This window comes from Canis lupus, chromosome 16 (genome assembly GCF_003254725.2).
Source record: "Canis lupus dingo isolate Sandy chromosome 16, ASM325472v2, whole genome shotgun sequence".
NCBI lineage: Eukaryota > Metazoa > Chordata > Mammalia > Carnivora > Canidae > Canis > Canis lupus.
In genome coordinates, this window is record NC_064258.1 from 1,117,452 (window position 1) to 1,258,975 (window position 141,524).

Here is a 141,524-nt window from a genome sequence, read left to right on the forward strand (position 1 = left end):
GACAGTGGGGCAGAGACATAGGCAGAGGGAGAAGCAGGCTCCATGCAGGGAGCCCGATGCAGGACTTGATCCCAGGACTCCAGGATCACACCCTGGGCCAAAGGCAGATGCCAAACCGCTGAGCCCCCCAGGGATCCCCTTGCCTCTCTTTTTAAACTTTAGAATCAATTTATCAACACCTCCAAAATAACATACTGAAACCTTGATTGGGATTGCTTCGAATCTATAGATCCAGTTGAGAAGAACCCACATCTTGACAAAATTGAGTCTTCCTATCCATGAACATGGGATGCCTCTCCATTTACCCAGTTCTTATGTAAGATCCATCAGTCTAGTACTTTTTCATATAGATCTCACTCATATTTTGTTACATACAAGTATTCCATTTGGGGGGTACTAATGTAAGTGGTGTCTTTTTAATTTCAGATTCTACTTTTTCATTGCTGGCATATTTAGAAAGGATTGACTCTGGATCTTGGTATCCTCCCACTTTTCTTTAATCACTTATTGGTTCCAGGAGTTTTTTCAATGATTCTTCTTGTCATCTGCAAAGACAATTTCATTTACTCCTTCCCAATCAGTAGACCTTTATTTCCTTTTCTTGTCTTATTGCATCAGCTAGGACTCCCACCATGATGTTAACAAGTGAGAGATGGGACATCCTTGTCTTGTTTTACTCTTCGTGGGAAAGCTTCAAGATTCTCATCATTAGGGGCACCTGGGTAGCTCAATGCCTGAGCATCTGCCTTTGGCTCAGGGGTCCTGGGATCAAGTCCCACATCAGGCTCCCTGTGTGGAGCCTGCTTCTCCCTCTGTCTGTGTCTCTGCCTCTTTCTCTGCATCTCTCATGAATAAACTTTTTTTTAAAATCTTAAAGAAAAAGATTCTTACCATTAACTGTGATTAAACTGATTTTTTATTTTTATTTTTTGGGGTTTTTTTTTAAACTGAAGTTTTTAGAGATATTCTTTATCGAGTTGAGGAAGTTCTCCTGTATTCACAGTTTACTGGGTTTTTTTTTTAAAGATTTTATTTACTTATTTATTCATCAGAGACACAGAGAGAGGCAGACACACAGGCAGAGGGAGATGCAGGCTCCCTGCGGGGAGCCCGATGCGGGACTCGATCCTAGGACCCTGGGATCATGCCCTGAGCTGAAGGGCATGAGCCCCCCAGGAGTACCAGTTTACTGCATTTTTATCATGAATGCATACTGGATTTTGTCAAATGCTTTTTCTGCCTCTATTGATATGATCATGTGCTATTTCTTTAGCTTGATGTGATGGCTTACATTGGATGATTTTCAACTCTCAAAACAGCCTTGCACACCAGAATAAATCCCATTTGGTCACAGTATATAATTATTTTGTACATTGTTGGATTTGATTTGCTAATATTTTGTTGAGGATGTTTTCGTCTCTGTTCATGAAAGATATTCATCTATAGTTTTCCTTTCTTGTAATGTCTTCATCTGTTTTTGGTATTCTGGTAATGCTGGCCTCAAAGAATGGGTTAAGAATTATTTACTCTGCTTATATTTTCAGGTAAAGATGATAAAGAATTGGTATAATTTCTTTCTTTAAATGTCCAATAGGATTCACAAGTGAACCTGGCTCTTTCTGTCTTGGGAGATATTTTGACAGTTTATGTTTACAAATGTTAGTGCATTTAAAGCAGTCCCTGCGCTATGATCTTTTGCACTTAATTGATTATTAGTGAAGTTTACGGGGTTTTTTCTCTTCTGTAGTGGTTTCCAAATAGTATCAGTCATTAGCCTCGTATTTATAACCCGAGGTCAACTGCAACCTTGAGTAAACTGGTTGCGTAGAATCTGTTCTAGGAATATACATGTTGGGTACAGAATAGTAAAGTCAATGGGACACAGGACGAGATGGAAATGGGGCTTAGACCAGGTGGCCCAGCGGTTTAGCTCCACCTTCAGCCCAGGGTGTGATCCTGGGGTCCTGGGATCGAGTCCCACGTCGAGCTCCCTGCATGGAGCCTGCTTCTCCCTCTGCCTGTGTCTTTGCCTCCCTCTCTCTCTCTGTGTATCTCTCATTAATAAATTTGTTTTAAATCTTTAGAAATGGGGCTTAGAAGGAAAATTCATCATATTCTGTGATCCAGAGACAGCCGGCATGGCATGTCACACGGGGCCACCAGGAGGCCCCCGGGGCGGCCAGGAGGCGGCAGTGGGAAGGGGGCAGGGCCCAGGCCGCAGCCCTCACTGGGTTTCCACGGGGAAGGAGAGCAGGGCAGCCGCCTTGAGGAATCCCGGCGGCCTCTGAGCTGCGGGGTGGCCCCTCGTGCCTAGCTCCCCACCCCGGGCAACCAAGCCAGAGGAGCACCATCTCCGGGGCTGTGGCTCTGGGCTGCTCAGCGCCCAGCAGAAGGCATGGTGCTCCGTGCCAGGTCCTCCCCCCTCCAGGGACCACTGACCCCATGCGGGCAGCCTCTCCCCAGCCAGAACGGCGCTAAAAGAGGCCAAAGCATCACCATAGACAGAAAATAAAAATAAATATCCGATGCAGAAACAATAAGTAATTCTGTGTGCTGGAGTCTGAAAGCCCCAGCGCGAGGTGGAGCGGCCTCACTGAAGGAAGTAGGTGAGTGGGCGCCGATGCCACCCGCTGCCGGGCGCCCCTGGGTGTTCCCCGGCCATGATCCTAAAGCTCGGGACTCAGCCGTCGCTGCCCTGGGCCACCTGCGGGTCCGTCCAAAGCCAGGCTCCGACTTGCTCTTTCCTGCGCCAAGAGGGTCCCTTGTGCCCGTGACACGGTTTCAGTGTGACAGGCCAGAGACACACGCCTCTACCGCTTGGCTGAGTGGTGCCTGAGGCCGGGCCCCTGCCCAGGGAAAGGCCCCCAGCCCTGGGCACACGGCCTCCCCCGGCCCCGCTCTGGGAACTCGCTGGGCTCCCCCAGGTGCCAGAGCAGGGTGTGCGGCCCGCTCCTCCCCGGCCTGGAGCCCAGGGCCTCCCCTGCCCCAGCCCCTGCCCAGACCCCGTGCTTCCCGCCCAGGGCGCCACGGAGGGTGCTGGGGACAGGCGACTCGGCGTGCCCGACAAACGTGACCCAAGACACACACTGCCCATTTCGAAATTGTTTTCAGTGGCAAACGCAAACAGAAGAGGCTGCGGCTGCGCTCAGAGCAGCGGTCCCTGGTGCCAGGTCAGGGGGACTCGGGTCAGGAGGGCAGGGCAACCGGGGCACCAGGAGGTCAGGGGACCCTCAAGACAACAGGACACTGGGGTGTTCTCCAGGAGGCCGCACCTGGCTCACACGGCGGGACTCGGAACCAACTGTCCCCACTGTGGCCCTCACCTGGCATCTGGAAAAGGAGAGACGGCACCAGGAGAGGTTTTTTAAAGTGCTCTTTACTATGAAACGTTAAGAGGCTGGTCAAGGGGCGCCCGGGGGACTCAGGGGTTGAGCAGCTGCCTTGGGCCCAGGGCATGACCCGGGGGGCCCAGGATCGAGTCCCGCATCGGGATCCCCACGGGGAGCCTGCTTCTCCCTCTGCCTGTGTGTCCGCCTCTCTCATGAATAAATAAATTAAATACTTAAAAAAAAAAAAAGAGGCGGGTTGGGTGGGCCCCAGCTTCTCGCCTGCCCCCCTCCGTCCCCCTCCCAGAAATGCTGGCCATGGGGGAGCTCACCGTGGCGGTGGCAGCACCGCTAGTGCCGGGGCTGGGCACCACCAGCAAGGCAGGCCAGGTCCCAGCAGACCCTCGGGGCCGCCTGGCGGTTCTGACGCCCACCCTCTGAGGGCTGGGAAGGACTGTCCCCAGCACCAAGGACACTGTGGGTCACACGTGGCTCCCTACTCGGGACACGGGGGCATGGGGACGCAGGCCTCACCCTGGGTGCCTGGTGGGATGATGGTCTCCACTCCTGTAGCTTGCGGTGAATATGCACGAGGATGCCAGGTCCGGCGCCACAGGAAACCCGAGCACACACACAGGTGTACCTGGGAGCCCACCAGGTGGAAACCCCCGGGGCCTCCGCCCACACATGTGCGCTCCGCCCTGCATCTGCGCCACACAGGCAGCAGGTGCAGGCCGAGCACCGGTGGATCCACGCCCCTGCCTGGCCTGTGGGCGGCGCCGCGGGTGCTTCTGGGCGCAGGCTTCCTGCGGCAGCTGCTTCCTTGTGCAGAGGCGGGATGGCGCTCAGGGCTCAGGTACCGCTGCCCACCTCCCCTGGCCCTGGGCGCCCTGCGCTGGGACCCAGCACGGCCTCCCCTGACTCACCTGTGCAGCTCTGCGTCCTGCACACCCCACCCCCCATTCCCTCCCCAGCCCGGCCGGTGTGGCTTTGCGGGGGGAGGCGGGAGGGAAGCCCACGGGATGCCCGCTCCGTGTGCCCAGGGGAAAGCAGGTGCAGGACCAGCAGGGTCCCCGGGGGGCGTCACATAGCCCTGCGCTTAGGGGGCCCCCACTGGGGTGGGACCACCCCCCAACCACTCCCCAGCCTGGGGAAGGGGCGGCCCACGGCTCCTGGTCTCCTGCACCTGGTCAGAGGAGGAGGGGCCCTCCTCCCTTCTCCATTTCTAGGCCAGGTGTCAAAAGGCTTAATTAGATCATTAGATCCTTAATTTTCCTCACTTTGGAAAAAAATAGAGAAAGACTGTACCCAAAACATGGAGATCTTTTCTTATCGGTGTATTAGAAAAACATTTGTGTGTGTTTTTTTTTTTAAACCATTAAGGGTCCTTGCAAGTGCGCTCTCCCCGGGTTGGAGAGACGATGGCCTCTTTTATAGGGACTGTGCGCCATCTGTTTTCACTGAGGATATCGTGTGTTTTTCTTTGCAGAAGTTTAAAATTTTATGTTTAGTTTAACTTTTCTCCTCCACGGCTTCTGTGTCATGGGTTGTCACATGAAAGCCCTCCTTCCGGCCGATTTACAGAGGAATCCGCCCGCATTTCCTTCCACCGTTTTATTTGTTTATTTTTTTTAAGGTTTTTATTTATTTATCCATGAGAGGCACAGAGAGAGAGAGAGGCAGAGACACAGGCAGAGGGAGCAGCAGGCTCCCGGCGGGGAGCGGGATGCGGGACTTGATCCTGGGACCCCGGGGTCACGGCCTGGGCCGCAGGTGGCTGCTCATCCGCTGGGCCCCCCGGGCGCCCCTCCCTCCAGCGCCTTTGTGGTTCTGCGCTCATATGCATCGGCAGAGGACAGACAGAGAGGGGACACAAAGCCGAGCGTCTATATGGGGTCTCAGAATTGCAGCTCAGGAACAAGCTGAGTCTCCTAAGAGCTTAGGGGGTTTTGAAGACAACGGGGCATGTTTGCAAATGCTGCTGAGGAAGAATCTGGTAGGTGCTGGCACCGAGAAGCCGGGCGGGCCCAACAGGATTGATGGTGAGTCGCTCACTGAGCAAAATCTGCTCCAGTAGCAAGTTGCAGGGGCTCGGGGGTGTGGGGTTCGGCCCGGTTCCAGGATCCCGGCTCCACCCTGAGGATGGAGGATGAGGGTGCGGCCCCCCAGCTCTGCCCAAGCCCCTCCATGTCAGTGACCCCAGGCCATGCCGTCTCTCACGACATTTATGCCTTCTGTGCAGCTGGAATTTATCTCGGTGGATGCTGCAAGAACTCCACTTCTTTCAGAGTTTTAAAAATCATTGTTTTGTTTTAATAATCTGAATGGTTTTTTTTTAAGAATTTATTTATTCATGAGACAGAGAGAGAAGCAGAGACATAGGCAGAGGGAGAAGCAGACTTTGTGCAGGGAGCTTGATGCAGGACTCGATCCCAGGACCCCGGGGTCATGCCCTGGGCCGCGGGCCAACACTCAACCTCTGAGCCACCCAGGTGCCTCAGTAATGTTAATTTTTAAAGACCATAATATTCGGTCCCTCATAACTTATTTTCATGTAGGATAGGAGGTAGGGACCTGGCTTTGCTACTTTTTTTTTTTTTCCCTCAATGACTGGCCCGTCAGAACAACATGAAATGAAACAAAACAAAAACAAAAACAAAAACAAAAACCTTCCCCGCGCATTTCAAACCCATCTCTTCCCAAATAACATTCCCAGAGGTGGGTCCAGGTTGCTTGTGCTGAGTGTGTGTCTGTAAAAACCACAGGCCTCCCTGTAAGCTGTCGGCCCTACAGGACTGTCCTACAAAAAATGTATCCGACTGTTCTTTCGGAAAAGCAGGGAACAATTCATTGCGTATGGTCCTCGGGGCACTTCCGTGGAAAGGTTAGGTCACCACAGCAGCTGGTGATCGTCCGTGGGAACAGGATCTTTTGCTTCTTTTTCATCCACCAGAGACTGAAAAAAAAAAAAAAAAAAAAGCCCAGAACCGTGAATTAGCCCCGATTAGTAATTGGTTTCTGTTTCTCTGAATTTCCTTGTGTCTTTAGCTCTATGGTGATGCTGCAGCGTCTGCATCAAAGGTACTTCCAGCAAGAGAACATCCCGGCCTTTATGGTTTAGCACACAGCTTTTTTGTTTTTATTAAGATTTTATTTATTTATTCATGATAGAGACACAGAGAGAGAGGGGGCAGAGACACAGGCAGAGGGAGAAGCAGGCTCCATGCAGGGAGCCCGACGTGGGACTCGATCCCAGGACTCCGGGGTCACGCCCTGGGCTGAAGACGGCGCTCAACCACTGACCCCCCAGGGACCCCCTAGCACACGGCTTTTGTTCCCGGGCTCACCTACTGTATCTGCCCGTGAACTTGGCCTTTCCCAGGGTTAGCCCTGGAGACCGAGGTGCTCCCGCGTCTCCCCGAGGCTGTCTCTGTGGCCAGCACCCTCTGGATCTTTCTGGAGCCCTCCGTCTCCCGTGCGGCCTCCTGCAGACAGCGTGGAGCTGATTCTGTTTGCCTTTGTCGACAGGGCACAGGGGCTAGACCTGTAAGCAGCAACGGAGATCCATACACGGTAAGTAGGGATCCACAGAGACGCGTCTGGGCCCTTGGTGGCTGAAGGAGTGGCCGCCGACGCCATCGGCCGCTGCTCCCTGTTGGAGAGGGCGCCTCAGGAGGGAGTGGGTCCCCCCACGGGACCCGAGGGCCGCACAGCCACCCCGGTCAACGCTTGGGCACTTCCTGCCGTGGACCCATTCTCCGGCGTGAATCCAGTTTTTCAGGGTGGTTCGAGTTCGCGTTCATTGACTTGTAAAGGATTTGCAAAAGGAGAACAATGTGGGAAGAGCACGCGGGAGCCCCACGGTGGAGGCTCTGCAGCCCGCCCCCACCCCCGCCCCGGGAGGGCTCTCCCCTGGGTGCTGCGGCCCCGGGCCCCCTCCTTGGTGGGTGTGTGTGCAGCCAGGCCCGGTCTGGGCTTCCGGCTGGGCTTGCACCCCCGCCGGCTACCTGGTGGTGATGCACTCACCTGGTAAAGACGCCCTGAGAGCCCCGGGGACCTGGTTATGCATGTGTCCTGGAGAAACAACCCTTCCTCCTAGGTGGCATCTGCAGACCCCCTTCAGCCCTGCCCCGCCTCCAAGCCGCTGTGGAAACTCCAGCCCCTGACCCCGCTCTGGTATCCCAAGCCACAGTCTATCCTACGTGTCCGTTCAGAGAGTCCGGGACATGGCAAATCGGGGCGGGGGGTGCGCGGTGGACAGCCACACGACCATCCACGCGTGCCAGGGGCCGTCTATGACGCATTAACGCTTCTGTGCACGGGACGCGTGGTCTGTGTCTTTTGTTTAGCACAGACTGCTAAGGGCAGCCACTGGGCGAGCAGGACTGCGGGGAGGTGGAAATTGGACTTTCTCGTTTTACCTGCCCCCCTCCTGCGTGGCTGCAGCCGGGACAGCTGACCCCAAGGGCCCTACGGGAGACCCGAGCTCCCACCCACAGAAACTGAGGTCCCAGCGTCTGTCGTAGGCACCTCGGTGTGGGTCTCATTGGTCTTGCCGCGATGCTCACGCGCTCCCCGCTGCTGGCAACGTTCCCAATCAGGCTGGCGCTAAAGGGAACATAAGCCTCTGTCCTTGGTTCTCTAAGAAACATTTAGGCCTTTATTACGTCAGTCTCATTCCCGTGCTCTCGGCTCTGCCACCCCAAAACTCAGCGCCAGGGACATCCCTTCAGGTGCAAATGCACAGCAGGAATTCAAGGAAAACAACGCGGCCGTGCCCCGCGTGACGGGTGGAAGCTGGTTCCACCTTGGTTTTCTGCCAAGCCTGCAGAGCGCGGGCGTCCGGGAATGTCACAATCACCCATCCTGGAGGCTTCATCCGCCTGTTCTTGCAGAAAAGTTCCACTTCCTCCCACACCGTGCGTGCCGGCGGCTTCTCTTAATACTCCTGGGAAGCACCGCCTACCGTGGACGTTGTGACCGGAGACTGTCACTGCCGCTGCCAACGGGGGCACGGAATGGTCCCCCGGGAGTGCGTGCTGTCCACTGTGCACCCCGCGGCTGCAGGGGCCGGGGCGCCGTGGGTCCCTCCTCAGGATGCAGGTCTCCTCTCCTGGGGCTAAATGCCCAGAAGTGCAATTCCTGGGTCACACGGTATTTCAACTTCTCATTTCTTGAGGCGCCTGCACACCGTTCTCCAGGGTGGCTGCGCGGGTCCGCACGCCCACCACAGGGCCGGAGGCCCCCTCGCTCCGCCTCCTTTGCGTCCACCTGTGGTTTCCTGTGTTGCTGACTTCCGCTGCCTGACAGGTGTGAGGTGGGCTCTGCATTTCCCTGATGCCAGGGACGCGGAGCCTCTGTCCACGGCTTGTTGGCCGTCCGCGTGTCTTCTTTGGTGAAGTCCCCATTCAGCTCCTCTGCCTGTTTTTCAGCTGGATTATTTGGGGTTTTTTGCCGGGTCGCAGGAATTCCTGGTGGACCTTGGATAGTATCTCCCCCCGTTGGTGTTGGTCACCGCGGGAAGCTGCACCTCTTTAAAGCAACCCGAGGGCTCCTTTCAAAGAACAAATGCTCAGTCTGTCCCGTTGTTGTCACATGACTTTTCAAGGAGCGCCGTGGAGGCCGGGGCCCTACGATGCTGATAAAGCTATTTGCTGAGGATGGTTTGTCAGCATCTGCAAAGGCCATGAGCACAGCACTTAGAGGGTTTTCAACGAAGCTTGTTCTGGAAGGAAACACTGGCTCGGGGGCTCGGGAGCTCGGGGGCTCGGGATCAGGATGCTCGGTGTCCCGCCCGCTGCACCCCCACCCAGCTCCTGTCCCCACTGTATAGAGAGCAGATGCTCCTCTCTGCTGAATGTGGATGTTAATGTGATTTCATTGACGACGTTTTACAGTTTTCTTTTGGGGGGGGAAAAGTGACTTTACCTGAAAGCAACTTGTTTTTTCAAGTCTATAGATAAAAAAATTGCATTTTTGACCAATGCTTGCTTTTGACCAAAAAAATAGAACAGGCGAGGTTGGCGGAGCGCTGGCGCGGCGGGAGGGTGCTCCGGGCAGGCCCAAAGCTCTGCACCCAGAGCAGAGGCCCAGGAGGAGGGCGTGCTGTCCTGCACACCCACCCCCCGGGACCTTCCAGGGAGCAACCTCCGCGCTTTGTCCTGACAGTTTCCTGCGTTGAGCGACGCCGAGGAAGATGAGGCTCCTTCCTTGACGATGGGTCAGCAGCGCTGGGGAGAGGCGGTAAAGCACAGCACCCCGCAGGAAGGCTCCCCCCGCCTGCGCAGGCGGCCGCCGGGCGAGGTCCCCTCCCGCCAGGGCGAGGGCCCCGAGCCCTGGTCCCGGCGGCCTGCGCGCGCCCCCCGGAGCACCCCATCCCTCCGGGCAGGGCCTGGGCGCTCGGCCCCCCTGCAGACCCCGCGGCTCTCCAACGGCCGGGCCTCCAGGGCGGCTCGCGGGCAGCCAGGGCCCCGCTCAGGGCACCCCGCTCCCAAGGAGGACCCGCCCGCACAGGCCTCGGTCACGCGGCAGCAGCACGCGGAGTCCTGCGCACCAAGGAGCTGGCCTGGCCCCACGGGGCTGCCCGGGATCCCAAGCGCGGCCAGGAGGAGGCGGAGGGACCCGGAGAAGATGGCAGCCGAGGTAGGACTGTCCCTGTCCTGGACCCCAGCCCTGATCCAATCCCAACCCTGTCCCAGGTCCAACCCCGACCCTGTCCCTGACCAGTTCCCAACCTCGACCCTGTCCCCGATCTAACCCCAACCCTGTCCCCAACCAGTCCCCAACCTAAACCCGACCCTGACCAGTTCCTGACCTTGACCCTGTCCCCAACCTTCATCCTGATCCAACCCCAATCCTGTCCCTGACCAGTCCCTGACCCTAACCTGACCTTGTCTGCATCCCTGTCCCAGATCCAACCCCAACCCTGTCCCTGACCAGTTCCAGACCCCAACCCAGTCCCCGACCTCAACCCTGTCCCTGACCAGTCTCCAACCTCGACTCTGTCTCTGACCAGTCCCTGACCTCGGCCCTGTCCCAAACCCTGTCCCAGATCCAACCCCAACCCTATCCCCAACCAGTCCTCGACCAGTCCCCGACCTTGACCCTGTCCCTGACCAGTTCCCAACCCCGACCCTGTCCCCAATCCTGTCCCAGATCCAACCCCAACCCTGTCCCCTACCAGTCCCCGACCACGACCCTGTCCTGGGCCAGTTCCTGACCCCAATCCCATCCCTGACCCTGTCCCAGATCCAACTCCAACCCTGTCCCTGACCAGCCCCCAACTTTGACCCCGTCCCTGACCAGTCCCCGACCTGAACCCGATCCTGACCTTGTTCCCAACCTTGTCCCAGATCTAACCCCAACCGTGTCCCTGACAAGTCCCTGACCTTGACCCTAACCCGGACCAGTTCCTGACCCTGACCCCGTCCCTGACCAGTCCCTGACCCTGACCCCACCTGGAGGCTCAGGGTTCTGTGGAGGCAGCTGCCCTTCCCCCACGGCTCAGCCTTTCTGATGTCCTGGGCCTGCCCCACCTGCTCCGAGGGGCCAGGCGACCCCATGTAGAGCACCTGTGACCCCAGGTCCCCTCTGCTCCCCAAGCTCCCGAACTTGCTGCTGTGAATCCTCCGGGCCTTCTCAGGGTGAGCCAAGTGGTCCCAGACAGCCGCGGCTCTTTCCATTCCTCTGAGTGAAGATCTGGGGGCCTCCCCCCATGGCCCCTGCCCCCCCACCCCCAGGGCCCCTTTCCTGCTGGGAGCTCTGCTTCCCCACCTCCTCTGACGCCCTGGTGTTCTAGAAGGTTCTGAGAAGGGCCCCGCTAGGGGACTTAGGCCTGGCCCCTCACACAGGGCCGCAGCTGACCCTGGGTCCGGCTCTGCTGCCCTGGGGTGACCCGTGGGCAGTGGATGGCCTGGGTGCCCGGGGGCCGGACGGGTCCCCCTGGGAAGTTGCCCTGCACTCTGCTGCACCTGCTGGACTCCTTGCCGCCTGGACAGCCGCCCTCCAGGTCTCCTCGGGGGGCGCGTGGCTCCACGTGCCCGGGCCGCTGCAGGAGCCCGGCTCCCCCGCCCTGCTGCTGGGCCTCGCTGGCGTTTCTGGGCACCCCTGCAGGGAGCGTCCTTGAGGCCCCCGCCCTGCGCCACGGCCGCCCTGGCTGTGTGGGGAGCCGGCCTCGCAGGGCAGGGGAGCCCCGCCCGCCATCCCGAATGCCTGCCCGCCGTCGGGTCCCCGTGGGCTGGTGCTTCCCCCCCCCCCCCCCCGCTTCCAGGAGAGCTGTGAGGTGGCTGGAATGTTCCAGAGCTGACGAAGGCGCAGGGCCCGAGAGTGTCCCTGTGGTGGACGTGGTCGTGGGGGGGCAGCCTCTGGATGGCTGGGGTCCCTTGTGCGGGCGTCAAGCTCCCAGCACCCTGACTGCTGGGGTGGCCACAAGCTCCCCAGAGGCCCCCTCTGCTGTCCTGCTCCGCCTGCACCTCCGTGGGCAGCCCCAACACCAGCCTCTCCGGGTCCTCAGGGATAGCTCCTAGTTTTCATGCTTTCAGGCTATTTGGAGGACCCTGGAGCACTGGAGACCCCAGATCTCCCTTCCCCCCGGTCCCTGCCCCAGGGCACCCTGGTCCGGTCTGACTCAGCCACCTGCACCCCCCGCCGGCCGCCCCCACTCTGGTTCCCGGGAGGCCATCGTCTGGGTTTGGAGCAGGGCTGTTCCTGGCCTGGACCCCTCTCCGCTGCAGCCGGGCACCGTGGGGGGACCCCAGGCCCTGGGCTGGCCCCCCTTGGCCCTGCTCCCCTCCCCCCCCCGCCTCCTGTCTGCACCCTCATCAGACTGGGTCCCGGGCCCTTACCGGGCCCAGTCACACCCAGAAGCAGCCCTCCGGGTGCTGCAATGCCCGGCAGGTGGCAGTGGGGGTGCCGAGAGCCCGAGGGCAGGGGTGGGCAGGGGCGCAGCCTGCGGGGCCTGTGTCCCTTCCGCGGGTCTTCTCAGAGCTGCCCTTCCTCCCCCAGAGGGAGCGCGTGCGCCAGTGGGAGGCCCGCCAGCTTTGGGACATCGAGGAGGCCACTCAGCATGAGCTCACCCTCCAGGACGAGTGACCTCGGTGCCGGCCCAGAGGCGCCGTGTTCTGGAGCCCCCGCCGCGGCCTATAGGCTTGTTCAGCCTCTGTCCATCCGTCTGTCCATCTGCAAGCCCCAGCCCGTCCTCGGGGCTGGCCCAGGTCCCCCTTGGACCACCGTCCTCTTTACCTGGTGCCTCCTGAGTAGGGGCTCCCACTACTCAGACCCCACATGTGGCTCTGGGGGGCACCACCGGACAGCGGGACGGAGGGAACGGAGCCCACAGGGGATGTGGATGCCCACCACCCACCCCGGCGGCACCGGCCCCTGCCGCCTTCCCTGGTGTGACCCAGGGACAGGGTGACATATGTCGAAAGCAGGGAGCGTGGCGACCTCCTTGGCACATGGGCCGGTGCCGCCACCCCCCCCCCACCTCGCAGGGAGGGCAGGCCCAAGGCTCCACAGGAGGCGGCTCTGTGGCACGGGGGCGGGGGTGGGGTGACGAACCCAACCCCCTGCAGCTCGGGGCGCCTCGGCCCCACCCCTGGGCAGCGTTGGGGTCCCGCCCAAGGGCCGGAGGGGTCTGGACCCCTGGGCTGCGAAGAGGAGGAAGCGGGACGCCCAGGGCTCGCCACCCCAGGCCCGCCTGGCACAGACGTGTCGCGGGTCGCCGTGCACACCTAGGCTTTCACCTTACGAATGTGTTCACCCCCCACGGTATTTGGACACACTTGGTGGTTGGTTTTGTCTTTGTGTCCTGGCAACGGGAAGGAGAGCGCTGGGGCCGCCTCCCCTGGGTCGCCTCCAGGCCTGACAGGTGTGGCCCGACTCGCAGGGACAGGGACACAGCAGACACAGCGCTCAGCTGGGACAGTCGGGGGCACCCCGGAGCCTGGACCGGGCCCAGCAGGCGGGGTCGGGAACCCGGCTCTCCCTGCGGTGGTTCTGAGGTCTCCAACCTGGAAGGCCGGGTCCTCGCGGGGCGGGGCGAGGGCTGCGGTCACTGGGCGAGTCACCCTGAGGCCACCTGCGTGTGCTAAGCGCTTGGACGCTCCTGAGTGCCCTGGGTGGGTCCTTCCCATCTCCCCCTTGTCTCTGCTTCTTCCTTTGTTATGACAATTAACGGATTGGGGAAACAGGTTTATTTTCCAAGCCACAGCAGCGGAAAGTCTGGCTGTAACTGCACACCACGCAATAAACCCTTCGGGGCTAACCCTTGCCCGCTTTAGTGTTGGGGTAATAACCCCCCGAGCGTCTGTGTCTGATGTGAAGGGATTCCGATGCGGAACCGAGTGGCTTTCTGGTCTTGCTTCGGTCCTTTGAGAGGTTCAGATGCAGAAAGAGGCCAGGGAGGAGGAAAGCAGGATGGAGGGACCTTGGGACGGGGCGGGGCCGGGGGGGGGCGGTTCCTGAGCTTGGAGCCCCAGGCACCCCGGGGGAGGGGTTCTGCTCCTCAGATGCTTTCCCAGGTGCTCCTGGGGCATTTCCTCCCCTGTACGATGGCTGGCGAAGCAGACTCTTGCATTTCTACAAAGGGGCCCAGTTAGTGCTGGAAATGCGACCTCACATGGCGTCTCCCCCCACAGCGTGGATCGGGGTGTGCTCCGGTCACGGGAGGCGTGGCCGGGAAGCCGCCGGAGGAAGGAGCAAGGACTGTGCCGGAGGTTGGGACGTGGTCCCCAGGGAGGGCATCCCGTCCGTGCCCACCACCTCTGCGACCCCTGCGTCCCCGGGCCCCGGGCCACCTGCAGACAGGAGGGCGCTCCGGAGGTGGGCGCTGCTGCTTGGGCCACGGGGTCTCCCCTGAAGCAGCCTGCTTTTCCCTCGGGCAGTTTCATATAACGGGAAAAGAGAACTGACCCCCTTCTAACTTAATCTTTATCTAAAGGACACATTTTTCCCCCTGAAATACGCTATTGACCCAGGGCGTCCGACGCTCACACAGCTTGTCACTGTGTCAGAACCCGGTTTGAGGGGCTGCCCGCGTTGGGTTCAGGTGACCTGGCTAAGGACATCTGGTTTGTAGACCACTCGCCACGGCAGTCTCAGCACCTGTTGTTTTAAGTTTCTTTTCGCTGCAAAACAAAGGCTCAAAACAGCCTGTGTTTGCCTTGGTTCTGGTGGCTCAGCTACGCCTCTGCCTGGGCTCCTGCAGGGGACGTGCAGCAGGTGCTCATGCGGTGCACCTGGGCACAAAGGGGGACCCCCAACTGCGTGTGGGGGTGCAGGACCCGGGGCCCCGTGCCTTCCCAGGTTCGCCCAGGTGTATGTGGCCGCCTCGGCTTGCAGCCGTGTAGGGTGGGACACAGACCGTCCGTGCTCCGGATCCCCTGCTCGAGGGCCGGCATGGGGTCCAGCGTGCCAGGTGGCAGCTGAGGGCACAAGCAGGGTCACAGCGTCCCCCACTCACAGGTTTGGGGGCTGCGGGCAGCTCCAGAATCGTGTCTTTTGTGCGAGCCTGCTCAGCACGAAGCATCTTATACTAATGTCTACCAATTCTGTTAGAACCCTACAGGCCACTGCGTAGGCTAAAGGGTCTTAGAGTTACAAGCTCCCTGCTAGCTAGCAGCCGGCGGGGCTCCTGGGTGCGGCATCCGAGTGGGCACTCGCTGCAGCTCTGCTAGCTGTGTAATATCCTTTAAAACATATACTAAAAAATAAATTAAAAATAATAAAACAAAACGCAAACCGCCCAGAAGGGGGACATAGTACCTCCGCGTTCTCACCACGTGCGTCCCTCACGGAGGCTCTGTGGATGTGAGTCTGCCTGTTCCCTGGCGGGTTGTAGCCCTTTCTCGGAGGATTCGATAAATGGCCTGTTTCTCCGGGGGGGGGGGGGGGGGGGGGTTATGCTCTTCATAAGGACTTTTTAAATTTCTCTACTTTGGGGCAGCCCCGGTGGCGCAGCAGTTTGGCGCCACCTGCAGCCTGGGGTGTGATCCTGGAGACCCAGGATCGAGTCCCACGTCGGGCTCCCTGCATAGAGCCTGCTTCTCCCTCTGCCTGTGTCTCTGCCTCTCTCTCTCTGTGTCTATGAATAAATAAATAAAATGCTTAAAAAAATAAATAAATTCCTCTACTTTGGATTGACTTTATTTGAACTTAGAGATACAACCAGAGGAGCCACGCGTTATGCTTGTGATGACTGATTTTATGTGTCAGCTTGGCTGGGCCACTGCACCCCCCTGTTTGGTCAAACGCCAGTCTAGATAGTCCCGATGTCATGCTGAAGGTACGGTTTTGATGCGATTGACGTGTACATGGACCCTGATTGAAGCAGATCAAGCTCCATCACGTGGTGGGCCGCGTCCAATCAATTGAAGGCCTTAAGAGAAAAGCCTGAGGTTCCGGCCCCCCCCCGCCCCAGAGGAGGAGGGATTTCTGCCTTCGGGCTGCCTTCGGGCTCCAGATGTCAGCCTCTCCCTGGGTCTCCATGTACCGCCTGCCCTGCAGACGGGACCTGCCAGCCCTGTGACGGGCCCTCATAGCTGTCACGTGCTCCTACCCCTCAGGATGGCGTGCACCCCATGATGTGTCTGCCGACCTCTGAGGGAAGATGCGGAGCAAGTGGGGGCTGGAAATTCGCCCCGGGTCTCGGGGTTGTCAGAGGAGGTGCCGCCCCGCCCGCCTTCCCTCCCTCCCTGCTGACGGGGCTGGGGCTAGGGCCCTATAGGGTGTGCCCAGCCTGGGCCATACTCTCACTCTCGTGTTCTGCAGGGTCTGGCCCAGTCCCTCCCCAGGCAGGGAGACACCTGTCCCCTCCCATCTCCTCCCGTCCCCTCCCTTTCCCTCCTGTCCCCTCCCATCCCCAGCAGCTGGGGGGGGGGGGTTGTCCCTGTACCAGTCCTGCTTCTCTTGCCTGCCATGTGGGGGTAGGAGGTGGCTTCCCCGGACATTGGGGGTGTCCCAGTGGGGTGGCCCGGCAAGTCCTTCCTGACACTGCGGTCCAGGGCCTCGCAGCCCCTCCCGAGCCTGGCCCCGACCTTGTCCTGACTGTGGCCCGACCTTGGCCCGTGGAACTTGGCTTTAGGGAACAGCCTGGCTCCACCTGCTGTCCCCCCACCGGCCCCTGCCATCCACCCTTGGTTTCATTCAACCAGGTTCCCTGCCCGGGAGGACACGGCTTGGTCTGAGGACGGCAGGCGGTACGAGTCACCCTCCCGGGGCCCTGGCTGGGAGCAGAGGCCTTCCCCCCACCCCCGCGGCCGGCGGTGGGTGCAGCAGCAGAGCCCGGCCAGGAGTCCCCCGCACCCACACGGGAGGGGCCCACAGTCTCCCGCAGGCAGGCGTGTCTTCCGCACCCTCCCCCCCTCCACCACCCCGTGGTGCTCGGTTAGGACGACCGCAGGGTTTAGTCAAGCAATTTTTTTTCCCTTTATTTTTGTTAAATAAGATTCCAGAAAGTATAGTGCAAACACTCGGTAGAAAAGTCGCAATTAAGAAATGTACATTCACGTTAACATTTCAGTCCGTTCACTGGTTCGTTAATAAAAATAGGACCAATTATTGGGTGACTTGTCTAGGTCGGACAATCTTGGAAAAGACTGGAAGGAACAGTGTGGGGTTGACATAAAAATAGACCCGTATTGATTATACAAATCTATTGAGAGAAGCCACCCGGTGACAGTGAGCTGCCATCATCTGACCCCGTCACCCGGGTCCATGTCTGGAGAGCTGTTCTCGAGCACTGGCGGGGAGCGTGTCCCCCGGCCCACCTGCCCCGCATCCCCGAGGGCTCGGCCACGCCCAGCCCAACACGGACGGTGCAGGGGCCCACCCGGCCTTTCACGGCGATCACCAAACTCCGGGGGGTGGGGGGGTGCTGGGGTTTACCTTCAGCGAGAATGGAAGCTACTCGAGGTGGTGGCGACCGTTACGTCATCTTCCTTGTGCAACACGGCCAGCGGTTGTGCCGTCGTGTGGCCAGCGGGCGGGGGCCCCAGGCTGTGCTGTGTCTCGGGGACGCTCTGCGGCCAGCCGGCAGATGGCCCGAGGCGGGCCTGTCCCTCCCTGCATGTGCATGCTGCGTGTTTACGTTCACGGTGGGCTTCACACACACGGGGTTTCACGGCATGCAATTCTGAGTGCGTGTGGTGTGCAAGCCCGTGGTTTGCACAGGGTGAAGGCAAGACCGCCCCCCGCCCCGGGACTGACACTCGGGAGTGTGGGCTCCTCGGTGTGTGCGAGAAGGGGGGGTGGGCTCCCTCGGGATTCCCGCCACTAGGGACGCTCCCCTGAGACGTGGGCTTCGTGCCCAGGGCCCGGGGGCTGCTGGTGGAGGCAGGAAACAAGTTCTGGCTGCTGGTGGGCCCGTGGCCCGCGCCATGAGGAGCGAGAGCCCACGGACACGGCGCTGCGAGTGGCTGCTCCGCAGACCGTCCGCACAGCACGTGCGGCGGCGAGCCCTGGAGGCCCCCCAGATCTCTCGGGCGGCTGGTCCTGGACGACCCCTCTGTTTAGACCTCAGCTCTCAGCAAACGAGGAGAGCTTCAGAGGTCCGAGCGGAAGAAGCCGAAGGAGCCAGTTTCCTACCAGCCTCCTCAATCCCCATCTTGCCTTCCCCACGTTCTCCGGAAAACCTGCCCTTGGCTGTCCCCCAACCCGCAGGAGGGGACACTGGCCACCCACCCGGGGCCCGGGGCCCGGGGCGTGAGGCACCGGATGGCTGCACCGCCAAGCGAGACAGAGCAGAGACAGCCAGCTGCACCCACAGCCTCCCGGGGCCCACGTGCCTCGGGCCTGGGACTTGGGGGCCACTGGGCTCCAGGTGTGCAGGGAAGCGTGTATGGTCTGGGGGCTCCTGGGGGCCCTCGTCGCCCTAGGTGATGCCAGAAGGCCCAGGCAACTGTCCTCCCTGCTGAAGGAGGCTCTGTGCTTTCTCAGGACAGACTGAGGCTGGAAAGTGGGACATGGTGGGGCTCCTGGGGCTGGCCTCCAGGGTCCTGGGGGGACCCACGGTTGGGGAGGCCGAGCCCGGGGCACACCCAGGGGTGGGCTGGGCGGCAAACCTCTCAGAACCAGCCTGCCAGGGGCCCCCCACTGCGGCGGGCCCCCGGGTGCAGACCATCACAACCAACGCAGGGTCGGCAAAGAGCCGCTGAGCACGGTGGAAACCAAGGCTTGGGACAGACAGGCCTGCCACTGTCCCTGCCCCGGGCATGGGTCCCGGCCCCGGCGCTGCGCTGTGGGGCTCGCTCAAGTCATGGCCTCTCTGGGCCTGAGGCCTCAGGACACCGCAGGGGCCGTGGGTGGTGACGGGTGCGCAGGGTGTGGGCGCTCTGTACATGGGTCTCAGTCACGGGGACCACGCGGGAATTCCAGAGGAGCCGCGTTTTCACTGCACATGCGGATGACCACTGGCCTTTCCTGCAGCTTTTGTGCGAACCTGCAGAACCCAGCGTGAGGCAGGGGCCACGCATAGATCTCATAAAGGACTAAAGGGCTGTTTCTAACCCGCCCCCCGCCAGTGGTGGTGACAGGTGGCTGCCCCCGCGGTCAGCACTGACGGCCAACGCGTGCTTCCGGACAACTGAGAACGTCACCCGAGGGGGCCCCTGTCCGTGGACGTCTGCACGGCAGAGGGACAGTGGACATGGCCTGGGGGCGGGGGCTCCAGCGTGGGCCAGGAGCAGCCGCGGGCAGGCCCAGGCTCCCTCCAGCCCTGCCTCGGGAATCCCCGCGCCCGTGCCCCCGGCCTCCCTGCCCAGCCTCCACAGGCACCAGAGGCCCAGGCAAAACCAAACTAAAAGCCGCTGCACGAAGGGGAGGTGACGCGCAGCGCCCGACACCCGGCGCCTCTGCGACGAACTGCACACGGACTCTGGGGGAAACATCCGGACAAGAGCCTTCGCTCCTCGCCGGGGCCGCTGCTGGGCCCGTGGCCACGTCCTGCCCTGGGCTCTCGGGCCGTCCCGCCGAATGCCCACCCAGGGCACTCTGCTCCCTGCACGCTCCCTCCATCTCGGGACACACAACTGCTTTTCACTTTGGTTACGCTAGACCGTGTGCACGTGTCCGCACATGCACCCTTGCACCCTTGCATATGCACACACACATGCATCCACACGCCAGATGCATACACGTGCACACCCGCCCACGTCCACACAGACAGGTGCACACCCACACGCATCCACATACACGCACACAGGTGCACACACAACACAAGCTCACACACACATGTCCACATAGACCATGTGCACACACATGCACACCCACACGCATCTACATGCACACAGGTGCGCACGCACACCCGCACACGTCCACACAGACCATGCATACACACACATGCATCCATACATGCACACAGGTGCACACGCGACACAAGCGTGCACGCACACCTGCACACGTCCACACATGCGCACACACATGCACACCCACACGCATCCACATACACGCAGAGGTGCACACGCAACACAAGCGCGCACACCCCCCCGCACACATCCACACACGTGCACACCCCCTGCATGCGTGCACACCTGCACACACACAAACGCACGTACACACATGCACATATACACGCGTGTGCGCACACACAGCTGTGAGTAAAGCATGTCTCCAGCAGAGCAGTTAGTTTATCTCTGTGAACAGAGCTGGCGGGGAACAGGTGGATTATAACTTTGAAGGAAATCACGAAACGCAGGTGTACGAGTCGTTACCACGAGGCTGTTAGTGAAGTCCAGTCCCAGAATGTGGCCTCTGCTATCAGGTTGACGTCAATGAACCGGCCGTGGCGGTGACCCACGTGCCCCGGCACCACAAGATCGGCGTCCAGCGTGTGCACACACGGGCTGGCTTACGGAGCTGAGGCGTCCCTGGGAGCACCCTGAGGGCGGGGGGCCTGGGGCTGGGCACGCAGGGAGGAGCTAGGGGCCGCGGCCGGTTTGACGGCGCCCTGCCCCGCGCTGCCGGCCACACCAGGCCGCCCCGCCCACTCGGGCACCCTGGCACCCCTACGTTCTCACAGTCGTGGCTGCGAGGCCCCCACCGTCTTCGGTCACAGGGCCTGCCTGTGGCTCCTCCCCACCCACCATCATCATTCTCACAGAATCAGGGACCCCCCCCCGCCCCCCAGGGGCCTGCCGGTCAGCAGCAGCCCCCCACCTCCTAGGTCCATCCTAGCAGAATCCCCGGCGGGGGCTTATGCACGAGGCTGAGCCACGCTGAGCCTTCCTGACCATCCACCCCTCGCCCTCCGGGACGGGGGGCCTCAGGCTGCCTGATTTCAACCCCCCAGCCTAAGACTCAGGAAGGCAAATGCAAACCCCAAGATACTGTGAAAAGAAAGGTCACATTTCCACGTGCCGGCCAGTCCCCCAGAGGGTGCTGGGCGCAGACTCCCCGCGTGAACCTACAGCTGGGGAGGCGGGGAGGCAGGATGTCCGAGCCTGGGGACGCGGCCGTCCGCTCCAGCTTCCGGCCGGCCACCGTTTGCCCCTCATTGATTTCACCAAACCAAACATTTTGAAATCCACTGCCTCTGAGAAGATTGATTTTTTGATTTTTTTTTTTTTTTTGCTTTGTTAGTTTCGTCATGTTTTTAATTGAAGCCACTATAAAATTGGGTCAGGTCAGTTTCCGGGGTGACCTTCTACAGCGCTGACCGGAGCTAGCAGTGCTTAGAGGGCTGTTTGGTGCACGGCGGGCGTACGCCCCCTTCCCGACCACTGGGCGCCAGCAGGTGCACGTTCAGGAGGCAGCTCCCTCTCAGGCCCTGCCACACCGGGAGGGGCCGGCGGGACCCTGACTCAGGGAACTACAAGGACACACGCTGGAATGCACACGGGTCCGGGACAAATGCACAAGGCCGCTGGGACCCTTCCTCCTCGAGCCGCAGGACAGAGTGGGGGTTTCCTACCACTTCCAGGGTGCTGATGGGACGGGAGCACCGCAAGCCTATCGGGGGAAGCAGCATGTGGTGTCTCCGTCTGGGTCCTGTCCAGGCGCAGAGCCTGCACGCCAGGCAGGTTACCACGGAGGACGGGCGTCCTGGTCCCAAGGCACACCGCACCCCGCGGACACGTGGACATGGGGTTCAGAGGGTCACAGATGTGCACAGAGCTAGGCCTTCCTTGCCTCTCCCCTTCCTCGCCCCAAGGGTGACCCGAAGCACACCCCATGGAGGGAGGTGCCTGCGCGGGGTCTACAGGAGGAGCCGGGGCCCCCCGCAGCATGGCTGACCTCAGGCAAACCCCGTGCACATGGCTTGTGTTGGAATTAACGCATCTGCTTTGGACCAGGCTTGTCTCCACAGTTCAGTTAGTTATTGCTTCTAGTGACAGAAGGTGTCTGGAAGCCCTGGTGGCTCTGGAGTCTGCAAACCCGCAGGCTCCTGGCGCCTGGCCCGTGGGGGCTCACCCTGCAGGACGCAGACCCCAAGCAGCCCGGAAGGCCCCTGGAAGCGTCTGGAAGGTCGGAGCCGCCTCCTACTCTACTGAGGTTGGACATAAGCAGCACACTAGGGTGGCCGAGGGACATGCAGGCCCCCCCCAAAGTGCCGGGGCCTCCGCACGCTGGGATGTGGCCCCCTAGGAACGTCATACATCTGGGTGAAGCGTGCCATTTGCACGGGGGTCGGGCTGTTCTCAGTTTTGGTGGGAGTGAACAGGTGCCACTTGAAACAGTGCACTATTTACAGAGTGTCTTAAATCATTTAGACAGAACCCTACTCGACAGGCTAACGTCTGTCCGCAAACGCTGTACATGATCAAAAATAAATAAGGCAATATCATACAGTCTCATCACAAAGAAAGAGGAAGACGTCGTGCACCCGACCCCGAGGAACACTATAGCAGCTCCCGCGCCCTCGGGGTCGGCAGGGCCTGGACTGCTGATGACACAGGTGGAGGCTGGGGCCTCGCCACCATGGGAGGCTCCGGAGCTCCTGCTTCCATGGACCCCGGGTCCGGGCCCGGCGGGCAGGGCTGGGGGGCCGCTGAGAGTCTCACGGGCGTCCACGTGCTCCCGGTGTCTGCGGCATGTGTCTGCGGAGCCACCAGACCTCCCGTGGCTCGTGGCCAGGTCCCTGCACCTCTCAACAGCAACCTCATGCTCGGGCCGTCCTGACCACCCTGCCTCTGTGTCCACTTCGAGGGGACAGGTGGCCCCAGACGGCGCAGGACCCTGCGCCCAGCTGGAGACCCGTTGCCTCCATTCCACCTATAAAGTCACCCTTGCCACGTGACAGCACGTCCACGGGATGGGGGCCACGGTGCCGTCCACCGCCCCCCTGCGCTGCCCCGGCTGGAGGCTCGGCCACCACTAGCTGGCGGGCGCCGGGTCTCTGGGCCAGGTCCTCAGCCCTGCAGCCCGTGGGCCACATGCTCACAGGACTCCTGAGATGACTCGGTTTCCTCTGGAGGACTCACGCCAGGTCACTAAAGGCTGTGGGGGGCGTTGGCTGGGCCGCGGAGTCCTTCCCAGTGTGGTCACGGCCGTCGCTGGCCCAGCGCAGAGCCGTCTAACCCACCCGCTTCCGTCCTGAGTCCCATACCGCTGGCCTGTCCACGCACCCCCGGCGGCCGGCCGAGCTGGCTGCCCTGCAGAAGCCCCCGCCTGGCAACACGGGCCCCCGGGGAGGATGGCACGCCTCCCGGGCCCACGCGGGAGCAGCCCAGGGCCATCCTGGGGGCTCAACCAGAGCGAGCCCAGCCCTCCCTGGGGGCCACGCTGCCGTCCTCCCTGGGTCGGGGTCTACGGCCTGTCCTCCCCATCCTTCCCCATGCCGGCCACCGCCCTGAGGCCCTAGCAGCACATCCCTGGGTCTGCACCTGTCGCACAGGAGGCCCCCGGAGCTCCCAGAGTCACCTGCGGCGCGCCCCCTGCAGACGCAGCCCCAAACTCACTCTGGAATCTTCTGCCCTGGGGAAGCCCTCTCTCGGGCATGAGGTTCGCTTGCGTCAATCCACGCGGGCGTGCGCTGTTGTGAGAAGAGCAGGGGCCCGAGAGGCCGAGCGGGACAAGGATGGTGGCACTGCCCGCCGTTCCTCCCCCAGCGAGGGGGGCCAGGGTCTGCGGGGCCGATGCCATCGGGGGTCGAGGGCAACGCAGAACGGCGGGCAGAGCAGGATGCTGGTCGTGACACGGAGGCGCGGCTTGGGACCCCAAGAATTCCAGAAGACCTGCCTCTGGCTCTCAGCAAACACGGGTCCCGAAGGAGGCCGGCGCCCCCGTCTGTGCAGCGGGGCTTCTCTGTTCCCACCGAGTCGCTCGTCACAGAGCCAGCCCCCCGCCCCTGGCTGCCGCAGGCCACACGCAGGCCTTGCTCCCGCTCTCCCGGCCACGGCTCCACGGCTCGGCGGAACCGAAGCCAGCAGCTGCAAAGGATGTTCTCAGGGTCTCAACGTCAGACGCCGAGCCAACCCCACGGAAGACAGGACCGAGCCGGCACGGTCCCCTGAAAGCCTCAGCATCCAGGCGGGCAGGGCTCCCCCTCGCCCGTCACTGCCCGGCTGCTTCGGGTCACGCCCGGGCGGCACCCCTTCTGCGGCCCAGCGTGGCCCCTGGCCCTGCTCCGTGGGCCGGGCTGGTCCCTGCTGGAGCGCCTCAGCCCCAGCAGCCGGCGTGGGTTCCGCTAAGCCTCCTTCCCCGCTGCTCTGGGGGGCAGGTGCTGGCCGTGGGGGCATGGGGGAAGCCCCGAGCCCTGCAGAGCCCCCAGCCCAGCTCGGACCGGGAGGCCGGCCATGGGGGCCACTGGGGGCGGGCCCGTGGCCAGTCTGGCCTGGAGGCCGGCTCGCCCGTAAGCGCACATCTTCCGCTCTGCGCCCAAGGACCTGGCCTGGGAGCCGTTCCCATCAGTCCGGCCTTCCAGGAAGTACGTAAGCATCTCGCCCTTGCCTTTCACGCTGACCTTCCCGCGGCACACGAAGCGGTACGTGCCCCTTCGCAGCAGCCGGTGAACCTCCTCCGTCACCTGCAGCAGAGGAAAGCAAGCGAGCGTCCCCCGGGGTCAGCAGGGGGCGACCCCAGGGGCAGGGCCACACAGCAGGTCCCTCCTGCACCCCCCGCGGCCTGTCCCCAACATCAAAGAGCGCCAGGGGACCCCAGGGCTGAGCCAGGGAAAGCAGCGCTCTCTGGGGGCGGGGGCTGGGGCGCCGCGTGCACGGCCAGGCTGGACGGGGCACGGAGAATGTGGCATCAGGCCAAGTGTGGGCCCCGTGGCGCCCCAGAGCCCAGCCAGAGCCCCGGACAGGGAGGAGCAGGACAGGCGAAGCTTTAGCGCTAACATCGGAGCCTCCCACTCGCTCTCACTTCTTGCAGGAAAGAGCCAAATGTCTAGCTTGGGCCCAGCAGAGCAGGGACGCGTAAGCGCAGCAATGATGGGGGTGCTCCTTAACACGGGGAGGGGAGTGCGTGGGGGCGCAGAAGGGGTGGTCTCAGGGCCAGGCGGCAGGCAGACCGGGGGCCCCGACGGAGGGACCGCAGCTTCCCCAACTGACAGGTGTCTGGCGCGCTCCCACCAGATGCTAACACCAGGGCCGAGGCAGGGGCAAGGCGCCCCGTCTGCACAGAGCTCCCCTGACGCGGTCCTCTGCGGACAACGGGGCTTTCGCGGGACAGCGGAGTGCTTTGTCCCTCGGGGTCCAGACACAGACACGCGGGGACACGGCGGCGTGGGGCGTGGGAGGGACTCCGCCCAGCACGCAGGGTGGCCTCCAGGGGGTCACGGGGCTTGTGGGACCCCGTGAGGCAGGCCCCTGGGTCAGTGTGGGCACACGGGGCCATGGTCGCCCAAAGCACCCTGTGGATCTCCCTACGCTCTTCCCTCCACGCAGGGACCTGCGTGGAAGGCCGGTCCCTGCGGTGTGGCAGGAGGACGGGAAGACCCGAAGGGGACATGGGGTGGGCACGTGGCTGGAAGCCCAGCACCTGGGGGGAGGCCAAGGCCGTGAGGGGGCCACACCTCGGGGAACGGCCTCGGGAGCCACAGTGGACAGCCCGGTCCTGAGCAGGGGAGGGGCTCGCTGGAATCCGAAGTTGGAAACTTGTAACTTCCACGTGGGCGTGGTTGGTGGCCGGCTGGAGGGTGAATGGGGCTTCGCCAAGGTCCCCGGACACGGAGGCAGGGCCAGGACTGGACACATGGACCCAGGAGAGCTGGGGGCCCGCACCCGGGGTTCACGCAGGTCTCGGATGACCTTGCCAGGCCTCAGGGCAGAGGAGCCCAGTGCTCACAGAGCGCCCTGCATCGACCATCCCAGCCCTGTGGGTCTCAAGAGCCCAGCCGCGGCCACACTGGGGGGTGGACAGGCCCCTTCTTCTCCCAAGGCCCCCAGGCCTGCTGTGTGCGCCCCTACAGAGCCAGGTTCACGGAGCTGGGAGGTCCTGAGGGCTGCCCACACCTGTGCAGGCTGGGGGGCAGCCCCAGTCCTGGAGCCTGGGGGGCTGGGGGGGTGCTACAGGGTATGAGGGCTGCCCACACCTGTGCACAGAGGAAGGGGCAGCCCCAGTCCTGGAGCCTGGGGGGCTGGGGGGGGTGCTGCAGGGCATGAGGGCTGCCCACACCTGTGCACGGTGGGGAGGGGCAGCCCTGGTCCTGGAGCCTGGGGGGCGGGGGGCCCCCATACAGGGCCAGAGGGCTGCCCAGAGGCTCCCAGCCCAGCAGCGCTGGAAACCCAAGGAAGCCGGTCCGTGTAAGGTGGGCAGGGTCCAGGATGCCGGGCGGCTCCCTGCCGTGACAGGACCCCAGCGCCCGCCGCACCTGGCCTCTGCACAGGGCCCACCCCGCGGCCACGGGCACAGCAAGGAGTACTCAGGCGGACGCCGGCCTAGCCTGCGAGGTGTCCCTGCCGCGCAGCAGGTGGCAGGGAAGGGAGCCCGGGCTGGCCCTGCCCCCGCCTGCAGGCCGGCACCGCGGGCACTGCCAGGAGCTCACCTGGATTCTGCCCTGAACGCCGGTGCTGTCCATCCGACTGGCCACGTTGACCGTGTTTCCCCAGATGTCGTACTGTGGCCTTCGGGCCCCGATCACCCCGGCCACCACAGGGCCCACGTTGATGCCTGGAAGACAGCCGCGGAGTGCCGTCAGCAGCCGCCCCTCCCGGGGTCGTGGATTCCCAGGGTCCCCAAGCACAGAGCCCCTCCCGGAGCGGGGACCCACCACGCTGGGAAGAGGCCTCTGCTCCCACACAGAGCCCCGGGCTCCCGGCACCGTCCTGACCCGCACTCATGGTCCCGTTTCCTGGAACAGTGGCCCCGCGCGGAGCCTGCTCTGGGAGGCCTGTAGGACGGCAGCGTGCGGCCCGCAGGCCCCTTCTAGAAGGGACGGTCGCTCCCAACGGTTTCCCAGGCTGGGAACCCGCAGGCGTTCATCGTGTGCAGCCCAGAACTGTTCAGTCTTTCGGGATGCTCCCACGTGGGGTGCAGAAGCCCCCTTCTGTTTACGAGACCTGCCTTGCAACGGGGCTCCCCGGCCCTGCTGACGCCACGCAGTGTCCCCGTTCTGTACCTGCGCAGACTTTTCTGGGCTAGCCCGGGGATGCTAGTGCTCTCAGTCACTGGCATGGTCAGCGGCCCAGACCCCACAGTGAGGGGGGGCGCTGGGGCTGACCCGGGACGGGACAGGAGCCCGAGGGGCCACTCCCCCCGCGTCTGCTGGGGCACGGACCCCGCAGAGCCTGCCTGCTGGCTGGAAGGGCCTGCGCTCACAGCCGGACGGATCCCGCCGCAGGGGGAGCAGCATCTGTGTCTCCCGACACGTGGAGCTCCAGCCCGAGGACAGGCCGGAGGGCGGCACTCGGGGGATGGGCACCAGGACTCAGCTGCGCTCAGCCCCAGAGCACCCCTCACTCCGGCCGACCCCCACTCTGGCCGACCTCACACTCAGTTCTTAGGTTTTTTTCTGAATTTAGAACCACCACAAGCACCCACTTGGGAGCACCCTCCTCCAGCCACACGTGGACTCCGGTGTTTCTAGGGCACCCCTTTGGGTCCTAAGACCTAGGTGCCAGCTTCCAGAGGCAGCGGTCCCTGCGTTTCCAGGCCTCCCCCGCCCCCCAAGGCCTGAGCCTCCTTCCTGGGACCCAGACGTTGGTGGCGGGGGGGTGGGGGGTGGGCAGGGGGTTTGGTGGGGGCACGTGGAGGCCACCGGCCCGGGTGGGTGGGAGCCCGCAGACACCTACCGACGCGGAGCACGAAGTCGTTGTAAGACTGGTAGTTGATTTCATCCAGGACGTCGAACATCTCAATGGCGAAGTCCACCAGCGTGCTGAGGTGGGAGGAGATGCACTTCTTTGCCTGCACACGAGCGGACGGAGGTTACCACGGGGCGTGTGCGAGGGCAAGTCTGGGGGCCGGGGACACTCGGCAGGTGCCCCGCCGTGCCCCCGGGGCAATCAGGGACCTGACCCCACATGCACGACAGCGCCCACCGCCCACGGGCTGGGTGCCCGCCTGGCATCAGCCCCTGGACGCACTGGACCCCACTGTGGGCAGGGGCGAGGGGTGGGGGCAGCCACGGTGAGCGACACCAGGCGCCACGGCCGGCCTGTCGGGGTCCAGTCTCCCCACACATGGAGCCCGAGGCTCTCACGACTTTGTGCTATTAGCACGGCCTCTCGAGTGTAAAACGACGACGACCGTCCACTTTTCCCTTTAGGCAGGAGCCCCGCAGGCTGCCCTCCCTCACTCAGGCCCCCTCCTGACCCCCTCCTGCATCAGGAGCTTCGGTAACCGTCAAAGCGCCCCCAGTGACCCACGGGGTAAGTCCGCAGGGTACACGAGGCCTCGCTGCGCGTGTGTACATCCCGTGCGTTCCCACAGAGGCAGGATTCCCTGCACCCACAACCGTAGTTTAACACAAAGCAGCTCCACTGCCCGCCCCTGGTGCCCAAGCCCGCGTGTTTGTCCCCCGCCCCTGGCACCCCCGGCCCCTGGGCCTTCCGCTGTGTCTATAACTGTACCTCTTCCAGAATGTCCCATAAATGGAATCCTAGAGTATCAGCCTTTTCAGGTGGGCTTCTCGCCTCAGTGACTCGCACCCCAGGCCGCTCCACAGCTTTTCCGAGCTCCCTCCTGGTTAGCGCCAAGTAACGTTCCCTTTCTGGATGGGCCACAGTGGGTCGATCATCTGCTCACCCAGCGAAGGGCATCCTGGTTGCTGGCGAGCTCCGGCGATCACGCATAGAGCTGCTGTGAACATCCACATCAGGTGCTCACGCGGGCACGGGGGGTCGCCTCCTGGGGTAAATGCCAAGGCGCGTGGCCGCAGGATCGCACGGTAAGAGGATGTTTAGCTCCGGGAGAAACGGCCAGCCTGTCCTCTGGGTGCCCCCTCGGCATCCCCACAGCAGTGAGTGCTCCGGCCCCTCCACGTCCTCGCCAGCCCGGAGCGTCCTCGCCAGCCTGGGGCGTCCTCGGGGCTCTGGGTCTGGGCCCTTCCGGTCCTTCATCTGCATTTCCCCGATGACACGTGATACAAAGCATCTCTGTATGCTTCACTCGTCCCATGCACCTTCTTCAGCTCTTTTGCACACTTTTTAACCGGGTGGTTTGTTTTCTTACTTGTTGCATTTTAAGATTCTCTGTACATTTCATTCTTACTTTTTTTAAGTCGGCTCCACACCCAACGTGGAGCCCAATGCAGGGCTTGAACTCACCACCCTCAGATCAAACCCTGAGCTGAGATTAAGAGTCAGACACTTCGCCAGCTGAGCCACCCAGACACCCCAGGAGTTCTTTCTGTATTTTAGGTCCAAGTCCTTTACAGAATTTTAAATTCTTAATTACATCCAACATAACCATGTTTTCTTCCATGGATCATGCCTTTGGGGTTGTATCTAAAAACTCATCAAGGTCACCTACATTTCCTCGTAGGTTATCTTCTAGATGTATGATACATCTGCTTTGACGTGGAGGTCTGTGACCCATTTTGAGTTGATTTCACACATCTTGCATTAACATCTATCTAAACATGGAGAGACGTGCAGCTGTCCCAGCACTGTTCCCTGAAGGCTGCTGTTGCTCCACTCGCTCTTCCGCCAGAGATCCGTTGCCTCTACTGGTGGAGGGTCCCCGTCTGGGCTCTCTACTCGGTTCCACCGATCCAGTCGTCTCTTCTTCCCCGACACCACACCGTTGATCACGGCACCTTTCCATTCGACCCTGAGGTCGGCGGGATCGGTCCTCCGACTCCCTTCTCTTTCTGCTGTACTACGTTACCCTACTCCGGGTCTTCCATCTCCGTGTGATGTCAGACTACAGGGTTTTTGTAGATGTTCTTTATCCAGTTGACAAGGTTTCCGTTTGCAGAGTTTGCTCACTTGAATTCAAAAAATTATCATTTTTTTTTAATCAAGTATGAGCATTGGATTGGTCAATGGTTGTTCTGCATCAACTGACATGATCACACGATCTCTCTTCTCTAACCTGTTGATCTAGTAGATTTCAGTAACTTTTTTAAATGTTATACCAGCCTTGGCGTCTTGAATGAATCCACCTTGTGTGTGGTCTATTGTTCTTTTCATACAATGTTGGATTCAACCGGCTAATGATTGCTGAGGACTTACACGTCTCTACTCGTGAGAAATACTGGCCTGTGATCCTCCTTCCTTGTCATTCCTTTATCTGGTTTTCATGTTACCGTAATACTGGACTCACAGAATGAGTTAGAAACTTCTGCTTTCCGGAAGAGATTTTGGAGAACCGCTATAGTTTCTTCCCTAAATGTTCAGTGAAACATTCCTGTTCTTCCTCCAAACATGCTGTTTTGGAAGGTTACTAGTTATTGATGCAATTTCTTGAATAGATATGGGCCTGTTAAGATTTTTTACTTCCCCCTTGTCAGAGTTTTGGTAGGTTGTGATTTTCGGGGCATTGGTCCATTTGATCTAAATCATCACACTTGTGGGCACAGAATTATTCCTTTTTTTTTTAACAGAATTATTCCTAACATACCTTTTCATCCTTTTATTGCGCATTGGTTCAGTACAACTGGCCCAACTTTCATTTCTAATATTAGTAACTTGTTTTTTTTCTCATTTAGCATAGCTAGAAATTATCAACTTATGGGTTTTTCTTTTTTTTTTTTTTTTTAACTTATGGGTTTTTCAAACAGCCAGCTTTTAGTTTCATTGATTTCCTTTTTTAAAAAAGATTGTATGTATGTATGTATTTATTTATTTAGAGCATGAGTGGGAGGAGGGGCAGGGGCAGAGGCAGAGGGAGGATTTCAAGCAGACTCCTCACTGAGCACAGAGCCTGATGCAGGGCTCGATCTCACTACCCTGAGATCATGCTCCGAGCTGAAATCAGGACTCAGACTCTTCACTGACTGAGCCACGCAGGCGCCCCATCATTGCTTTTCTTTAATACTTGCTTTCAATTTCATTAATTTGTGCTTCCCCTCTCCCATGCTTATCAGAGGCTTATACTGTTCTTTCTGTAGTTTCCTAAAGTGGAAGCTTACATGGTTGATTTTGGATCGTTCCTCTTTTCTAATATATGACTTCAACAACATAAATTTCCCCCTAAGAGCTGCTTTTGCTGCATCCCACAGACCTTGATAAACTGCATGTTCATTTAGTTCAAAACATTTTCAAAACTTCTAATATTTCTTCTTTGATTCACGTCATTTAGACAAGTGTTGCCTGATTTCCAAATATTCTGGGATTTACCAATTCTTTCCCTATCAACAGATGTCTAGTTAAATTCCATTCTGTTCTGAGAACATACTTTACAAGATTTCAACTGTTTTAAAGTTGTTGAGGTATGTCTCGGAGCCCAGAATATGCTCTATCTTGGTAAAAGCTCCACATGAGCTTGAGAAGAATGTGGGTTCTGCTGTTGTTGGATGAAGCTGTCTGCAGATGCCAATTCTATCTAGGTGCTTAATGATGCTGTTCACACTCCAACCACCTTTGCAGATGCACAGCCCACGGGATCTGCCAATTACTAAGAAGGGTGCTGCAGTCTCCAACTATAAGAGTGGGTTCATCTGGTCCCACTCATGGTTCCATCTGTGTTTTACTTTGTGTATTTTGACACACTGTTGTTAGGTGCATGCATGTTGAAGACTGTTACATCCACCTGGAGAACTGACTCCTTTATCATTCTGTAGTCTCCCTCCCTTTATGTGTCTGATAATTTTCCTTGACCTGAAGTTTGCTGCATCTGAAATTAAAATTGCTACTTGAATTTTGTTTTATTAGCGCTAGAACGGGATCTCCTTCTACATCCTCCATTTTTAAGGTATCTGTGTCTTTACATTTAAAAGGTATTTCTTGTGGCAGATACAGTTGGGTCTTGTGGTTTTGCCCACTCTGTCTCTTTTAATTGGCATATTTACATTTGCATCTAAAGTAATCATTGATATAGTCGGATTAGTACCTCTTGTATTTGTGACCGTTTTCCATTCATTGCATTTCTTTTTACATCTTCCTTTCTTTCCCCGCCTCTTTTTTAAGGGGCAACCTGAGGACTTTATTCACAGTTCTGCACTGGGGGAGGGGAACACTCCGTGGTGCTGAGCTGGCAGGACTGGGGTGCAGCTGGTGGGGAGGGGGCAGGGCTGGTGAGGAGGGGATCAGTGGGGCGGGCAGGGCAGGGCCAGAGGAGGCCCCCGGGACAGGCCTCGTGCTGACTTTCCCTGGGAGACTGTCTGGAGAAAGCTGGCCCCTGAATGGACAGCCCACAGGCCACTGCCCTGACCCAGTGCTGTGCTGACTGGGGCTCAGAGCAGGGAATCTGCCCAGAATCTCAAAGAAGCTTGGGACAGAGCTGAGACCCAGTTCCTGAGCAGCAAAGCCCTGGATAGCACTCACCTTGGTCCCGGTTGTGGGTGCCAGCCCCACCGCAGCCATGTAGGTGCTCCCGATGGTCTTGATCTTCTCCAGGTCCTTGTAAAAGTCTTTGTCCATGAGCTTTGTTTAAAACACAAAAGTGTTAAATGTGATGTAACATCTGAGAGAAGCCACTGCAGGAGCAACCCCAGCACAGAAGAGTCTGTTCTGGGAAGCAGAGGGTCTCTTCTGTTGTGGGCACCAGACAAGGTCGAGGCTGATGTGAGGGGCACCAGCAAGGGCGTGGAAAAGAGGTAGGGGACGGAGGCCAGCACCCACCACCAGAACTCAGTGCCTGCAGGCCCTTCTCCATGGCGAGGATCAGTTTGGACCCCCAAGGGGACCGAATGCATGTGCTTCCTCCCAGCAATGTGTGCGGGGAATGCGCCACATTCCAGGGCACCATTCAGGAGTGGTCCTCAGGGGACGGCCGGCACCCTCACCTCGTCAAAGTCAGCGATGATCTCATTCAGGAGGCGCAGACACTCCACGCCCATGTTGTTGCCATCCAGCTCGATGTAGAAGTCGTCAAAGTTGGGGATGGAGGCGAACATGACGCCCACCTGCGAGTAGGACTGGTAGTACAGGTCCTGGAGGCAAAGGTCAGGTCAGCGGCGTGCCAGGCAGCGCGGCAGGTGCGTGAGGGGGCGGCAGGGAAGGACCGGGGCCTGCCGAGCTACCCCGGCCAGCGGGAGGAACAGGATGCCCTGGAAGCTATGTACGGTCAGAGACGGCCAGCCTGAGCCTTGGGCTCTGCACCTTTAGGATCTAAACTGCTGACTGAGCCTCTTTATTTTGGAGTCAGCATTAGTGGGTCCCGCTCTGTGGGTGGTTGCAGAGCTTCACTCAGCAGGCCGCCCGGCTGGCCCGAGCACGGGTCCCCGGAAGCCCATTCTCCCCCATGTGGGGTGACAGGCGCTCTGCTCTCTCCCGGGACAAGGACTTCCTTGCCCTGGAGCCTCCTGAGGTCTGGCCCCTGCCTGCTGCCCGTGGAGCCCACTCAGCCTCGGTGTGGCCCGGGCTCAGCAACAGCCATGCTTTGCGATCTTAAGCAGAGAAGTGGGGGGCACGTCCCTCTGGGTGGGAGCTCCAGCCACAGGCCTGTGACCCCCCTCCGCCCTGGGGGCAGCTGCTCAGTGGGGCGGGAGCCAGGAGCAGGTGCTCACCATGTTCCGGGGGTTGGACATGAGGAAGTGCTGAGCTACGTGGGCCGGCAGGAGGTTGAAGAGAATCCTCTTGTTGTCCAGCTTCACCCTCTCCATGTCATCCCTCTCTTCCTCTGCCTGGGGGACAGACCCTCCGTCACCCACCGGCTTCTTCCCCTTGCTCGTTACTCCCAATGGCCGCCTCTCCCAGACCAGGCTGAGCACGTCCCCAGCCCCTTCCAGCCTGGCCTTGCGTGGGCATCACCTGGTAGCAGAACCAGCAGTCCAGCCAGGCTCCCACCTTGAGCTTTGATGGGGCTCCTCAGCCCCTCCCTCCCGGGTGGCATCTGACGCCCTGGACTGCCTTCCCCGGGCCTGCTGAGTCAGCTCAACCAGACCTCTGGCCCCTGACGTCTGCCCTTCGTATTTCTCTCTGCTGGCCCTGACCTGCTCCTCGGCGATGAACCCCACCTGCCTATGCTGCACCTGTCCCCTGGCTCTAAATGACATCTGCCTCACCACTGTTAGCGAGGGCCATGAATTACCTTTCCTACAGCACCCAGGTCTTTCCAATCATCCAAACTAAACTCCAAGGGTGCTGATCCCTGGTCTACAAGCCGCCTCTTCACCCCCCAGAGCTCCTCTTCTCCAGGCAGAGCGGCTACATCGTCACAGGGATCCAGAGGAGCCACAGATTTCTGGGTAAGTCCCCACCCTGATCAGCTGTAACCTCCACAGGACAGATAATGGGGGGCTCCACTCCATTTCTAAAGTACACTCCCCACCACCTTCTGGGACCCAGACACCTGTAGCAGCTCTGAGGCACGAGCCTGCTCCCAGGTCATGCTGCCCCCCAGGCAGCCCCTGATGTGCCCTAGAACATTCATGGGCACTGCCACTTGTGTCAGTCACTCAGGATGCCCACAGCCAGGCAGGCAGCCCCATTTCCTCTAGAATCTCCCCACTTCCAGCAGGATTCACATCCTGGGCACTGAGACAGGGAGACCTGTGGGGACCTGGGGTTGGGAACAGATGCAGCACCAATGGAGCTCGGCTGGGTATAGGCTCATGGGAGCAGGGGGCGAAGGCCAAGGGGGTCCCGTGGCTATGCTGCTGGGGAGGTGAAGGTCCTCTGAGCCTCAGGGCCTTGCACAGAGTAATGAAACCAGCATCCACAGCTCCGCCCATGAGCTGAAGCAACCAGAGGGCCATTGGTCATTCACTCTAGCTCCCAAACCTGGCCCCCAGCCTGACCTGAGAGAGGCCATTTGAGGAACATTTCAAGGGCTGCATCAGCCCTGTGGACACTGGCCTTTAGGGGTGCTAACAGTGGCAGAGCGATGCCTCATCGGGAGCCTGCAGCCTGGTGATCAAAGCTGGGGCTTGGAGGCCCCACTCCGCACTTCCTGTCTTGCATCATGGCCAGGTGACATGCCCCATCTTCCTCATCATAAAGTGGATGGAAGGTCCTCAGTTTTAGGGCCCTGCTCTTACTTATCAAGGCTTTGGAGCATGTTTACTACCTGCTAAGCCTGGAACCATCCGCTCCTATTAATTCAGTACAACATCTACCAGTTATAGTGAGAAGCAGTGACTCCCAGAGGCAGAGCTGCAGAAGCTTGGCCTGAGGAGGAAGATGCATGGACCATAGGGGAGGGCGCAGCCAGGATGAGGGGCCCGGTCAGCAGCCCTAGGCCTCCTCTGGGGGCTGTGCTGGGAAACCACCATGGGTGGTCCACGGGTCCATTAGTTATCAAGGAGCCTGGCGATGGGATGGGCTTCATCCTCCTCCTCACAGCATGCAGTCAGGCAGCAGGGGGCACAGGAGAAGGAGCCCAGAAGCTACAAGACCCGGTGGAGATGGGCTAAGCTGTCCTCTGTGGAAGGGAGGCTGCGGCCATGGGAAAAATGGAGGCATCAGAAGGAAGCCAGGAACCCCTCCTAGGAGCATGCAATTCATTACCTGTCAACGGGTGTGCAATGACTGACACAAAAGAAAGTTTTTTACAGGATAAGATAAAGACGAAGTAAATATTTTTAAGATGGCAGTTTTATTTGCTAATGGCACTAACCATTTTGCTCTCCCCAAAATATTGTCAGTGTTGAAGAAAGCAACGTAAGTGAATGCACTTCAACTGCGTAAAATAAAAGAATCTTGGTTTATCATTTTGTGATCAAAAACTTTAGTTCAAAATTCATTTTCTTTCCACTGACTTAGAATTCACTGACATCCATAGCAAATCAGGGAGGAAAAACCGTTGTCTGTTTTTCAATCCATCCACAGATGCAAAGGTCTATGTTACATGATGGATAAATGTCCATCTTCTTACAAGTTAAGCAGAAGACGGACGCCTGGGTGGCTCAGTGGTTGAGCATCTGTCTTTGGCTCAGGGCATGATCCTGGAGTCCTGGGATGGAGTCTCACATCGGGCTCCCTGCAGGGGGCCTGCTTCTCTCTCTGCCTGTCTCTCATGAATAAATAAATAAATAAAATCTTAAAAAAAAAAAAACAAGTTAAGTAGAAAAAGTTGTATTGTGATATATTTAACAAATAAGAGGAACACCCAGTGAAATTCTCGTTTTTGTAAGATTTTCCTAACCAGCCAGGAAACTCTAAGTGTTGGTGAGAAGGAGCTGGTGTAGCTGACACACACTATTCCTGCCAGCACATGAGAGATAAAACCAACACCCATTCTCAAGCTGTTCCCTCTGCAGCAGAGCTTCTTTCAAAAGACATTTCCCTTCTCATACATCAAAATCCAACCCTGAAAAAAAAAAAAAAATCCGACCCTGGACATTAAGGGAAAGAATGTGGGAGCTGACATCTCAGAAAGTACTTCCCAGGGTGCACTTACAGTTACGTGGCACCCGAAGAGGGGCTCGCAGGCTGGGGCCACTGTCTCTCCATCAATAGAACAGAACAAAACAGCATAACCTGATGGATCCCAGGTCTGCTGGCATAGTGACCAGTGGGCTAGATGTGCTGTGACTATCACCATGACTCCCATAAAATGCTGCAAAGATTTCTAATTTAACCAACCAGACCAGCACACCCCTCCTAGTGCCTGGAATGAAGGACATGCTCACTCAAAATGAACAGCCCATCATGCTCTTTCTGGGAAGTGACATCCCTGCATCCTCCTGGAAGTGACATCTGGCTGGAGGCAGATGGTCACTGCCAGCTTATTCCTCAAATAGTAGGAGAGTGCATTTCTTAATTTCCAGAACACTCACTATGAACAGAGCTGCTGATGCTGCACTAGCATCCTCCGGAGAAAAGAACCAACAGAATATATGCAGACACAGGAAGAGATTACCAGGACTTGGCTCACAAGATCATGGAGCTGAGCAGTTCCACCTTCTGCTGTCTGCAAGCCGGATGGCTAGGAAAACAAGTGGTGGTTCCTGTCCAAGCCCAAAGGCCTGAGGACCAGGAGAAACAAGGGCAGAAGACCAATGTCCCAGCTCAACCGTGCAGGAGGAGGTGCTGGAATCCAGCTCTGCCTTTTTGTTCTATTAAGGCCTCAACTTGAACTTATCTAGGTCCCAAAAAAGGGATCAAAATGATATTTATGGCATAAAAAAATACTTAGCACCCAGAAACTAAAATTCACAATCCATAACATCTAACTAAAAATTAGCAGACAGGGATCCCTGGGTGGCGCAGCGGTTTGGCGCCTGCCTTTGGCCCAGGGCGCGATCCTGGGGACCCGGGATCGAATCCCACATCGGGCTCCCGGTGCATGGAGCCTGCTTCTCCCTCTGCCTGTGTCTCTGCCTCTCTCTCTTTCTCTCTTTGTGACTATCATAAATAAAAAAAAAAATAAAAATAAAAATAAAAATTAGCAGACAGGGAAGCAGAAAACTATAGCTCATAACTAAGAGTTGACAACTATCAGTTGACATCGACCTATAGGCGTACAGTCGGTGGTCTGAGTTAAACAATTTGTTCAAAAAACTGGAGGAAAGGTGCCTGGGTGGCTCAGTGGTTGGCTTTCTCCCTTTGGCTCAGGTTGTGATCCCAGGGTCCTGGGATCAAGTCCCCCATCAGATTCCCTACAGGGAGCCTACCTCTCCCTCTGCCTGTCTCTCTTGTGAATAAATAAAACCTTAAAAAAAAAAAAAAAGCTGGAGGAAACATGGTAAGTAGATACAGAGGAGATGTGAAAGAGACCCAAATCTACATTCTAAAAATGAAAACTACAAAATCTGAGATGGGAAATGCACAGACGGGATTAGCAAAAGTAATATTAGGTGCTGCGGCAGAAATGAGGATAAACGTGAAAAACACCAAATGTGGAAGGCACTGAGAAGAGGGAGAAACAGAGTGTGCCCAAAGCATGAGAGAGGTGTGGGACACCGTCCAGATACCTAATGCACACACAGGCAAGGCCCTTGAAGGACAGAGACAGAAAAACATCAGAAGAAATAAGGGATGAAATTTTTCCAAATTTACTAAAATCTATAAACGCACAGATCCAAGATGCTCCAAACCTCAAGCAAAAAATGACATCAGGGTACATCACAATCAAGCCACTTAAAACCAGGAATAAAGAGAAAATCTTCAAAAGCCACCAGATACAAGGACACATTTACTCACAGAAAGATGGTGGTTGATGAATCGCTGGAAGCAATGCCAGACAAGAGACAAGAGATTATCTTTAAAATGTGAAAGGGAAAAGGATCGTCAACCTACAGACCTATAGCACACTTATCTTTCAATCATGAAGGCAAAATAAAGATGTTTCCAGACACATGAGAGTTGGAAGAATGAATTGCCAACAGACCTGCAAGAAATGTTAAAAGTGATCCTTCAGGAAGAAGGCGGGTACCAGATGGAAACCTAGATCTTCACCAAAGAATGACAAGCACCAGAATTCACAACTCTGTAGATACATAAAAATACCACTTCTTCGCATAAAATATCCTTAAAATACAATTAAATAAATTTATGGTGGAAAATATATTTTGGAGTTTATTGTATATTTCCAAATAAGATCTATGATGTCTGTACCAAAAACTTAGGATGGGAGAAAGATGTATGCTGTTGTAGGTAGAATAACATCAACTAAAGAGAGACAATAATAAGTATTCACTGAAATAATACCACAGGGGGTGGGGGGCGCTAAGATGGTGGAATAGGAGGAGGGCCCCATTCTTGCCTCGTCCCTCAAACACAGCTAGATACGTATCAACTCATTCTGAACACCCAAGAAGTCAATCTAGGACTGACAACAAACTGCACAAGAGGGAGAGAAAAGGCCACATCATGGATGGTAGAAGGTGGGGAGATGTGGTTTGGGGAGAAACAGATTATGGGCACTGCAGTGGGGAAAGAACCCTGGTCACAGAGTCAGGCAACAGACAGACGGGGGTGGGAGGGTGGGCACACAGGCCTATGCACAGGAACAACTCCCCAAAGCCAATGATGGGGAAAACAAGAGAGGCTGATTTTCACAAGATTTTACAACTGGCGGGATTCAAAGACTGGAGTTCTAGAGGTCCACAGTGTGGCCAGTATGGAGCCCGGTGGGCACTGCAGTGAGCACCCCTATGGAGAAGGAAGGTGCAGAGCCCGGGAGTGGAGGGCACAATTGGAGAATCCCCTAGGACACACTGGGAAAGACAGTTCCCCCTTCTTGGAGCACATCTGGGAGAAGTGTCACGGCTTCTCCCGGGACAAAAGACTTGCATGCATCAGTTCTCTCCCCAACCCGTCAGCATAAACTAACTTCAGTAAGCAGCACAGCACCAGCACTGGCAGCCTAAACCAAGCCCTGCCCCCTGTGGTGCAGGCGCTGCTTTTCCTGGGCGAGTGAGCCTGAGAAGCAGAACAGTGGGTCCCTCCCCAAGAAAACCAGCACAAACCCCCTGCACACACCACATCTAAAGACCACAGAATGCCGCAAAGCTTCAGCTCTAGTGCAAACAGGATCTAGCCTCTTTTAACAAGCAGACCAGAGCACACCTAGTTAAAACTTGCCACATGCTGGACAAGGTCCAAACACTGCCCACTGCAGGCAAGGAGACACTCTGCAGACAACTGGCATGAAGGATGCAGCCGCCAGAACACCGCAGCACAGTGCACACAGCACACACCAGGACACTTCCTGAATCCCAGGCCCTGGACATTATATGACCTCTTCTTCATAAAGCCACTACTCTCAGGAGCAGGAAACATACCAGGCTTTCCTAACACATAAAAGACAGAGACTGAGACAAAATGCCAAAACAGAGGAATTCATTCCAAATGAAACAAGGAAAGGTCATAGCCAGGGATCAAAGCAGATGTAAGTACTGATCCAGAATTTAAAGCAACAATCATAAGGATATTAGCTAGGCCTGAGAAAAGCATAGAGGACACCAGAGAGTCTCTTACTGCAGAGATCAAAGACCTAAAACCTAGCCATGCCAAAATAAAAAAATTATAGCTGAAAACTTCCCTAATTTAGGGAAGGAAACAGACATGCAAATCCAGGAGAAACAGAGAACTTCCATCAAAATCAGCAAAAGCAGGCCAACACCAAGACACACTGTAGTTAAATATGGAAAACACAGAGACAAAGAAAAAATCTTAAGAGCAGCAAGAGAAAAGAAGTCCCTAATCTACAAGGGAAGACAAATCGGATTAGCAGCAGATCTATCCACAGAAACTTAGCAGACCAGAAGAGAGCAGCATGATATACTCGATGTGCTGAAAGGGAAAAATCTACAGCCAAGAGGATACTCTATCCAGCAAAGCTGTCATTAAGAATAGGAGAGCCAAAAAAAAAAAAAAAAAGAAAGAAAGAAAGAAAAAAAGAATAGAAAAAAAAATAGGAGAGACAGAGTTTCCCAGACAAACAGAAACTAAAGTAGTTTGTGACCACTAAACCTGCTGGGCAAGAAATATTAAAGGGGACTCTCAGTGGGAAAGACCAAAAGTGACAAAGACTAGAAAGGTACAGAGTAAAGTCTCTGTAAACAAGACTTTACAGGTAATATACTGGCACTAAACTTATATCTATCAATAATTATTCTGAATGCAAGTGGACTAAATGTTCCAACCAAAATACATAGGGTATCAGAATGGATTTTAAAAAGACCCATTGATATGTTGCCTATAAGAGCCTCATTTTGGACCTAAAGACACCTGCAGATTGAAAGCAAGGGGATGGAGAACCATCGGACATCAAAAGAAAGCTGGTGTAGCCATCCTTACATCAGACAAACTAGATTTTTTTTTTTTTAAGATTTTATTTATTTATTCATGAGAGACACACAGACAGAGAGAGAGAGAGAGAGAGAATGAGAGAAGCAGAGACACAGGCAGAGAGAGAAGCAGGCCCCACGCAGGGAGCCTGATGTGGGACTTGACCCCGGGTCTCCAGGATCACGCCCTGGACCGAAGGCAGGCGCTAAACCGTTGAGCCACCCAGGCTGCCCAGACAAACTAGATTTTAAACCAAAGACTGTAAATGGAGATGAAGAAGGACACTATATCATAATAAAGAGGTCTATCCATCAAGAAGATCTACAATTGTAAGTAGTCATGCTCTCAACTTGGAGGCACTTAGATATATAAATCAATTAATAACAAACATGGAGGAACTCATTGATAATAATACAAAAATAGTAGGGGCCTTCAACACCCCATTCACAGCAATGGACAGATTATCTCAGCAGAAAATCAACAAGGAAACAATGGCTTTGATTGACACACTGGATCAGATGGACTTCACAAATTCATTCAGAACATTCCATCCTACAGCAGCAGAATACACATTCTTTTCAAGTGCCCATGGAACATTCTCCGGAATAGATCACGTCACAAATCAGGCCTCAATGAGTACAAAAAGATTGAGATCATACCATGAATATTTTCTGACCACAACATTATGAAACTTGAAGTCAACCATAAGAAAAATTTGGAAAGAACACAAATATATGGAGGTTGAAGAACATCCTACTAAAGAACGAACAGGTTAACCAGGAAATAAAAGATAAAATAAAAAATACATGGAAACAAATGAAATGAAAACACAACAGTCCAAACCTTTGGGATGCAGCAAAGGCAGTCGTAAGACGGAAGTATGTGGCAATGCAGGCCTTCCTCAAGAAGCAAGAAATTTTTCAAATACACAATCTAACTTTACACATAAAGGAACTAGAAAAGGAACAGCAAATAAAAACCTAATGCCACAAAACAAAACAAAACAAAACCTAATGCCTCCAGAAGAGGGGAAATAATAAAGATTAGAACAGAAATAAATGATTCAGAAACAAACAAAACCAGTAGAACAGATCAATGAAACCAGAAGCTGATTCTTTGAAATAACTAATAAAAGTGATAAACCCCATGGCAGACTTATCAAAAAGAAAAAAGGGCTCAAAGAAATAAAATCACAAATCAGGGAGGAGAAATAACCACCAACATCACAGAAAAGCAATTAAAAGAGAATATTATGAAAATTATATGCCAATAAATTGGGCAATCTGGAAGAAATGGATAAATTCCTACAAACATATAAACTATCAAAAGTGAAACAGGAAGAAATAGAAAACTTGAACAGACCCATAACCAGCAAAGGATTGAATCAGTCATCAAATATCTTCCAAAAAACATTAGGGCCAAATGGCTTCTCAGGGGGATCCCTGGGTGGCACAGCGGTTTGGCGCCTGCCTTTGGCCCAGGGAGCAACCCTGGAGACCCGGGATCGAATCCCACGTCGGGCTCCCGGTGCATGGAGCCTGCTTCTCCCTCTGCCTGTGTCTCTGCCTCTCTCTCTCTCTCTCTCTCTCTGTGGCTATCATAAGTAAATTAAAAAAAATTAAAAAAAAAAAAACAAATGGCTTCTCAGGGGAATTATACCAGACATTTAAAGAAGAGTTAATACCTATTCTCAAGTTGTTCCAAAAAACAGAAATGGAAGGAAAATCTCCAAACTCCTTCCACAAGGTTCACATTACCTTGATCCCAAAACCAAGGACTCTAGTAAAAAAGAGATCTATGGGCCAAAATCCCTGATGAACATGGATGTAAAAACAAGATACTGGCAAATCCAATCAATAGTATATTAAAAGAATCATTCACCACAATTCAGCGGGATTTATTCCTGGCTTGCAATTGCAAGAGTGGCTCAATATTTGCAAATCAATCAGTGTGATACAGCCCATTAATAAGGAAAGGATAAGAGCCATATGATCCTCTCAATAGACACAGAAAAAGCATTTGACAAAATACAGCATCCTTTCCTGAAAAAAAACCTCAACAAAATAGAGACAGAGGGAACATACCTCAACGTCATAAAAGCTATACACAAAAAAAAAAACCCACAGTTAATATCATCCTCAATGAGGAGGAGAGCTTCTCCTCTACAGGCAGGAACAAGACAGGGATGTCCACTCCCACCACTGATATTCAACATAGTCCTGGAAGTCCTCGCCTCAGCAATCAGACAACAAAAAGAAACAAAATCGGTAAGGAAGAAGTCAAACTTTCACTATTTACAGAAGGCATGATACTTTATGTAGAAAACCCAAAAGAGTCCACCAAAAAACTGCTAGAACTGATACACAAATTCAGGAAAGCACAGGATACAATGTCAACGTACAGAAATCTGTTGTATTCTTGTACACCAGTAATGCAGCAGAAAGAGAAATCAAGGAATTGATTCCATTTACGATTGTGCCAAAAAACATATGATACCCAGCAATAAATCTAACCAAAGAGGCAAAAGATCTATACTCTTAAAGCTATAGAACACTCATGAAAGAAACTGAAACGAACACAAAGGAATGGAAAAAATTGCATGCTCATGGATTTGAAGAACACATATGGTTAAAATATCTATACTACCCAAAGCAATCCACACATGTAATGTAATTCGTATCAAAATACGACCAGCACTTTTTACAGAGCTAGAACAAACAATCCCCAAATTTGTATGGAACCACAGAAAAACCCAAATAGCTAAAGCAATCTTGAAAAAGAAAGCAAAGTGGGAGGCATCACAATTCTGGACTTCAAGCTGTTATTACAAAGCTGCGATCAAGACACTATGGTACTGGCACAAAAATAGACACATAGATCAGCGGAACAGAATTGAGAGCCCAGAAATGGATCCTCAACTCTATGGTCAACGAATCCTTAACAAAGCAAGAGAGAATATCCTATGGAAAAAAAGACCGTCTCTTCAGCAAATGGCGTAGGGAAAACTGGACAGCCACATGCAGAAGAATGAAACTGGACCACTTTCTTACATACTACAGACCAATTAATTTATTCAAAATAAATTTGAAACCATAAAAATCCCAGAAGAGAAACAGAGTAACCTCCCTGATATTGGCCATAGTAATTTCTTCCTAGACATGTCTCCAGAGGAAAGGGAAACAAAGCTAAAAGTGAACTATTGGGACTTCATCAAGATAAAAATCTTCTGCACAATGAAGGAAACAATCAATGAAACTAAAAGGCAGCCTACAGAATGGGACAAGATGTTTACAAATGACATACCTGATAAAGGGTTATGATCCAAAATCTATAGAGAACTTATCAAACTCAACACACCAAAAAACAAATAATCCAGCTAGGAAATAGGCAGAAGACACAAATAGACATTTTTCCAAATAAGCCACACAGATGGCCAACAGACACATGAAAAGATATTCAACATCACTCATCATCAGGGAAATACAAATCAAACCATGATGAGACATCATCTCACACCTGTCAGAATGGCCAAAATTAACAACACAAGAAGCAACAAGTGTCGGTGAGTAGGTAAAGAAAGGAGAACCCTCTTTCATTGCTGGTGGGAATGAAAACTGGTACAGCCACTCTGGAAAACAGTATGGAGTTTCCTCAAAGACTTAAAATAGTACTACCCTAAGATCCAGCAATTGCACTACTAGGTATTTACCCAAAAGATACAAAAATACTGATTCGAAGGGGTATATGCCCCCTGATGTTTATAGCAGCATTATCAACAATAGCCAAACTATCAAGAGAGCCTAAATGTTTATCAACGTGCATGGATAAAGATGTGGTCTCACCCCAGTGAGAATGGTGAAAATTAACAAGACAGGAAACAACACACGTTGGAGAGGATGTAGAGAGAGGGGGACCCTCCTCCCACTGTTGGTGGGAACGTGAACTGGTGCAGCCACTCTGGAAAACTGTGGAGGCTCCTCAAGAAGTTAAAAATAGAGCTACCCTACGGCCCAGCAACTGCACTGCTGGGGATTTACCCCAAAGATACAGATGCAGTGAAATGCTGGGACACCTGCACCCCGATGTTTACAGCAGCAATGTCCAAAATAGCCACACTGTGGAAGGAGCTGAGATGTCCTTCAACAGATGAATGGATAAAGATGCGGTCTATGTATACGATGGAATATTACTCCGCCATCAGAAAGGACAAATACCCACCATTTGCTTCGATGTGGATGGAACTGGAAGGTATTATGATGAGTGAAAAAGTCAACTGGAGAAGGACAATCATCATATGGTTTCACTCATATGTGGAATATAAGAAACAGTGAAAGAGATTATAAGGAAAAGGAGGGGAACTGAGCGAGAAAAATTAGAGAGGGAGACAAACCGTGAGAGACTCCTAACTCTGGGAAAGAAACAAAGGGTTGCAGAAGGGGAGGTGGGTAGGGGAATGGGGTAGCTGGGTGACTGAGGAGGGCACTTGGTTGGACGACCACTGGATGTTATACTATATGGTGGAAAATCGAATTTTAATAAAAACAAACGTAAAAACAAAAACAAAAAAGATGTGGTCTACATATACAATGGAATACTACTGGGCCATCCAAAAAGAATGAAATCTTGCCATTTGCAACATCCTGGATGGAGCTAGAGCGTATTATGCTAAGTGAAATAAGTAAAAAAGAGATCTATGGGCCAAAATCCCTGATGAACATGGATGTAAAAACAAGATACTGGCAAATCCAATCAATAGTATGTTAAGAGAAAGACAGAGAAAGACAAACACCATATAATTTCACTCATGTATGGAATGTAAGAAATGAAACAGATGAACACAGGGAGAGAAAAGAGAGAGACGCAAACCAGGAAACAGATTCTTAGTTACAGAGAACACGCTGAGGGTTGCTGAGGCGAGGGGGGAGAGGGAGTGGGTATTAAGGAGGGCACCTGTGATGAGCACTGAGCATTATGTGTAAGTGATGGATCACTAAATTCTACCCTTGAAACTAATAATAGCTATATTTAACCATCGAATTTATATAAAAACTTGAAACCTAAAAGAAATAATACTTCAAAGAATGCAGCTAATAAAAAGAGGAAGGGAAAAAGAAGAGGGAAAGCAAGAGAGACAAATGAATTATAACTATTAATAAAGTAATCAATACTAATTATAAATGGAATAATAAACACTCTTTTATATTTTAATAGAATAACAAAAATATTTAATCCAAAGCAGCCAGAAAAAGAGGGAAAAAACCACAAAGAACAGATGGGCAGACATGACAAATAGGAGACAGCAAGATAAAAGATTAAAATCCAATGCATCAATAATCATATTAATTATAAATGGTCTGAACAGCTCAATTTAAAAAGCAGAGATTTATAAGTTGGATAAGAAGGCAAGGTCCAATTGTATGTTGGTCCAATTTTGTTTTGCTTATGAGAAACCCACCTTAAGTAAAAAGATATAAATAAGTTAAAAGTAAAATGATGGGAAAAATATATAAAGGGAGCAGGATTACCTATATAATATCATGTAAAGTATACTGCAGAGCCAAGCACATTACCTGGGAAAAGCAGCTCTTTCCATAGTGATAAAGGGGACAAAGGTTCCAACTTACCAAGAGGACATCCTCATCCTAAACATTTATTATGCACCTAATAATGAATTGCCAAAATACACGAAGGAAAAATTGGTAGAACCGCACAAAATTCTGTCTATGGGTACAACGGGAGATTTCAACATCATTCTCTCAAAAATTGGTAGAATATCTGGGCATAAAGTCCATTAGGGCATAGAAGACCTATGAGCATCCTCGGCCAGGGTGGCCTCATTGGCATTCATGAAACACACCATCGAAAAAAATAAAAAATTAAAAAATTAAAATAAATTTTTAAAAACCACACCATCCAACAGCCACAAAATGGAACATGGATGATAGAATTCTCAAGAATCAGTTCAGCAGCTTAACTGAGCCACCCACATGCCCCTCTTTCTCAAGAAATCTAAAAGAAGTCAAGGCATAATCTCTGACCACAGTACAACTAAGGAAAAGTCAGTAACAGAAAGATCCCTGGGAAATTTTCAACAAAAGAATGTATGTCTTCATAACTCTTGGTCTGAAGAAGAAGAAGAAGAAGAACAACAACAACAACAACAACAAAGATCTTTGAGCCAAAGGAAAATGAAATGACATTTAATGTCAAAATTTGTGAATTAAGCAGCACTTGGAGGAAAATGTATAATAAAACCACTGAGTTAGAGAAAGTACAAATCATCTTGAGAAACTAGAGAATATGAGTAAATTAACCCCAAAGTTATCAGAAGAAAATAAAGATCAGAGTAGAATTCAATGACATTGGAAACTCAAAAGAGAAAGATCAGTAAGACCAAAAGCTATTTCTTGAGATCAATAAAATGTATCAACTTCTAGTCACATTGATCAAAAAAAAAAAAAAAAAAAAAGAGTCTACACAATCCTACATCAGGAGAGAGGGGATGTCACAACAAATCCTACAAATGGTAAAGTGGGTAAGAAGGGAATAGTAAAAACAAGTTTGTGATAATCGAATGAACAACATCCAGGGAATGACATAAGTTCCCAAAGCTACCTCAAAAAAGAAAAAAAAAAAAAAAAAAAAGGAAAGCATGGCCCTTTATCTTTAGAGAAGTTCATTTTAGTTAAAACCTTCCTACTCTAAAGATAGACGTACAAATCCAAGCCGAAGGGCTTCACTTCCCAAAACGTCTGAGGAAGAAATGGCACCAATTCTACGAACTCTTCCAGAAACCCGCAAAGGAAGGAACAGGTCCCCACTGGTGAGGCCTGCTTCGCTCTGACCTCAAAGCCTTGTCTGGCCTAGAAAATGAGAGAACAACCTATATGTTGGCAAACTGAACACCAATAAAAAATAAATTCACAAAAATAAATAAATAAATAAATACATAAATAAATAAATAAATAAAAATTAAAAAAAGAAAATGAGAGAACAACCTATATGTTGGCAAACTGAACACCAATAGAAAATAAATCCACGAAAATAAATAAATAAATAAATAAATAAATTTTAAAAAAGAATGAGAACAACCTATATGTTGGCAAATTGAACACCAACAGAAAATAAATTTACAAAAATAAATAAGTAAATAAATGAATGAATGAACGAATAAATAAATAAATAAATAAATAAATAAATAAATAAATAAATAAATAAAAGACAATGAGAGAACTACATTATTCATGAGCGCCGACGCACATCCCCTTACCACGTTTTGGCAAAGCGAATCCAACAACACACAGAACCGTTCCCGCATGACAGGCAAGGCCACGCCGGGCCACCTTCCCTCCGAGTGCCGCCAATACGGCGCCACCACCGACGGGAATCACCCTCCCGAGACAGGCATTCCCTGAGCAGGAACAAGTTGCCCTACTATCATCCAAACTAAGGTCGCATCCCGATCGTCTGGGGAATCCAAAGGAAACACGGCTCTGGCACACATGCAGGCTCCTGTGACCACCCGGGGTCTGAAAATAATTAACCCCCAGGCCTGGCCTGACCGTTCCACAACGGCGTGAGACACTGTGATGTCTGCGTGACAGGCTTACGGACCCACAGGGCAAGCGGGCAAAGTCGAGAAATGTCCTTGTTTTGCTGGGTTTACAGGAAGGTGAGGTGGCCTTTCCCGTTACACGTCCTTGGGAAAGTATGTCGCATGTAGGCACCCCTTCCCAGTGACGCGTGGAGGGTCTCCCTGCCACTGAGCTCCCCGGAAACCTCACCGAGAGGTGGGGGCCCGGGGTGTTGTCAGTGGGGAACCCCAGGGCAGGCCCAAACACTGGGCTTACACCATCTAAAGGGACACCGAGAAGAGCGCCTGCCAACCCAGACGGGGCACCGCAGCCTCTGTCTGTGGCGCTGGCCGCACGGCAGGTGCCTGGTGAACAAGCCGGAAGCCAGATGCACACACGCCAGGCCAACCCGGCTCTCCAGCGCACCCTGACTGCTCTCCTCAAGCTGAGTAGCTAATCACAACTAAAGACCTGAAACCAGAGGGGCCAGCTGACCGTGGGGTGGGCACCTCTAGGGACCAGCCAGCCCGGTGCCCCTGGACAGCCAGCCACAGCCAGACAAGGGTCCCCTGAGTCCCCTGGCACAGCCCACGAGAGACGCTGTGCTCCGTCACCTGGTGAGGCTGTGGCAAACAGCAGCGGTCGGGTCTCCCTTCTGGGAGCCCACGTATGCGGCCGTCTGTCTGGCATCGGCTCCGACCTGAGACCTCCGGGCTTGGCCAGGGCAGAGCATCCGCAGGCCCGGGGAGAACGCGGCTGGGCCCCTCCCGGCACGGTCAAGGAGGGCCGGCCGGGTCCCTTGGCTGACTGCCGTGAGTCTTGTCTGGTGGCCTGCCTCAGGGCGCCTGCAGTGGCCCTAGACCCGCCCATCTCAGGTGAGCCGACGGTCCTACCCCTGACCCACCCAATCCGGGCTGTGGTCGGGCCCTCACGTGGGGTAACGGTGGCAGCTCAAGTCCCTTGTGGGACAGAGCCAGCATCGGGTGCGTTCCCTGGTCTGCAGGGAGGCTCAAGCCAGCACTGTACACCCGCCCCCCCAGGGCGCCCCAGCCCCATGGACAGGGGTCCAGAGGGCTCAGCATTCCAGGGCCTCTGCCCACCCAGAACCCAGAATCCAGGTGTACGGTGAAGACGGCACCGGGCAGTGAGCCCCTCAGATCAGGGGTCTCCCCAGGACTCGGGGGCGTGGGCTGCCCAGAGTAGACGCGGGATGGGCAATGAGCAGAAACACACATCCGCGGGGATGGGGCGGCAGACGTAGGGAGTGACCACTGCTGGGGACAGGGCTCTCTGGGAACGTGAAGATGCTCTACACTGACCATTGCGACGGCGGCCCAAGTCTGTAAATACACTGGAAACCACCGAACCGCATACTTTACAGGAATGAAGCGTGAAGAGAGTGGTTTTAACCTCAGTGCAGGTGTTACGCAGAAAAGAATAATTAGGCTGTTGCTCCCCAGCATATGGACGTGTGTGCAGACTCCCTATGTACTCGGGTGCGCACACGTGCACGCACACGGGTCTTCCCTCCTCTGTCTACCCGGAGGAACGGGATCACCCCTCACAGTCCCGAACACGCATCCTGCCCAGACATCCGTAGCCGGGACCTGTTTTTCCCAGGTTAACAAAACCAGAGAAGAAGTATCAGACTGGCTCCTGCAGGTGGAGCGTCCCAAGAGATGAACAAGGCGGCGTCCGGAGGCCGCCCAGCCGCACCGAGCGCTCACTGCGTGCCAGGCCCGCCGCCAAGCCAGTCCTGGTGGGGAACTAATCACTATATCCCCACCCAGGCTGGAAGGTTTTATGTGTCACTCGGACCAGGCCACAGGGCGCCCACACGGCCACCAAACATCACTTCCAGGTGTCCGTGCTGGTCTCTGCAGCCCATGGTCTTCTTCGGCGAGGGCGACCTCACCCCCCAATCCTCTGGGCTCCACCTGTCTGGCATCGAACACTGGCTCTCCCTGCATCCTGGTCCCCAGGGAGGCCCCAGGCTGGACACGGGGCTCCCAGGATGAGGCGACTGCCCCCCTGCTCCGGACACCACTCAGACCCTGGCTCCTCCCCGCTGGGCCATGTACCAGCCACCCGGGCCCAAGCACGTCACATCACTGCCCTGCTCCCCACCTGCAGGCCCATGCCCTGGGCAGGGCTGCCATGAAGACCAGACACAATTAAATGCCTCGGACGCTAGAGAGCAACTTCGTAATACATCAGGATTAGAAAGCTCCTGAGAGCTCGCATCCACCGTCTCTGTTCTAGGGCGTGCCCCCTGCCCACTTCTAGCCGGGGAAGCCAAGGGAGGCCCTCCACCCAGGGTCCAGACGTCTGCAAGTGGCACGGGTGGACTTGTCCAGCAGGCCGGAAGGCCTCCCATCCAGAGGCGAGGGGGGCCCCTCGCGCATGCCCGGCTGGCCCAGACATGCACCGGTGTGCTGGTCACCTGGCAGGTGCACAGCCCATGCCTCCGGTAGTCATCCCCTCCCTCCCCGGGCTCGGGGCCGACAGCTCGCATACCTGCACCCGCACACCTACTAACTTGGGTGGGCGGTGCAAGAGTCGGTGTTTTCTGGACACTCCCATGACCCTGGGGAGACCCGCTGTCCCGTGCAGCGCAGCAAAGGCTGAGCCACTCTGCGCGGCAGCCCTACTGCCAGACGCCTCTGGGGATGGGGAGCTCACTGCTCAGGATGCCACCAAACTCCTGTGCCTGTCAGGCGCGGCTCATGGGGCTGTGCCCAGCTTCCCCTGGTCCCCGTCCTGCCCCAGCACTAGCCCCTCCACCCGCACGGCCCCTCCCCAGGGGCTCCTTTGCCGCACCCCACCCTCCGTGGAGCACACGGAGCGCCTCTTGCCTGTGCCGTCCAGAGGTAGTCCAGCCGCAGCTTGACGTCCACCTGCCGGGCGTGCAGGGCCAGCGTGCACGAGAACAGCAGGATGGCCATGATGGGCTCGAAGCTGCGCCCGGACACCGCGCTGCCCCTGGGGGGGTCGGGGGGGTGAGGAGGGAAACCTCTTCAGTACCAAGACCCGTCCACGTGCCCCTGGGGCAGGCCAGTCGGCAGCACCTGCCACCGGCCCGGCTGCAGCACCTCCCGCCCGAACTGAGGCCTCGCTGGCCCTGGGCCCAAATGGACACACGGAGAAGCCGCGGAAGCAGGCAGCACCCGACGCGTGTGTCAGGGGGGCCCGGCAGCAGCGCACCTACCCCGAGGCCCGGGTGTAGCCGCTGAGCTCCAGGACCAGGATGTAGGATGCGGTGAGCACGAGGAGCAGGATCATTTTGGGCAGGGAGGACACTCGCAGGAAGATGGCCAGTGGGAGCGTGCCCACCAGGCCGCAGAGCAGAGCATGGGGCGCAGACTCGCAGGGCGCAGCGGGCAGCAGTGCGCTCTGGCCGCCGGGCGTCAGGACCACCAGGGTCCTGTTGGGGCTGGAGCTCCAGGCCCAGGGCAGACAGCCCACCTGGAGGGGGCGGAGGGGTGGAGGGGGCAGGGGCGGAGGGGGAGGGGGAGGAGGGGGCGGGGGTGAAGGGGGAGGAGGAGCAGAGAAAGCAGGGCCAGAGGAGGCAGGGGCAGAGGGGGCAGGGGAGGAGGAGCCAGGGGCAGAAGAGCAGGGGTGGAGGGGCAGGGGAGGAGGAGCCAGGGGCAGGGGTGGCAGGGAGACAGGGGCTCAGGACCAGCTGCTCTCAGCCCCACCTGCACCCCCCACCCGCTGCTACAGTTTCCTATGGGAAGGAGGGGATGCCCCCAGGTGCCGCCCGCCCCCCCTTGCTGTGCCCTCCAGGCTCCTCCCAGTGTAGGCTGGGAGAAGCAAGAGACCCCCTCGCCCCCCAGACCGCCCGTGCCCTCTCGGCCCCCCTACTGTCACTGCGGCCCTGCCTCCCTCCTGGTACTCAGCGCCCCACCCCTGCCCTGACTCCTGCCCCAGCTTCTACTGCGCACTGGGGAGGGGCTGGGTGTCCCTTCACCCGGAGACAGCCCCCCTCAGCCCCGCACACCTCGCGGGGCTCCCCCCGCAACACCCTGCCGCCTGCGGACATGCTCACCACACATCCTTGGGCCACGGAGTAGATCAAGACCACTATGAAAATACACAAGACGGTGCGGATCTGGATGGTCAGGCATCCGGGAAAACACTGGACAATAAAACATATTACTGTGAACACAGGCGTTTCTTAGAGTTGGTTCGGGTCGCAGGAACGGTCACAGCACAGAATGGGCTGCGCCCTGGTGCCGCTGGTTCCCCACCCAGGCCCCCCCTCCACACATCTCAGCTGTGCCCAGGCTTCCTCTCCCAGGTGACGCTGCCAAAATTAAAAGAAACAAAATCTACTGTCTTTCAGTGAAAAACCACCACACCTGCCACCGTGTGCCCCACGCTGTGATTCTGGCACTGGAATGAACGGATTAATTTGACATTTTTATTGCATTAAATCTTTACTATGTTATGTATTTTTTAAGTTTATATATTGTTATTTATTATATTAAATAACAAGGTTTTACACATACTTGTGTCTTTTTTAGGTACTTTAAGTTTTAGGTTATTCACATAGGTTTTACGCTGTTTTTGTTACTAGAAATTTAAAAAAAATTTTTTTTTTATTTATGATAGTCACACAGAGAGAGAAAGAGAGGCAGAGACACAGGCAGAGGGAGAAGCAGGCTCCATGCACTGGGAGCCCGACGTGGGATTCGATCCCGGGTCTCCAGGATCGCGCCCTGGGCCAAAGGCAGGCGCCAAACCGCTGCGCCACCCAGGGATCCCGTTACTAGAAATTTTATTTTAAATCTGTTTGGGGGAACCTGGGCAGCTCAGGTCGTGATCTCAGGGTCCTGGGACCGAGTCCCACATCGGGCTCCCGGCTCAGGAAGGAGTCTGCTTCTCCCTCTCCCTCTGCCCGTCCCCGAAATTGTGCTTTCTTGCTCTCTCCCAAATAAATAAAATCTTTTTAAAAGAAAGAAGGCAGCTGAAATACAGTTTGCAATAGTCAACACGTGACTTCGTGGATAAAAGCGCAAAGTTCTTTTTAGATTCACGCTCGTGAAATTCGAAACAAAAACTAAAATAAAGACCGCAGGGACCCTGCACAAGACGCTGACGAGACCCGCAGCCAGCCAGGGCCGGCCCCCTCCGCGGCCCTCCCCTGGGGAAGTCCCGACCCTCCTGTCCCCACCAGCTGGCCTTCCGCGTCCTACAAGGCTCCCACGGCGCAGCCTTGGTTCCAGATTCCGTCCGGGATTCCTGAGTCCGACGCTGCCGCACCGCACAGACACGCTGGGCCCCCAGATCTCAGGGAGAGGAGCCCCCTGCAGCGGCGCCAGCCCCGACTGCTCACACCTGGCGCTGGCCACCTCCCTCCCTGTCCAATCTCGTGTCCGCCCCCGGCCGGGACGGAGATGTGCCCACGGACTCTCGCCCGGCCGACAAGGCATACGCAGCTCACGCATTCGCTCAGCAAACATGGGGTAAGGGGGGCTCCTCCCGCTGTGGACATCAGGAGCCCCTGGGAGCACTGCCCAGGCCTGGCCTCTGGTGGCCTCTGGTGACTGGAGGGCCACCGGCCAACGCTCAGCAAGCTGTGCCCGGGGTGCAGGGAGGCTGAAGCGGGAGGCGGCCTGGAGTGTGCAGGCGGGGCTCAGAGGCGGGGGCGGCCTGGGGGGTGGATGCGCCGTTCCCATTTGGCAGCCAGCCGGCCAAGCGCTGGCGCCTTCCTACGACGATGCTGAACAGAGGACACAATCTGCCCCCGTGGCTCCCCCGGTCTGGCCCTCCTTCCGAGCTCTACTTACTGAAGGCCATACGCGGCGGGCGCTAGCCGCTCCCGCATGTCCTACGGATGGGCAGGGACTTACGAGTCCTGGATGCACTCACACAGGACAGCTCTGCTCCCACCGCCCACGTGCCAGCGCCACACGACGCTCTGCAGAAACGAGAGAGCCAGCGAGCTGCCGGGGGCTGGCCTCGGTCACCTCCGACCCGGGGTGCCCGCTGAGCGCCTGTCACTCCGTCCACACTGCGGGCAGCCCGGTTCCACTCCCTCGGCTGCCCGGGCGCCGGCTCCCCCGCACTCACTCCACAGCGCACGGTGACATCCAGGGATCCGGTGTCTTGGGACCCAGGCCTCGGGGCCACTGAGCACAGTGGAGCGCACAGGGCCGGGCACACCGCCTCACCGGGTGCAGAGAGCATGCCAGGGCTAGGACGCGGGCCCGCAGGAACCACGGGGCGCTATGGCCTCGCGCGACCTGGATCCTCCTCGCGGGCCCTGCTCAGGGTCGCGGACCCCTGCCTGGCCGGGTGCTCCGTGCCAGGAACCCCACCGCATGAGAACGGAGATGTGGGCAGTCATCTGCTCACACTCGCAGGGCCCCAGGGTTCCTGCTACTCACACCCACCCCCCCCCCCCCGCTAGCCAGGCGTCTCCCCTGCCCCCTGCCCGCCCTGGGGACCTCAAGGCCCACCAGCAACAAGCCCACAGCGGACACAGACCAGCTCGTGGGCCTTCTCCATGCACGAGCTCACAGGCGGGCAGGAGCCCCCAGAGCAGCTGGCTGCCCCGATAGGTGACTCCCAGCCCCAGAGGGACGGGCGGGGACTCGGATGGAGCACGACCAGAACAGTGTGCCAAGGAAGCCACCGCCACAACACACGTATGTGGAGAGACCGGTCTGAGTGGGTGGAAAGTGCCCGTGTCCCGTGTGATCGGCACCCACGGGGACCTCGGCAGACGCGGTGTGATTATGGGGGCGGGGACGGCCCGCTCTGCAGACACAGAGGAGGTGACATTCAGGACACGGGGCCACTCGCCCCAGCTGACCTAACCGCGGCCAGCGCCGAGGCCCAGTGGCCCCCAGAGACGCAGGGAGCCCCCGACCCACCGAGCTCCTCCCAACCGGGGACCCGGGAAGGGATGCCGGGAACGAGGGTCCCTCCCCGCCCAGTGACAGGCCCCAAAGCCAGCAGACCCCTCGCCCCAGCCATGCTGCTGAGCCCACTGCGGCCCGGCGTTCTCACGGCGGGGGGGGGGGGAGGGGACCCCACGGCCTGGAGCTGCTGCTCTTGCCACGACCCCACCCCCGCCCCATCCTGACGCAGCAGCTTTGCCGACGCAGAAATGGCCTTTTGAAGATTCAGGGATGGTGTCAACTGGGCAGCCGCCCTTGCAGAGCCGGGGCGCATCCTCCTGGGGGCTGGGGCGCTGTCCGGGCCTGGCGGCGCCCCGTGACCCCTGAAACGTTTGTTGAAACGTCAGAACTCTCAGCCTCGGTCATAAACACAGCAAGAGGCGCACGGTAAGACCAGCCCGGATCTGCTGCCTGTGACACGGCACAGGAGGGCCCAGGGTTCCTCCCCCAGTGCCGGCCCCGAAGAGCCACCACCCCTGGCCCACGGCCGCCCAGGCGCAGGGTAGCAGCGTGACTGGAGGGACGGGTTCCTGACCGAGGACTCCAGAGGACCCGGCTCAGCAGCACCAGGTCTTGAAAGCCAGACAGTGGAGGAAGGGGAAGCGGGCGGGCTGCGGCACCAGGACTCCACGCGCCGGGGCAGGTGATGGCCCCCCAACCGCCCCACGGGACCCCGCCGATAGCGAGCCTGCGGGCCCCTGCCCTGCAGCAAGTGCTGCCCGCAGCCGGGAGCCAGCGGGCGTGTGCGCCCTGGGACCTCCGAGGCCGCGGTCACTGGCCCGGCAGCAGCAGGAGGACGGGACTGACGCCGCAGCTGGGAGCGGGGGTGGCCAGGAACGGGCAGCGGGGCCGCGCCCGCCCGCCACCTGCTTTCTACTCGTGTCGTCTGCTCTCCTGGCCCGCAGCTTCCAGACTCCCCCGGGGAAGGGCACCAGCCCAGCCGAGGAGGAAGGCCAGGTCCTGGGGAGGGACCCTCCTACGCGGGGCGCTTGGACACACTGCTCCCTGGGGCTGCCTGGAGACGCCAGGGTGCAGGGAGGGCAGCTCGTGGGCTCTCTGCGGGAGATGCCACGGGAGCTGGCTCTTCTGTTACCTGCGAAGCCACGGTCCCGTCGGCCAGCACGCCCACAGCCCTGCAGGAGCGGGGACTGCCAGCGCGGGTGCTGAGACCCGCCCCCCGTCTCGCCCCCAACTCCTGAGCCTGCGCACGCATTCGCTCACATGCAAAGGGGTAACGCGCTCTTCTGAAAAGTGAACGCTGCTGGTCGCAGAGACCGACGTGGGCGCCACCTGCATGCCGCTGGTCACGCGTGGACTCCACGGGGCCTGTCCTAGCTTTGAGGCTGGTCGCTGCTCATCTTCACGGTCAGTTTGCTTATACACTCATGGAGCAAACACATGCGTGGAAAATTGTTGTAATACAGAAAAAAAAAAAAAAACAGCACATCTGCCCCAAACCCAGGAGAAACCCCCCCAGAAGGAGCTCCTGCTACTCTCCACCACCCCACCCGTCCTGTCAAGAGGACAAGCGGAGGCCACACATGTACCTGCCCAGGTGATGTGCAGGTAAAGGACACAGGCAAATACACATACCTGCCCAGGTGATATACAGATGCAAGACACATGTGTACCTGTCCCAAGCAGAGTGTAAGGCACACACACGCACATACACCTGGATCTAGGTCATGCACAGGTACGGGACATATGCACACACACTCCTGGACCTGAGTGATGTCCAGGTACAGGACACACGCACACATAAGTAGCTGGACCCAGGTGATGTACAGGACACACATGCACACACATCTGGACCACATGGATCATAGGTCAGGGAGAAGTACAACAGGCACCTGGACCCAGCTAATGTGCAGGTACAGGACACAGGCACACAGACACCTGGGCCAGGGGATTGCAGGTCAGGGAGACACACAACAAGCACCTGGACCCAGGTGATGTGCAGGCACAGGACACATGCACACATAACTACCTGTATCCAGGTGATATGCAGGTACAGGATACACGCACCCACACTCCTGGACCCAGGTGATGTACAGGTACAGTACACACACACACACGCGCGCACACACACACACACACACACACACACACACCTGGACCTGAGTGATGTGTAGGTACAGGACACAAGCACACATGCACACATGCACCTGGACCCAGGCAATGGCAGGTCTGGACATATGCTCACACACGCACCTGGACCCGAGTGATGTGCAGGTACAGGACGCAGGCCACCAGGAAGCAGATGCAGAATACCAGGAGCAAGAGGACAACCACGTTCCTAGAACAGAAGATGCAGGGTCACTGCGGGCTGGGGCCAAGCAAGGTGTGCCCGACAAGTGCCCTCGACCTCTCCATCAAGTCCCTTTCTGTCTTCCCCCCAACTCCTAACCAGCGGGGCCCATGGAGAGGTCCTCCCTCATGGAGGACCTGCCGCTGGGCACTGCCCTCCTGGGCCAAGTCATCTGGGAGCAGATTTTCTAGGAAAAGCTTGATCCCCACACGGGGCCATCAGGTGGTCGCCATGTTTACAGCATCTGGGGACGGAGCAGCTCCCTGTGCTTTCTGGAAACTCTGGAAACCAGAGGAGAGCCACTCCACCAGGGGGTCTAAGAAACTGGCCTCTCTGGAAGGAAAGTGGACTTTCCTCCTGAAAACAAACACTGCCAAACTCACTTGGACTTTGGGTAACTGATTATTAGTAAATTACGACATTTCTCTTCCTTTCCAGAGGCCACTATTTCTCACTTTAACATATCTGAAGATGACGTGCACCTAGAAATCAACGTCCCTCGAAATCTGTCCTGAAGTCAAGGGTACACGTTGGGTGGATGGAAAGGCGCTGAAAATATCTTGTGTCTTAGGACTGTGTAAATGACACACGAGAACCTGAGCGTGAGCGTCCCACACGTGTGCCACCAGGGCCTGCCTGACGGCTGACTGCAACCAGGGGACAACGGGCTGTGGCTCGTGCGGTCCCGGTGCCAGGGACCACGGGGGCAACGAGCAGATGAGGAAGGACCTCCGGCGCCCTCCTGCCCCGACAGCCAGGCCTGTCACACTTACTGCGGGATGATGAGAAGGTAGACGAGGCCGAAAAGGGCGGTGAGGATGAGCGCCAGCACAACGGCACTGGTGAAATACTCGTCCTGGAGCTGGTGGTACTGGGAGACACGGAGACCGCCCATCAGTGGCTGCAGCTGCCAGGACACACGCAAGGTCCCCGCAGGGGCACCCGAGACCCGGGGACCACGCCGCCTGGAGAGGGGTGGGGGGAGTGGCTCCCGGGGCCCCTGCCACCTACCTTGCGCTCGCGCTCAGCCTGCTTGTACTTCAGGGTGAAGAAGTCCAGGTCTGCCATCTCCAGCTCCATCTGGCGCGCTTCCAGGAGGCGGCCGATGTACCTGTTGACGCGCGTGCCCGGCGTGGTGTAGACGACGTTTGCAGAGAACGATGAGCGGTTTCTGAGTTTCTCCGATGCGGTTCTCAATGCCCTCCGCTGCCGCCATGGAGGGAAAAAAATGTCAAATCCTCCACTTATTGAAGAAAAAGCTCTTCCACTCCCTCAGCCTGCTGTCTGGGGGTGCAGGTGCGGGGCCGAGATGCGGTCGTGCCTCCACCACCTGAGATCCCAGGTGACTTAGCGCATCACTGGCCCTGAGACGCCTGCGTCTGCAAATACGGGCATGCGACGTTCATGTGGCACTCTGTGTGGATGCGGGCAGAACCCAGCACAGAGCAAGAAAACAGAAGTTGGTTCTTGAAAAATATCAATAAAGTTGACAGATCTCCAGCAGGCATGACAAAGAAAAAAAGAAAGAGAGACTAACAAACCTGGGGATGAAACAATTATACTATAGACTCTGCTGACATCAAAAAGGTAATAAGGAAATACTGTGAACAATTACACACCTTAATTTGACGACTCAGATCAATGAACGACTTGGAACACACACGCTACCACAACTCACCTAACATGAAAGATTATGAGATTAGCCCTGTAATTTACTAAAGAAATTCAACTCATAACTGTAAAGTTCCCGAAAAATGAATCTCCAGCTCCAGGTGGCTTCACTGGAGAATTTTACTCAACATTTAAATAAGAATTAATACCAATTCTATATCATCTCTTCCAGAAAACAGAAAAGGTAACACCTTCCAACTCACTTTATGAAGTCGGAATCATCCTGATACCAAAGCCAGACCGAGACAAGACAAAAAAAGGAACACTACAGGCCATCTCTTTCAATACCGATGCTACAATCCTTAACAAAACAGCAAATAGAATTCGGCAGCCTAAGAACAGAAGCATGCACCATGACCATGAATAGAGATGCAGATCCTTTTACACATCTGCACATCGATGCAATACAGAAAAAATCCCATGGTTTTGTCAATTAACACAGAAAATTTGACAGTTGAATCTGACAAAATTCAACACTCATTCTTGATAAACAAGATCAGAAAACTAGGGAGGGAGGGGAAGTTCTCCAACTTGATGAAGATCTACAGAATACTGACAGCTACTGTCATACTCGCTGGTGAAAGATGGAGTGCTTTCAGCAACCCCAGCCATTGCAATAGGGCAAGAAAAAGAAAAAAAGAACATCAGAAAACTGGCCCTTTGCAGATGCCACAGTGGTGTACATAGAAAATTCTATGTAGGGGAGGAAACAACTCTAGAACAAATGAATTCCATAAGGTCACTGGATACAAGATGAACATAAAAAAGGTATTTCTTGGGGCACCTGGGTGGCTCAGTCAGTTGGGCGTCTGAATCTTGGTTTCAGCTCTGGGCATGATCTCGGGGTCCTGGGATGAAGCTTCACATTGGGCCCCCTGCTCAGCAGGTAATCTGCTTGAGCTTCTCCTTCTCCCTCTGTTCCTCCCCCTGCTTGTGCACTCTCATTCTCTCTAAAAATAAGTGTATTTCTTAAACTAATAATCAGCATGTGAAGACCAAAGTCAAAATTCAGTGCCATATGTACTCATGGAGAAAAACGAAGTACTAGCTACAAATCTAACACGTACACAACTTGTATGCTGAAGACTATATGATACTGATGAAAGAAATCAAAGATTTCAATGAACAAAGGGACACACGTGCTCATCCATGAGAAGACATGACACAGTAAAGCTGTCGATTCTCCTCATATTGATGTGCACAGGTTCTTAAAAAAAAAAAGATTTTATTTGCTTATTCATGAGAGACAGTGAAAGAGGCAGAAACCCAGGCAGAGGGACAAGCAGGCTCCATGCAGGGAGCCCAGTGTGGGACTCGATCCCAGAACCCTGGGTCAGGGCCTAAGCCAAAGACAGATGCTCAACCAATGAGCCACCCAGGTGTCCCGCAGTGCATGGGTTTAAGGTAATTCTTATCAAAATCCTAACAGGAATTTTTTCATAGATAGACAGGCTTATCTTAACTACAAATGGAAAGGGAAGGGGATGAGAATAGCTCATTTTTCTCAAAATCACTCAACCCAAGGTTAAGACTGATTGTGTAGCTACTCTGGTTGGAGCAGTACAGCACTGGTGACAGGAGAGACACAGAGATCTACAGAATAGAGAGTCCAGAAACAGCCTCACACCAATATGGTCAATGATATTTGACTAACTGCAGAAGTAATTCAATGGAAGAGTCAACAAAGGGTACTGGACCAACTGGTCATCCCTGCGCAAAAAAAGGAACTCTCAACCTAAACCTCACATGTTATAAAAAGAACTTATCAAACTCAACACCCAAGAAACAAACAATCCAATCCTGAAATGGGCAAAAGACATGAAGAGAAATCTCACAGAGTAAGACATAGACGTGGCTGACAAGCACATGAGAAAATGCTCCGCGTCACTGTATTTCCATCAGGGAAATACAGATCAAAACCACAATGAGAGTGAGAATGGGGAACACTGGCCAGACAGGAAACCACAAATGTTGGAGAGGATGTGGAGAAAGGGGAACCCTCCTGCACTTTTGGTGGGAATGTGACCTGGTGCAGCCACCCTGGAAAACTGTGTGGAGGTTCCTCAAAGAGTTAAAACTAGACCTGCCCTACGACCCAGCAATTGCACTGTTGGGGATTTACCCCAAAGATTCAGATGCAGTGAAACACTGGGACACCTGCACCCCGATGTTTCTAGCAGCAATGTCCACAATAGCCACACTGTGGAAGGAGCCTCGGTGTCCATCGAAAGATGATGGATAAAGAAGATGTGGTTTATGTATACAATGGAATATTCCTCAGCCACTAGAAACGACAAATACCCACCATTTGCTTCAACGTGGATGGAACTGGAGGGTATTATGCTGAGTGAAATGAGTCAATCGGAGAAGGACAAACATTATATGGTCTCATTCATTTGGGGAATATAAATAATAGTGAAAGGGAATAAAAGGGAAAGGAGAGAAAATGAGTGGGAAAAATCAGACAAACCACAAACGACCCCTAACTCTGGGAAACGAACAAGGGGTGGAAGAAAGGGAGGTGGGCGGGGGGTGGGGTGACTGGGTGATGGGCACTGAGGGGGGCACTTGACGGGATGAGCACTGGGTGTTATGCTATATGTTGGCAAATCTAACTTAAATTTAAAAATGTAAAAAAAATAAAAATAAAAATAAAATAAAAAAATAAAAATAAAAGTAAAAATAAAAATGTGATAAAATATATGTATATATAAAAGATTAATTCAAAATGCACCCATAAGTTTAACCAGAAAACATAGCAGTATAAACTTTTAGAAGATAATCTTTAGGGTTTGGGCTACATAGAAAATTCTTAGAACACCAGAAACACAGTCCAGAAAGGAAAAAAATATCAGTAAATCGGACATCTTTGAAATTTGAAACCTCTGTCCTGGGAAAGACACTGTGAACGGGACGGAAAGACAAGCTACACGTGTGACAGTAGAATCAGATCCAGGATTCATCGAGAACTGCGAAAAGTCAACAGTACCAAAAAAAAAAAAAAAAAAAAACCCACTCCAATTACAAAGCAGACAGACATTTTGCCAACAAAGAAGAGAAAATATACGGACAGAAAACAAGCACTTGAAAAGGTGGCTGGCATGACGAGCCACCTGGGAGATGCCAATAAACGCAAGTCACTACACATGTGTTAGAACAGCCAACATTTTCTAAAACAGAGACCGCACAAAGCTGGCTGGACGCAGAGAAGCTGCGTCTCGCACACGTGGCTGCCGGGAACGTGGTACCGGACGGTCTTTCTGGAAACAGTTTGGCGGTTTCTTAAAAAAAACCAAAAACCAAAAACAAGACCCATCCGCGGCAAAGCTGGGCATCTGTCCCAGATAATAAGCGTTTACGTCCCCACGAAAGAGAACGCAGCGAATGTTGCGGTTTTATTTTTAACAGTCACGGTCGGGAACAAGCTAAACGTCCTTCAACGGGTCCCGCAAACGGTGGCCCGCCCCACCCCGCGGAACGCCAGCCGGCCACGGGGGGACGGGGGACCCGGGGCTCCATCCCGAGTGAGGAGGAGCCAGGGTCACGGGGCGCATCCCGGGGTCCACGTCCACGATGTCCTCAGTGCAGAGGTCAGCACGGAGAGCCGTCCGTGGGGGGGGCCGGGGGCTGGGGAGGGGGGCATGTGGCACAGCAGAAGGGGGATCGTGGTGTGAGGGAACGACCCGGGGCACAGCCACACGCACCACCCAGCGGCGCCCGTCACTAGCTCGGGTGCACCCATCCTGGGGAGCCGCGACCTCAGGGAGCCCGCCGGGGGCCCCAGTGTGCACACTGCGTGGCGCCACCGCGGACCTGCGTGCGGCCAGGGTGGCGCATCACCGCCCCCCTCCGGAACTTGGCGAGAACGTGGGACAGGTTAGGACAGAGCCGTCACCCACGACCCCTGCTGGGCAGGTTGCTCCCACGCGACCAGCAGCGGGTCCGTGCTCCACCAGGGCCCAGCTGCTCCGAGGGCAGGACCTCCGCCGCGCCCACCCCACCCCCACCGCCCCACGGCGAGGCCACGCTTTCCCTCTTTGTCGTTCTTCCCTGGACTTTCCACAACAATCGTGTTTCCTCGGAAAACAAGTCAGAGCCAAGGTCACAAGGAAACATGCCCGTTTTGGTGCAGACTCTGGCCGCCTGAGCCTGTTTCCTGACCTGCCGGAGGGCAGGCTCGAGGCCTGGGTGCAGAGCCCTGGGTGCAGGCCAGCCGTGCAGCCCGAGGGTGCCCCTTAACCTCTCTGCTCCAGCTTCCCGGTCTGCGACCCACAACGAGGGGGGACACGGCGTGCTGCCAGCGGGAAGCATCGGAATCCACGCAGAGACCCAGGTGAGGCAGAGCCGCCGGGAGCAAGAGGCCCTTGCGGGAAGTCGGGAGGCCGGACTGGGCCGGCTGACCCCGGGCAGGAGAGGTGACCCGGACCCGCTCTGCTCGCCACCAGGCCTTGCGGGGACGTGGGGGGAACGGGGCTGTGCGGGCAGGAGAGCCAGCTTGGGGGCCGACATGGACTTGCCTCCTCTGCGTCCTTCCCGCCAGCTGAAACAAGGACGCAATGACCAGAGCCCCAGCATCCCTGCTGGGCCACGTGGCGATGACGGCAGACAGGCAGGCCGGAACAGGGTCACGGGTCTGGCTCAAGATGATCATGAAGCTGCCACGTGGGCCCCCACCTGCCTGCTCTCTGGGTTCACTTTAAGTGTAAGAAAGCTAACCTCTCTCCTGGTCAAGCCCCCACGACCGCGGGTTTGTACAACAGCACGATGCCCACGCTGACTCACAGCGGCCCTGAGCACACACACGAGTGACATGCATTTGGGGGGCTCAGCGGTTGAGCGTCTGCCTTCAGCTCAGGGCGTGACCCCAGGGTCCCGGGATCGAGTCCTGCATGAGGCTCCCTGCAAGGAATGGAGCCTGCTTCTCCCTCTGCCTGTGTCTCTGTCTCTCTCTCTCTCTCTCTCTCATGAATAAATAAATAAACCTAATAATAATAATAGTAGTAGTAGTAGTAGTAATAACAATAATAACAATAATACAGGGTGGAAAAGAGGCGCCAAAGTCAGAGCTACAACCATTCGTCCAGAAAACCGAGAGAGCCAGCCCCGGCCACACACAAGGGCGCCTGCGCAGGACTCAGGCCTGGACATGGACGACCGGGACACAGGGCCAGTGAGAGACCCCATCTCAACGGGGACACAGGCCCTGGGGGGCAGTGGGGACAGTGCTTGTGGGCAGAAGGGCCTGCCCGGCAGGGTCACCCCACAGCCACCTCCCCAGCTCCCCAGCTGGCATCCTGGCCCGGCCTCGGTGCCTGTACCCCCGCCCTTCAGAACCACCGGCCTTGTCACTCCCCGTCTCCACCCCGGGGGCGACCCCCGAGGTGGGAGGCCAGGACCCGCTGTCCCCAGCAAACAGACAAAGGACCAGAGTCGGCAGGTGTGCACGGCCCCACCTGGGAGGCATCCCGCACTGCAGAGGTTCAGGGGTCAGGGGCTAGGCCAGGATTCAGGGACATGGCCCTGTGCTCCCAGGAGGGGCAGGAATCCAGCAGCGACATCAGACGACAGGAAGGGAGGGAAGGGCCGGCGCGCACGTGCACAGGCATGTGTTCTCGTGCACACACGGCCATGCACACGCATGGACACTCACGCAGGCACACTTACAGATACACAAGAACGTGGTAAGAAAGGGAAGCCGCCAGGGGCCCTCACGACGTGGGAACCCAGGCCGGGCAGGTGGCAGATGCACCCAGAGAGCTTGCGGAGCCCGTCATCCTGACTGCAGCCACACAGGGCCTGAGCGAGATGGGCAGGAAGCTTCCCCCCAAAACCCCACCAGTAAACACCGACATGGGGAGACCCTGCCCCCCGTGGTGGGGGACGGTGAGGACCACGCTCTCAGACGTGGCTTTGCACCGACGGGACCCGCTCTCAGGAACACTCTTGCACATGCCTGCCCGCCTGGGATGTCCAAACCCACCGGCCACACACGTGAAGCCCCCGCGTATAGGGGGGTGCGCGGAGTCAGTGCCGATGGAATTCACATCCCAGCAAAATTCTCACAAACGTGAGCTCATGGCCAAATCCACAAAAACCCTTAGAGGCCATAAACCCCTGGGAGTGCCAGCCAGCAGAATCTGGCTTCTTCCTGAATGAAAAGCCCCTAAAACTGCAGGGATGGAATTCCTCGTAACTGCACAAAACCCAGGATGGCGGGGGACAGACGGCATGGTGTCGGGAAACGGGAATCAGTCGTGGACGGAGCCACACTGGGCTGGGGGGGCCCAGGACGCAAGGACACAGGAGGGGAAGGGGCGATGCGCCAGGCTTTTCCTGCCCCCACGGAGGACCGGGGTCGCCCCTGGAGGGGCTGGGGTCTCCGCCCACACCCCCAGACAGGAGGCCCATGTGGTTGAAGCAGATGCTGGGACCCGCACGGAGCGGCACCGTCCCCCAACCCAGCAGAAGAGGAGAAAACCCAAGGATGCCTCTGACCAACCCAAGGGGAAAACTAGAAACTCCCGGGAGCCAGGTCATGAGGCGGGGAGCCCAGGGGAGGCCGCTTTCCGCGGACTCCACGATCTAGCCACGGAGGAGAGGCAAGCAGGTGCTTGGCAGGAGGCCACGGACAGGAGGGGGCCGAGGGCGGGTCTGTGGGACAGCGGCCGGGTCTCACAGGCCGTGGCCGGGGCTCCAGACTTCACGACAGAGCATCTGAGGACCGTGAACCTGCAGACGGCAGCGAGGGTCTGAGCACGAATTTACCGAGAAGCACGGGGAATGCCAAATGGAAAAAAAAAAATGCAAGAGCATAGGAAGATTTTCACAGGGAAACGAAAGCCACCCAGCCCCGGACAGCATCCACACGGTCAGGAAGCACAAAGGACGGCGCGGGCGGCCCTCCTACCTTGTCGTCATCCTCACACGTCATGACGTTGGAGAACGGGATCTCCGCCTTGAACATCTTCCGGCAGTGCATGAGCTGAACCAGCAGGTAGCACACGGTCTTGAATTTCATCCTCTTGGCTGGCTTGATGTCGGACAGGATGAGCCCTGGGAATATCTGTGCAGAGAGGTGGCCCGGGGACGGCCCGTGAGCAGCCCCGAGCTGCCCCCGGGCCGGGCACGACCTCACGGGGACACGGACGCCAAACAGGCGAGCGGGACCGGCGGGGGACGGCTCTCGGCTCCTTCCGGGGCCTCTGGACCCAGAGCGAGGCCCGGAGCTGGGCCTGCAGCAGTGGGGGGCTTGGGGCCCGGCCAGGGAGGGACCCGGAGGCCTGGACGTCGCTGGCTGGCGGGCGGCAGATGACCGAGGACCAGCGCCCAGAGACCCCCGGGGTCCTGCCCCGCAGGCCCCACCTGCCTGGGTGACTGCTGCTGTGCTGGGGTCCTAGGCGACCCCTCGCCCGGCCCTCCTCTGGCCCGCGAGAGCTGCCCCTGCTTCAGGAGTGAGCTCAGGGAGCCCCTCGGCCGTGGGCCCCAGGTCACAGGGCCTGCACAGCCCCAAACCGCGGACACGCAGGACGGAGAAGCTTCAAGCTCTGCCTCGCAGCCGACCTGCTTATGTCCTGAAGGAGCACCAGGGCCGCCGGTGCCCCCCGACCCACCTGTGCCCCGCAACCCCCACCTGTGCCCCCTGCCCCTCACCTGTGCCCCCCATTCCTCGTCTGCGCCCCCGCCCCTCGCCTGTGCCCCGCGACCCCTGCCTGTGCCCTGAGACACCGTCTTGAGCCCCCAGACACCACCCGTGCCCCGTGGCCTCCCTTTCTGTGCCCCTGCTTCCTGCTTCTGTGCCCCTCGCCCCCTGCCTGTGCCCCGCATCACCCGCCTGTACCCCAACCCCCACCTGTGTCCAGCGCCCCCCGCCTGTGCCCCCAGCCCATCTCCTGTGGCCCTGCTCCCCGCCTCTGCCCCATAACCCCTGCCTAGGCCCTGCAAACCCCGCCTGTGCCCCGCATCCCCCGCCTGAGCCCCCTGCCCCTCACCTGTGCCCCACATCCCTCACATATGCCCCCTGCCCCTCGCCTGTGCCCCCCACCCATGCCTATGCCCCACATCCCCTGCCTGAGTCCCCCGCCCCCTGCCTGTGCCCCCGCCCCTTGCCTGTGCCCCTCATCCCCCCTGCCTGTGCCCCGCTCTCCCCGCCTGTGCCCCGTGCCCCTTGCCTGTACCCCCAGACTCCGCATGTGCCCCATGGCCCCCTTTCTGTGCCCCCTGCCCCTCACCTGTGCCCCCCGCCCCTCACCTGTGCCCCATGCCCCCTGCCTGTGTCCCGCGACCCCCACCTGTGCCCCGCCACCCCCGCCTGTATGCCGCGCCCCCCTGCCTGTGCCCCGCGCCCGCCCCCCGTGCCCCATGCCCCTTGCCTATGCCCCATGCCCCCCGCCTGTGCCTTGAAACCCCGTCTGTGTCCCGCGCCTCTCGCCTGTGCCCTGAGACCCTCCTCTGTGCCCTGAACCCCTCACCTGAGCCCTGGAAGAACTAGGCCCCCTTAATCACACCCAAATCCGTTTCCTTGGGCACACAGCCCTTGAGGGCCCCCTATGCGGGTCACGGGCTGTCTGGCATGCATGGCACCCTCAGCACTCAGCAGCCCCACCACTGACCTGGCATGCTGGAGAGGAGTAGAGGCCCAGGAAGGTCAGTGGGGGGGGGGGCGGTTGCAGGGTGGCCCCGCCCCCGAGAGGACCCTGGGCTCCGCCTGGGGGTCCAGGAGCTCATCCACCCCGAAGGCCTGGCCCAGGCCCAGGACCAGGCGAGTGGGGGCCCCGTCCCCCTCCCGGAGCCTACCTTCCGCCGGTGAGACGGCACAATGAAGAACGTTTCGATGTTGTGAGCTTTCAGGAAGCTGTTCCTCTCGTGCCCATGACCCGGCTCCACCTCATAGTCACCGTTCAAACACGCCAGCGTCGTCTTCGTGATGTGGACTTTCCTGCAACACAGCAGCCCCGCCATGCCCAGGGCCTGCAGGCAGCGGCAGGCGGCCCTCCCCGCGGGTGTGTCCAGGACTCAGGCTCCCAGTGTCAGGGGTAGCCCAGGCACTTGGACACGCAGTGCCAGGAGGAAGCTGGTGTGCCCTCCAGACAGTGAGGCCACGGGGCCCCCCTTCCTCGGGTGAGCGCAGGGGACGAGCAGAGAGAAGTGACAGTACCAGGTGGTCCGAGCCTCGGACCTCCTCTCCGTCCACTGTGTCTCCTGCAGAGGCCGGGGGTCCTGGGGGCCCCCCGCAAGCCCCTCCCAGGTGGCTCCGAGAAGCACCTGCACCAGTCCTTTGGCCCGGAGTGCATCGCCTCCCCTCGCTCGACTCACCCGGGCAGGCCGGCGGCCTCCATGACGTTGGCCAGGGTCACGTCGTTGGACCACACGTCGTACTGCCACTTGCGCAGGCCGAGGACCCCGCAGAGGACCCTGCCGGTGTGCAGCCCCACACGCATGTTCAGATCCACCTCAGTGGCCTCGGCCACCGACCTGCAAGAAACAGGTCACGGGCATGAGCTGGGCCCTCGTGTACACCCGTGAGGGGAGCCCGGACAGGCGGGAGCATGGTGTCCCCGCCCGGCTCTGGGACGCACGGCCACAGTCAGGTGCCAGAGGGAGCGCTGAGCCAGGTGACCAGCCCCTCTGCCGCCCTGGTCTGTCCACAGGTGGCCCCCACAGCAGGTGTCCAACGGGCATTCCGCATGAGCGGCAAAGCCCAACCACACCAGGAGGCCGAGCCACGGCGTAGGACACGGTGGCCCTGTGGTTAGCAAGTCTGCCACAAGGGAAACCACAGACATGCAGGGGCCAGGCCACCACCCTGGAGCCAACCCCACCAGCGCCCAGCCCGGGGCAGACCCCCACCCGCCCAGCATAGCAGGTGGCCCGTGAGCTCAGGGACCAACCTCCCTCCTGCTTCAAAACTGCAGTTGATTCATGTGCGCCCACCTTCTCCCTAGTACGACTTGGCCCAGCTGAGATGCAGCCTCCAGGGAGCCCTCCCAGGCCCTCACCCCCATCCCCCAGGGCCCATCACCAAGGCCTTTGGGTGCCGGTCGCCCTTGCAGGAACCCCCTCCCCCAGGCCGTGAGGACCGCGTCTCCCTTGGCCCAGCCTTCCGTGGCCGGGCGCCCATCACCGCCCCTTGTACCCACCGAGGGCCCAGCCCCCAGAACAACAGTGTTTCGCATCGGGTCCGGGGTCCCCGGTGCACGTCCAGAAGTCCGCGTGCCAGCACGGGTTACTTGGGAGTCTGAACGGGTGTGTCCTTGATACCTATTGACTTTTACACGTGATGAACGTATTTTCTCTCAATTTTAACTTTATCACTCATTTCCCAACCTCTAGTGAGAGGCGCCAAGACAAACAAAATGAGGTTAAAATTTGGGTTGGGTTTTTTTTTTTTTAATTGGTTTGTTTTTTGTTTTGAAATTTGCAAAAGGAAAGGAAGACAGAGAAACCTGAATGAGAAAAGCAGGACATGGTCTACTTGAGCGTTTTTCACATTTCCGCCTCTGCAGCCAGGAAGGGGCCCAGGGACGGGGAGGCGGGGACCCACGTGTGGCACGCAGCACCCCAGCCAGCTGCCAACCAAATCCCATAACCCACACACCCTCACCTGCTCTGGAAAGCTCTGCCTCAAACATCTGCCAACAGATGCAGTTACCGGGACACTCACTTCTCAGTAAAACGCGCATCAGGGAAGGTCTCACAGAGACGTAACCCCAAACACCAGAGCCGGAGCAAAGCGTGTCCGGCTAACGTCTCTTTGGCACAACGGCAGCACCCGCTTGCTGGTGGCTGTGCGACCCGACGCTCTGCAGCCTCAGGGGCCGGGACAGAGGAGCCGCGGAGGGGGGCACTGAGGCTCCAGCTGATGGGAACCCAGCAGAGCACCAGGGCCAGCCCGACCGGAGAGCCCCCAACCCCAGGAGCGGCGCCCACCCCGCAAGGAGGGAGCCCTGGGCCTCCGCTTCCACATCAGCGCCCTGCGCGGTCTTGAACACAGAGCGTGCCAACATTCCCGCCTGTTACTCCCACGGGAACGTGCCTGCCATGGAGTAGAGCACAAGATCACCCCCACCCGCTGCACCAGGAACACACACGTCCTCCCGCCTCCCCCCCCCCCCCCAGCCTCAGGAGAGCTCAGAACCCTGGCGGCCAGGGCCTGCACACACCTGCCCTTGAGGAGAGGCTGTCCATCACCGTTACCGTGTTCATGCAGGGGCAGCAAACACCCAGCCCCTCACACGCCTGTCCTGAGCTCACAAGTCCAGGGACTCTCGTGTTTGCACCTCGACTGCGTGTACTGCCAGAGAGGCAACACCCTCGGGGCCGAAGGAGCAGCATCCCCCGACCCTGAGCACCCTGGAACCGCACACAGGGTCTGCAGCAGATGCTCTAAGAATCCCACAACCAGCCCAAACCAGCCCCCGGCTCTGGGTCTCCCCCGTGCGCCGAGGACCCCCAGCTGGAGCCGACCGCTCCGCGGCCTGGTGAGGGGCGTCTGCAAGCACCACCTTCCTGCCGGTCGCCCACAGCTCACTCTAGCCATCCAGGCCGCAGCAGGGCCTCGGGGATGCTGCGCCTTCGGGGCTCCGAGGGAGAAGACTGACAGGCCCTGCCCAGAAGGAAGCCGCCGTCCTCCCGGGGGGCCGCGGGCCCAACGCACAGCAGCACACAGCCCAGCCAGAGGCCAGACACCCGCCCTGGCCAATGCTCCTCGCTTCTTCTCGGGCAAGTTTCGCGTTTACAGAGTTCCAGGCTAAACACAAATACACACGTTTGCGCACGATTCTGTGTCAGAAGGGGGCGGTGCGGCAGGTGAGGGAGGCCACCGGCAGGCCAGGAGTGGCCCCCCAGGAGCCCGTCCCTGCGTGAGGCCCACCGTGCGGCGGACGCACACAGGCGGCGCCCTGCGCTGGGGCCCCCGGAGAACGGAAGAGGGGCTCACCGTGGGCAGGAGGCCGGCTCCGAGCTGTGGCTCTGGTGGCCCTCGCCCCTGTCCAAGCCGGGACGGCGCCCAGCACGCGCTCCCAGTTTTTGGAGACAGAGACCGGGCCCCGGAATCCCAGGAGGCCATGGAAGCCTCTGGGGATCCGGAGCCGACGCAGACGGCAGCCCCTGGAGGCCAGGGAAGATGCCCACTGGCCCCGGGGTGGGCGGCCTCCGAGGCCAAGGCCGGGTCTCAGGGCCGACAGGGTTGGGGAGCCTGGAGCTCAGCCTCAGCGGACAGGAGACACAGCCAAGGGGCCCCCACCGCCCCGAGGGAACGGAGCAGGGGGCAGACAGGTGGCCGATCCACCTCTCCACACGGCACAGCAGCAGCCACGCCCGAGGGGAGGTGCAGAACTCCGGGTTGGGGCAGCCAGGAGACGGTCACAGAAATCCCTCCGAGGCCGCCCAAGTGCGGCGAAGGTGGGGCGCACCAGGGCAGGCCCAGAGCCCGCTGAGCAGCCAGGCGTCCCAAGCACGCCTCTGGGCGCCTCTCCACCCAAGGAGACCTGGGGGCGGCGGGGGCACCAGGTCCCCCCAGGAGGCCCCCAGCAGGGGCGGCCGGCGTCACCCCCCTCAGGGACATCAACGGCACGAGCCGTCGGCGGCAGCCTGGCCAGGCCCTGCCGGGAACGCACCCCTGACCAGCTGATGGGGGAGTGGACACCTGCCTCCCCGCACCTCCCCCTGCACAACCTCACTTTGGCCCAGAAGGTCCCAGAACGACACAGGACGTGACCCAGGCCGTGCTCCACACTGATGTGGCCGCGACGTGAGAGCTGCTGGGCGTGAGCCCCACGCGACGACACACAAGACAGCACGGGCTGTGACACAAGGGGTGACACGCGACGGGGCGGACGTCACATGCTAACAAAGGATGCGATGCGAACCGCAGGCGTATTCGTGGCACGTGGTGCCCGGCGCTCTGATGGCTGGGACGCGGCCGGGGACAGGAGAGGACACCGTCGCGAGGGGGAGCCTCTGAACCCTCCGGGAGACGCACCTGTGCTTCCTGCTTGGCCCTGCCCGCCTGCCCCAGTGCAGCTCCCCCTCGAGGGCAGAGGCTCCAGTGTCTGGATGCACGCTGGCCTCACCGGGGCCTCTCCCGGCCCAACCCTGGCGCGGGTGCAGACCCGCCACCACTGGCACAGAGACCCACTGCCCGCAGGGCCCCCACCCCTGTCCCCGAGGGCGCTGCCTGCCTCCTGGACGCCCCACCTCCACACCTGTCCACACTTCGGAGCCGCCTCGTTTGCATCTCTCTCTCTCCCTTTTCTTGTTCCCCAGACGACGCTGCTGCTGCCACTTCTCAGCTCTGAGTGTGGATGCTGACAGCGGTCCCTGTGAATTAAGCCCGTCCTGCAGGGCTGCACCCACCCCTCTGAGCTGCACCACGGGGGTGCTCCAGCCACCGGCGCAGCCTCCCAGCCCCACGCCGTCCCTACCCCGACCGAGGGTCCCTAACTCTTCATCCCGCTGCCTGACGGGACGAGACAGGCTGGCTGAGAAGTGGACACGGCCGGCCCGCGGTGTCCAGGCGACGCGCACCTGTTCCCTCGAAGGCCCCTCGGCACGGGGCACCTGGACGCCAAGGCGTGCAAGGCCGAGCACGTGCAGTTCCTTCAGCAGAACCCGGCTGACTCCCTGGATGCCCGGCCTGGCTACGCGACAAAGCGTATTTCCTCCCGCCCCACTAACGCCATCCCGACAATGCCCGGGACGGCCACGGATGAAGAAATGCCATCCCAGCCAAATGCAGAGGAGGAGGTCCCAGAGGCACACGCGCCTCACCATGCGGCCTGGCTCTCGGCAGAGTGGACGGGACAGCGCGGGGGCAGTCGCCGCGGGGACGGTCGCTGCGGGGCACTCACGTGATGGTATCGATCATGTCCAGGCCCATCTCCACGCAGCAGTGGGCATGGTCGGTCTTGGGCTGGGTGAGGCCGGACACGCAGTAATAACAGTCGCCAAGGATCTTGATGCGGCGACAGTGGTTCTCCTGGAGGGGGAGGGGGGGCGACAGGACAAATCCCAGGTTAGTGACCCGCCCGGGGCCTGGGCACCTGCACTTTCACCACCAGGTGCCAGAGACCACAGAGCGTGCAGCACGACAGGCAGGGGACCCCCTCGGAGGCCAGGGCAGCCTCAGGAAGGTGAGCAGCCCCCAGGGCTGTGGTTAGGGTCACCATGGGGCACCCACCCGGCCCTACACCTGCACTCAGGTCGGTTCCCACGCAGGGGCCCACCCTGCCCGCCCCGCGGCCCAGCTGGCACACCCACACAGCCCCAGCCTGGAGCCAGCTCTCTCTTCCAGCTTCCCTCCTGACCACCCCCTCAGACCGTCACCTGCTGGCCCCTGTGCATCGTGCCACACACCCCCGACACCGGCCCCCGAAGGGCATGTGCGCACACCTGAGTCCTCGTGGCTGGCCTCCACGGGATGTGTGGGCGGCTGTCTGTGAAGAGTCACCCGCCGGGGCCCGAGCCGCAAGGGGCGTACCAGGCTCTGCACCCTGACCTCGCCACCCAGGGTCATCTCAGAACTGCCACTCTGGCACTTTGCAACAGGAAGAGTGTCAGCGCCCACCTCGCCGTCGCCCGGGGGCAGACTCACTAGCACCTGTCACGGGCTGACCTGCCGCTCTCGGCTGTGATCATCCTCGGACGCTTCCATAAAGCTCCCCTCTGCGTCCCTAAAACAGCAGACGGCCTCACAAGACTCCTTCCCGCGGGTGGCTCAGGTCCACGGGTGTGACCACGAGATACGAGGGAGACGCTCTCCAAAACGCATTCACGCGTTCTCCCAGAGGGGACAGCAAGCCCACGACCCGTTAACGGAAGTCGCGAACTTCATGAAAAACGATGACCTTTTCCAGAATGAACACAAGCAGTGAGAAGCGTGGCTGTGTTCACACGGGGAGTGTCGCGGGCGCCCTGGGCCCACGGGCGTCTGCAGCCCCTCTGAGAGCACATCCCCCGGCTTCTGCTCATGCTGCCCTCCGTCTGCCCAGAAGGACCGACCCCTCCGGCCGTTCTCCGGTGCTACACGTTGACCTGAGAATTCACCGTGAGAGCCCTCAGCTCCCGCCTCCTGCAGCCCCACCCACGTCCCATGTCAGAGGACAGGGCGCCCGCCCGGCCCCCTTGGGCTCCCCCGTGGACTGCAAGCTGGCCGCAGGGACGTCCGGTTCTGACCACTCAGCCTCCGGGGGACCGTGGCAGCCACCTGTTAGGACCCCGCCGGCCTCCCTGCCTGCGGAAAGGAGCTCCCGGGTGTCCCACGCGAAGGTCGGGCCGCTGGCGGCCTGTCCTCTGCTGGTGTTGGGGAGCCGGAGCCAGATGGCCGGAGGCAGACGCCCCCCCGGGGGAGTCGAGGGCCGGGCCCTGGGAGTCTGCCGGCCCGCGTTCCTCAGCCACGCTCGCCAGGCCTCCAGCCAGCAGGCAGCCCTGGGCTCTCTCCGGGCTCTTCCGGAGCGCTCGCCCCACTGTCCCCATCATCCCCAGTGGGCAGGCAGGCCAGGACGCCCAGGCAGGCCAAGGACAGGGAGCCCTCTCCCAACGTCCCCTGTCCCCAGGCCTGGGGCCCACGGATGGCACCAGGGGCCACCGCCAAGCCTCACCCGTGTCCTGGGCATCAGGACGTCCTCCCAGCGATCAGCCCGGGGCTGCAGACCCCCACCTCCGAGGAGCCCATGGGTGACGGCACTATTCCTGCAGCCGGCCAGGGTCCCGGTACCTCAAGGGTGATGTGTGCCCATCGGCACCTCCGCAGGGCGTCCCTGTGCCCCCGGCTGTCTCTGGACCCCAGGTGTGCGTGGGCCGCAGGAAGGCAGGGAGGTGCCCACGGGGAGCCCCGGGAGTGAGCACGCCGCCCGCACGCCGACCTCTAAGGAAGGGCAAAGCCACTGAGCAGGTAGTGTCCGGAGGCCACAGCCTCCTAATTACAGGCTGTCAGTGGCAGATGTGTCCTTGGTGAAGGTCCGGCCACGCAGCCTCCGCCCCTCCTGGCTGCCCGGCCGCGGGGCAGGGCAGGGCACAGCCCACGGCCGACCGGGCTGAATGCAGCGAAGGCCTCACCTCGTCTTCTAACCTCCAACGTCCCGGCTGCCGTTCGCCAGCTCGCGAGACAGAGGAGGTGCTGTGCGGACTTGGCCGTGCTCCAACCTCAAGCCCCCTGAGGGGCAGCCCTGGAGCTGGAGCCAGGCCCCTGCGATGACGACGGGACAGCGGTTTCTGAGACCTCCGCCCACATGTCCACGCTGGGGGACACAGCAGCCAGCGAGGCCCGAGGGGCTGCAGGAGGATCCAGGCAGGAAGGCCTCACGCGGGGCCTCACGGACAAGCTCTGACCTGCCGCCCGGCCGAACGGGCAGCCGCGGGGCCTGGACCCACGACATCAGCCACAGTGTTCGCGGGGAGGAGGCGCGGACCACCATCCACCGCGACTTCCGTTCCTCCTGAACCGTCCGCACAGAATTCCCTTCACCTGGCCCTTGAGAGCCGGCCCCGGGCTAGGATGAGGGTCCTGTGGTCCCAGAGCCTCTGCCCGCCGGGGGGGACCGCACAGGAGCCACGTCTGTCCGGCCGCAGAGAGGCCGTCCGCCCAGCGCCGACTCCGCAGGCCCAGGCAGGCCCGAGACGGCCCCGCGCCCGGTGTGGCTCTGGGCAGCAGGTGGTCATCGTGCACGTCGGCTCCTGGTACCGGTACCGAGGGGACCGCTCACGGCGGCACGATGCCTGACCCCGTGGACGGGGAGGCCCTCCCTCCACACACAGGCCTCGGGGTCTCCTCCGAGGAACCAAGCCATGAAAATACTATACACAGTTCAAAAAACTCAATTGAGGGACACCTGGGAGGCTCAGCTGAAGCGTCTGCCTTCAGCTTAGGTCATGATCTCGGGGTCCTGGGATCAAGCCCCATATGGGGTTCCCTGGTCAGCACGGAGTCTGCTTCTCCCTCTGCCCCTCACCTTGCTCGTGTTCACGCTCTCTCCCTCTAATCAATTTTTTAAAATCTGAATAAATATAAAATAAATAAATAAATAAATAAATAAATAAACGGCAAGCAGCGATGCTCAAAACGCAAAACCAAAATGAAATAAGCCCTAAGGGTGACAGCGTCGGGAGGGTGACAGCATCGGGACGCCGACCGCGCCCGGGTCCTGCGACTGCGTGTCCAGTGGGACGTCAGCCGCAGACAAAACAAAGAAAGGCCCCGAGGAACCTGAAACCGCACGCGGTGTCCTGTCGCACGTGTCGAGCGGGCAATGTCCCTCTGAGCCTTCGATGCGCAGAGACATAAAAGAGGGAAAGGACCTTGCCGGTGCCGGGACTTCCAGCCTCAGGGAGAAGGGACATGCGGGGGGAGAATCAAAGGAGCAGAGTGACTCAGTGGTCGGAAAGAGCAACACAAACACGGAATCCGCCGTTATTCTTCTAAAACACAGCCTCACCCCTGCGTCCTGAGACGCCGGAGGACGAGCTGGAAAACCAGTTCCCGAGGACGGAAGCAATTGCCGCATCTGTGTGTGTGTGGGGGGGGGGGGTCTCGCCGTCCGGGGACACGGGCTGGGGGCGGCCTCGTCCCTGGAGGCGGGAGGCGCCCGGGGGGAGGCCCCAGAGCAGGGGGGATGCATCCAGGCACAGCGGGCGCCCACAATCCCAGGAACGCCCGGGACGGAGGGGCCAGACGGCGGCTCCGGGCGCCCATTCCTCAATCGGAAAGCACATCGGTGACAAAAGCCAAGCGGGCACCGTTTTTGAGGATCACCAATCAGCTGACGTGTGAACCTTCTCCGATGTAAAGAATCACGAGCCAATAAGTGCAGGAACAATGATGGGAAAAGTTCACCGCAGTGAATTGCCAAGCACCCCGCTTTCGGGGCAGCTGCCGTGGCCCCCTACGGGACGGGCATCATGGGAAGCAGCCAGCAGGTGGGTCGCACGCACACAGGGACCACGGAAACCGCGAGCCTTGAACGAGCTGGGAGCTGGCCAAGGGCATGCCAGGGGACGAACGGGGAGACCGGCGGCACCCAGGAAGGCTCCCCAGCACAAAGGAACCAGGCGGGGCCCCAGCCCCAGGGGCCCGAGGGCTCAGGGCAGGTGGCAGGCAGGAGTTGCCCCGAGGCCTGTGTCCTGACAGACATCCGGGGGCCGCGACGACCAGTCCCGCTGTGTCCACGGCAGCCCAAGGGTCTGGAGCCCCCACCCCACCCCACGTGCTCTACTCGCCCTGCCGCCCAGGCAGGCCGCCAGATCACAGAGGAGGGGACACCGGAGCCAGGGTCCGTGATACCGACTGTCAGGCCCCTCGCCCGCCTCACCCTTCCTCTGTGGAAACCACGAGAAAGCCCCACCACGCTGCCCAGCCCCCTCTGCGCCCCGCACGCCGTGCCCTGCCCTGCCCTCTTCAGGGTCTGCGGGGCCGTGACCAGTGGCACGAGCTCCGTGCCATCGGCCAGCGCCCAACGTATATTAAACCCAGACACGTATCCCGCCTGGAACAAGGCTGCCAAGGAGAGAACGCCTGACATGACGAGCAGGTGCCACAGCCCAGAGAGACCCAGAGCTTCCACGCTGGCGGTCCACTGGGCAGGTGACAAAGGCATCGTGGCGGCCTTGTCGTTCTCGAGGGAAGGGCTGGGGCCCAGGCTGTGAGCACAAGGTGCGGTGACATCTAGAACCTGGGAGGAGAGCCGCCAGCCAGAGGGGCTACAGGGGTCAGGTGGGGCCGCTGTGTCCTCCCTGCCATCATGCATAGGTGAGTCCACGAGGCACATTCCCCAGCCCCCGAGGGCACGGCTGGACCTCTCCCTGCAGCTTCTCTGAGCGTGTCCCCAGGAGCACGCAGGCACCCCCAGGTGAGCCGGGTGCCCCCTACCTTCCCGGGCGCCCACACCCCACAGCTCTGAGCTGCCCTGGACGAGAAGTGATCATCCCCTCCTGAAAAGAAGCTACATCTCTGCACCCAGAAGCAGGCGGGGCGGGGACGACCAGGCGAGTGACCCTGGGGGTTGGGACAGGGGCTGGGCTGTCCCCAGTGCATAGTCCCCCCAGGGGCCTGGGGTCCTCACTGGGACCCCAGTGAGGGTGCGGTGCACTGGGGACCGTGCACCAGAGCAGCCCCCCGGGTACCAAGCAGCAAGGACGGGGGATCGTGAACCAGGGCAGCCCCGGGGGACCACGCACCGGAGCCCCCACGGCCGCCCGCGAGGGAGCGTGCCCAGGCTTCCACCCACGGGAAACGCCAGTGCCCGCATTCCACACACCACCTGCTGTTTCAGGGAAGTGTTTATTTCCTGCTCATTAAGGAAGAATTAAATCGGGCTCATCATAATGCAGGAAGCTCCGAAAATTAAAACTCAGCAAGAACCCCACGGCCCTGGGGCCCTCGTCCCCGCAGCCCACCCCTGACGGCTCGTGGCTGCGTGTGCACACGCTCTGCAGCTGGTTCGTGCCCCTGGCCGTCGTGCACACGCCTCCACCACATCAAGGCTCGCCCGGGGAGACTGTCCCCCAAGCCGAGGGTGGACGCCACCTGCACTGCCTCCTCCTCCCTCGGGACAGCCGGGCCCAGTCCTGACCACAACGCCCCATGCGGGCCCCTCCTGCGCGGGACACTCCAGGCGAGCCCCCGTGTGCCTCACAGCCCACCCACGTGCAAGCCTGACGGCGCGGGCACAGCACGTCTGCGGAAAGGGCACTGCTCAGCCGGGGACGCAGCTGGCCGTCGCGCACACTCCCGGCCCGCAGCACGCTCGGGGAGGAGGCCACCTCCGGGCATGAGGCCACCGGGGCTCCTCATGTTCACCGGCCAGGAAGAAAAGGCGCCAGGAGACCCGAGGGCGCCACTGAGTCCTCGCGCTGCCTTCTGAGCCCAGGGGAAGCCCGGCGAGGAGGAGGGACGTGGGCACACACCGCAGCGAGCTCTGGCTCCCGGACTGGCTTCCGCAGCCACACGCAGAGGAACCCCGGGCGCTGGAGACAGACACCCTCACCCTCACTGGTCCTCACGGTCACCTTCCGGCGGCTCCCGGGGGAGCACAGCCCCGCGGCTTCGGCCAGACTCTCCGCGTCCTCACCGCCCCATCTTCCCTCACAATCCCAACCAACATGCTCCCCGCGTCCCTATGCAGCAGGTCAGGGGGGCCAGGAAGGCTCCCCACTGCGTGTGCGGCGGGGACTGCGCAGACTGGCCAAGCCCGGGGCGGGGTCCCGAGGAGAGCCCCTGCGTGGACACCGTGCGCCCCGACAGGCAATGCCTCCCAGGCTCGTCCAAGCTCGCCGACTGCGCTGGACCCCACGCCAGCCGAGTCTGAGTGTGTACGCCCGCCGTGTGCCAGGCACAGGCCGCCTGGGGGCTGAGAGCCGACCAGAGTGCACCAAGCTCCGGCCGGGAACTCCTGGGGCGCAGCCCCGCCGGAGGATGGTCTCCAGTTGTCAGCCCCGAGGGGCGCGTGGGACCCAGGCCGCCTCCGCGGCCGGCACAGCCAGAGTCTGGGCCTCCCCACGGAGCCTGGACGCGCGTGGAGCGAAGTCTGCTTCTCCCAGCGGGGCTGCCCTCCCCACATCCAGAGAAGAGCCCTGTGGTCAGAGCAGATGTAAACCTAAAGTGGCTCAAGCAATAAATACTGTGTCCATCTGCGGTCCGCCGGGCACAAGGGTCAATAAACCTCTGGAGACCGTGGAGACCAAGCCAACACGCTCACCCTCGGGTCTCACTGCCCGCAGGGACCCTGGTAAGGCGGGGTGTGTCTGGGTGACCACATGCAGGCGCACTCACGGGGCTCCCGCGTCCTGCACACAGACGCGTCTCCTCGGAGCCGGGCTCAAGCAGATGGGACGTAGGTTTTAAACACACCCAACACCATCGGAGCACTAAAGAACAGAGGGTCGTCATCCTCAGCTGCCCGGCAGCGACCTCGACAGGGCGGATGGCAGTGTGGGGGGGGTTCATGCTGAAATTCCAGAGATGGAAACATAATCTCTGAGACGACGTGGTGCTGGACAGATGGGCGGACAGACGGACAGCAGGTCACACCTCGCCAGTCACCTGGACAGCTCAGCAGCACAAACCATCCGGAACGAAAGAAAAGGAAGAGGCCAAAATGAAAAAGGATCATCAGTGAGCTGTGGGATGTCAAGATCCACACACGGGTAAACCGGGGTCCCTGAAAGAAGGGGGGATGTGTGAGGAGCATTCGAGGGCTTTCTCCCCCAGATGATCAAACCATAAACCCACCGATGCAGGAAGCCCAAAATCCGTGAGTAAAACCTCATGGAGGCACATCAGAGTCAAACTGCTTGAAGCCGGCGATGAAGAGAAAACCTTAAAAGCAGTCAGAGGAAACAGACATCTTCCCCGTTGCGTACGGAGGACCAGAGCGGCCTCCTTGGACAGCACGACCCGATGACCCACAGTCCTGTAAGGAACGGGTGAAAAGAATTTCCAAAGATAAAGGCAAAATGAAGACCCTTCTCAGAAACACAGAGACGGCGCGGATTCCTCGCCGGCTGGCTGCCCTCCTCCCTGCGGAGCACCCACACGCAGAGCCGCGGGCGACCCGCACAGGCTGGACCCCACCTTCCTTCTTCTAAAGGGAACGGCTTGTTTGCCCAAACATAAATGGCAACAATGCAGAACAGAGTTTATAACACCAAGTGAAACACGCACAGCAGCAACCTCACACAGGCCAGGAAGGGAGGCGCGTGAGGAGGCGCGTCCGCAAGATCCTCGGACGACATCCAGGAACCTGCCGCAGACCCCGGAGCAGCCAGCCCAGTGCCAGAGCCAACGGTGCACACTCATGAGCCAACAGACGTGCAAGGGCAGAGTCACAGAACGCGCCCCCTACACCCACAGAATGGCAGGAAAAGCAAAACCACGACACAGAACAGATGGGACAAACCAAACCCGGGCCGACGGCAAAGCACAGCAAACGCGGACAGTCAGATTCAAGGGAGAAAAGACAAACCCAGCCCGTTAGAGAAAAAGACATGAACCCCTTGGGGGGAAAAAAGGGAGATGGAAAAGACATGCTTCCCGACAATAATCAAAGGAAAGCTGGAACGGCTATGCTCACACAGCACGTTAGGGCTCCAGGGAAAGAGGGTCATTTCTTCATGAAAATAGAGTTAATTAGGGGAGTGTGGGTGGCTCAGTAGGTTGAGCATCCGACTCTTGGTTTTAGCTCTCCCTCTGCTCCTCTCCTGGCTCACACGCACACACACGCTCTGTCTCTAAACAAACAGAATGGGACTGCTGGGTGGCTCAGTGGTTGAGCGCCTGCCTTCGGCCCAGGGTGTGATCCCGTGGTCCTGGGATCGAGTCCCACGTCCGGCTCCCTGCATGGAGCCTGCTTCTCCCTCTGCCTGTGTCTCTGCCTCTCTCTCTGTGTCTCTCATGAATCAATAACATCTTAAAAAAGTTAATTCATCAAGAGGACCTAAGAACCCTAAATGTTATAAATCAAGCAGCAGAGCTTGAGAACACAGGGAGCAGACAGATCTCTAAGTATGTCGCAGACTCAATACCCCTCGATCAGGAACTGAGAAATCCAGGAGCCAGGACATAAGTAATGACGCAGAGTAAGAACGTGAGCAGCCCGTCCCCAGCCAGCCTCAGCGTGTGTACACAACACCCCAGAACACAAGGATGGCACAGAAGCACAGTGCATCTTGTTGCTCAGTTCCTGAGGAGACCGTGTTCTGAACCGTGCACTTAAGAGGACTCAAATTTTTGATAAAATGTGTTCTCTGACCACAACAGAATTCAATGTGAACTCAAAAACAGAAAGACCTTTGAAAAAATCCCTCAAAAAACATATCTCTAAATAAGCCATGGGTGTAACCAAAATTAAAAGGGAAATTAGAAAGCATCTTGAACCGACGGGAAACGAGGACACAGTGTCGGAGCAACATGGGGATGCCACCTTAGCCAGACACCCGCCTGGTCTGTGGCACCAACTCTGCACATTTGGAGGGGAAAGATCCTGATCAGCAGTCTCAGCTTCCATCTTCCCAAACAACAAAAACAAGAGTAAAAGAAAAACAAGGAAAGCACAAGAATCACAATAATAAAAAATCAGAGAAAAACAATAAAACAGAGAAATCAATGAAACCAAAAGCAAACTCTACAAAAATTGATAACATTGATAAACGTGCAGCCAGAATGATGGGGGAGAGAGGGAAGCACAAATTATCACAGTCAGAAAAGGAGGAGGTGATGTCACGGCTGCTTCTGCAAATATTAGAAAGCTAACAGGGAAATACCATAAACACGTTTATTCTAACAATCTCGGTGACTTAGCTCACATGGACAGATTCCTCGAAAGACTAAGAAACACAAAGCTCACTCCAATATATGGACATATGCATATCGTATACGGATATATCACAGACATATAAAAAAACCGATTCTAGGGAACCCGGGGTGGCTCAGCAGTTTAGCGCCTGCCATCGGCCCAGGGCGTGATCCCGGAGACCCAGGATCCAGTCCCACATCGGGCTCCCTGCATGGAGCCTGCTTCTCCCTCTGCCTGTGTCTTTGCCTCTGTCTGTGTGTGTGTGTGTGTGTGTGTCTCATGAATGAATAAATAAAATCTTTAAAAATATCCCTGATTTTATATATATAATAGCCCTATTTTTAAAAATTGAACTTGTACATAAAAACTTCCAGGGGCGCCTGGGCAGCTCAGTCAGTTAAGCGTCTGCCTTCCACTCAGGTCGTCATCTCAAGGTGCTGGGAGGGAGCCCCCAGTTGGGCTCCCCGCTCAGTGGGGAGCCTGCTTCTCCCCTTCCAGCCTACTTGTGCTCTCTCGTGCTCTGTCTCTCTCAAATACATAAATTTTCTTAAGAATTGTTTAAAAGTTTCAGAAAGAAAATCTCCAGAAAGTGGAACAGGAGGAAACATGCCCAAACTCTTCCAGGAGACCAGCCTGACCAAGATTCCACATGAAGACGACGTAAGGAAAGAAAGCCATAGAACAGCATCCTGCAGAACCATAACAGGAAGACATCTAAAAAAAATTTTAGCCCACATGCACATACTCACACATGGACACCTGCACACATATACGTGAACAAGCGTGTCCATATGCACATGTGTGTGTGCACAACCGCATATGCACATGCTCTCATGTATGTATGCAATGCACTCGCGGATATCCATACACATGTGCATGCCCCCCACACACACACAGCTACATGGACATGTCCCACCACGTCCCACTGCAGCCCACACAAGCACGTGTCCTAGTGAAAGAGCCAGGTAGTGAATAAAAAGGGATACATCTTGTACACCAGCAAACCTGACAACCTAGAAGAGATGAATAAATCCCTACAGACACTCAACCTACCAAGACCGAATCATAAAGAAACAGAAAATCTGCAGACATTTCTAGTACAGAGACTGAAGCAGTGATCAAAAGCCCCCAACACAGAAAAGCCCAGGACCGGATGGCTTCACTAGTGACCTCTAACAAACGTTTGAAGAAGATCACCAACACTTCTTAAGCTCTAAGAAAGCTCCCAAATTCACTCTGTGGGGCCAGCATTACCCTGAACCCAAAACCACTGGACCTGACCAGAAAAGACAAGGATCTTTTACTAATACCAATACCCCCAATGATCACAGATGCAGAAATCCCCCCAAACAAAGATGAGCAAGCCACTTCCAACAGTACATTAAAGGGATTGGACACCACAACCAAGTGGGATTTGTTCCCAGGATGCTAGGATGGTTCGATACCCACAAATCGATCGATGTGATGCATCGCATTAACTGAAGAAAGGGTAGAAATACATGATCGTCTCAGCAGATGCAGAACAAGCATTTGACAGGATGCAACGTCCTTTCAGGATAAAAACTCCCAACACAGTAGGAGCACAGGGCACGTTTCCCGACACAGTGAGGGCCAGGGATGCCAAGCCCACGGCACACACCGGCCCCAACAGTGAGAACAGGAGAGCTTCCCCTGTAGGGTCAGGAGTGGACAGGGAGGCCACTCCCATCCAACAGCATAAGTCCCAGCCTCAGCAACCGGGCACGGAAAGAAAATCACACACTATCTCTCTCTGAAAATGGCTTAATATCTACAGAAAACACTAAAGATGCCACCAAGAACTTGTCAGAATAACTGAATTCAGCAAATTTTCAGGATGTGAAATTAACACGCAGAAATCTGTGGTGTTTCTGCACACAAACAATGAATGCTTGGAAAAGCGGAGAAAATAATTGTATTTACAACTGCATCAAAGGGAATAAAATACCCAGGAATAAATTCAATGAACAAAAACAGGAAGGCAAGTCTGATGACTTGAGAGGTGTTTGGAACATGTCCTGTCCCCAGAGCAGGCCCAGCAGATGTCCACCGCGTGAGCCCCGAGTGGGGTGCCGATGCAAAGGGATGGTGACACCGCAGCTGGGGTGCAAGTCCGGGAGACCCCGCCTGGGCCAGGGTGAGCCCGATGTATCCTGAGCTGATGAAGAAAGAAGGGGACAGGACAGCGAGCCCCCATGCTCACACATTTCATGCCGAGAACAAGACCCAGACCATGCATCCCGGGGACAGCCTCTCCGCCCTCCACCCTGCGGTCAGGGGAGGCCCACATCTGTAGCCCCCACCCCGAGCAGAAGTGGGCCAGCCAGCACACCCCTCCCTCACTCTGGGGATGCCACGGTCCACACTGAGAAGTGGGCTGCACGCCGAGTCACGCGCCACGTAAGTAAACTGGCTGAAGCCAGGGAGAAGACATCTGCCAACCGTGTACCCGCGGAAGGACAAGCTAAGACTCTATAGACTCCTGTCATCCTAGGGTCGGGGGCTGTTGTAAGCAACCCAAGCAGGGGCGGGAGTTGGCGGTAGGCTGGTGGCACTGCTGACCACTGAGTCACTGAGGGAACATGTCCCCTCCGGGACCAGGAAAGACAGATCCGGACAGTGGAAGGAGGGCACACCCCTCACATCAGCAGCCTGTCCTCAGAGAGCCCCGGTGGCCAGTGAATCCTCATGCAGAAGCTTCCTCGTGGAGGGGCAGGGGAAAGGCACAGGCCCCGGAAAGCTCAGAGCAGCACCCAGAAAGCCCCGGGCCACCCCAGCCTCGGACAAAACACACGTTCTGACCCTAATATGGGAGGCTGTGTCCGTGAGCCCCACATGCCACACGGAACCCGTCACCCTGACTCCTCCATCATGCTTCCCCAAAACCACAGGTGTCAGGTAGGGAGGAGGCCCCGGAGGCCCCGGAGGCCCCGGAGGCCCCGGAGGCCGAGCCTCAGCTGCTCCCCAGGGCACGAGGCCAGCACCCCCGCACCCAGGCTGCCAGGGCACCTCATGGCCCGGCAGAGCCCGCAACGGACAGAGAGCCGACCCCCTCCTTTCATCCTCAGGAAAGACCCAGCAGCCTTCCCCACACGGGGTCCCGCAGAGCCCCGGCCCGGGATAGCAGCGGGTGCCCCAGGAGAAAGGCCTCCAGCGCCAGCCCAGTCCGAGCAAGCGGCGAACTCCCAACTGGGCGTCTCAAGATCCCGACCAGCCTCCAGGACACTCCGGGTGGAGGGCGGGGGGCAGCGTCCAAGGGCGGCATGCCGCCGCCCCCAAGGCCCAGTGCTCTCCTCCTGACTCGGTCCCAAAACTACAGCCAGGCACAGCCCGTGTGACAGCCACCCACTCCACCTGCGGGTCAAGGGCGAATGCTGGAGCCCAGCGCTCTGCAGCCCGCGGGGTACCCTCCCCCAGCCCTGCACGCACGTGGGACATCCTCAGGACTCCACTGTACGAGGCACGCTGGCCCGGGGACCGCTCCTCCCCCTCCCTCATCAAGGGGACATCCGTGCACTCTTTCTACCAAGTTCTTTCCCTGGGTGAAGAGTTCTCAGTCTGCGAACTCCCTCCCCCCAACCACCTGCCCAGGACCCCTCTGCGTCCAGAGGCAGGCTGGCCGGGCCGGTGGGCGGGGCTGTACGTCCCCGCGTCCCCCCACGTCCTTGTGGGGCAGGGGAGGCCAGCATCCAGGTCCAAGGACACCAGGCAGTCCGTTGCCTCCGCACCAAGACACCAGGCAGTGAGCCAGGCCTGGGCTTGAGACCTCTGCGGGCCTTCACGTGACCTGCCCCAGGAAGCTCTTAAAATGCCAGCACTCTCCTGCCACAGCAAGGGGGCTCGGCATCGTCAGACGCCACCAACTGGCTGAGGTGACCTTCAGGGCAGGGCCTCCCCACCCAGCCATCACCCTCGGTCTGGGGCCAGCTCTGGGCGACCTGGCTGCGCTCGGGCAAGCGCCCTCTTTTGCACAAAGGAGTCGCTGGCGGTGATGCAGAAGCTGTGGGTGAGGACAGCCGGGCGGGGCCGACGCACTCGGCATCCGCTAGGTCGCACCTGCAACCCCGGAGCCCCAGAGGCTGCTCCAATGACACGCGAACATCGGGGGCTGCGCTTACCGTGGCCAGTTCATCAAACTTGCCGAAGAGCTCGTTGAGGAGCTTGACCAACTCCTGCGCGGTGCACTGTGACGCCAAGCCCGTGAAGCCCACGATGTCCGCGAAGAGGATGCTGCAAGAGAAACGCACCAGGCTGCCTCCTCCACAGGTATGCGGTCCCCAGAGCGGCCTTACGAGCACCCCAAAATAAACCTCCCTGGTTATTCCTCGGGCCGGCCTGGGAAGGAAGGGCCTGTCCTGTTTGACAGGTGGCAGCAGCAGCGGCTGGGGAAGCAGGGGAGGCCCTTGCCACCATGGGGGGCGTCAGAGCTCCTGCTGACCCCCCAGGACACGGGCAGGGCACAGCTCCACAGCCACCAGACCTGCCTCCAGCCCCTGATGGCCCTCCTCAGCCCTTGCGGCCCCTGCAGGCTGACAGGTGACAGAGGGACAGCCCTGGAGCCCCGCTGCGAACCCCTGCGCCTCATGGACGGGCCACCTGGGTCCTGCGGTGGGACAGGGCCTCACCTCGCGGGACGGAAGCCTGCCACGTGAGCATCCACTTACTACGGGACGGGGCGGGTCTAAACAACGGCGCCTGCCACCCGCACAGCCTCCTCCCCAGACGCCACAGCGTGAGGCACACGGCGGCACCGAGCTGCCGTCACCGTCGTTTTTGCTGGATACTGAATTCCTGCCTGTTTCGTTCCACCCTGAACACGTCACCTCAGCCCCCACCTCCACCATCCCTGGTGAAAAATCCCACGCTGGTCTTGCTGGCCATCACTTCTGTCCCACTCCTTTCCTAATCTCTGGCCCTTAGGGTTCAACGACCACGTGGGGGGCTCCGTGCGGGTCCTGACAGGGCTTCTGCAATGCGTACGTTACTGCTTTCCATGAAATTTCAGACCTTTTGAGTCCTATTTTTTCAAAGACTCTCTCTCCTCCTTTCCTCTCCTCTGAGACTCATCCTGGGGGTGCTGTCGCACTGGCCGGCGTCCCTCGAGACCCCCAGCCTCTGTTCTCTCTCCATCCATCAGACTCCATGATCTCAGGTGGCTGTCTTCAAGTTCCCCGAGTCTTTCCACAACCCGCTCAGATCTGCTCAATGTGGAACCCCCACCCCGACCCTCTAGTGAACTTTTTATTTTGGTCACTGTATTTTTCAAAGCTGGAATTTCTGTTTGGTTGGTTTATTATAATTTCTACCTTTTTATTGGTATAGTCTACTTGATGAGAAGTCTTTCTCATGCTCTCCTTTATTTAGACACAGTTTGTTCTTTGAGAGTATTTCAAACAGGTGATTTAGGGGCGCCTGGGTGACTCAGGGGGTCAAGCATCTGCCTTCGACTCAGGTCATGATCCCGGGATCGTGGGATGGAGCCCTGTGCCCTGGGTCGGGCTCCCTGCTCAGCGGGGAGTCTGCTTCTCTCTCTCCTTCTGCCCCTCCCGCTGCTCATGTTGTCTCTCTTTCACTGTCTCAAATAAATAAATAAAATATTTAAAAATATATATATGTGACTTAAAGTTTTGTCTAGAAGTCCAATGTGTGGGCTCCCTCTGGGACTGCATTTTCATTCCCATGTGAGCTATACATTCACGCTTTCTTGCACACTTGCATATATTTTCACAGAAAATCAGATAATACACTGTGGCAACTCTGAAAATCAGAACACCTCCCCCCACCTCAGGATTGAAGTTGTTCTTGTTGCTGTTTGTGTTGTTATTTGTTCAGTGACTTTTCTGACAAACTCTGAAAAGTCTGTTTCCTCTCTCATGTGGGGCCATTAAAGTCTGTGGTTGGTTAAGCTAGTGGTCAGCTAATGACCAGACAGAAATTTCCTCCCATTCCTGAAGCCAGTAAGTCTCTCCGTCTTTGATGATGGGCACTCAGCCAGGCAGATTCCAACGGTCTCAGTCTGCTCTTCCTGCTTGCACACATCCTCAAGGTCAGCCTCAAGACCTAAGGACAGCCCAGGGTCATCATGGTCTTTTCTGAACATGCACGTCGCCCGACCTGTGTGCGGGATCTTCTGATTCCCAGAAACATTCCCAGAGCCTTTCAAAGCACCTGACAGACATCTCATTCCCTAGTTTTAAGTTTTCAGTGCCCTGCTGCTTGCCTCAGCTGTTATCACTGCCTCTGACAGCTATGATGTTAAACACTTGCCACTGATTGTTCTTAACAAATGTCCCAGGGCAAAAGCTGTTCCAACTGAGTGTTGAGTCAGGTCAAATAAAGACAAGCCTATGAGGAAGGTTTCCCAGGGAATTCCCAGGCAGTCAAATGATGACAGTTCTCTGAGAATTTTTCAAAGCCCTGACCCCATTCTGTCCCCTCAGGTGGCTGTCAGTGGACAGGTTTTCACTGTAATAGCAGCTGCTGGTTTTCAACGCTATCATGGAGCTAAAGACAGTGAAACAGGGTAAGTTAGAACTCTACAAAGCTTGCTGTTTTTTACCAGGATCCAGCTGTTTTTCATAAATAAACATTCCTGGATTCTTGCAAGGCTTTGCTTAATTTCCAGTGTTCTGACAATGTTGACTCAGTTTTTGTCAGTATTGTCATTGCTTCTATGGAGTTGAGGATTTTCAGATGTCCTTACTCCACTGTTCCTGATGACATCAGCCTATTAGTTCTGAATGGTGTACTGACTCGGGATTCTAATCCTGGATGATGGGGAACCAGAGAGGGACTCTAACGAGGATGGTGAGGAAGACAGTGAGCTGATCACATCTGGGCTCTACAAAGCCACCTTTGACCCTGTTGAAGGGTGGCCAGGGGAGCCATGGTGGAGATGGTGCCATCAGGGACAGGGAGCTGGCCTCAGCTCCCTCTCCTATCTCAGCATCGTCACACCTGCACCTGCTGGGAATGAGGCATCTGCCGGGGGATGTGGGCGGAGATTTTTCACATCAGAGGGAAATGGTGACTTTCCACACCTGTGTCTGTTGTCCCAAGTCAGAAAAGAGGCGGGAGGCACATGGGCACCACACACCATGCTCACCTCCACCTGCTGCCCCAGGAAGTCCTTGACAGCTGATGCCTTCCCTGCTGTGTGCAGACACTCCACACCCCTCCCCCTGGGCACTCCCTGGATTGTTCTGGTGATCTGGTCTCATCAGGGGGCTGGGTCACTGTGCCATCTCCTTACCCACTGAGGAGAGGCAGTGGGTGAATGGGAAGTCTAGGTGGGTATCAGCATCAGCCAATCCCAGGCTGCCCCAGCCCCACCACTCACTGGCTCCACCTCCAAGTGGAGGTGACAGTGCCTGGGCTGCCTGGGCTGGAATGCTGGCCCCACACACTGGGGCCTTAACCCCATTGGGCTCAGTATCCTCCACAGGAGGACAGCACTAGTCCTCAGCAAGAGGCACAGCAGTGGAAGTGAGCATGCTCACCAGACAGCGGCTAGCCACACCAGCTCGCACACAGGGATGGCTGGGGCCCTGATGAGGAGGGGCCGGCGGCAGCAGCAGTCCTTCGTTCAGCCTAGACGGACAAGCACCAGCTTGTAGAGACTCAGTCCACAGCACTCAACACAAACAGAGGGAATTTTTATCCTGTTGTGTCCGCAAAGGCCCAGTGGCAGGTAGGCCTGACACCAACTAGAAGGACCAGCAAAGAATATCAGGGGTGGAGGGTGCTTCTGGGCCTCAACCACCATCACCAGCCTGATTGATGCTTACATAAAGGGAGATACTCAGCTAGTCTAAGAACTTTATTTTTTTAAGATTTTATTTATTTATTCATGAGAGACACAGAGAAAGAGAGAAGCAGAGACATAGGCAGAGGGAGGCTCCATGTGGGGACCCCAATGTAGGACTCGATCCCGGGACTCTGGGATCACGCCCTGAGCCATAGGCAGACGCTCAGCCTCTGAGCCACCCAGGCATCCCTAGTCTAAGTACTTTAAAAGGGAATATACGATGTAGTAGAATAAAATTCTTTGTGATAGGATTTGTAAAAACAAGCAAACCTCAGAGCGTGTCTGGGGCAAGCTGCTTTATCACCTGTAAAACGGGAACAATTCCTACCTCCTGGGGCTGCCATGAGAGGAACGGGGGAGGAAGAGGATGCCTACCCCAGGCCCTGGCACCAAGTGGAATATTGCTCAGCTGTTATCCTGACATGGGCCAAGATCCAGCTGAAATGCCACCACCCAAACCAGTTCAGAGACAGAGTGCCAACCCTCCCCAGCCCACGCAGGACATGGGAGGTGAGGAACAGAGGGAAAGAGCAGCTGTGACATCTATCACCCAAGAGGTCAACACCCCCCCTCCATGGGACCTGCTTCCAGGCCAGCAGGTGCTCACCTGGGCCTCCTGATGCACACCCGCTCCCTCCTCCCCTCACATCAAGGCCTTCCACCCCCACCTGCCCAAGGCCTCCCACCTCTGCCACTACCTGTGCCGCACACTTACTCCTCACCTCCTGCATCACCTCCACCTCCACCAGCACCTCCCATTTCCATCACCGTCACTTCCATTATCTCTTACCCTTACGCTCACCACCTCCTCCGCAACCTCCCACATCACCTCCCATCTCAATCACCTCCTCGCCAACCCCCACAGCCCCCATATCCATCACCTCCACTTCCATCACTTCTCACAATCGCCCTCACTGTCTCCATTATGCCCACCCCGGCAATCACCTCCACCACTTCAACATCCACCTCCTCCCCCTCCCTCCTCCTCCTCCTCCTCCTCCTCCACCTCTTCCCCCTCCTCCTCCACCTCCTTCTCTACCTCCTCTTTCTCCACCCCTTCCTCCCCCTCCTTCTCCACCTCCACTCCTCCCCCTCCTCCTCCATCTGTACTGCCTCCCCTCTACTCCTCCACCTCTTCCACCTCCTTCTCTACCTCCTCCTCCTTCTCTTCCACCTCTTCCCCTCCTCCTCCATCACTTCCACCACTTCCCCCTCCTCCTCCTCCTCCGCCGCCTCCACTGCCTCCATCTCCACCTCCATCATCTTCATCTGAGCTCCCCAAGGCCCAGCACCCAGGCCGCATCAGCCCTACCTCACATTGTCATGCCGCTGGATATAAATCTTGTGGAAAATCCTTTCGGGGGGCTTCAGGAAGTCCTCCTTCATCTCCATGGCAACATTCCGGGGCAGAAGGCTCATAAGCAGCCGCTCCTGGACAGGAGAGACAGGTCTGTGTGATGCAGCAGGACTCCCCTGCGAGTCCTCGATCACCCCCACCGAGGTGGTGCTGAGGAGCTGCCCTGCACAAGGGGCTGCAGACCCTCCTCACGGGCAGCAGGCGGCCTGGTGCTATAGACCCTGCCTGGCCCCTGGGCCCCTGCAGACTGTGCCCAGGCCTGCAGTGGCATTACACAGGAAACTCGCTCCCGGAGCACTGGCAAGGGGCCTGCATCACCTCCACGACACCCGGGCCACCACGGCAACCTTCACCCACCGTCCACCCACCCGCGTGCCCCCACTTCACCGAGCAGAGGTCACAGGGAGGAAACGCCACCGGCCCCAACCAGGATGGCCAGGCCTCACTCCACATCCTACTGCCCAACACGGCCCCGAGAGGGACCTCCAGATGGGCCGTAAAACCCGCCCCTCTGGAAAAACGGGAGTCCAATGACCTCACAGAGATCGGTACACAACGTCGCATTTCCCTCCTCCCCCCACCCCAGTCCTATCTTCCGATTTCTTCCTTCTCTCTGGGAGTCAGGTGTTTTCTTCCCTCTCAGAGAATGGAATAAACATCTAGGCTTTTCCAGAGGTGCCCTGCCGCACAGGAGACTCCATCCCTCTCCCAGGGACTCAGTTTCCCCACCTGCTTCATTCTGCCTCTCTGCCTCCCAGGGATCCTCACCCGCCCCCAAGCCCCCTGGCCCGTGACCACAGCTGGCCACACCTGCATCTGAGGCCCTCCCCTCAGGGCCTCTCGCTCCCCTTCCCAGCCTGCTTCGGGAAGCAAAGAGATTACATTGAAATCCCAGTAGACTGAGGAAGGAAGCCTGCTCAGAAGAGCAAACACGGCAGAGACTGGGCAAGAGAAGCCGCTCCCTCACTCCATACCTCCAGCCCCAGGCTCTGCTCCGGGCCCTCTGCCCTCAGCTGCAGCCTGTCTCATCAACGCAGCAGCTCTAGTGAAGCCCTCGACCCCTGACATCCCCCAGCCCACAGCAGGCATCGGGTGACCTCCTGGACCACAGCCCCATTCCGTGAGGCCACGTCCCACGTGATGACCTCAGGAGGACGATGAGAGCGGCACAGTGACAAGAGTCCCCCGGAGCCCAGGGGGCCTCTGGGCGATGGCCTGGGAGGCCTGGGGCAGGGGTGTGAGGGCTTCACCCGTCTGCTCTGGATTCCACAGAGCATGTCACAGGCCTAACACATGGAGGCCACACCCCTCAGGAGCTTCCCCAGGTCATGCGTCTCCACGTAAACCGCAGAGGGGAAGGCCAGCCAAGCGCCGCTAGATGCTGCATGGAGCCAAGCAGACAGACGGGGCCAACCTGAGTCCCGGACCATGTGGCCCGAGCAAGGCCTGGCTCTGCCCTGAGACCCATGCCCACGGCGGCCAAATGGACAGACTGCAATGTCGCGGCGGGACTTCACGCTACTGCCATGGCCTGTGACCACTCTCAGCGCTGGGACCCCTGGGAGAGAGGCTCTGAGTGCTGGCGAGCACACGGACGCCATGCATGGACACGTCCAGGCTGACATGTGAGGGGCAGCCCCAGCACACGGGGTGTGGGAGCTGCTGTGTGACTGGTGCCTGGCCAGCAGACGCCGACCCCTTCCTTGGCTGGGGGGCCTCTGGGGCGAGGCTGAGACACAGGCAGAGGGTGCCAGACTGTGAGGGCAGTGGAGGGAGCTTGGGCAGGGCCTCACCCAAGCCACCTCGCGGACAGGCCAAGGGCAGCATCAGCAACATGAACACACCTGGAAGCTGCTGGAAATGCCTCAAGGCACAAGGCCAGGACACTACAGAATGCTGCCGCAGAACACACATGGGGCTTCACGCTCTCCTGGGAAGACCCAGTGTCACAGGGCCCCACGACCCTGGGCCGCCTGGGCTGCCGAGCTATAGTTAGGGGCTTGGGGGTGGCTCCTGCACCAGCGTGCCCCACACGGAGGGTCCCTGGAGAAGTGCACGGTGGCCTGGCCTTGCATCGCACCTCTGCCCTGTCTGAATTCCATCACACCAGACAGGGAGACAGGTGCACAGCATCCTCAGCAGGTGCTCTGTGAGGGGATCATTGCCCCCCAGACCCTGCTCCCCCTTTGCCTGCCACACCTCCAATTCCCACTGCTCAGGGCTCAGGTCTTAAATCCCTCACCTGCACCTACAAATACGCTATATCAGATCAAACAAGGGAGGCTGCCCCCCACACCCGCCGTGCCCAGCACACCCTCCTCCCCGTTCAGTATTCTCCTAATGCCCTGGAACCCCTCCCTCTCCAAGGACCCCAGCTGAGGGCACACCTCCAGGACCTGGTCTCTCCATCCCATCAGTTGCCCTGCACCGTGGAGTTAGGACAGGGAAACTGAGTCAGCCACAGACCACAGGAGAGCACCACGCTGGGAATGCTGGGCAGTGGCATCTGGTGCTGGAAGTGAGGCCAGGGCAGAGCTGGCCGCTGTTCCCACATCCCTTCGTCACCACTAGCACAACCGTCTAGCCCCTTACTTTCATCTGGGGCTCAGAGACCTAAGATAAACACCCCGTTATCCAGCCTGCTCTTGCAGCTAGATGTGGCCCAGGAGACAGGGGGTGAAAGGTCACATGAGAGCTTCTGGAATGGCTCTTAAAGACGGCCTGTTCTTCCTTTTGTCCCTCTGTTGCTGGGGACATGGTCTTCATGTCCAGCCCTCTACCTACCATCTTGATTCACGAGGACGAGGGCCACACATCAGCAGTGGCAGACCAGTGAAGAGATGGGAGACTGGCCTGGAAGGGCTGCATGGATCAGCCCTGCCACCTCAGCCATAAAGAGGCTCCCTGGAACCCACACACGAGGGGGAAAGAGTGCTCACACTTGCATAAGCCACTGTCACATGAAATTCCTAAGGACAGGCTGTGGCTGCCCTTCTGACCAGGGGCTCAGCATCAGCTGCACCCACGAGATTAGGGATGGTACATAAAGCCGACACACATAACCAAGAGTAAAAGCACACAACTTCCCCATAGGGAGCAAAGCGCCATCTGGCAAGATCAAGCACCCATCCCCGATTAAAAACAGCAAAACCTGGAACAAAGTAGTTTTCTGACATCATAAAGATATTACCTGCAATCCACGTCCAATCTCAGACCCAGCCCGAAAGCCCCAAGCAGCAGTAAACACTGCATCAGGAGCCGACAGGCCTGATGTGTTCTGACCAGCAAAATGAAACACAAATCCAGAAATCCAAAAGACAAACTCATGAACGTGGATCCTACAAAGTCTCCCAGCGTCCTACAAACACCAAAACGTGACTTAAGATAAATGTATTAGGGACGCCTGGGTGGCTCAGTGGTTGAGCATCTGTCTTCCACCTGGGCTGTGACCCTGGGGTCCTGGGATCGAGTCCTGCATCAGGCGGGCTCCCTGCAGGGAGTCTGCTTCTCCCTCTGCCTCTGTCTCTGCCTCTCTCTGTGTCTCTCATGAATAAATACATAAATAAAATCTTTAAAAAAAAAGAAAATCATGCAGCACATGAGAAGCAGAACCATCTCAACAAATGAATAAAGACAATCAATAGACAGCAACAGCACGATTAACAGAATAATCACCATACCTAACGAGATTTTAAAGCAGCTATTGTAAGAATCATTCGATAAACAGCCACAAACACACCTGAAAAAAATGAAAGAAGAAAAAGGAACTCCAGCAAAGAGATAAAAGATACAAAAGAGACTCAAATACAAATGTTGGAGCTGAAAAAAAAATAATGAAATAAAAGGCTCGACAGGTGGCAGAGAACAGAGGAGAGCCTAGTGACCTTGCAGGCGGAATGACAGAGATTGCCCACACGGTTCGAATTACCGCAGATTTCTCATCGGGGATCGTGGAGGCCATGAGACGGTGGCCGGCTTCTCGAGTGCAAGAGAAAAGAACTGTCTACCCAGAGCCCTTCGGGAATGAAAGAAATCAAGAGGGAAAAGTAGGAGGCCTTGTCACCAACAGACCTGCCCCAAGAGAAAGACCTGTAACCAGAAAGAAAAGGAGAAAAGGAAGCATCTGGGCATAGGGGAGGAAGAAATGACATAACATAAGCAAAAATATCCATGAATAAAACTGACTTCCCTTCTCCGCTACGTGCTGGTTGACGCAAGCCGTACAGCACTGCCTGTATGCAATGAAATATTTCAAATGTATGCAGAAAAATATTTAAGACCGCGTTGTCGCAGGTGAGGCTGAAGGCCAGGGAGGTGGGGTTTCTGCACTTCGCCCTACCCGGTAACATGTCGACAACAGTAGAATGTGACATTACGTGTCTTTAGTATAAAACCTTAAGCAGCACTGAGAAAGACACGCACTCATGGGCACAATGATATATCAAAGCTGAATTCTAAAAACGCGTTCGACTAACACAGAGGAAAGCAGGAAAAAGAAACAAAACATAAAATGACAAGTGGATGCTCTGACATAATAATTACATGAAAGAGAAGTGTTCTAAACATACAAAAGACAGACATCGACAGACTGATTTTTAACAAGTATGACCCAGGGACGCCCGGGTGGCTCAGCGGTTGAGCATCTGCCTTTGGCTCAGGGCGTGATCCCGGGGTCCTGGGATCGAGTCTCGCATCGGGCTCCCCACGGGGAGCCTGCTTCTCCCTCTGCCTGTGTCTCTGCATCGGTGTGTGTGTGTCTCTCATGAATAAACTCTTTTTTAAAAAAAAATTTAAGAAGAAAAATAAATAATAGAAAATCTGGACAAAGATTAGCAATGATACAGAGCACTCGAGAAGACCATCAGCCAACAGTATGTCAACAACAGGTATAAAACACCTCGCCCAAGAAGTGCAGAAAACACGTTGTCTTCAAGCACCCACAGAACTCACACCAAGACAGGCCATATCCTGGACCATGACACGAACTTCAGCGTACTTACAAGAATTCAAATTCTAGAGCATGGTCTTTGAAAATCATGGACTCAAACTAAAAATCGGTAGCAGAAAACAGCAGAAAAATCTCCAAATATTGAGAAACTAAGCAAAAGGATTCTAAGCAATCCCGGAGTCGAAAGGAGATGTCAAAGGAAAGTTTTAAAAATACACAGAACCGAATGAGAGTGAGAATACCACACACCAATATCGGTGGAGCGCAGCTCTGAAAGGGAAATTTATGAGACTACTTGCTCATACTAAAAAAGAGAAAGTTGTCAAATAAATAATCTAAGCTTCCATTTAAAGAATCTGGAAAAAGAAGAACAAAGTTAAGCAAATTTAGAGGAGGGAATAGCATAATAAATACAAGAAAAAAATCAAAGAAACTGAAAACAGGAAAAAAAAACAAAATCAACGAAACAAAAATGTGATCCTTTATATATAGCAGTAAAATACGCAAACCTCTAGCAAAATGAGTGAGAGAGAGACTGATATGACATAATTAACAAAATCAGGAAGGAAACGTTATCATTACAGACCCTGCAGAAACCGAAAAGATAAAGGGAACAGTAGTCACACTTCACACATGAATTTGACCATTTCAAAGATACGGACAAGCTTCTCAGAGAAGCACAAGCCACTACAACTCACGCAGTAAGATATAAATACTGTGAATAAAACATCTGAATAGCTCTGTAACCTATTAAGTAAACTGAATTCTTAATTTTAAAATTCATATACCAATAAAAAATAAAGAAATGAAAAGAATAAAATTCATATAGAAGAAATCTCCAGATCCTGATGGTTTTACTAAACATGCCTGCCAAGCAGTGAAGAAAATTTAACACCAATTCTACCTAAAATTTTCCAGAAAATATCAGTTTTAGCAAGATTTTTCTAGATGTATCTCCTCATGTGAGTAAAGCAAAAGCAAAAATAAATTATTGGGGCTGTACCAAATAAAAAGCTTTTACACGGCAAAGGAAATAATTAACAAAATGAAAAAGAAATGAAACCTACTGAATGGGAGAAGGTATCTGCAAATGGTAGATTCAATAAGCGGTTGGTATCCAAGATATATAAAGAACCTAGACAACTCCACATCGGAAACCCAAATTATGCAACTAAAAAACGGGCAGAAAATCTGAATATACATTTCTCAAAAAAAGACATCCAGATGGCCAACAGGTGCTTGAAAAGATGCTCAACATCATTAATCCTCTGGGGAATGCAAATCAAAACCACGAGATACCACCTTACCCCAAGGGAACACCCCCCAACTCCTTAAATGAAGTCAATATTATCTGATACCAAAACTGGATCAAGACAAAAAGTAAACTTTGTCAGGGAGTTCCCTGGGTGGCCCAGCGGTTTAGTGCCTGCCTTTGGCCCAGGGCGGGATCCTGGACACCCGGGATCGAGTCCTCCGTCGGGCTCCCTGCATGGAGCCTGCTTCTCCCTCTGCCTGTGTCTCTGCCTCTTTCTCTCTCTCATGAGTAAATAAATAACATTTAAAAAGAAAAGAAAACTTTGTCAGCTCTGCTTCCACGGTGTCCAGGCAATCATGGGGATGACAACACACGGGGTAGCGGCAGCCCCTGCAGAGCCCCACACGTGGCACATGGATGCGCCAAGGCGTCCAGACAAAACCCGCTCCCCGCTCAGCGCCAGGAAGGGCCTGGGGGTGACCGCCCAGGAGCACAGCGCCGGGAGCAGGGGCCACTCCCCACGTGTGTGCGACCTGCACGTCGGCGACTCTGGAGAGTCACCCTGCGCCCACATCCCCGGGACAAGCGGGAGCGGGAATGGCGCCTTCCCCGGACGCCCACATGGCTGGCTCATGGGTGACCACGGGCCCGGAGACGACTGTCACTGCTAAGTCAACGTTTGGGTGGCCACAGACTTTCCGAGCCCTCTGTTTGCTTCTCGAATCAGTTTCGATCCTGGAAACTGTGCGGGAACTGGTGCATCTCGGAGTTTTCAAATCTCCTGCTAGTGACGAATCCTGAGTGTTTCCCTTGTGTCTGCTTTTAGCACGGCTCTATCTGCCGCCGAGCCTTCCGTCCCTAACACCCGCCTTATGCCCATTCTTTCTTCTTGATCAGCTGCTCTAAGGCTTTCCCGTTTCGAAGACCTAAGGTTGGACGTCTTTGTTCTGGAAGCGAAAGACCCTCCAAGTCCCTTTGGAGTACCTGACCCCCGGGGCCGCAAGCCCTCGCCGTGTGCCAAGCCTACTCCCGTGTGACAGACCCGACCCCCAGGCCCCAACAGAGAAGACATGGCAGGTCAAAGTCCGGACTCGCCCGCTCTGGGCCAGCCAGAGATGCATGGACGTGACCCTCACCCTCCTGTTCCAAAAGCACCGTGTGAACCACCAAGAGAAATGACGGAAATGTCTGAAATATGGAACTATTGAATGTTTACACCGAGAGAAGCAAGGCGAGAGAAACACACGTGGGGACACAGGGACCACCCCGGAGGAGACACCGGCCTCTCCACGGTGAGCGGCCCGTTGGCACCCACGGGGCCAGAGCGTGGGCCAGGAGGGGTCAAACACATACGCCACAAAGAAATACGAAGGGCAACCGTGTGGAGAGGCCGTCCCGCGTCAGTGAGGGCCAGGAGGCGCAGCAAGGCCCGCCAGGGAGTGGAGGATGGACAAAGAAGACCAGACTCCTCTCCGGGACGCACGCCGGGCCCCCGACCACCAGGCCCGCCTCAGCCGGCCCCCATGGACTGGCGGGCCCCGGGGCCCCGCTCAGAGGCCACCGCTACCGGAGCCACGCGCAATCGCGGATAACTTCGAAGGAGAACATGGAACACGGCGTAACCGGGAGACCCCCCCGGAGCCGGGGCGAGGCGCGAAGTCGCACCTGCTCTCCCGACAACACAGCTGAGGCCTGCTCCCAGGCGATGAACCGGGATGAACTCCTCCTCGGGAGGAGTCACGTTTTCAAAACACGGCGTCTAAACGTCGGTGCCGAGAACACAAAGTCCCGCGCACACGCCGGGGAGGAAGGCACAGCGGCCTCAAGCTACATTCAAAGCACCGGTGGATCCGTCCGTGGGAAAATGCAGAAAATCTAAATATCCGGACCCAGAGTGACAACACGGTAACAGCAGTCACCGGGCTGACGGGTCGGGGTGACATCTGCCGTCTTGCAGAGTTGCTGCGCCCACACGCCGGCCCTGAGCCTCCCGGTGTCTGGGCTCCCCCCTCTGTGGGATGAGCCCTTGCTGGCGGAGCTGACACGAGCACGCAGAGTGGCCCCGTGACGGCAGGAGTGCGTGTGACCGCTCGCCCCTGGGGCCGGGGCCGGGGGTGCGGTTAGAGCACAGGCCTGGGAGTCTGCATGCACGTGCGGTCCACGCCGCGGCCACCACTGCAGCATCGCTCGCGGCCGACCCCAAGCTCGGGGACCCAACAGGCCCAGAGCCTCACGTGGTCGTCGGGAAAGGCAGCCACGGGAAGAGAAGAGATGAAGACAGACACACGCCGAGCACGGAAAGAAAGACATCCGAAAGGAAACGCAGAGGAGATGGAAGACAGGAGGAAGAGCAAAGGGAAACTCAGAAGAGGAAGACGCAGCGGCGGCCCCCAAACGTCGCTTCTTCAAGGATGTCGGGGAGGCATCCAAGGGGGGTCCCCGCGCTGCGCGTGCAAGCGTCTCAAAAACGGCCAAGAGACCCTCAGTTGGCGGGGCTGATGTCGCAGGAGACGCTCAGGGACCAGCCCCGGGGACTCCGGATCGTACGCACGTGTGTGCCTGCATGCACACACACACTCAGCCACACACTCGTCTGCACACACGCGCACACACTTACACTCACATCCACACACGCATCCACACATGTGCAGTTACGCACACATCCACACATATATGCACACACCCGACGTTTGCATGCATATGTTCACGTATCCCCACATACATGTACGCACATGCACACACTCACGTACAGACACTGGCATGCACAGAGTCCACACGAATGCAAATCCACACGCATAGACATACACAGACATGGACACTTGCACACATGCTCCACATATACACATACACGTGTGTACAGACCCAAATGCACACGTTTCCACACATGTGGCCCACACACATGCATACCACGCATGTGCACGTACGTATACACGCAGACGTGGATCTCCCACAGACAAGTCCATCCAGATACGCACACACAATCTAAGCATACGTACGTCATCTGCTTCTAAACCACAACCTACCTTCACTGTAAACACTAGGTATCGTTATAGTATCTATAAATAAACACACGCGTGTGCATGTTTTAGAAGGACAGCCCGTACCCCACGCCCTGCGTCTGCGATACGGTGGGCTCTCACGTACGGAGCAATCCCACCCGCCACCCCACAGAAACAAGGCTCAGCACCGACGCTGCGGGGAAGCCTCGCCGGGGGCTCCCAGCCCACCCGGCACCCCTGATGGGGATGAGCCCGGGGACTCCGGGCAGTGCGCACCGGTCCGGCTCGCCGTCTAGGTGGGGGTGTGTGGTCCCGCGGCCCCAGGAGGCTGTGGCAGGGGCCGGGCAGGGGGCCCCCCAGGTTCACAGCCGAGCTGCTGGCCAGGGTTACCGTGACAACCACTGTCATGGGGACACCCTCGGGTCTGCAGAGCTTTAGCCTCTGGCCGGCGGGTCAGGGCCCACCACACCTGCGCCAGGGCCGGTCAGGACCTGCCTCACCACCCCCCCACCACCCCGGCTCCAAGGCAGTGGATTCCAGCTGGATCCCACCCAACCTCCCCCCCACAGGTGAAACCCCCGCCCTCCGTGCCGGCCTTGGAGCAGCTCAGCCCCTGCAGGGCAACAAACCCACGGGGCGAGCTCTGCAGCTCGCCCTGCCCCCTCCCAGCCCTACAGTGTCACCTGGGCACACCGTCTGACCAATTGGGAGACTGACGCTGGGGCCACAGAAGGTGGCAGGTCCTCCCCCTCCACGTCTACGGAGTCCCCACTGCCGCTGCCCTGTCTCCTCTTCCTGAGGCCCCTGAGCATCTCCACCCCGAGCTCCGTGCTCCCCGCTGGGTGCTCCCGGCCCTGCACCCCGGGCCCACACTCCGCTGTCTGCACCCCCCACACGGCCCCATGCCCCCAGCTGTGCTCCCCACCCTGTGTCCCCCGCTGGCCCCGTGGCCCTGCAGGTGAGAGCCCCCCGTGCCCACCTGCTTCTCATTCTCGTCCTCCAGCCTCAGCCGGTCTTCAATGTAGCTGCGGGCCTGCAGGAAGGCTTTCCTTTGGGAGCGCTCGGCCAGGACCCTCACGAAGACCCCGTACATGTTCACGCTGAGGAAAAGCAGGGCGTTGGCTCCGAGCTGGAAGGGAGAGAGCACAGGGCACCTGACGCGGGGGGCGCGAGCTCGGCGGGGCTCCTCAGCCTCCACACCCAGCCCGTGTCCCCACTGGACTGCCCAGGTGGCCGCGGGTGCCGGCGAGGCTGCTTCCCGGACCAGGAGCCGGGGCGGCAGGTGCACCCCTCGTCCCGAGTGGGCCGCTTCACGCGGTGGCAGCACAGCACGCAGGGAGCTCTCCGTCCCGGAGCCAGGCTCACCTGCCGCGCTCTCCTCCCGGCACCGGGACGGCATCCCCTACACGCCGCGCAGCCAGAAAACCGCTATCCCGCGAGCATCCCCGGGAGCCGCCCGAGTCCCCGTGTGACCCGCTCCCCGCCCTGTGACCGGCCCGGCCATGCTGCTGCGACCCTGGTCATCTCCAGCCCCAGGAGCCCACCGCTGCGCCCTCGCTGGAGCGCTCCTAGCCTGAAGCAGGCTTACAGCGCCGGGGAGGTGCTTCTGTGGTGCCTGCAACAGCCTCCCACCGGGCCCAGGGGCAGCAGGGGCGGCGCGGCCGTCGGGGGCCCGTGCCATGTCCCAGGGCGTCCGCTCAGGCCACCTGCTCAGCCGGGGCTCAGCTCGTGCCAGTTGTTCCTGAAGCCACGAGTCGGGGGAGGCGGGCAGCGCGGGTGCGGGAGGCCACGGACGGGGTTCTGCAGGGTCAAGGTGCTTCACGTGCCCCAGGCGCCGTCATGGGCGCCTTTCCACCCCCACACGCTGACAGGTCCCTTCGCAGAGCACACGTCTTTTCCGGGCCGACACACGACCTGTCTGGCCTCTCTGTGCCCCCGCCTGGCCTCGACCGCACGTGTGGCAGCAAGGGGACCGGCGAGCCACACGCCCTCCCAGCCCGGCGCCCCACAGCCCCCACGCGGGCACCCCGCTCAGAGGCACAGAGTGGGAGGTCGGGACCCCACGGGCTGCCCTGCCCTGGGCCAGAGGCGGGACACGGGCCAGCAGGAGGCCGTCGGGCCAGGGGAGAAGCGGACAGCAGAGCGGCGGGGCCCAGGTCCCCACCCTACAAGCACCTCATCACTCCTTCCCTTCCCCCCCGCCACGATGATCCACCAGGGAAACTGAGGCCCCCTGGCCAGTCAGCCCCATGAGCGCTGGTGAAGCTGTCCGCGTGCAGGAGGAGTCCGTGTCCAGTGGGCCGGGGGTGGGGGGCTCCTCTGCCTGGCGCTCTGCATGCACCCGGCCCGGGGCCTCCCTGCACCCCCACCTGCCAGCCGGCGCTCCCCTCCCTCCTGGCGTCGCCCACACCCCGTGGTCGGGCACAGCCCTGCCCGGCGGACTGCAAGGCGCCATCAGCATCGGCCAGGTAACCAGCCACCAGTGATGGGGGTGATGCCTGGAGCTCACCTGCCGACAGGTATGACCGGAGGCAGAGGGAGTTCACATGGGGAACTGTGGGGGGTGGGGGACACCCCACCCGAGGCCAGGGCAGGGCGTATCAGGGTCCAGACGAGCACTCCAAGACCCACAGGTCAGCAGGGCCACAGGGCAGGGGTCAGGAGCCACAGGGCCGGCCAGGGAGGGCCCGGCGTAATCTGCTGCCTCTCTCGTCTGGCCTCTGGGTCCCCGCCAGGACGCCGGCCTGTGGAGGAGGGCGCCCCGAAACCCTGCTCGCCCATGCCACCCCCTCCCCCCATGAGGAAACCCAGCCCTTGCGGCTGCCCCATCCCTATGCCCACTCGGGTCCCCGGCGCTGCCCTCCTCGTTGCTCCACGGCCACGTCAGAGCAGCCATGCCCACTGCTGCCCCACCTGGCACCTGGCGCAGGCCGGGCTGGGCCACAGGAGCGGGGCATCCGCACCCCTCATGCACCATGCTCCGGCCTCCCTTGCTGCAGCGTCCCCCAGGGGGGCTCCAGGCAGGGGTCCCAGGGAGCGAGGCCCCTGCCCTGGCCGCTTTTGGGCCACTGCCCCAGTCATCACCTGTTGAGCGGTGGCACCTGGCCGCACATCCACAGGGGTTCCCGGCAGGTGACTGGTCCTCGCTGCCCCCACCGTCATCACCACCAACGGACACAGCGGCGCTCAGGACGTGCGGCCCCGGGCTGAAGAGACCTGCACACTCTGCAGCCCTGAGCTTCTGGCCTCTGCACACCTGCCCCACGCCCCCGGCCTCCTGTACCTGCCCCACACCCCCGGCCTCCTGTACCTGCCCTCACCCCCGGCCTCCTGTACCTGCCCTCACCCCCGGCCTCCTGTACCTGCCCCACACCCCCGGCCTCCTGTACCTGCCCCACGCCCCGGCCTCCTGTACCTGCCCCACGCCCCCGGCCTCCTGTACCTGCCCCACGCCCCGGCCTCCTAAACCTGCCCCACGCCCCCGGCCTCCTGTACCTGCCCCACGCCCCCGGCCTCCTGTACCTGCCCCACGCCCCCGGCCTCCTGTACCTGCCCCACGCCCCCGGCCTCCTGTACCTGCCCCATGCCCCGAGCCTCCTGTACCTGCCCCACGCCCCCGGCCTCCTGTACCTGCCCCACACCCCCGGCCTCCTGTACCTGCCCCACGCCCCGGCCTCCTAAACCTGCCCCACGCCCCCGGCCTCCTGTACCTGCCCCATGCCCTGAGCCTCCTGTACCTGCCCCACGCCCCCGGCCTCCTGTACCTGCCCCATGCCCCGAGCCTCCTGTACCTGCCCCACGCCCCCGGCCTCCTGTACCTCCCCACGCCCGGGGCCTCCTGTACCTGCCCCACACCCCCGGCCTCCTGTACCTGCCCCACGCCCCGGCCTCCTAAACCTGCCCCACGCCCCCGGCCTCCTGTACCTGCCCTCACCCCCAGCCTCCTGTACCTGCCCTCACCCCCGGCCTCCTATACCTGCCCCACACCCCCGGCCTCCTGTACCTGCCCCACACCCCCGGCCTCCTGTACCTCCCCACGCCCGGGGCCTCCTGTACCTGCCCCACACCCCCGGCCTCCTGTACCTGCCCCATACCCGTGGCCTCAGCACACAGGCTCCTCAGGACTGCCCCGCCCTCCACTTTCCAAAGCCCACACTGCACTGGACACAGGGCCCTGTCAGGGCCTCGAGGCTACAGGTGTCCCGCCCTGGAAGCCCCACTCCGCGTTCTCTCCTCCTCCCGCCCACCCCCTTCCCACTGCTCTCCTACTCTGGGAGAAACACACAGTCCATGTGACGGGCCCTGCTCGGTCCACTCCAGGGCTCGGGGTGCTCCTCGTGCGGCAGGAGAGTCCTGCACTCGCCCCGCCTTCCTCGGGGCCCGCACCTGCCACCCAGGCCACAGGACCCCCTCTGCCCTCCGGCTGGGACCCGCGGGCTCCGCTGCATCCCCCTCGGCAGCTGACACACCGACCTGCGGTTCTTCCTCTCGTCTGAGGCTCCTGCCTCCTCTCCGGGCCCCTGCTGTCCCGGCCCGTTCTGCGCAGTCCGCAGGCAACACCCTGGGAAAGGCCCCCGCCCCCTCGGCCCCCCCCAGCCCACCCACCCTCGCGGCGGCCCAGGCTCTGCCCAGGTCAGGTCCCAGCACCCAGCACCCCTCCCTCCCCGTCCCTTGGGCCCATGCACATGCCTGGGACCTCTCCACTGACAGCACCCATCCCCCCCCCCCCCCACCTCTGCACTTCATGTGGGACCCCACCCCCAGACCAAGGAGCCACACCTCCAGCCTGGCCCCGCCCCAGCCCCCTGTGCCCCTCCTGCCCTGCTTGGGACAGACCCCCGAAGGGCCCCCCGACCCCTCCCGCTGCTCCCCCCAGCAGACCCCTGAGCCTGGGATGAGCCACTCGCGAAACGGGCACCCTGGTGTTTGCTGAATGAATAAAGAAGGGCACGTGGGTAGTAGGGGCAGATGTGTGCCACCACCTGCTCCCCGCTGTCCCGGATGAGACCCCACGAGACGTTTCCCAGTCCTCACATCTGCGGTCAGGTGGGTGGGTGGGCAGGGACCCCAGCTGTCCCATGACCCACAGGACATACAGACGCAAGGCCTGGAGGCAGCCTGACGTCTGAAGTGACGAGCTTCTGGAGCATGCTGAGCCTGGGGGGAGGCCGGGGGGCGCCACGGGGGTACGGGGACACGGCCTGCACACACGTGCATTGCGGACAAGGTCTCTGAGCCCCGGGAACAGCACTGGGGGAGGGGACAGGCCCACGTCCCTCCCAGGCACTCCCTGTCTGTCCCCATCAGGCCTGCAAGGCCAAGGAGCCTCTGAGTCCACTCGCACCCCAACCCTGCCTACGTGGGCCGCAAGGACAATCCCAGAAGAGCTCTAGGCCTGTGCCTGCTCGTCAGGGTCCGCCGGCAGCCCGAGGCCTCTCTTGGCTCCTGAAAGCACCAGCACCCCATGGCCCTTCCTCACTGCGGGGGGGGGGGGGGGCAGGGTCGGCGTGGAACTATCCCCAGTGCTCTTCCTGACTCCTGATCCCCTGGGTCACAGGTGGGAGAAGATATGGTCCCTGTGCTCAGCCCACACCCCACCCGGGCTCCCCGCAACCCCGCCTGGCCTCCCTTACAAACGTGAGACAGAGCTCGGGCTGAGGAGCGTGGGCGGGCTCTCACAGCTGGTGCGTGAGCAGACTTGGGCCTGTGTGGTCTGGGCCCAGACCCCTCACTGCGCTCTCCCGCTGGGCCCTGCTTCCAGTGAATCCTCCGGACGATCACTGGCCGCGAAGTCAGAGGCCCGGGTTCAAATCCAGCTCTGCCCACTGCCAAGGGACCCCATGCAAATGGGACCACCACCCTCACCTGCAGGGTGCTGACGTGGGTAACACCCCGCCGTCCCCCTCTCCCTGACACTTCCCAGTGAGTGAAGAAACCAACAAGGAACTGCTCCACCACAAACACCGTCTCCTTCCATAATCAGGGTGTCACCAGCCGGAATCAAATCTGTAGACATACACGCCCTATTCAAAACATCCACCCATCCATCCACCCACTCACCCAGCCATGGACTCACCCAGCCACGGACTCACCCACCAGCCCACTCAACCATTCACCCACCCATCCATCCACCCACTCACCCATCCACCCACCCATCCACCACTCACCCATTCATCCACTCCCTCACCCACCCACTCACCCACCCAACCACTCACCCATCCACTCACCCATCTATCCACCCACCCACCCATCCACCCACCCATCCATCCACCCACTCACCCATCTATCCACTTCCCCATCCAATCCATCCATCTACGCATACATACATACATCCCTTACCCACTCACCCATCCATATCATCCATCTATGCCCTCCCACCCATCCATCCTCATGCACTCAACCATCCACCCACCGACCCATCCATCCGCACCCACCCATCCACCCATGCACCTATCTATCCGCCATCCATCCTTGCATCCGTCCATCCACTCAAGCACAACAGGGGCAAGGCTTTGGATCTGTGTCCACTCCAGGATGGGCTGGCAGGGCCTCCTCGCCTTAGATGGGCCAGGTGGCTCCAGGAGTCCCGGGAACCTCAAAGGACAACAAGGGTGACAACCGAACATCGACGTCAAAGCACTTCTGGAGGGGACGACGCATGCGAGAGCTCTGGCTCGGAGGCACACGGGGCCCACCCCAGTCCACACGGCGCAGCCACGCACATCCGCTACAGAGAAGACCCCTCCGTCAGATAGAAGCTGAGGCCACAGTCGGGATGATCTGTCCAAGGCGAAGCTGAATTATGCAAAGTGGGAGCGGCGCAGAGCTCACCGCCCGCCCCGCGTGGGCACCACACCGACACCCGTGCGAAGCGTCCGGGGCCAGTGTGAAGCGGCGACGGACGTGGCTCAGGGGGAAGCCGCCCCTGGCCGGGGAGGCAGCGCCACTGTGAAGGACCAGACTGAAAGCCGTGAGCCGGGGCACCTGCCTGCTGCAGGAAAAGCAGCCACAGCGCTGCCGCGTCTCCTGCCCTCGCACCTGACCGCAGAGGACCAGAAGCGTGCTCTTGCGCTGCCTCGGCTTCCAGGAAGCCCCATTCCTGCTCCGGGCAGCTCCACTGAGCGCTTGGCTCATCAGCGGGGCACGCAGGCTGGAGGTGCAAGGGCCACACGCAAGGCCAGAGCGGCGGGGAAAGCCGCCCAGGGCGCCTCCTGCATGGCGGCGAGGCGCAGGAATGGGTCGAAGCAGACCCCTGCCCCGTGGACCTGGGCAGATGCCAGTGGGACAGGCACGGGGCGGGGGTGGGTGGGGGGTCACCTGGAGACGAGTATGCATGGCTGGGCAGGCGCACGGCCCTCTGCCCCCGGGTGAGCAGCCAATCCCCACCCCACAGCGCCCCCGGGTCCTCACGCTGCCCTGGGGCTCCCGGAGCGGGGGCGGGCGCCTTCCCCTTGCTGCTGCAGCACGGGCTCCCTGCCCCCGGGGTCACGCCCCGTCTGACGCACACCTACTCCAGAAGCCACGGGCTGCACCACGCACAGAGTGACGCCGGCCGTGCCGACCACAGGCATCACCTTGAACCTCACAACCACTGACAAGTCTTGAGACCAAGAACTCAACCACAGAACACGCTTTCAAAGCCAGGAGCCAGGGTTCGAGGCCCGGCAGGAGGGCGGCCGCCCCCAGGAGGCCGGGCAGCGGCAGCAGAGCCAGCACCCTGCCAGCCCGGAGTGGCGGGAGTGTCTGCAGACCCACTGGGGACACGGCGACCCGGGAATGCAGGGGGCCAGGCGCCACCGCGTCCAGATTGCGCAGAGCCTGAGGCACAGCCTGCCACCCCACCGCCCACACCTAGCGGCAGGATGCGGCTGTACAGAGGCTGGCACACAGCCCGAGTGCCCGCCCCAGGCCCCGCACAGCCACCTCCAGGTCCAGGCACCGGGCGGGCCTTGGGGTTCCACGGCTCCAGGGTGGCCAGGCTCCTTGCCAGTGGGGGGCTGGCCTTGGCCTCACCCTCCCCTCGTCCTCCGTCCAGGACAAGAGTAGAGGCTGGGAGGAGGGGGGCCAGGCCCGAGGGTGAGGGGTACCTGGCGGGGCGGCGGAGGGGGGACCACCCGGAGGCGGGAGCAGGTGCTCTCGGGACAAGGGGACTGGGGATAAGGACCCAGCGGCAGGTTCTGGGGTGTCAGGAAGCGCACACAGCGCGGGACTCCACAAAGGTAAGCCGGGTGTCGAGGCTCCTGGGCTTTGGTGAGGGGTCTACACGGCAGCAGAGGCCCTGGCCCTGGGCCGGGCACGAGGTCTGGAGAGGCTCAGCGTGGGTGGAGGGAGCTGGGGCCGGCACCCACCAGGAGGGGGTGGGCTGCAGCTGCTGTGAGCTTCCCAGAGATGAAGGTGACCACAGGCTGCAGGGTCAGGGGTGGGAGAGGGGGAGGCGTCACTGGCCCAGGTCCCGCGCTCGGCCCCTTCCCAAGCGGCCCAGCCCCTGTGCCCACCGGGACAGGGACAGGCTGTTCACACACGGGGAGAGGCGGCTAGGGCCAAGGTCACCAGGTGGGCTCTCAGGACAGGTGAGTGAGACGCCGTCCGGACAGAAGGGCCGTGTCCGAGGGGAAGAGCCCAGCCCGGGGAGCCCCAGGCTGCTTCAGAGGGGGCCCCGGGGGCCGCCACGGACGACAGGGGCCAAGCACATGACCAGCCCAGCCTCCCCGGTGGCCACACTCGGTCGTTACAGTGGGGCGGGGACCCGGGAAGGAAGCTCCCAGATGGCCGCGTGCATTCTCAGAGGGGCCCCTTGGAAGGGGAAATGGAACACAGAAAACAACCCCAACTGGGAAGGAGCACCTCAAAGCTTTGCTGTTCGCTGCTCCCCGCCAGTCACTGCCCCCTATACCCTCTGGTCACCGCGCCTCACGTCCGTGGTCTCCAGGATGGCATCCCCATCCCTCAGAGGCCGGGGCCCGGCCCACGTCTCCAGGCTGACCTCTCCCCTGTCCCATCTCCCCATCGGGGCCCCGGGTGGACACACACGTGCTCGTGCCCCCACCAGGCCTGCATCGTGCCGCTCTCCCTCAGGACTGTGCCTCCCACGGCAGCCTCCGCCTCAAGGATTTCCCTCTGACCACTGGGCAGCCTCCTGACCCCAAGCCCGAGGCACCCCAAGATCCCCCCTGTTCAGCACTCAAACCTCTGTGCGGAACACCCGGGTTCCATCCAGCCGCCGCCCGCGCCACCCAGCACAGGGCACCGGCCTCCGCGTCGGCAGCTCGGCCACCGCCCGAAGAGGGGGAGCCCTGCCCGCACACGAGAACCCCCACCTCACCGGGCGCACCCCCTGCGCCAAATCAACGCCCCGCCCGGGCCTCGCCAAGTCCCGTGTTTCTGGTCGGGGCCCCCCTGACGGTGCCCGCACTGGGACCCACCCAGTCCTGCCTGCGGGTGCGGGGTGCTCCCCGCGGGGTGCTCCCTTTCCCACGTTGCTCACGGACGTGTTTCCTAACGCGACCGCTTGCCACCTTCTCTGTGGTGGAATTAAGAAAAGCGTTCTGGGACGAGCAACCCCTGAAGGAGGAAAAGCGGAGAGGACAGGGACAGGGGTAGGGGCTGCCCCTGGCCCCAAGAAAGCGCCCTGCTGGCCGCGCTCCAGCGAGTTTCAGAGTTTCCGTAACAAAAACAAAACAAAAACGGGTTTCTTAACTACAGATTCTGGGGGGGAGGAGGCTGTGAGCCCCTGCTGTCGGGTTTCCCACACGTGATGCTGAGGACCCCGGCCGCAGCCACCACCGTGAGCGGCCCATGCCCAGGGGCCCGGCAAGCACCGCGCCGTTTCCTGTGCGCCCTGGCGGCTCTCCCGGGGGGATCCCGGCGTGAGGGCCTGCCCGCCCCGCTGCGGCTCCCGGGCCTCCACGCGTGTCCCCGCCGGGCCGTGGAATTGCAGCCGCCGACCACAGCCCTGGGACATCTCGAGGCCTCCGCGTACCTTCGGGCCGGTGCCAGCGACGGCAGCCACAGAGGCGCTCTCCAGCCCCTGCCCGCAGCGCCCCTAGGCAGCGAGCCCCCCGCAGCCCCCCGGGGCGCCGTCAGCCAGGGGGACGCCCCTGAGGTCAGCAACACCTGCTTCCAAGTAAGGACCCGGACGCACGGTTCCCGGAGCCCCCCTGAGCAGGCGTTCGGTGCAGATGTGCGAGGCAACCTCCGAAGAGCCCACAGTCACGCGGGCACAGGGCCCTAGGGAGACTGCTGGGGGGGGCGGCCCCCCGAGGCCGTGGGCGCCCCGAGGGCCAGGGCAGGGTGCAGGCCTGGCTGCCGGCCACACTCTCCTCTCCCGGGCGTCGGGCCTCACGTCCCCACACTGGGGCACACGGTGCCAACCAAGAGGCTGGTCCGTGCTTCGGAGGTGGCCTCGCTCCTGGAGACCGGGGTCCGCATCACCCAAGGAGACTCCCGCTCGGCCCACTCGGCCCCGCAGAAGCACCACTGGTGCCGCTGCACACCCATGAGCGCACGCCCACGCACCCCTGCTCTGCAGCACGACGCCGGGAGGAGGGGGGCTCCCGGCCCTTCCCGTGACCCCAACACTCCCCGGGCCACAGCCCCTGTCCTCAGGTCCCCCGCGTGGATGGGCACCCTGTGCCTGTGTGCAGGGGATCCTCTCACAGACGTCCTGTCCTCCCGTCCCACAGGTCCTTCCATGGGCGCCCTGCCTCACCCCCGGGTCCTTCCATGGTTGCCCTGTCCCTGCTCCACCCCTACGTCCCTCCATGGACACCCCATCCCCCCTCCACCCCTGGGTCCCTCCACGGGTGCCCTGTCCCCTCCACCCCCAGGTCCCTCCATGGGCGCCCTGTCCCCCCAGCCCCCGCCTCCCTCCATGGGCACCCTGTCCCCTCCACCCCCAGGTCCCTCCATCGGCACCCTGTCCCCCCCCACCCCTGGGTCCCTCCATGGGTGCCCCGTCCCCCCCGCCCCCAGGTCCCTCCATGGATACCCTGTCCCCCTGTCTCCTTCTCTGGGATCTCCTCCCTGGGGATCCCTGAGCAGCTTGATCAGGACGCTGGGCCTGAGCAGCCACACTGCCCACACAGTCACCGTCACCGTGGGCCGCTCCTACCTGGTCAGGCTCCCCGTCCAGCCCTGCTCCCCACCAAGGGAAGCGCCCCTAACTGCAGACCTAGACCCAGGACAGCCATACTGCGGTCCCTCCACCCAAGCTCTCGGCCCACAGACACTGCAACAAGCCCAGAGCAAGGTGGGTCCTGGGTGCTGAGAGAGAGTGAGCAGCCTCAGACCCAGACATCCAGACCTGCAGGTCCTGGTGGGCCTCAGGGCTCCGAATGCTACCAACACACGCAAGTGTGCACGCAGCAGCCTCACAGGGACAGCACCGGGGAGCAGCGAGCCCTTCTCTGATCAGCAGGGAGCCTTCCTCCGGGCCTGAGGGCAGGAGGCAGCCTGGACACCAGCAGCTCAGAGATCACAGCAGGTCCCACCACCCGCAGTCCAAGAGCACAGGCTCCAGGGGCCAGGAACACAGGAGCATCCAGGGAGGGTCCTGACGCCCCCTCGGCCCACGCATTGGGGAGCAGAGGGTGGGAGCTTCAGGGACATGGCCCCAGGCTGGGCAGGGGTCCCGGCCCTTGTCACTGACCCACGTTCTGCAACCCCGACCCCCCCCCCCAGACGAAGCCCAGGCTGGTTCACTTTCTGGGCCGTCTCTGAGGCCGCTCAGGGTCACGAAGCTGGAGGGCCCCGGGTCCCATATCCTTCAGGTAAGAACGCGGCGACATCAACACGGGAATGATGTGTGGGGTGCGCAGCGTGTGCCTGTGTGTGTACATGGGGGGGTGTGTGAAGGCGGACAAGTGTGAGGACATGCGGGTGAAACGTGAGGGCATGGATGTGTCTGCGGGAGGAGTCAGTGCGTGTGTGCATGCGTGTACACGGGCCACACGGGGGGCCGCACATGCCCAGCCCTACTAAGCGGGCAAGGTCCTTCCTGCCCGCCTGCCCAGCCCCACGGTGTGAACCGAGGCACCTGGCGCCGGGCGACACGGGGTCTGTCCCTTCTGCCCCAACCCGACCCCCCTGCCTGGCGGGCAAGTGGACCACCTAAGCCCTGAGGCCACGGACATAGGCCTCCGTGTGGCTGCCACCGCGGGGCACCCCGGCCGCACTGCAGGAGGGGGAGAGCGCCGACAGCACAGCCGGAGGACACAGTCTGGACAGTCTGGCCGCCACCAGCCGACGGGGCGTCTCTTGCATCACTCGACCAAGCCCAGACGCGGGGACACTGAGTCAGAGAAAGCTGGCGGGTCACAGACCCTGAGCAGTAACAAGAGGCGGCTCTCACCTGGCCGAGCGCTGGCCCCACGCCCGGGGCACAGGAAGCTGCACGCGCTCCTACAAAGCCCCGGAGCCACCCCAGAAGAAACCGAGGCACAGGGTAAGTACCCACAGCCAGGAGCTCCAGCACCCCTGCACACCGGCCCGCCACGCCGTCTGAGTCGGGAAACGGGATGAGGACGTTTCGGGCTGAGTCTGCAGGGACACAGCACAGATTGTCTATCCCCCTGGGAGATGAGCCCTGGCCCTCGGGACCTCGGAGAGGGGACAGGAGACGGGCATCGCCCAAGAACAATCGCCTCTGGGCAGGTAGGTGGCTGGGCAGCTCCACAGCAGGTGGGGGCAGTGGCAAGCAGACATGTCCCCAAGGATGCCGCTCTGGTCTGAGCCAGGCACAGCACCCACGTCCACTCGTGTGACCCCTGCTCCCCGCTGCATCCCAGGAACCCCCAAACAGAAACCCGATCAGACCACTCTGCTAAAAAGACTAGCAGAGTGGTGGAAAGGGAGGTGGGCGGGGGGTGGGGTGACTGGGTGACGGGCACTGAGTGGGGCACTTGATGGGATGGGCACTGGGTGTTATGCTATATGTTGGCAATTTGAACTCCAATAAAATATAACTTAAAAAATAAAAATAAATAAATAAAAATAAACAAATAAAAAGGCTGGCAGGGCCTCGGCATGGCTTTCCAAAGAAACAGAAGATGCTCCATGTGCCCTGCAGCCCTCACCTGCCCTTTCTGGCTCGCCCGCCTCCCGGGCTGAGCCTGACCCCAGGCCCCGAAGGCTGCCCTGGGCCTCATCTGTCCAGCCTGGAGCACACGGGCCTCAGGAAGCCGCCCTGAGCCCTCCGCCCCCGCCCCGTCCCCTTCTCGCACCTCTGAAGGTCACAGGCTCCCCGGCACAGGCCAGCGTCCCCCCACAGACAACTTAAGTAAGTTCCTAGAGGGCAGGGGGTCTCGTTCCCACTGGGCCCCCAGCCCCTAGCCCAAGGCCTGGCACCCAAGCGTGGGTCACAGAGCTTCCCAGAGAAGGCGGCACAACCAGGACAAGTACTGAGTCATCACAGCTGTCTGCCCAGCCTGTGCCCTGCGCCCCCACCAGGTCCGCAGGTGGGGCCAGACTCCAGCCCTCACAGTCCCTGGGGCTTGTGGAGGCAGGTCCCATCCCTGGCACCTGCAGTCCCTAGGCCTGCCCCGAGCAGGTGCAAGCCCTGGCCTGAGGCCAGGATGTGTCCCCTCAGCGTGCCGGCCCCCTGCCCAATTCCTGCTGCCCTGGCCCGGGCCATTCCCGGGCTGCTTCAGGTCAGGGCCAGCCGCCCTGGAGGGAGGACAGCAGACCAGATCCTGGGGAGGGGACCCGAGGACCAACGGGGCAGATGTGGGAGTGTCGCCTGTGAGGAATCAGGTGTCCCGGTGGGATTCCCCCTGGACACGGCCCTGGAAGCCTGGAGGACACCCCGAGTATGCAGTGATGGGAGGCTGAGCCCTGCCCAGCGACCAGAGGCCTAGGGAAAGGGGGTCCAGACCAAGGAGGCTGCCTGTGGGCTCCCTCCTCAGAGGCAGAGAACCGCACTCCCCGCCCCCACACTGCCCCGGAGCCAGGAGGATCCCCCGCCTCCCTCCCCCTTCCAGCCCCCACCCAGCAGCACCTGTCGGCGGCCTTGGCAGGTGGAGGCACCAGCAGGTGAGCCAACAAGGTGAGGAGGCCCAAGGAAATGGGGGAGGAGGACGGGCGTCCCTGCGGGGGGAGGGGCCCCGCTGGTAAAGCGCTCGGCTGCGGGGGCGCAGGGCCGCAGGGGCGGGGCCTGTGGGGGGAGGGGCGGGGAGGCAGAGCAGGGGCGGGGGTACCTAGAGGAGGCAGGGGGAAGGGGTAGGGGGAGGCGGTGCTGGGGCGGGGAGGGCACCTAGAGGAGGCAGGGGGAGGGGCCCGGGACGGGGGCGGGGCGGGGGGTACGTAGAGGAGGCAGGGGAGGGGCCAGGGGGGGAGGTCGGCGCGGGGTCCTGGTATGGGGGCGGCGGCCGCCGGGGATCAGGGAGGCCCCGGGATGGGGGGCCGAGGGGGCGGGGCCGAGCTGCGGTGGAGGGCGGGGCGGCCGGCAGCGGGACCCAGAGCAGGGCGGCCCGGAGCGGGAGGGGGAGCCGTGGCTCAGGCGGGCGCCCAGGGGTCCCGCGGGTACACCTGGGCACACCTGGGCCCGGGCCCTTCTGTACGCAGCAGGTCGCCAGGGCGCCGGGCCCTGAGGGCGGGGACAAGCACCCCCCCCCAGTGGCAGCACGGGAGCTCCCCACAGAGCTCGGGCGACCCAGGAGCTGGGAACCCGCCAAACCTCACTTCCCCAGGTCAGGGTGCCTTGTCCTGTCCTGCACGCGGCCCAGCACCCGGGACAGGGGGACACGAAGTACCTGTCACCCACACTGACAGGCCACCGAACAAGGCCATTCTGCACACGGCAGTGGGCCCTGGACGCGTGCAGGAAAACCCAGGCTCTTGCTCCCCCCTGGCCAACAAGTGGTCATTTGGGGCCCTGGGGGTTGAGGCCGCAGGGGAGGAAGCTGGAGGAAGGGAGGAGGCTGGTGCCCATAGGGGCACAACACCAGGCACCACGGGAGTGGAGGGGGTGGGGGGGGCAGAGACCCCCCCCCCCAGCTGCTCCTCTGCAGACAAAGCCCGATGCCCCAGCCACCACTCCAAGGCCAGGACCTGGGCACGCACACTAACCCTACTTCCCCACCACTGCCCCCCCCCAAACACAGCCACTCCCTCCTCGAGCTGTACCCCTCAAGGTCCCGAGTGCCACCCACCGCCAGGGAGCAGGGGTCACATGCCTGATGTCTCCCTCTTCCCCCCACCAGCCCCCCACGTCCTAGACCCCCCAGACGCCCCTGAGCAGGCCTCAAGGGTTCTGCAACATGTGTTGGTTCCCCCACGTTGCTGGAATGAATTTCTGCGCTGTGTTTAGATACAACGGGGAGTGGGGAGGGGGGCAGGAAGTGGACCCAGTCTGGCCTGGCCGATATTTACAAGGCTCCTCCTGGGGGCTGGGGAGGGGGATGAGACTGACTCTGTCCCTAAACTCCTTCTGCCAGAGCTGAGCACAGCAGCAGGCGCCCCTCCTGGGGAAGGGCAGGACCCTGTATTTCAACTGTCCAGTCGGGGCGCTCCTGGGTGCTCTCAGGCCGGGCCAGCCTGGTGCCACAGGGTCCCCAAAGCACATGGTTACATCCCAGAGCTCCGCACACCAGGGCAGTGCAAGACTGCTGCAGGAACCTCCCTGTGGAGGGGCCGAGGCTCGGGGGCTGGGGCTTGACCCCCCCCATCTCAGCGCCCCCAGCAGGACTGGCTCTCTCCCACCGCACTGACTCAGATGGCCTCAGTCACCGTCCATCACCCGGGCCTCCTACAGCCTCCTGTGGGCCTCCAGCTGACGGCCTGCGAGGCCTCTGCTTACCCCAAACCAGATCCTGAGGAATATGGGGCTGTGGGCATGTGACTGCACCACGGGGTAGCAGGGAGGCTGCGGAGCAGTAGAGGAGGACCCGCTTGGCATATATGGCTCCCACCTTCCCCCCTGGCGTCCAGGCCAATCTGCAGACTGCACCCCAGGCCCCCCACCACATGTGTGTCTGCACCCATCCTGTCCGTCTGCCCACATCGCCACCACCAGTAGTGATGCCTGGACTTGGACGGGAACGTTCTAAGGAAGCCAAGAGAACTGGGAAGTGGCAGGAGACTCTGCATATGTGCTTTCCCAGCAGGTTTCCACCTGCTTGGCAGCTCTGCAGGTAGGGAAACCGAGGCTCTGTGCAGGAAAGTGTGCCTTGCCCAGTGAGCCGGCAGCAGCCAACCCCCAAGGTGCACGGCTTCAGGACAGGCTCCCTGCCTGGAGGATACAGGGGCTCGTCTTATCCTGGGGGCAGAGCTCCTTGTGCCCGAGGCACCTTCACAGACTCCAGCCTCTCCCTTAATTGTCTAGAAGGAATGACCAAAAACTGTATAAAAATTGTACCCCCCCCCCCAGAAAAACCAACAGTGCGGCCTTTCATTGAACCAGCTGAACCCCTGGTACACCAGAACCCAGAGCTGCCCTGGCCCTGGGCCTGCCTGGCCAGGTCGGCTCAGGCTCCCCCCACCTGGAGCCCACCTGGCTTCGGGCCACCACCTCCCAGTCCCGGAGGGGAGGCTGTCCTGCGGGGGGCTCCCCTCGTCAGCCATGATGGAGGGGTACAGTGGCACCCCCGAAGGACAGCCAGCAAGGCTACAGGCCGCCGATAAGAGGCAAGCAAGCAGGCGGCCTGCTGCAGAACCCTCCAGAACAGAACCCCCCTCCCCTCCCTCAGGTCCTCTTCCCCATTTTCTCAGCCTCACCTCTGACTTGGCCTACACCCCTATCTCCCTCCCTCCTCCCACCTCCACAGCTCCCTTCCCCCGTCCCCTTCCCCCCAGCCTCCAGCACATGTTGACCTCTGTGGGCCCCGAAGTGCTCCTCCAGCCAGAGTCTACCCTGTGCATCCACGGCCCCTCTGACCATGTGCACCCCTGTCATCACCATCCTGGTCCCCTCACCTCTCCCTTCTTCTTCCCAGCTCTTGCCCTGTGCAGCCTCCCCTCCTCCCCTCATCTCCCCCATCCCCTCTATCTGCCACGTTCTCTCCACACGTGAGCTGCCCCCCCCCCCCCCCCGCCCCCATCCTCCTGCCACAAAGCTGCTGCTGCTGGAGGCAGAAACCAGGCCCTTCCTAAGGTCCCTCCAAGCCCCAGTGGGCCGGGTGGAGCTCCACCGCCCAGACAGGCTCCGGGAGCCCCACAGCGCAAAGACCTCTGTCTGGGTCCCCAGAGTCCCCGGCTTGGGAGGAGCCCCTGGGGAGCGGTGGCGCCTGGTCCTCCCAGCGGCCCCGCTGGCCCACCTGGAAGGCAGTGACAAAGTTCAGCTGCCGGCAGCCCCGGTCAGGTCCCAGCAGGGTGGGTGGGGACAGCAGGGACCGGAGCCCTGCTCGACCTTGGCAAACCCGTTTTTCTACCCGGGAGAGAGGTCCACCATGAGCACGAGAGAGACTGGAGGGGACCCGAGTCCCCGGGGTGCCGCAGGCTGGGAGGGGGCTCTGCTCGCGCACTACGAGGTCCGGGCACACTGGAGCGCACCCCGAGCCCGCGCCCACTTTCGTTCCCCCCTCCCCTCCCGCGGGAGGGATGCGCGGCGCCAGGAGCGGCCTGACTCGGGTCAGTTCCCGGCCGCGCGGTCCCGGGTCCCCAGCCCGCAGGTCCCCAGCCCCGGTCCCCAGCCCGGCAGGTCGGGCAAGCGCCGGCCCCGCAGCCCCGCCGCGTCCTCGGCGCGGGTGACCTTGAGCGGCCCCTCCCCCTCCGGGCCCACCGAACCCCGCGCGCCGCGTCCCGGGTGCCTCCGGGCAGCTGAGCCGGGGGCGAGGGCGCGCCCCGGGCACTCACCGTCCTCCAGAGGCGCGGGCGTTTGGCGGGCGCCAGGGTGGCGGTGATGAGCAGGTGCGAGGCGGCCACCGCGAGCCCGAAGCCGACGGCCAGCAGGCTGCGCACGGGCAGCAGGGCGTAGGACACGAAGGTGACCAGCAGCAGCTGCCACACGCCCTGGTCGGCGGCCGCCGCGCCCGCAGCCGCGCCGGCCGGGGTCCCCGCGGGGCGGCCGAGCGCCAAGGGGCAGCAGAGCAGCGCGAAGGTGAGGCTGAAGAGCAGCGCCAGCTGGCCGACCTGCCGCAGCTGCGGGCCCCGCAGCGAGCGCACGTTGGTGACCACGAGCAGCGCCAGGAAGAGCGCGCAGTGCGCGGGGGGCGAGCCCCGGGCCAGGCCGCCCGCGGGCCCCGGCGCGCCCAGCAGCTCGGCCAGCGCCCGCGCGCCCGCCAGCGCGCTCAGCACCGCCAGCGCCTTCAGCGTGGCCGCCTGCTCCAGCCGCAGCGTGTAGCCGCCGAACAGCGCCTCCAGCTCGGGGCACGCGAACGCCTCGCCGCACGCCCGCAGCCCGCGCCGGCCGCCCGGCCCCGCCGCCCGCTCGGCGCCCCCGGGCTCGCCCGCGCCGCCGCCGCCGCCGCCGCCTCCGCCTCCGCCTCGGCCGCGCGGCGCCCCCGCCATCTCAGCGCCATGCGGCGCGGCCGGGGCCGGGGCCGGGGCGGGCGGGCGCGGGCGGGAGGCGCGGGGCGCCGCGGGCACACTCGGGGCGCAGGCTGCCCCGCGCGCGCGCCCCGAGCGCGTCCCCTCCCGCCGCCGCGCCTGCGCACTGCGCCGCCCGCCCGCCCGCCCGCGGTCCCCCGCGGTCCCCCCCGTCCCCCCGCGGCCGCCGCCGCAGCCTCAGTTTCCCCGCCGGCGCGCGCCGCCCCCCGCAGCGCGGAGCACCCTGCGGGGCGAGGACGGGGGCCGCACCCCTCCGACCGCGGGACCTGGCGCCCCGGCCCTGCGCACCGGCAGCGAGCGCGGGGAGGCCTCCGGGCTGCAGGACCCACCGGCCGGCCGGGCCGAGGACCGACCAGAGTCCCGGGAGGAGGGGCCCCGCGGCCTGCCCTCCGCACCTGCAGCCCGGGGACGCCGCGCTGTCTGGGTGTCCACGGGGCCGCCCCTGGGCTCACCCCGGGGAGGGGCCGAGCGGCCGCCCCGCGCCCCGGCAAAGCCGCAGACCCGCTGTCCCCCTCTGCTCGCTGTCCCCCTCCCCACGCACAGGCAGGACTGAGGGTCCCCAGAGTCCCGGGAGGCAGCAGCAGGGCCCTCCCGGGTGCCTTCGGGCCCCAGGACGCACCTGAGCCCCCCAGGCCTGGGTCTGTCTCGCAGGCACCAGGGAATTGCCGCCGCCGCTGCCCCCCTCCCTGGAGCCCCGGCCGCTCTTCTGTGGGCTCCAGGTCTAGAGTGTAGGAAACCGCATCATTTGGGCCACGTCAAGGGGCCGCTTTCCACGCGGCACAACACGGGCAACACACGTCAGCCCCGATGGCTGTAGACGCGGCACCTCGCCAACTGCCTGGCCAGGAGCACCCGCTGTGCCATCCCCAGCAGCTCACGTCACTTCGCCTGGTGGCCGCCGCCCCTCCTCCTGCACAGGCCTCCCCACGCGCAGCCCTCCTGGCCCCAGGCTCCGTGACCGCGTCCTCACCGCAGTTCCCTATCCCCAGTGCCCAGGCCTCTATCTGGCAGACCCTGGGGCAGAGGGACTGGAATTTGCCGGCCCTCCCTGTTTTCAGAAGACAGGACGTGTTCCTCACCAGTGCCCACCTGTGCCCACCGGTAGCAAAGTCCACACGGTCTCCCAAGCATGGGGGACCAAACGTGGGCACTCCGGCTAAATGTATATTTTTACGTCCTAATGATATTATGGAAGGAAAGCTGAGTAATGTCCAAAAATCTGGCAAGCCATCCAAGAACGAAGGAATGGCCAATGCCCTGGGACCCAGGTCACAGCACCCTCCCCCGTGAGCAGCACAGTCATGAGCAGGATCTGCGTCCATCTCCTTCACAGAGACACAGAGACGGAGGCACCAGGCCCCCGTGGGAGCCCCCGACGGCACCCGGGTGGGGGACGAGGTGGGTGCCGTGGGCCAGGGGCTGCAGGTGCGCTCATCCTCTCTGGTCCCGTCCGCGGGGCAGTCTGCAGCCAGGGAGGAGGACACGCACGCTGTCTGAGACACACCGCGGGGCCCACACCCCGTGCTCCTGCGGATGTCATCAGTTAAATCGTCTCCCCTCCTCCAAAATCCACATGCTGAGCTCCTAACCCCAAGTAGCTCAGAACATGACCCTCTCTGGGACTAAGGTCATGCAGACGACCTTGAGATGAGGCCACCCTGAGATAGAGTGGGTCCTAATCCAACAGGACTGGTGTCCTTCCACAAAGGGGACATCGGGAGACAGACATGCACACGCCCAGAGAAAGAAGGCAGTGACTTACGGCAAACAGAGGAGCCACAGGAAGGCGGGAGGTTCCTCCCCCAGGGAACTCGGCCCTGAGACCCCCATCCCAGCCTTCCGGCCCCCACGGCTATGGGAACAGGCGTCCACACCCCTGCTCTCGGGGGTGCGTGAGGGCGACCCTGGCCACGAGCACCCCCAGCGCGTGGTCGGCCCTGGATACCGTTGTCCACGACGGATCGTCAATATTGACCAACAGCAGAGGGGCTGCTGCACAGACCGAGTCGAGACACTCTGCTCTTCCTGGAGGCACCTCGTCCCTCCCCGTGGGAGGTGAGCAGAGGGACGGGAGCCATCGTGGTCATCCTGTGTCCCCATTCCCGGAGAACGCCAACGGGCATCGCCAGGACCTCGTTAGAGACAGGAACGCGGGCCTCCTGGAGCAGGAGTGCAGCCGGGCGTCCCTCGGACCCGTCATCGGTCACAAATCTCGGTCTTTGCCTTTGAGGCTCACCGCGGCTGAGGGCTTGTCCAACCGAGAAACCGCAGAACTCTGCGGGACGGCGGGTGGGCGTCGTGCGGCAGGGCTGCGGCCTCCCCAGCGGCGTGTGGTGTCCAGGCCAAGAGCACAGACGTGTGCCTCCTCCCCCAGCTGCGTGACTCTGCGCAGGTTACTCACCCTCTCCGTGCCCCATCTCCTCGGCGATTCGGGGATGTAAAAGCTCCCGGCCCACGGGGTTACCCCCAGTGCACGCAGAGGCTGCACGGAGCACCCACGAGCGCCAGCTGTCAGTGTTCTGGGCGCGCAGGACCCTGTGACCGCCAGGCCTTGCACACGGTGGCCATAGCAGCCAGGGAGGTCACCGTAAGCCGGCTTCTGTCTGGGGGCACTCGCCACGTTCCTGGGGCCTCTGCCAGAGACTTGGCCTCCAGGCGAGTGTTCCTCCTGGGGTGGATCTGGGGATGAAGTTTCCCCGTGGGTCTTTTGGAAACCCCATGGAAATGCAGGCCGCTAGGGGACCAGGCAGGTGGTCCTCATCAGGGAAGTGGATCAGGAATGCTCATTTTGCCAAGACTGTGTCCAGGGATCAAAGGGCCCCGCCACGGGCTCCGTTAGCCGTAGAAACCCGGACACAGGGCTCAGCCTCCCCCTGTCCCTGGTGGCTGGACAGGCACCTTCCTGGATATGTCCCGGTGGCTGGTTGCTGGAGGCGAGGGAGCCCAGGAACGCAGTGTGGACGGAGACTAGAAACGGCCACAGGGATCTGACCGGGACTCCTCCAGCAGGAATGGGCCAGGACTCCATCCAGAAGCTGGAGGTGGCCAGGACGGACCGAGGACCACGCCGGGCGGCCACTGGCCACACACCCCCCACCCACAGCAGGACGCTGACCCGTCTGGCTGAGGCCCCTCGGGGCGCAGGCGGCCGACAAGGAGAGCGAGCGGGTCCTCCAGCCAAACCAGGGGCCACAGCTGAATGGGCAGGTGGGTGGTCGCTGAGCCACACGGCAGAGTGGCAGGACAGGACCCACTAATGTCCCCCTTCACCCATCACTGTCCCCATACCTCAATGGCCAGGAAGACCACCTGGGGCCTCACAGCTGGCTCTGCCCCTTCCCTGCACGGGGCCCTGGGCTCGCAGGGTCCCAGGGACTTGGCATCCTTGCCGCCGTGCCCAGGGGTCAGGCCAGCCCAGAGTGCCAGGCTCCAGACGACGTCAGACTGCATGCCCGGTCTGTAGGGACACCTGGCCGGCAGGAGGAGTTGGTGTCATGGTCACGGGGGTTTGCTGCTTGTCACTAAGCTTCGGCCCTAAGCAGAACAGGACTGCTGGCCGGTGGGATCGGCCGGGGCCAGCCCAGGGACCCCACAAATAAATACGTATGTGCTCAAAACTGTGGCCAGGGCTCCCACAGAAAGCAGCCACAGCGCGTGACCTCTGGCCAGCCCTGGGGGGGTGGGCAGAGTGCGGCCCGGCTGTGCCATCGTGACCGTGCCCGGGCCCCCAGCAGGGTGAGCAGTCGGAGGCGGTGGATGGAACTGGTACCCTGAGCTCTGGAGAACCAGAACTGTGGTGCCCAGACAACAACCCCAGACCCGGGGCTGCTGGAACTGACCTCTTCTCTCCAGAGCCAGGGGTCCTGCGAGGTCTGTGTCCTCCTGGGGGGACAAGTGGCCTCCAATGAGTGGACGCTGGCCCCTGGCCGGGCAGAAGGGTCTCACTGAGCTCAGGACTGAGGCCGCCGTGGAGGTCGGTAAGGCAGGGTGGGAGGTTCCTGAGGACCCCAGGACGCTGGACGGCAGCTGCAGGCGAGGGGATGGTCTACTGGCCCCTGGAGGAGGTGGGGTGGACGCTCTAGGTGAGAGGCGGCCCCTTCGAGCCCATCCACGTCCACTCAGGAGTTCGAAGGGAGAGCCCTCCTCCCAGATGTGACCTCCCCTCCCTCAAGAGGCCAAAGTGTGTCCCCTCTGGCCCCTCTAGACCGCAGCTGCTTTCTACTAAACCTGAAAGATGCCACATCCTGGGCAGGCACTTTCCCAAGGAGGACGGGACCCCCGGCCTGGCAGTGGACATGAGGGGATGCATGTCCCCCACACGCAGTGGCTCCGCCCGTGCCAGGCTCCCAGGGCCCGGGTGGGTTTTCACTTATTCCTGCTGATCCCAGGAATCAGGGAAGACAAAGGATGTGACAGCTGGTGCCACTATTCGCCACGTGTGCCTTGGACCTGAGTGTGGCTTCAAGGGGCAGCGGTCCTCGGGCGCTGTGCCCTGGATGCCCGGAGGTACGGGGCAGGGGCGGTCGGGGGAGTCGGTCTTGCCCTGAGCATCGTCCCAGAGCACAGGTAGGACACAGAGGCAGCTCGCACACAGCTCCAGCATCCGGTGGTTGACGTAGAACCAGTGGCCACGGTCCTCTCAGGAAGGACAGTGCGTGGTCCTCCCGGGAATCGGCTGGGCCGGGGGCCGCCCCTGAAAGCCTGCTCTGTCCCCAGGCCAGGCCAGAGCAGCGAACTGGAAACTAATCATCAGGGGTCAGGAACGAGGCCGAGGCTGGTAGGGACAGTGAGCGGGGACCGACGATCTTCTCCAGGGCTCCTGGGGAGGGCGGGAGGCAGAGCCTTCTGGAAGATGCCCGAGGGAGACCTCAGTGATAGATCGCTAAGGAGGAGAGTCTGGGGAAACGGGGCCTCTGTTCCCTCCCCCCGACCCCTACTGTTCGGGACACAGGGCTCTGGCCTTCCTGGTTGGGTCCCGTGATGACCCGATGAGCCCAGAGGCACGCGTGTCCACACCAACGCGGGCCGGCCTCAGCCCTCAGCGACCCCTGGGCCACGCGCGTGACGGGCGGGGACCCATATGCTTCAATCAGGGGCTCCAGTCCGAGGCCCCGAGGCCAGGGCCACCAGGGGCAACCTAGGAGACCCACAGTGCTGCGTCCTGAAGACACAGTGGTGACCAAGTCCCACCCTGCCCACCAGGAGTGCACAGCCCAGCGGGGGAAAGACAGGGACACAGGCGCGGAGCGTGCCACTGGAGGGGACAGGCGGTCAGTGAGCGGGAGAGCCTTGCACGCCGGAGGCAGTCGTGGTGTGGCCCCTGAACAGAGCGGGGTCCCCTGGCTGAATGGGGACAAGGATGAGATTGTGTACGGGTTCCACTCCGTGTGGCTTAGCTTGGCCACTGGGGATGCTCAGGGTCCTCGCAGGTCACCAAACCCGCCGTAGTACTCGCTCTCCTGGGGAGCAGCCCCACGTGGCCCCGGGCTTCGCCTCCGGCCCTGCCCAAGCCGAGACTCACTATTTATAGTGACACAGGACCGCGGAACCGGCGGGCATTAAGCGGATTCGTGTCACCGGGGCCGGGGGTTAGGGTGAACGTGGGGAGGCCGGCAGGTGCCCCTGTCCCGAGCCTGGCAGATACCAACTGAGGCCTGCTGGCGGGGGGAGAGCCCGATGCAGTCAGCTCTGACAGCTGCGCCGGGAGGGGGAGGCTTCAGGAGGATTTGTGCTAAAAATAGCATCGCTGGCTTGTGGGTAGAGAATTTGACCCAATTAGAGATTACCAGTTTCAGGAATTACTGGAAAAGAAATCTCATTAAATAGGTTAAATATAGGAGCCAGAGGCTGAGAAGGCCATCTGGGATTCACGGGAAAACCAAAACCAACGCGGGGTGCCTTGCACTCTGCGACTCTGCCCCCCGGGGGGTGCTCGACTCGGACGGCGGCGTGCAAGGCCTGGGCTCGGCGCTGGCACGCGCAGGGCCACCACCTCTGCCTCCCGGGGTGGGGGCAGCTGCTCCCAAATCCACCACCACGGGCCGCAGGCCCCTCCCCCCACCAGTCCCCCTCGCCTCCCTCCAGGTGCGCGGACCCCCCAGGGAGCCTGTCGCTGTCCCCCCACCCTGCCAGGCCAGCCGTTTCCTGCCTGGCCCAGGGCCCGCCACCCGCCCTCCTCCCACCACCCTGGGCGGTTCCATTTCCATAAAATGCAGAAGGGAGGGTCTTCCCATTCCCTGCTCTGAAAGAAAGAGGCTTCCTTCTGCCTCACAGCTTCCCCAGGCGCCTTTCACTGCGCAGGTTCTCGGGGAAAACGCTGAGGGGAGCTTTGCCCTGCCCGTCCTCCCCCCACCCCATGCTCTGGAGATGCCTTGGGCAGGACCCTGCTGACCTGGGTTTCACCCAGCCTGGCAGTGACTTGACCAGCACACCTGGTGGCACCAGGTAACATGACGGCACTCCTGGTGAGGCTGGGCAGGCCAGCCCCCCTGCCCTGTGCCCCTGCCCAGCCCCCAGCCCTGAACCTTGCCCAGTCCCCCTGCCCTGCACCCCTGCCCTGAACCTTGCCCAGCCCCCCTGCCCAGCCCCCCAGCCCTGAACCTTACCCAGCACCCCTGCCCTACACCCCTAGCCCTGAACTGTGCCCAGCCCCCCTAGCCCTGAACTGTGCCCAGCCCCCCAGCCCTGAACCTTGCCCAGCACTCCTGCCCTACACCCCTGCTCTGCACACTAACCCAGTACCCCTGCCCTGCACCCCTGCCCTCACCCCTGCCATGTGTCCTTTCCCATCACCCTCCCTGCACACTTGCCTGGCACCCCTGCCCTGCACCCACACCCCGCACCCCTGCCCTAACCCCTGCTCTGCACACTTACCCAGTCCCCCTGCCCTGCACACTTACCGAGCATTCCTGCCTGCTGCCCCCAGCCCTCCTGGTGATTCTTGAACTGTTCCCAGACATCCCTGCGTGGCCAGGGACCAAACATTCCCTGCCTTAGAGTTCTGCCCAAGTGCAGTGACCAGAGAGGTGGAAGCCAGGGTGCCAGGGTGCTTCAGACACACCTTTGACAGGTGCAGGCCCAAACTGTTTTTGGTGTTGCAGCAGGAGTGGCACACACGGGGAAGGGCCCCTGTGCCCTGGGTCATTCCCAGGTTGGCTCTGTCCATGTGCCGGAGAAGAGAGCCCAGCAGCACCCGCCTCCTACTGGGGGTCGACCACTGAAGGGGAATGTACCCTCCACACATGCACTTGGGGTCTCAGCCAAGAACCTCCCAGGCCCCATCAGGGCCACGAGCTCACTCCCGAGGCCATCACTGTGCCCGGAGCCTGAGGTCTCTGGCAGCGGGCCAGCCCGGGGTCCTGAGTCCACCTTGGGATAAGGGTGTGTCGCAAGAACCACTCCTCCCCATGCCCCATGCCCCTCGATGTCTGTCTCTGTGGTGGGTGGAACGGGGCCCCCCAGAGCTCACGTCTGCCTGGAAGTGGTTAAGGCCCTCGAGATGCCATCGTCTTGCATCAGGGTGAGTCCCGAGTCCAGGGACAGGTAGGGGGCCTGTCCTTGTAGGAGGAGGAGACGACCCAGAGGGAAGCCGCAGGACCGCAGACCTGCAGGCCACCAGCCACGCTGCGAGGGGTAGGGAAGGATCCCCGCAGGATCCCGGGGCAGCAGCCCTGACACGTCTGGACCGGAACCTGGGGCACCGGGCGGTGGGAGAAGGAAGCTGTGATGCAGAATGACCACCCCGCCCGGCCTGGAGCCATCTTCCGCAGCAGCGCAGGGAACTCTTAGAGTCTCCAGTGACAATTATTTACCTTGTCCTTACCTCTCCCTTGTGACCTCCAGAGGCCACTTCTAGCTCACTTTTATGTCCCACTCCTGCGGCCCCAGGGCTGGGCTCTGGGTGCTGGACCCGGCGAGTGCTCATGGATTGGGGTGCGTTGAGTCTCACAACATCGAGGGTCTGGGGCCACTGAGTCAGGGCCAGCTACCCCATCCCCCGTGGTCCTCGGCATCCAGCGAGGGGGCCCCCCCGCCCTCACCGACGTGCTGCAGCCCAGGAGCAGTGCAGCAGAGCACCCAGAACGCCAACAGTGCACGAAGCCACGTGTCCGCGTGTGTCTGGTGGATGAGGACACGGGTGTCTTTCCCTCCTTCTATACGAGTTTTTATGGTTTACAAAAGCATTAAGACAGATTTTTATAATCAGAAAAATGTAATACTATGAGGTTCGATTGAAATCTAGCACATTGCAGGTTTGCTGGGAGCAGCAGTGAATCCCTCGGTGTACGAGAAAGGACTCTGGCCACGCCGGGCAGAGGCAAACATACGTTATGAAGGTCGTAATATTTCTTCTGAGGTCAGGACACGGTGCACGCGGAGAGAGGAAGGCGGGCTAATTCTTGCATTTAGCAGGCTAGCCAGTGCAATTATTGAGCTCCTGCCAACGTGCCGGGGGAATGCGGAGTCCGGTGGGTGTGCCTCTCCTCCCATCAGGACGCTGGCTGGGGTGCACGTCATCTGTCCCGCACACGGCTGTGGGGCAGCGACGGGAAGCGGTGTGCGGCCCCCAGCCCCCTGCACACCTGCGTGCACACCTTGATTTTCGCCGTGGTTACCAGCGCGGGGGGCACAGTTCTCTTGCCAAAACCCCACGGAGCTCAGGGTCTGGCCACGCACACCCACCTCACAGGTTTGGTTCTGCCGCAAGCCTCTCTCCGGAGCAAGCCCTCCCCCTGTCCAGGTGAGAGCTCCCCGCGCTTGGCCTCGACGTTGTCATCTGATAGAGGGAGGAGTCCCTGCTGGTCCCTCCCCACTGGGGACCTGCTGGGAAGGCTCCCCCACAGGGGCTCGAGGGGCCAGCAGGGCTGGGGCTGGGACACGGGGGCCGCTCAATGTGGGTGTGGAGTCAGCCCTGGACCACCCCCCTTCAGGAGGTTGTGTGTCACGGGAAATAAAACTTTTCTTTTATGTGAAAAGGCATGAGGACTGTTCTAGAATAACAGGCAGCCGGATCGATCGGAGAACAGAAGCTCTGATGGATCTTAACAGTTCCTGAAGGAGCCCGAGGGGACCGTGAGGGGTGTGGGGACCGCCGGCCTCAGATGACACCAGGCGGTCACTAGGTGACCGCTGGCCGGGTGACGCAGGCTGCGGGCACCCAGGGGCTTGGGCATGGGGCACCTACAGCTTGCCCTGAATGGCTTCCATCAGAGAAGACCCCCCCTTCCTGCATGTGTGACACTGGGAGCGAGGAAGGGACGTGGAGGGGGCTGGACGCTGGCTCCTGGGGGGCAACGGCTTCTCAGGGGACCCTGCTCGTCCTCAGACTGGCACAAGCCTCCCGCATCCACACGAACGTCAGCAGGAGAAGCACACGCGGCTGTAGAGCCTCAGGGACCCGAGATGTGGCGACGATCCCGCGTGGAGCACAAGCCGGTGGTGAACGTGTGTTCTGAGGCAGTGACGGTGTCGGGACCAAGGTGAGCGAGCGGCACAGCTATTGCACGCACGGCTGTTCAGGGCAGCCGGACAAAGGACAGGCCGCTTCCCATGGAGCCACAGGGAGGCCGAGAACAGGCCTTTGAAAGGACAGAGACAAGAAGCCCCACCAAGGTGACCGGTAGCGTGATAAGTGCTGCTGAGGCCGGAGACGCTCACACCCAGTGGCAGTCGCTTCGAGGGTCTGGCTCGGCTCCGCTTAGACACAGACCAGGAAGGCAGAGCCTGCTGCCCACAGTCCCGCAGGCCGTGGGCCCCCACCAGGGAGCCGCAGACTTGGGGTCTGTGGAGGCTCCCTTCCAGGCTGCAGGCCCCTCACAGGCTGCCTGCCACCCCTCCCATGGCCGGAGGGGGTCACCCTGGCTCTCGGGGCTCCTGCTAGCGCACTGACCCCACAGAGGGGCCCCACGCGTGGAACCACTCTAACCTCACCAACAGAAAGGGGATCCAGATAGGAAAAACAGGAATTAACAGAACTGGGTGCCTGGGTGGCTCAGCGGTTGAGTGTCTGCCTTCAGCCCAGGTCGTGACCCCAGAGTCCCGGGGTCGAGTCCCGCATCGGGGTCCCTGCATGGAGCCTGCTTCTCCCTCTGCCTGTGTCTCTGCCTCTCTCTCTCTCTCTCTCTCTCTCTCTGCATCTCTCATGAACAAATAAATAAAATCATTAAAAAAAAAAATTAGAGACCACTGACCACTGAAGATCCTCTGCAGAGATGAATGGTCTTCAAGGGGACATCGGGAAGGTATCAAAGTCCCTAATCACAGAGGCTGCAGCTTGGAGGAAATTAAGATGATAGCAGGGCTGAATCGTGCCAACAGATTAGAAAGCACACCGCAACCAGGCCTGGAAGGATGTAAGCTACGGGCGTCTCCAGAGGAAACAGAAGCTTCGGTGGTTTTAGAAGCCCTGGAAGGGCTGGGTCAATAGCTATGCGGCCAGCGGTCAGGGACGTGGGTGGCCAGCATCCCCAGACTCACGCTCTTCCCAGACTCACAACTGCGAGGACATGCCAGGAGGTCACAGCTGCTCTGCTCTGCCAGCATTAGAAAAACTGTACATATCATTGCCCATATAAATGGATTAATAAGTGGGAGGGGGGCCCGGAGTATGTATGTCCTTAACTGTTACAGTGAGAGCTTTGGACAAAATCCATCACACGTTCACGATCAGTCTAATGAAACCCAAATGGAAGGAAACGCCCTAACCTGGCCACGTGTGCCTATCAAAAATGTTCAGAAACCATGATTGTTTATGATACAATCTTAGAAATGCTTTCTTTGAAACTCAGGAATAAAACGAGGAATCCCATCTCATACCTCACGTTCAGAATCTACTGGAGGTCCTTGCAAAGTGTAATGAAGAGAAAACAAGTCTGAAAACCAAAAATCTGAAGCCCTTGAAAATTGTTAAGGAACCAAACTGTTATTCTTTGAATATTAAATGATACTCCATGAAGAAAATGCGGTAATTTCTAGACCTAGATTATTGGAAGTGATCAGACTATAACACTATGACTGGATTTAGGATCAACCTAAAAATGTATGAGCCTTATTTACTCTGTGTCTGAAACAGAGAGACCATCTTCCAAGTGATCCCATCTTACAATAAAAGAAAAAAATCATAAAGGAATAAACATAACAAAAGAGACATGAGTCCCCTGAGGAAAAATTATGAAACCTCATGGAAATTGATGAGAACCCAAATGAATGGAAAGAGATAGGCTACGTTCATGGGTAAGAGAATCCAACACCCAACGTCCGTTCTCTCTAGACTGCCCTATAAGCAGATCGCAACGCCAAAAAGAGTCCCAAAGAGTCTTTAAAAATAAACGGGCAAGCTGATTCGAAACTTCTCACGAGGGTAGAGCTCTCCAGGGAGCCGAGACGTGCAGGCATGGGGAGGAGGGATGAGCTGTGGGAAGGAACAGCGGCCCTCGAAGTAGACCCACACTCTACGGAAGCTCGTCGTGGGACGAGGCGGCGTGACGGATCACTAGGAAAGCGGTAGAGATTCAATAGTTGGGGAATTAAAGGGCAGTTCCCCAAAACAACGTCTCCATGGAATAAAGACAAAAGTGAGAGGCAGGGTTTTAGCCCCTCTTAAAGAATATGGAGGAGAGGCGTTGGGACTTTGGAGCAGGAAAGTGTTGTTTCAACAAGAGCCCAACAGCAAGATGGTCACTGAGCGAATCTGACGGCATTGCATAGAACATCTCTGCTCATCAAGAATGCCCTGAAAACTGCAAGCCCAGCGGGCGTCTGGGGGGCTCAGTCGGTGATGCAGCTGCCTTGGGCTCAGGTCATGATCCAGGGGTCCTGGGGTGGAGCCGCACGTCGAGCTCCCTTCGCGGGGGAGAGTCTGCTTCTCCCTCTCCCTCTGCTTGTTCTCTCTCTCTCTCTCTCTCCCATGGTCTCAAATAAATAAATAAAATTTTTCTTAAAAAAGAAAAAGAACAATCCAGCCACAAACTGGAGAAGACATTGCTACCACCTCCGTAGCTCAGAGTGGGTTCTTGCCAACGTGCACACAGAACTCTCATCCCTTGAAAAGACAAACGACCCACACCCTGTAAAGGGGGAGCTGACAAATTGGCAAAGAAGCATAAAGGAGAAGGTGCTCCAACCCCTTGGTCACCAGGAAAACCAGGAAGGCCCGTGGAGGTCACGGCGAACACCATCCCCGCCCTGGAGGTGCGCAGATGCGCAGGCGCTGCAGCGCAGGAGCCACGAAGCAGGAGGGTCATCGGTCCCGCCGCCCTTCCTGGGAAGCGATATGGTGTTGTCCTGTAAATGCGTTCTCCCCTACGGGGCCTTGCACACGTGCACCGCAAGGTGCACAAACGGTCCATGAAACCGGGACCCCACACCCAGCCCAGGGAAGACAGCTTCGGACAGGGCCGCGGACTACGAGGCTGCAACGAGAAGATCTCTACAGCCTGGTGCCGCAGCTTCGGTGATCAGAGGACGGGAGACACCACTTCCACAAAACTGGAAAACGAGCACGTGGAAACTATAAAAGAGTCACACATTCCAAACAACAGCGGCAGACTTGGGGTCTGCTGAGGCCCCCTTCCAGGCTGCAGGCCCCTCATAGGGCTATTTAGGGCTGCACGCACGCTTGAGAAACAAACAAAACAAACCTATTGCCCCAGATGGGGGGCGGGGAGCACATCCTGCAGCAACGCCCAGGCGGCCAGTCCTGCGCAGAGGCCTGCTCGGGGCTCCCCTCCGGGGCCGCGCACGGAGCCTGCACCTGCAGGTGTGTCGCTGACTCACGTAATCGGGAGATTCATCCCCAACTTCACGTCGTGAACCAGTGGCCAGGAAAATCATGTGCACACCGCAGTCCCTGCAGGGCCGCCCTCCGCCACCCACCCCCCGGTTTAGTAGGTCTGCGCCGGCCTGAGACTACGTTTTACCCCGTTAACTGGGGGCAGGTGCAGGCACCTGCCACCTGTGCTGCCCAGAGCCCCCGGCACACACATCTTTCTGCCTGGGGACCTGCGCTTCCTGCCTCCCCCCCGCGGTCCATAAAATAAAAGGACTGAACTCTGAGCACTTGGGAGAATATTGGTGATTCTGAAGCTGTGCATTTCCCGCTGTGTGAACAGGAGTAGAAATGGAGTGCGCGTCCCTCCCGGCCGACCCGCCGTGTTCCATCTATGACTGCATAATGATCGAGCCACGGCTCCTGCCCTGGGACGTCAGGGTGGCTGTGTCCTGCTGTCGCTCTGACCCGGGGTGCAGCGGGGCCACCCGGGCTCAGAGACCCGGCTGACCCCACCGCACCCAGCACTGCGGGGCGGGAGCCATGGCAAGCCTTTCCACGCTACGCAAATGCACCTCCTCACCTTGAAGACTTGCAGAAGGGACACGGGGAGGAGAGGCACAGGCCTCCCCGGACTTCTAGGTCATCGCTTCATACAAGCGGAAGCAGAAAGCGCTCCGTGCACTACAGTCATAAAAGTATTAACGGCATGAAGGGCTCTCGTGAGCTCACGCTAAGTGGGAGACGGAGAAGCTGAAATCGTGCATGCAGTGTGCCCCCAAACGTGGTGACACCGTCCACGGACGGAAGGTACAGCTTCCTACGGATGCTGTCATACTTCCTGCGGGGAGTCCAGAGTGGAGGCTGGATTCAGAGTCCCGTCCGCGTGCCAGGCCCCGCCGTGAGCATGCTGTCCATCCCCCCTGGTCCATCCCCCCCGAGAACCGCGAGCAAGGACAGGCTCAGGACCCTGAGCACAGAGGGCTTGCCCACCGTCCCGCAGCAGCCAGCAGGGTCGCAGCCTGCACCGGGGCCTTCCTGAGGCAACGGGGAAGAAGCAAGCACAGAGGGAGAACGTGCCCTGGCCCAGAGGGCAGTGCGCAAGGCTCCCGCTGTGCGCAGGTGTCTGGGCTCTGGGGGCCACCGAGGGGCCTTTCTCCAGGCAGATCGAGAGACCCAGGGTGGGGGCCCTGGGCCCCTTGGCCTAGGAGAGGGCCCCTTCACACGACAACGGCACTCTGCAGGTGGCTCCTGCCCAGAGGCCCACACCCAACCATTTCGGGATGGGGGACAGTTAGTTCCACTTTGGGGTCGGGGAGGTGAGGCTCAGGAAGCAGCCTGGCCCCAGCTAGGCAGGCAGCGAGCACACACGGTGCTCTTGCACACACTGTGACTGGTACACTTGTGCATATCTGGAGGGCACGCAGGACACACAGGTGCACACGCACCCAATGCAGACCCTCCCCTCAGCCTGGGTGCTTCTCTAACAGGCACACTCAGTGATGTGTGAATGCACGCATTCTCACACATGCAACTCTACAGAGGCACACAGACGTGTACAGCACACATGCACACAGTCACCTGTGCACACGCACACGTGTTCACACAGGCACCCATAGGTGTGCACGTGCACGCATGCACATCCAAGCACAGATGCACACGGGTGCGCACACACCCATGGACACAAGCACGTGAGCCCAGCCAGCATGAGGAGCAGGATGCTGCAGACCAGGCCCCTGCCATGCATCCCCACTCCCAGAGGCCCACCCTGCTGCACCCTAGCAGTTCAGTCCTTGCCGCATCCCTGCCAGGTCACAGATCCTGCTGTAGATCTGTCTGTGTGCCCACCTGGCTTTGGGAGCTCCGGCTGTCTCCTCTCTGTTGCTCGGCCTCCCCAGGTTCTGAGGGGAGCTCATCCCCGGGGCCCTCCTGGACCCCTGGCCCCACGGCCACTGCCTCCCTGTGATGGGGTGCACATCCCACCCTTGCCTTCATTCCCGTGAGGGGTCGTGCGGTCCCCACCACCGTGGAATCCAGATTCCTGATACCTGACAGGGCCCTCCACCTGCCTGACACCAGCCCTCCCCTCGGCCCGGGCGCCCTTGTGGCAGCTGATCCCAGGCTGGCCGGCGACAGGATAATGGGGACCGACACAGTATGAGAAGGGGGCCCCTGGTGATCACTCCCCCGACACATTGGCTGCATGGCCAGGATGAGGGGCTGTGTGTGCGTGGGGCCCCAGCATCTCCCCTGCGCTGGTGTGCGGCTCTGTGCAGCCATCCGTGGGCAGCCGCTGGCAAGCAGGTGCGGCCCCGAGATGAGCAGATCCAGGCCCCTCCCTCCCTCCAGCCAGGGCTCCAGTTCCCTGAACTGCTTCAAGGCCTGACACAGCTTAAAAGATTAATTCTCCTGATTCTAAAATAAAAAACCTGCACAAACTGCAGAACATATTTAAAAAAAAAACCACAGAAACCTACACGTACAAATCAAGGACATGTATCTCCTTTTAATTCACTAGCGAAACAGAAGTCTCTCCATCTATGTCCTACCTGTCTTTTTGTGTCCTTTGCTGATGTTTCTAGTGGTGGTTAAAAAAAAACAGATTTATGTGTATTAAGGATATGGAGTTTTATGGTAGACGTGGAAAATAATTCCTGGCTGTTTCACTTTTAAGGCTGCCTTTGTTTACTCTTTTGAGATATGATTCACATACCACTAAACTCACCATTTTAAACGGTATGATTCAGTGGTTTTAATGTGTTTGCAGGGTTGTGCAATAGCCACTACCTCCTTCCATGGTGCTTTCACACCCCGGGAAGAAACGCGGTCCCTATTAGCCATTAACCCTAGTCCATTCTCACCGTCACGCCAGCATCCTTCTACAGATTGGCCTATTCTGCAGAATTCATATGAATTTAATCATATATATATACACCTTTGTGTCTGGTTTCTTTCATTCAGCATAAGGCTTTCAAAGCTCACCCACATTAGGGCTCCTGGGTGGCTCAGTCGGTTGAGCGTCCGATTCTTGGTTTCAAAGCAGGTCATGATCTCAGGGTTGTGAGATCGAGCCCCATGTCGGGCTTCACACTCAGTGGGGAGTCTGCAGGAGCTTCTCCCTCTCCCTCTCCCTCTGCCACCCCGCCCCCCCCCCACTTATGCTCTCTCTGTCTCTCAAATAAATAACTAAAACCTTAAAAAAAAAGTTCACTCATATGGTAGCATGTACCAGTACTTGGCTTCGTTTGACTCCTAGACAATAGTCTAATGTTGATACAGCACGCTTTCCTTCTCCATCCACCAGCGGGTGGACAGTTGGGTTGGCTACCGCGAGTAAAGCTGCCATCAACAGTGTGCACAATATTCGTGTGCGCAGACGTTTCCTGTTCTCATGGGCACATACCAAGGAGCAACAGTGCAGAGTCCTCTGGTTGACCTTAGAAGGCACTGCCAACATGATTTCCAAGGTGAGTTTGCCATCTTGCATTCAGGACAATGAATTGGGGTTTCGATTTTTCCATGTCTTCATCAACATCTGCTGTCAGTGCTGCCTTTTTCTATTCCAGCCATGCTAGTGGGTGCGAAGTGGTGTCTCACGGGGGCCTGGGTTTGTGATTCCCTGACGGCTGGTGACATTGAGCATCTTTTCATGTGCCTATTGACCATTTATATACATTATTTGGAGAAACGTCTATTCAAATCTTGGGTCGTTGGCACATTGTTGAGTCGTAAGATGACGACTTCAATAGTCTGTAACTAGACACTTATCAGATAAACGATTTGCAAATGGCTTCTTCCATCCTGTGGCTCTTCTGGTTACTTTTGAAATAATGTCTTTGAATGCATCGGAGTCTTAATTTTGATGATGTCCAAGCTACCTACTTTTTCTTTGGTTCCTTGCACTCGAGGTAGAAGTCAGAAGCTTTTCCTCAATTCAAGGTCACGAAGACTTACATCTATGTTTTGTTCTGAAAGTTTTATAGTTTCAGCCCCTACATTTAGGTATTTGATCCATTTGTAAATCAGTTTTTGTTTATGGTGTGTAAGGTAAGTCTCCAAACCCATTCTCTGGTAAGTGCATGTTCAATTGTCCCAGCTCCATTTGTTGAAGAGACTATTCTGTTCCCACTGAATGGTCCTGATGCCCTTGTTGATATCGGCGGACCTTATACGTAGAGTTTATTTCTGGACTCTGCATTATGTCCCCGTGATCAGTGAGCCCATCCTTGCCCATGCCACAGTGTCCTCGGTACCACACTGTAGCTTGGTAGTAGGCTTTTGAAACTGAAGTGTAAGTCTTCCAACTTTGTTCTTTCTTTTTCAAAATTATTTGAGATATTTGGGGTGCTTGCATTTCCCTATGAATTTTGGGATAAATTTGTCAATCTCTTTAAAAAAGGGGTATTGGTATTTTACTAGGGATTTTACTGAATCTGTAGATAATTTAGGGGGTGTTGTCATCTTAATAGCATGACTTCCAATCCATGAACATGGGATGTCTCCCCAAGTACTTAAACTGACCTGTGTGTACTGATCCTGCATCCACAAACTCAGACAACTTGTAATTAGCTCTATTGGCTTTATTTTGTGAATTCCTTCCTTGTGAATGCCTGTGTATAAGATCATGTTCCTCAACACTAGAGATATTTTTACTTCTTTTTCTGCAATCTGAGTGCCTTTGTTTCTTTTTCTTGCCTAATTGTCCCGGTTAGAACCTACAGTACGCCGATGACATGATACTCTACATAGAAAACTCAAAAGCCTCCACCCCAAGATTGCTAGAACTCATACAGCAATTTGGTAGCGTGGCAGGATACAAAATCAATGCCCAGAAATCAGTGGCGTTTCTATACACTAACAATGAGACTGAAGAAAGAGAAATTAAGGAGTCAATCCCATTTACAATTGCACCCAAAAGCATAAGATATCTAGGAATAAACCTAACCAAAGAGGTAAAGGATCTATACCCTAAAAACTATAGAACACTTCTGAAAGAAATGGAGGAAGACACAAAGAGATGGAAAAATATTCCACGCTCATGGATTGGCAGAATATTGTGAAAATGTCAATGTTACCCAGGGCAATGTACACGTTTAATGCAATCCCTGTCAAAATACCATGGGCTTTCTTCAGAGAGTTAGAACAAATTATTTTAAGATTTGTGTGGAATCAGAAATGACCCCGAATAGCCAGGGGAATTTTAAAAAAGAAAACCATATCTGGGGGCATCACAATGCCAGATTTCAGGTTGTACTACAAAGCTGTGGTCATCAAGACAGTGTGGTACTGGCACAAAAACAGACACATAGATCAGTGGAACAGAATGGAGAATCCAGAAGTGGACCCTGAACTTTATGGGCAACTAATATTCGATAAAGGAGGAAAGACTATCCATTGGAAGAAAGACAGTCTCTTCAATAAATGGTGTTGGGAAAATTGGACATCCACATGCAGAAGAATGAAACTAGACCACTCTCTTTCACCATACACAAAGATAAACTCAAAATGGATGAAAGATCTAAATGTGAGACAAGATTCCATCAAAATCCTAGAGAAGAACACAGGCAACACCCTTTTTGAACTCGGCCATAGTAACTTCTTGCAAGATACATCCACGAAGGCAAAAGAAACAAAAGCAAAAATGAACTATTGGGACTTCATCAAGATAAGAAGCTTTTGCACAGCAAAGGATACAGTCAACAAAACTAAAAGACAACCTACAGAATGGGGGAAGATATTTGCAAATGACCTACCAGATAAAGGGCTAGTTTCCAAGATCTAAGAACTTCTTAAACTCAACACCAAAGAAACAATCCAATCATGAAATGGGCAAAAGACATGAAGAGAAATCTCACAGAGGAAGACATGGACATGGCCAACATGCACATGAGAAAATGCTCTGCATCACTTGCCATCAGGGAAATACAAATCAAAACCACAATGAGATACCACCTCACACCAGTGAGAATGGGGCAAATTAACAAGGCAGGAAACCACAAATGTTGGAGAGGATGCGGAGAAAGGGGAACCCTCTTACACTGTTGGTGGGAATGTGAACTGGTGCAGCCACTCTGGAAAACTGTGTGGAGGTTCCTCAAAGAGTTAAAACTAGACCTGCCCTACGACCCAGCAATTGCACTGTTGGGGATTTACCCCAAAGATTCAGATGCAATGAAACGTCGGGACACCTGCACCCCGATGTTTCTAGCAGCAATGTCCACAATAGCCAAACGGTGGAAGGAGCCTCGGTGTCCATCGAAAGATGATGGATAAAGAAGCTGTGGTCTATATATACAATGGAATATTCCTCAGCCATTAGAAACGACAAATACCTACCATTTGCTTCAATGTGGATGGAACTGGAGGGTATTATGCTGAGTGAAATGAGTCAATCAGAGAAGGACAAACAGTGTTCTCATTCATTTGGGGAAGATAAATAATAGTGAAAGGGAATATAAGGGAAGGGAGAAGAAATGTGTGGGAAATATCAGAAAGGGAGACAGAACATGAGAGACTCCTAACTTTGGGAAACGAACTAGGGGTGGTGGGAGGGGAGGAGGGCGGGGGGTGGGGGTGAATGGGTGATGGGCACTGAGGGGGACACTTGACGGGATGAGCACTGGGTGTTATTCTGTATGTTGGTAAATTGAACACCAATAAAAAAATTAATTTATTAAAAAAAAACTTTCTGGGCAAAAAAAAAAAAAAAAAAAGAACCTACAGTACAGGGTTGAACAGCCGTGGGGGGAGAGGACACCCTTGTCTGGTTTCTAATCCTAGAGGAAAGGCACCAGCTTTTCACCATTAAGTGTGATGGTAGCTGTAGGGTTTTCACAGATGCCTTTTATCATATAAGGAAGTTTCCTTATAGTCTTAGCTTGTGGAGGGTTTTTACCATGAAAGGCAGTTGGATTTTGTCAAATGCTTTCCCTAGTGAGGTGATCGTGTTTTCTTCTCCTTCCTTACATGAATGTGGAGTTTTATTTATTCCTTTGCCAGCGTTGCCATGACAAAGTACCCCAGGCTGCCAGCTTAGTGTATTCTAGTTCTGGGGGCTAGAAGTCCCAGATCCCAGTGTCGGCAGAGTGGGTCCTTCTGAGGCCGTGTGGGGGAGGCTGACCCCAGCCCCTCTCCAGCTGCTGGGAGTCCTCCATGTGGCAGCATCACCCCAGTGTTCACACGGCACTTGCCCTGTGTGTGTGTCTCCAAACTTTCCCTTTTCATAAGGAGACCAGCTTCCTCCAGGATGGCCCCATCTTAACTACTTGCATCTGCAACAACCCTATCTCCAGGTAAGGGCACATTGCAAGGTTTAGTGTTAAACTTTAGGGGGGACACAATTCAGCACATCAGAGCTCAAGCACAGTAAAATACACCAATGGTAGACTATAGTCTTTCGCCTGTGAATAAACCCACGTAGCCACCACCCAAACACAGACACTCCACACATCCAGCACCCCACAGGCTCCCTCGCACTTCCCCATGAGACTTCCCCTAAAAGTATTGGCGGGTTTAGCAGGACTTTATTTTGAAACCAAAGACCTGTTATGATTTTTCAATTTCTCAGTAGAGCCCCTGGGAACCCCCTCCCCGAGCTCCACGCTGAGCCTGTCGGTTGTGCGGCTAAGATCAGAGGAGATCTCTCTGTTAACCGCTCCCGATGAGTCACAGGCCCTCCTGCCTGGCTCCACTCCTGGTGTCACACGCTGATCAACCAACAGTCTCTGGGGAACATCTGGCTAATAAAGGGACCAGGTTGACTTCCCCGGTCCTCAGGGCTAATGGCTCCTGTCTGATGCCCTTGAGCCCCAGACAAGCTCCATGCCGTAGAATGACAGGTGGCAGCCCCAACCGTGCCCCCCAGGGTCCTGGGGCCCAGATAACAGGGGCTCAAGGCTGGGACGGATGAACCCCTTCCCCTGGCGGCTCATATCGGACACTTGGTCACTTTTTCTCCTGGCTGTTTGCTCTCGCGTTTGTTTCCTAGAACTCCACAGTGAGATGGCTAGAATGCAGAACAAAGTCCTCAGCCAAGGTGACACTGCAGTAGCTCTGCTCTGTGGCATCCTCTGCTCTGTGCCCCCGATGCCCCTCCGAAGACCCTTCCCTGGTTGTTGCAAACACACCTCGAGCTCAATCTGCAAAACTGAAATCCCCGCCCACATTTTTCCAGAGAAATCACACTGCTTTGCCCTTGTGGTTTTTCGCTTTGGTCTGTTTGGGGGGTGGGGATTTGAGGAGGGCCTCTCCTTCCTCACGCACTACCTCTGTGACGCTGGGGACCTCCGCTGTCCCCACAGCCCATGCTCCTGGAGCCCCTGCTGTGAGCCAACACCCACCATCCAGCTGGTGTTGCCCCGTCCCCCACCCCGCCCCCTGAAACAGCCATCAAGTAGACTCTACGTGGAAATAGGACTGTGTCTTGTCATGCTTAATGCTGTACAGAGCCTCTTAATAATCCCTAGAGTAGACCAAAAAGGTCGTTCGTGCTCTGGGCTCCCCAGCCTTTGGGTCTGACCTCTCCGCTGCCCCCACACCCCCGGCCACGGCCCACACGAGGGGCTTGTAGTTCCAGGAAACCGTGTCCCTCCCCGTGACCACCACACCCACAGGAGGCACAGGCCTCAGGGCCCCCACACCCTTCTTCCACCTGGGAGCCTTAGCTCGGGCTGCCAGCCTCAGTTCCCATCCCCACCTCTGGAGGTCTGACCCCAGTGACCCTCTTCCTCTGCGTGAGCCCCATCTTCTGAGCCTCAGCTTGCAGGCACCCAGACTCTGCTCCCAGAGTAGTTAAATCTTCCAAGGCAGAGTGACCCCGGGTTCAAGACCCTGTGCAGTGCTTTTAGCCAGATGACCTTGAGCAAGCTGACCTCTGAGTCTTGATGTCTCCACCTGTAAAATGGAAACCACAGAGCCCCCCTTCAAGGCCATGAGAGGAATGGCCCTTACTACTGCTACTGGGGCTCAGGAAACATTCCTTGCTAATATTCCCTTTCTCACCTTTTTTTTAAAAAAAGATTTATTTATTTATTTATTTATTTATTTATTTATTTATTTATTTATTATTTGAGAGATTGAGTGCAAGTGCAGGTGGGAGGGGTGGACAGAGGGAGAGAGAGAATCCCCAGGAGACTAACCAATGAGCCCAGAGCCCAACTCAGAGCTCGAACTCACGACCCTGAGATCAAGACCTGAGCTGAGAGCAAAAGTTGGATGCTTGGCCGACTGAGCCACCCAGGTGTCTGCCCCCCCTTCTCATCTCTTGGGAAACTGTCCCCACGTTGGAGCAGTGTCCGCACTCCCGAGAGTGAGAGGTGTGCTGATCAGCCCTCCAAGCCCAGGCATGGCTCAGCGCCCACTGGGGATGACAGTAAATGACTTCACCATATCCACCCTGTCATCGTCCTGGGGGGGCACAGGGCCGTGTCTCCTATGCCGCAGGGACTGAGGAAGGGCAGCACTGGGGGGCCTCGGAGATGACCCCCCTGCAGCTGCCACATAGAGTGGGCAGCGACCGCTTGGCTCTGTGGGCTCCCGGTCGGGGATGCAATGGGGCATCCCACGGAGGTCGGCTGGACCCCAGGAATCGCCACTCGGAGCCAAAGGCTGGGAACTCCAGAGCTGCATTTCTCTGAACCTCTTGTACAACCCAGACCCAGAATGTT

The 141,524-nt window shown here is 58.7% G+C and overlaps 2 protein-coding genes across 5 annotated transcripts; one reads left to right on the forward strand and one right to left on the reverse strand.

The window, feature by feature from the left end:
* Positions 1-4,043: 4,043 nt before the first annotated feature.
* On the forward strand, positions 4,044-13,596 carry CCDC201 (coiled-coil domain containing 201). Of its 2 annotated transcripts, none has more exons than XM_049095032.1 (4): positions 4,044-4,182; positions 6,855-6,899; positions 9,495-9,968; positions 12,330-13,596. In XM_049095032.1, exons 1-4 carry the CDS (start codon positions 4,165-4,167, stop codon positions 12,414-12,416), a joined length of 624 nt encoding a protein of 207 aa, XP_048950989.1. In that variant the 5' UTR covers positions 4,044-4,164; the 3' UTR covers positions 12,417-13,596. The 2 variants fall into 2 exon arrangements, with proteins under 2 accessions (XP_048950989.1, XP_048950990.1); XM_049095033.1 differs by lacking the exon at positions 4,044-4,182 and adding an exon at positions 4,238-5,368.
* Positions 13,597-16,727: 3,131 nt separating this feature from the next.
* ADCY1 (adenylate cyclase 1) lies at positions 16,728-119,054 on the reverse strand. 3 transcript variants are annotated; one of them, XM_025433830.3, is made up of 20 exons: positions 118,401-119,054; positions 101,593-101,742; positions 91,367-91,485; positions 86,366-86,477; positions 72,795-72,922; positions 68,260-68,418; positions 67,741-67,882; positions 65,855-66,010; positions 58,288-58,482; positions 58,050-58,147; positions 57,180-57,264; positions 52,109-52,198; positions 51,269-51,525; positions 50,916-51,042; positions 33,316-33,432; positions 32,593-32,739; positions 32,132-32,230; positions 27,494-27,608; positions 26,248-26,372; positions 16,728-24,285 (listed from the first exon to the last, which is right to left on the reverse strand). In XM_025433830.3, exons 1-20 carry the CDS (start codon positions 119,052-119,054, stop codon positions 23,947-23,949), a joined length of 3,414 nt encoding a protein of 1,137 aa, XP_025289615.2. In that variant the 3' UTR covers positions 16,728-23,946. The 3 variants fall into 3 exon arrangements, with proteins under 3 accessions (XP_025289615.2, XP_048950841.1, XP_048950842.1); XM_049094884.1 differs by lacking the exons at positions 50,916-51,042; positions 51,269-51,525; positions 52,109-52,198; XM_049094885.1 differs by lacking the exons at positions 16,728-24,285; positions 26,248-26,372; positions 27,494-27,608; ... (7 more) ...; positions 58,050-58,147; positions 58,288-58,482 and adding an exon at positions 65,521-65,676.
* Positions 119,055-141,524: the final 22,470 nt, after the last annotated feature.

Coding starts and splice junctions, on each gene's coding strand:
- ADCY1 (XM_025433830.3), bottom strand. CDS start 119,054: ATGGCGGGGGCGCCGCGCGGCCGAGGCGGAGGCGGAGGCGGCGGCGGC. Junction 51,043..51,268: donor GGCTACACCCGGGCCTCGGG/GTAGGTGCGCTG, acceptor CGACCCCCCCAG/GGGCAGCGCGGTGTCCGGGC. Junction 32,231..32,592: donor TCATCGCTGACTTTGACGAG/GTGAGGGTGCCG, acceptor TTTTAAACAAAG/CTCATGGACAAAGACTTTTA.
- CCDC201 (XM_049095032.1), top strand. Junction 6,900..9,494: donor GCAACGGAGATCCATACACG/GTAAGTAGGGAT, acceptor TTGTCCTGACAG/TTTCCTGCGTTGAGCGACGC. Junction 9,969..12,329: donor CGGAGAAGATGGCAGCCGAG/GTAGGACTGTCC, acceptor TTCCTCCCCCAG/AGGGAGCGCGTGCGCCAGTG.